General features: G+C 36.1%; 10 protein-coding genes and 1 non-coding gene across 15 annotated transcripts; 6 read left to right on the top strand and 5 right to left on the bottom strand.

The window, feature by feature from the left end:
* Positions 1 to 9,767: 9,767 nt before the first annotated feature.
* Positions 9,768 to 16,097, bottom strand: LOC135119370 (uncharacterized). 3 transcript variants are annotated; one of them, XM_064043780.1, is made up of 36 exons: positions 16,024 to 16,097; positions 15,822 to 15,871; positions 15,715 to 15,763; positions 15,555 to 15,662; positions 15,382 to 15,500; positions 15,268 to 15,319; positions 15,182 to 15,215; positions 15,022 to 15,119; positions 14,549 to 14,660; positions 14,289 to 14,347; positions 14,143 to 14,235; positions 14,040 to 14,090; positions 13,877 to 13,986; positions 13,755 to 13,817; positions 13,592 to 13,692; positions 13,491 to 13,537; positions 13,350 to 13,438; positions 13,227 to 13,292; positions 13,066 to 13,173; positions 12,907 to 12,992; positions 12,798 to 12,851; positions 12,657 to 12,742; positions 12,525 to 12,602; positions 12,363 to 12,461; positions 12,181 to 12,310; positions 12,021 to 12,125; positions 11,867 to 11,971; positions 11,714 to 11,806; positions 11,590 to 11,656; positions 11,472 to 11,536; positions 11,314 to 11,414; positions 11,157 to 11,264; positions 10,847 to 10,920; positions 10,193 to 10,278; positions 9,992 to 10,066; positions 9,768 to 9,940 (listed from the first exon to the last, which is right to left on the bottom strand). In XM_064043780.1, the coding sequence occupies exons 2-36, from the start codon at positions 15,863 to 15,865 to the stop codon at positions 9,909 to 9,911; spliced, it is 2,847 nt and encodes a 948-aa protein (XP_063899850.1). In that variant the 5' UTR covers positions 15,866 to 15,871; positions 16,024 to 16,097; the 3' UTR covers positions 9,768 to 9,908. The 3 variants fall into 3 exon arrangements, with proteins under 3 accessions (XP_063899850.1, XP_063899851.1, XP_063899852.1); XM_064043781.1 differs by having other exon boundaries at positions 11,867 to 11,946; positions 11,999 to 12,125; XM_064043782.1 differs by lacking the exon at positions 16,024 to 16,097 and having other exon boundaries at positions 15,555 to 15,582; positions 15,639 to 15,662; positions 15,822 to 15,835.
* Positions 16,098 to 18,462: 2,365 nt separating this feature from the next.
* Positions 18,463 to 21,995, bottom strand: LOC135119405 (uncharacterized). Its single transcript, XM_064043822.1, has 15 exons — positions 21,704 to 21,995; positions 21,592 to 21,642; positions 21,372 to 21,507; positions 20,971 to 21,085; positions 20,674 to 20,741; positions 20,534 to 20,622; positions 20,366 to 20,478; positions 20,204 to 20,305; positions 20,112 to 20,148; positions 19,915 to 19,994; positions 19,802 to 19,857; positions 19,673 to 19,743; positions 19,506 to 19,622; positions 19,389 to 19,446; positions 18,463 to 19,325 (listed from the first exon to the last, which is right to left on the bottom strand). The coding sequence occupies exons 1-15, from the start codon at positions 21,768 to 21,770 to the stop codon at positions 18,644 to 18,646; spliced, it is 1,842 nt and encodes a 613-aa protein (XP_063899892.1). The 5' UTR covers positions 21,771 to 21,995; the 3' UTR covers positions 18,463 to 18,643.
* A 9,127-nt stretch (positions 21,996 to 31,122) lies between these two features.
* On the top strand, positions 31,123 to 32,452 carry LOC135119408 (splicing factor 3A subunit 2-like). Of its 2 annotated transcripts, none has more exons than XM_064043826.1 (7): positions 31,123 to 31,282; positions 31,333 to 31,471; positions 31,533 to 31,613; positions 31,671 to 31,729; positions 31,949 to 32,035; positions 32,085 to 32,169; positions 32,236 to 32,452. In XM_064043826.1, the coding sequence occupies exons 1-7, from the start codon at positions 31,160 to 31,162 to the stop codon at positions 32,403 to 32,405; spliced, it is 744 nt and encodes a 247-aa protein (XP_063899896.1). In that variant the 5' UTR covers positions 31,123 to 31,159; the 3' UTR covers positions 32,406 to 32,452. The 2 variants fall into 2 exon arrangements, with proteins under 2 accessions (XP_063899896.1, XP_063899897.1); XM_064043827.1 differs by having other exon boundaries at positions 32,297 to 32,452.
* Positions 32,453 to 34,985: 2,533 nt separating this feature from the next.
* On the top strand, positions 34,986 to 35,958 carry LOC135119419 (RNA-binding protein rnp-4-like). Its single transcript, XM_064043841.1, has 7 exons — positions 34,986 to 35,070; positions 35,136 to 35,210; positions 35,261 to 35,317; positions 35,368 to 35,442; positions 35,502 to 35,606; positions 35,657 to 35,789; positions 35,843 to 35,958. Exons 1-7 carry the CDS (start codon positions 35,049 to 35,051, stop codon positions 35,874 to 35,876), a joined length of 501 nt encoding a protein of 166 aa, XP_063899911.1. The 5' UTR covers positions 34,986 to 35,048; the 3' UTR covers positions 35,877 to 35,958.
* A 7,433-nt stretch (positions 35,959 to 43,391) lies between these two features.
* Positions 43,392 to 44,400, top strand: LOC135119427 (large ribosomal subunit protein uL6-like). Its single transcript, XM_064043850.1, has 5 exons — positions 43,392 to 43,562; positions 43,738 to 43,972; positions 44,029 to 44,106; positions 44,162 to 44,247; positions 44,309 to 44,400. Exons 2-5 carry the CDS (start codon positions 43,894 to 43,896, stop codon positions 44,378 to 44,380), a joined length of 315 nt encoding a protein of 104 aa, XP_063899920.1. The 5' UTR covers positions 43,392 to 43,562; positions 43,738 to 43,893; the 3' UTR covers positions 44,381 to 44,400.
* Positions 44,401 to 50,766: 6,366 nt separating this feature from the next.
* Positions 50,767 to 53,612, bottom strand: LOC135119367 (zinc finger CCHC domain-containing protein 7-like). The gene is made up of 13 exons (XM_064043778.1): positions 53,551 to 53,612; positions 53,388 to 53,478; positions 52,845 to 53,060; positions 52,743 to 52,797; positions 52,642 to 52,692; positions 52,507 to 52,592; positions 52,321 to 52,450; positions 51,809 to 52,267; positions 51,590 to 51,754; positions 51,401 to 51,519; positions 51,123 to 51,341; positions 50,964 to 51,065; positions 50,767 to 50,899 (listed from the first exon to the last, which is right to left on the bottom strand). The coding sequence occupies exons 2-12, from the start codon at positions 53,455 to 53,457 to the stop codon at positions 50,971 to 50,973; spliced, it is 1,665 nt and encodes a 554-aa protein (XP_063899848.1). The 5' UTR covers positions 53,458 to 53,478; positions 53,551 to 53,612; the 3' UTR covers positions 50,767 to 50,899; positions 50,964 to 50,970.
* A 1,780-nt stretch (positions 53,613 to 55,392) lies between these two features.
* Positions 55,393 to 55,502, top strand: LOC135119434 (U6 spliceosomal RNA). Its single transcript, XR_010278218.1, has one exon. It is a non-coding gene; the product is annotated as a U6 spliceosomal RNA (small nuclear RNA).
* A 2,807-nt stretch (positions 55,503 to 58,309) lies between these two features.
* Positions 58,310 to 61,806, top strand: LOC135119368 (26S proteasome regulatory subunit 6A-B-like). Its single transcript, XM_064043779.1, has 14 exons — positions 58,310 to 58,391; positions 58,509 to 58,583; positions 58,642 to 58,767; positions 58,836 to 58,943; positions 59,148 to 59,257; positions 59,314 to 59,401; positions 59,518 to 59,593; positions 59,708 to 59,817; positions 59,902 to 60,020; positions 60,498 to 60,595; positions 60,898 to 61,022; positions 61,419 to 61,508; positions 61,641 to 61,701; positions 61,754 to 61,806. Exons 1-14 carry the CDS (start codon positions 58,350 to 58,352, stop codon positions 61,804 to 61,806), a joined length of 1,281 nt encoding a protein of 426 aa, XP_063899849.1. The 5' UTR covers positions 58,310 to 58,349.
* Positions 61,807 to 65,024: 3,218 nt separating this feature from the next.
* LOC135119414 (homer protein homolog 1-like) lies at positions 65,025 to 66,555 on the top strand. 2 transcript variants are annotated; one of them, XM_064043832.1, is made up of 7 exons: positions 65,025 to 65,073; positions 65,145 to 65,291; positions 65,345 to 65,501; positions 65,552 to 65,708; positions 65,882 to 66,000; positions 66,099 to 66,173; positions 66,289 to 66,555. In XM_064043832.1, the coding sequence occupies exons 1-7, from the start codon at positions 65,069 to 65,071 to the stop codon at positions 66,529 to 66,531; spliced, it is 903 nt and encodes a 300-aa protein (XP_063899902.1). In that variant the 5' UTR covers positions 65,025 to 65,068; the 3' UTR covers positions 66,532 to 66,555. The 2 variants fall into 2 exon arrangements, with proteins under 2 accessions (XP_063899902.1, XP_063899903.1); XM_064043833.1 differs by having other exon boundaries at positions 65,345 to 65,447.
* Positions 66,556 to 66,616: 61 nt separating this feature from the next.
* On the bottom strand, positions 66,617 to 84,024 carry LOC135119385 (uncharacterized). The gene is made up of 86 exons (XM_064043794.1): positions 84,006 to 84,024; positions 83,816 to 83,943; positions 83,254 to 83,412; positions 83,011 to 83,198; positions 82,792 to 82,955; positions 82,557 to 82,729; positions 82,273 to 82,500; positions 82,083 to 82,213; positions 81,887 to 82,023; positions 81,693 to 81,824; positions 81,503 to 81,634; positions 81,254 to 81,421; positions 81,131 to 81,201; positions 80,944 to 81,073; positions 80,811 to 80,888; positions 80,677 to 80,756; positions 80,504 to 80,615; positions 80,319 to 80,439; positions 80,125 to 80,257; positions 79,935 to 80,066; positions 79,716 to 79,878; positions 79,540 to 79,659; positions 79,336 to 79,482; positions 79,045 to 79,274; positions 78,827 to 78,989; positions 78,680 to 78,766; positions 78,522 to 78,629; positions 78,316 to 78,468; positions 78,203 to 78,261; positions 78,085 to 78,138; positions 77,917 to 78,018; positions 77,803 to 77,857; positions 77,606 to 77,749; positions 77,401 to 77,541; positions 77,167 to 77,341; positions 76,990 to 77,108; positions 76,745 to 76,930; positions 76,583 to 76,681; positions 76,341 to 76,528; positions 76,174 to 76,279; positions 75,948 to 76,118; positions 75,783 to 75,884; positions 75,673 to 75,726; positions 75,472 to 75,618; positions 75,277 to 75,413; positions 74,996 to 75,214; positions 74,757 to 74,931; positions 74,654 to 74,707; positions 74,411 to 74,589; positions 74,166 to 74,345; positions 74,025 to 74,112; positions 73,815 to 73,972; positions 73,695 to 73,764; positions 73,488 to 73,580; positions 73,350 to 73,429; positions 73,134 to 73,291; positions 72,968 to 73,080; positions 72,728 to 72,916; positions 72,497 to 72,676; positions 72,308 to 72,442; positions 72,177 to 72,258; positions 71,973 to 72,123; positions 71,814 to 71,915; positions 71,689 to 71,751; positions 71,509 to 71,632; positions 71,325 to 71,447; positions 71,101 to 71,271; positions 70,914 to 71,039; positions 70,568 to 70,858; positions 70,404 to 70,511; positions 70,204 to 70,350; positions 70,036 to 70,147; positions 69,836 to 69,981; positions 69,642 to 69,785; positions 69,383 to 69,570; positions 69,148 to 69,325; positions 69,015 to 69,097; positions 68,823 to 68,940; positions 68,645 to 68,770; positions 68,463 to 68,591; positions 68,277 to 68,410; positions 68,074 to 68,224; positions 67,765 to 68,013; positions 67,573 to 67,696; positions 67,426 to 67,515; positions 66,617 to 67,366 (listed from the first exon to the last, which is right to left on the bottom strand). Exons 1-86 carry the CDS (start codon positions 84,022 to 84,024, stop codon positions 66,664 to 66,666), a joined length of 12,060 nt encoding a protein of 4,019 aa, XP_063899864.1. The 3' UTR covers positions 66,617 to 66,663.
* A 5,215-nt stretch (positions 84,025 to 89,239) lies between these two features.
* LOC135119386 (uncharacterized) lies at positions 89,240 to 91,946 on the bottom strand. The gene is made up of 8 exons (XM_064043796.1): positions 91,834 to 91,946; positions 91,602 to 91,757; positions 91,374 to 91,550; positions 91,092 to 91,307; positions 90,909 to 90,987; positions 90,674 to 90,851; positions 90,318 to 90,414; positions 89,240 to 89,331 (listed from the first exon to the last, which is right to left on the bottom strand). The coding sequence occupies exons 1-8, from the start codon at positions 91,895 to 91,897 to the stop codon at positions 89,240 to 89,242; spliced, it is 1,059 nt and encodes a 352-aa protein (XP_063899866.1). The 5' UTR covers positions 91,898 to 91,946.
* Between the last annotated feature and the right edge of the window lie 13,755 nt (positions 91,947 to 105,701).

Raw genomic sequence — 105,701 nt, forward strand, 5'->3', positions numbered from 1 at the left:
AAGTCATAATGCTATTAACCCTCTACTAAACCTTGGCTTTGAGCTGGAAGTACATGATTATGGTTGCCGTACTTTGATACTAGAACTAAGGGTTTGATGAAACTGCGAAGTGGCACCAATAAAGACCGAAAAGCAATCGACCTTACGACTTTAAGAGTGTCAATACTCATTAGGTGAACTACAAATTTCATTTCTCATGACGGCATTATGTAAGTAAAGTGTTAATTAGTCACCGCGGTTGTTAGAGTGACTGTTAATGATGTGTTATCGCTAGTGTTTCGCCTATTATTCATAATACTGTTATGATGGCTTTACGTTATTTAACATGTTAAAATTTATGAGGGCAAGGTTACATTACGCAAACATCAAAGACCGAAAAAGAGAGTCGCGTTGGTGTGAATCGAAGGGTTCCACGGCCTTTAGAATGCGCGTCAATGCTCCTTATCACTGAGCTAATACATCTTTTGTTGACCTAATTTCGAATATTATTACTGTTATTCCTTATTATTATTACTATTAATGTTTATATGAGCATTCCTTTGCACCCTTAACACTGGCAGCATCGACAGTGTTTTTTTTTATTACTCCATATTAGAAGTCCAAGCTTTATTTTAAAACCAAGAGCAGATAGGTCTCTAGTACTTTTTACGTAAGACTAGTTTCCAGTGGCCTTTTTTTTTTGTACCTGTTCCTAAAAACATCTTAACTTCACAGTGATTTAGCGAAGACTTTACTAGTATTAAATTTATAGTATTAAATGAAATATTACTATTTATAAAAATTAAAAGAGAAGATATTAAGTTTGTATAGAAATATAAGTGTGTAAATTAATAAAACTATAAAATCTAACATATACTAGAACAAAATATAATAAAACTTGGGAAAATTAGCATTTCTGGGGTATAAAGTCGCTTTGTCAGGTCTACAACAATAATAAGATAAATCTAAAGGTAATCATAAAGTAACTAACTTTTTCTTTTATATTTCTTTCATGTTTATATTTTAAAGATATATTTAACTTCGGCGTTACGACTTTTATTGAAAAAATGCCTAGAACGCTGAGTCCCTCATTAAACAGCGAAAAGGCAAGCCTTTATTATTACTTAGTGTTGTATTATACCGTATTCAAAAGCAACTTCGTTACTTTTCATATCGTTAACATAAGAGCTTGAAGGATCAAGAGTAATTAATACATTACAAACAGTGAAGATTCTCTAATAATTTTATTCGTGTTAAAAGTGATGCATTAACTTTTTGTTTACTCGCGCTTAAAAATGAGTCACTCGAAATTATTTATTTTTTAGAATCTATCAGATGTACCACTTACTGACTCTTCAAAAGGTTTCACAAACTAAAATTTAATCGAAGTCTTTCTCTGCGGTAGAATAATGAAAGCGATGTGAACAAACTTGTAACAAAGGTGCCTTATGTACTTTCTAGCGCCGTATATACTTTCACTGAAAAATATTTTTTAATAATTTTATTCTGGTATCCTGTTTTTATTTAAAGTGGTATTCATGCATTCTTAAACATAGGCTTTGTATTAAAAAATGTAAAAAGTATATATATTTTTTTAGTAATAGTTCCTAGTTCTCGATAGGGTCGTAAAAGCAAACACCGAATTTACGAGCTCTCAACAGGGTGATATTGTACACATTAATTTTGAGCTTGTTTTAATAAAATCTCATATATATATATATATATATATATACTTAATTCTACCCCTAACCCATATATTTAGAATTCATAGCGCGGTCGGCGATAGTTTGCGCCGTAGTTGACCTGATTTGCCGGTAATCGATTGGTGTGCTGACCAGACAGATCGTAGGTGACGATAGCATTGCGTTGAAAAACGTTACCCAGAGGTTCAAGCTGGTGGTTTCGCTGTAAGAAGTCCTTGCGAACTATTACGGCGCGCCTATCATAAGGCATAGCAGCTTGTTCTGTCTCACTTGAAGCGAAGAGACTATTGCTGATGAGTCGTAGGCCCAGGCAATAGACGCGTATGTCATGATCGGTCAGATGCACAACAAAAACAAGCGTCATTTGGCATGCGGCGAAAGTTTCCTTCGAGCATAAAGGAAAAGGTAAAGAGTTTGAACCGCCGCCTTGATCTTCGCAGAGATATAGTTTAAGTGCGGTGGCCACGAGCGCTTAGTATTATTAATGGTCCCCAGGTACTTCGCCCCTGAGGACACCAAGGAATTACCTTATTTTCAAAGGCCAGGGGCGGTAGTGGTGTAGTGCGCTTTTTTGTGATAAGGAGGGCTTTGTTCTTATCTGCAATAATAGTAATTCTAAAGAAAAAAGCGACGACACCAAGTTGGAAAGCAACCCTAGGTAGTACGGCAGTTGCTGGCGCTAGGGCGGGTGACTTTCCTTTTTAAGCGAAACTGATAACAAACTTAACAACTATACTCACCTTAAATATAAAGAAGAACTGCTTATTTCAAAGAAATAAATTATATGTATTCTGACGAGAATTTCTTAACCCTTAGTAATAAGATATCAAATTATGTAAAAATTGATCAATTGCAAGTATGCGCAACGTAAAAACTTCTTCCAACGCTGACCACTTTAATTACACAGTATACGGTAATATTAAGCGTTTGACTACAATAAGATTTGCGTTATTATATGACAATACAAGTACTTGAAAATAAAGTTTTTAGTACTGCTAAACGGAAAAATAACTAAATTTTTTAATAGTATTAAAAATTTTCCAGCATTTTTAAACGAACAAAGCTTAAAGTAATACGGTACCGTAATATTATAACATATTTTTATAAAAATTTTAATGATAACTCAATGCCTATAGTAATCAAACTGCAAACGTATGTTTAATTTATAATTTATATTGATGAGCTATATCCAGTCACATTAGCTCGTTTACTATATTCATTGTTTAAGCAACAACTGTCGTCTATATAGGTAGCAAAAAGATTGGTGTTGAGAACTTTTTTTAATGTCGAAAATTACCTGAAATATACCAAATCGTAATCGTAAATGAGATCTTAGCTAATAGGAAAAGCTTACACAATTTTATGAATCAATGATTTTCCAGTTGCCAAATGAATAGATATTGTTGCCAAAAACTTAAAACTTTTACTGAGCCAACAAAAAACACTAACCTTCGTTTCGGCAAAATATGCTTCCAATCCTATAAATCCTTTTGTTAAGGTTTAAGAACCTTTTAACCTTAAAATAAAATTTTGAACTGCGGCCTAATGAAGGTTAGGCAGATAGTAATTTATTCCTAGTTCTATTAATAATTACTACTGATGAGCTGCATAAAATATTTATAGAAGTAGGACCTTCGTTAAGTCATAGTATAGACTAAAATTCTAGAGAAACACACCACCCCATTGACTTGCAATATCCCATCTCTCACTGGATTCCAGTATCATTCGAGTTTCTAAAGCTCAATGAACTATTTTACTAAGTAGTTTGAAAGCACCAATGTTATCTCTTTGCTTGAGTGAAGGGTTCTTAAATAAATATGTATTATTGGGTGGAATAAAAATTAACTTAAAAGAAGGTATTTTATTACCGAAACTATTTCTTTTAAAGCCTATTCATTACGCACACACTAACTCCAATCTGATAAGTAGGAAAATCTTAGGAGGGATTACTCGATTTTAAAAATTTTATGCAGTAACCCTCTTAGGCGGTTATGAAATGTATTTTCAAGCCCATTAGAATGAAGTAAGCATGCTTCTAGTCCCCAGTATGAAAGTTTAAGTTCAAATGTGGCGGTCAACCGCGTTAGGATGCTTTACTCCAAAAGGATGGCCAACCCTTTCGACTCCTGAGAACAGCCTGTGATAGTCAAAGGAAGCTGTCTTAACGGCAAGGTCGTAATAAGATTTATAATGAAAGCACTCGAGAGAGATCGAAGAGGTGTAGAAGTTATTTCTTTTTTATACTTTACCTCGAATCTAAACACTAGTAACAAAACAAGTGTTGTCGTAAACAATGACTTGAAAGACTTACGGTTAACGAAATATTAAAATTTTTTAAAAAGAGTTTAACGTTACATATTCTGAGTATATTTTGGTCACATATTTCATTGTCTTTTATGTCATAAAAAATTTTACTTCTTTATTTCCTCTAATTTAATACAATAAAACACTTACAAATGCTGTAAAATTCGACCAAGAGAAAAACCCATTAGCTATTTATCTATTGGGATTATCAAACTATAAATATAAATATGACCCACATGTTCTCCTAAGATCTTAATACAACTGCCCATCATTATCCTAGAGACTGCCTTAATTTAAATTTACCGAACATATAACCTTAATCTTATTTATACAAAATACATATATATTTTCCAAACTTTACAAGTAATAGGGATATTTTCCTGATATCACAATAAATTTCAAGTTTTTTAATGTAAATTATAAAAAATATTTTTGTATTTGTTGTGCTTGCCTTTTGTTTACCATTTATTTACTATTTAATAAAACCTAAATGTCCACATTTGATGTTATATAAAATTTTAAAAGTTTATAGCAAAACCACCACAAACCCTATTATTTATCATTACGTTTGTAGCGGTAAAAAAAATAGTGCCCGGAACCTCGAGCTGGGGGACGGGGGAGGCAAACTTTTAACATTAGCATTACCAATGTACGCTTAGAAAATTTGTATATATATTTTTTATTTGTTAGCTAGATGCCTAAAAGTGGGGAATTAAGTAAAGAAGAAATTTTAGACAGCCTCCGTTATTCTGTCTTAAAAATTTGTGAAGCGGAGGCCAAGAAAATTGGAGTAGAAATATCCAAAGAAGCAATGGGTTTTAAAAATATTGTGTTTATAAGTTGTTAAATATTATAAAAATACTGTGTAGGGGCTATAGCCACTATTACTGTAGAACAACTAAGCCAGCTTTGCTTTGACCTGAACTGTTTTTCTGCTCATGCCAAACGGGCCACAATTTCAGTAGATGACGTTTTGTTATGCGCCAGAAAAAGTGAAGATTTAGTAACTCATCTTAAAAAATATATAATTGACGTGGAAGAAGACCAAGGAAAGAAAAATAACAAGAAACGTATAAAAAAAGTACTTAATGAAAACCAAGAGATTTATAGCAGTGGTCCTCAGGAAAAGTGAAAATTAGACTGATATTTGTCCCGAATTTTTCTTTTAAATTTAAAAAGTTACTATAAAATTAGTGTTAATTAGTTTTCTTACTAATATTTTGAGTTTTATTTCTTAAAAAATGGCCAGTTTTCTTTATTTTTAAATAAGACAAAACCCATCAAATGTAGAAATGTAATAAAAACTCTTATGAGGGGTTTTTATTATTAGAATGACTCTATTTTTTTTTTTTTAAAGTAAATAAAAATTATTTTAACTTTGTTGTATGTAATAATATTTTGCTTTTTAAACGTTAGACTTTGGAGCCGCTTTGAGTTACTTCCCCTTTAAAAAACTTACAGGTTTCCACTTTAAGGACACATTTAATTAAAACAAAGACTTCATTTGAAATTGAAACAAATTAGAAAAAAACTAATTAAACAGCCTTTACGATGCCTTTACGGCTAAAAGTTGATTTTTAAAGAGACATAAAAAACTGAAAAAAGTTTTCATAAAACAAACTTTTTAATCTATACAGAAGCGTAAAATTAGTAACTTTATATGTAACAGTAGATTAAAAACACACCCTCAACTCGGTTATTCTCCAAAATATTTAAAGAATTTTAGTCTATTACAATTTATTCCATTTAAAAGATATTTGGTTATAATATTGGGAGAAAGATCTGGCTTACGTTCTATCAACTTGTCATTAAAAATAGCTGACTTGTCTTAAAGTACCTTCATTAAAAGGTGTCAAATCTGTCTACTCTTCTACTTGCTTCCTTTTTTTTTATGTTTTCTCTGATAAGTTATAAAACTTCAATCTATTAGCGGAGTTGGCAGCTAAAAAGTTTAAAAACAAAAAATTGTTTCACAGCCTCACTGTTGCGAACAGAGACGCGAAGCCTACCCTCCCTAGTGGTAGAGGGTTACATTCAACTTTGCTTTTTAACCTTAACCGCAAGAAAAAGTTTGTTCACAAGAACAAGTTTTTGGCGTAATACCTAGATGTTGAGTTAGCCTAAGCTGACCTATACTTCACCTACTCAAGGATAATGCTATAAGGAATTATCTTAAAAGCTGAAAAGTACCAGCCTAGGTTACTGCAGGTGTTGGAATATGCTCAAGCTATGTAACTAGCTCCCAACTTCGTAGAAATCTGGAATTGCCGTTATGTATCTACATATGAAGGTTCGAGCTTAAAGTTTGGAAGAACTACAATTTTTCAGTTTTACTGTTAAGTACGTATATTCTACTTGATAAGGCAACTAGATTAGACCCCTATCAACTCCTAATAATTTAGATTAAAGCAGTAGAAAATTTATATTCATTATTCAGAATGAATCTATGAATAAATTTAGCCTTCGTTTAAAATATTCTACAGTTAGCGGTTTTTTTGAAGTAAATGAGTAGTAAATGAGATTCAGGAAGAGTGTATTATACTTTTAATCGCACTCTCTATGTTTTCTTATTACTACTTTTATAGTCTAACCCTTCATGATGGGAGAAAGTTTCTGAGCCCGTCGGGTTCTTTTTAATAACTTTATTATCCTTTCTTTTAAACACTAAACTTAGATTAATTAGATTTAAGGTGAGACTCCTGATAGAGATTTCTCTTTTTTATCCATAATTACAATTATATCAATAAAATAAGAAACATGCAAGAATTATTCGCCTGAATAAATCGGAAAATTTATTATTTAATGGCAGCTTTTGGTAGACACGAGAGAATTAATGATCACCTTATTTTTGCAGATTTAATAGTTCATGAACAGCAATATTATATTCTTTGCACATTGTAAGTACAACGGACCCGAGTGCCCCTTCCAACGTTATTAGGAAGGGTACAGATTTAGGATTTTTTATCTAATATAAGCATGAAAAGGTGGCCGGAAAAGATCTGTCTTATACGAATGCGTGTCTGCTTGTTTTATTATTGTCTTGGCAAAGGACATATTCTAAGACCTCAGGTAACAGCTTGTAGCTGTTCTCTCTGGTAACGCAAGAATCTTCAGCCTCGGTAGTTAATCCTCTATATTTCTAGGCGCCATTAGTTGGATCTCCTTTGGTTATGGATAATATGTTCGATTAAAGCTTGGAACCACCTTTGACACTATACCGACAAACTATGATTATGGTTCCTTCTTTTGTTTTAGCTCTATTTTGAGGACCGCCTTGTACTACGATAGTTATATGTAATAATGCAGGTTTGAAAGTACTGCTTTTCAAAATGTTAAAAAGTGGTAGTTTAAGTGCTTTGGTAGGTGTTATCTTCCCCACGTTGGTTAGCGCTTTGATATTGTCATTCATATGACTGAACTCGTTGTAACTAATAATAGGCTTCTGTAAGGGCGCCTCTTGTCCTCACACATGGAGCGTAAGAGACCCCCGAGGTAACGGTAATGTGTGGAGTAGGCACTGGCAGAGTTGATTGACTTTGATTGTTGGTGGGCTGACTTCTGCAGACAGTATATGCAGCCGTGATAATTAACTATATGCGCCTCGTTACAACTCGCACATGTTGCAGAGATTTCAAGTGCTTTTGTAGATAGGGTTGTCAAGTGGCCCTCGCCGCATCAGAAGTACAGTGGGGCTGCGCAAAAAAATCTCCAAAGGTCTGGTAAGGTGTACTAGCTAACATCTGTCTTAATTTAATTTGAAAAGGGGATACTCTTCAGTTCCAACAGCTTTTGTCATTAATGGAAAGAGGTGCTTCCCATGTGAACCATTAACAGTGCCCTTCCTTAGGCATTCGTGCTACTTGAGGGGTATGATGCCTAAAGCGTGCGGGGTCTGTCCCGATGGTGGAAATGTTAACCCACTACGGCATCGCCAGATCTCGGATGAACCCAGAGTATATTTTCTGTTCTAAATATGTTTTGACATATCCACCTATATATTTTTTATATGGTTTTAGAAGGTTTACTTGACATTTACTGCCACTTAAATTATTGAAATCTTTAAAATTCACCATAATTTTTATAGGTCTCCAATAGGACCCGATATTATGGTTAAGACCTACATTCTACCATTATAGGGTTAAGTTCTCAATAATACAGCGATAACAAATTTAGATGGCTTGTCTTCAGGTAGCTGTAGGTATAATGTTGTAACTCCTCGCACTGATCGCAATGAATAGAGCGATATTCTTCAGCTGTCGTGAAATATTTTAAATATAAATGGATAGGGAATCTTCGCGCCGATGGTTTACATAAGTTGTACAAAAAGGGGCCAGTTTTGTTTACACAAAGGATAATGGGTGGGATTTTCTCTAAACGAGTTCGCAGGGAGGCTACCACGATAAGTGGTCGTTCGTTAATAGTAGGGTCTGGCACTGCCCACCTCTGTGTACGACGTCGTGTAAAGTTCTTGGTTAGGGCTATCATTTTTATTACAAGTATAACTACCAATGTTAAATTTACGACTACATATATTGTTATTTTTTTATAACTGTTGTTGTTACCAAGATTACTACTTCTTTTATTAAGAATATTAACTACCGTGAACAGCTCGTCTCTAGTAATTTCATAGTTTAACTCTCTTCTAGATCACTTTGTAAACATATGGTTGATCTAAAATCTGTAAGGCTGAATATACGTTATTACTGTTAGTTATGTAATCAAAAGACCCCTTTCACCTTTTAGACTTATTTTTATAATAAGTGGCTTAAGTACCTTAAATTTTGCAGGAAGAACAAGTTAAATCTTAATAGAAAGCCTCTTTACATAAATACATATAAGGGTTTAAACTGACAGTTGCATCTTCTGCTTGAATCCCCTACGAGAGACTTAAATAGGGTATAAACTCTACAAAATAATCATCTTCGGTTGTATCCTCACTCCGTGATTCTTGGTTTTCAAGAACCCCTTACGCCTGCACTGAGAATTAAAAGATGGTTTCACACGGAATAAATCACAAACGGAAAAGGCTACGGACGACCCAGCAAAGCGACCCCTATAGATTTTCTACGTTATCAACCTACAACTCTGTTTTACACCAAATAAATAAGAGTTGAAATCTGCTGAACTTACCCATTGGCGTTAATAAACGAAATACTAGTATTAATCCCTTCTTTTCTGCTACTACTCCCACTAGTAACTAAAATAGTTACAATACTAAATATTTTGAAGGTCATAAAGACCGAGTAGTAAGGAGTTATAACTTTACTGTAGCACGTTAACATATTTAAAAAAATTATAATTTCCTAACTCTGTACTATACTTTTTTAAATTAAAAAAATCCCCTTGGCTTAAATACATATATTTTGTTGATGGGACATTACGCTAAAACGTAGATCTTGCAAATGCTAGCCAAGCTCGATAACTTTCTACTGCCCAAATTATCAATGTCTATGTTCACGTTCTCTTTAAGGATAACCAATCACAAAGTTAGTTGGTCTAGATCAGCTACTGTGTTTCACATCTTAATCCTTATCTATCTTTAATTTAAAGTTTGCTGCGTCCAGAGATTCCAGAGCTGACGCAGAAAATTTAGCAGCAAAAACATTAGGCGAACAACAAGAACATTTGCTTCTCTCATTGCACCGTGGTGTTCTATCACAAAAAGTTTTACAAATAGCCGGCCTATTAAGTATTAAAGGCTTCGAAATGATTCTCACTCTGCAATCTTTTAAAAAACTGAGCACTATGCATTATTTATTTTAGAATATGCTGGTGTGCGGCAGTGAAAGCAACAAGTCAATAAAGTATAACGCCACATAAGCACGCAAGAAACAAATTCCTTATTTCAGCGTAGATGGGCTATTACTACTAACTAAGGCAAAGCTTTTTCGCCTTTCAAGGGATTTACACAAGATCGGATTTTTAAGTGGCTGTAACTGCAAAGGGAGTTTTTTCTAATATAATAATATAAGATGATGAAGATAATAACGTAAATTTAACTTAACCAGAGGCCGAACTTTCACATTGAAACTTAAAATCGTCGATATCCGATTCGATTTCAGGAACTTTCATATTTAGAACTTTTAAAATTAGATATTACTATCTTTTATATATAAATTCTTGTTATTTACAAAATTAAAAAATAATAATAAATAGAGAGATGAATTGAAGAGAACAATAAACTAAAGAGCTAGAGTTACGCTTACCTTTGTTCAAAAAAAGTTCGATTTTCTTTAAAGAAACGTTAGCTAAAATAGTCCTTCCGTACACACCCGGCTTAACACTAAAAGTTCTATTATAAATTAGTAAAAGGTATTTAATTAAAGTAAAAAAAAGTCAAATTGGTATAAGCAAAAGTAAACAAATAACACTTCCAACTCTCATAACAACTTCTTAACTAATATACTCTCGTTACTATTTTAACTTTAAAAGTATTACTCTTACAAAACTTTTTCTGGTTGCTCAAAAAAAGAAACAAGCTCCGACGACGAGATAACAAATACATAATAAAAAGAGACCAAGCAAATCACTATTAATGAGAAATACATAAAATTATAACCAATAATAACTTCAAAACAGAGACAAACAAACCAAGAGAGTGTTACAGTACAAGGAAATCACTAACTTTTTTGATAAAAATACGCTAAGCAGTCAGAAAACGGTTTATTCAATTTTATATCATATAAAATAACCAAATTCCCTTTATATTATTTAAAAAGCTCTTCTTACATAACTTTTCTATATATTTTTAAATAAAAATATAATAAGTATTGTTAACTTTGCTGCTTTGTGTTGAAGTATTAAAAATAATAAATTTCTCAATCCCTATAGCTAATTTATTTTGTAAAAAAAGATCTTACTCAATGCCTTCAAAGTTGACGCCTGGACTAAACGATAGTTCGACGGAGTAACGATCAGGATCCCCTTCTGGAACCTGAAACGGAAAGTGAAACGATAAATAATATAAAAACTCATTAGCATGCATGAGTAAAAAACCAAGCAACCTCTCTATAACAAAAAGTCAGTGGCTCTGCGCAAAACACGATAAATATATATATATATCTAAAAACTAAAATTAAAACTAATTCAGAACAGTGGCGCCGAATTTAGTTAAAAAGTAAACTAGTTTGCTAAAAACAAAAATCGATTAGGAAACAAAAAAGTATGAACCGAGTAATGTTCATATAGCAAAAAGATGAACTGCGAGAGAAAGTTGATTTCCTTAACACTTTCTAAGTACTTTTGGCTTTTCTCATCAAATATATGGTCATGATTTTTCTATGACATAAAGTATATAACGGCCGGGAGATGAAAAAAGAGTAATGACATCGAATTCGGTATATCGGAAGACGTTGACAAGTGAGTGGATGTGCGATTCGCTGGTAAAGTAGAAGCGAGTGCGAACCATGCGCTGCGAACTCCGGATGCCTAGCAGAAACTAGAGTTAGTATATCCTGTTACTGCAGTTAATAGGGAGAAGAGCACCGAAGGCGCGAGCGTGTCGGCTGTCCAGTCGGTGCACAGTCTCCAACGTCTTAATCAGCTCGGAACTACGCCAATACGTTGTACGACTGTATAATATATGCTCATTGAAATACCGCACCTCTGTTGGTAAGACTCGCTGGAAAAAGCTAAGTCCAAAAGAATCTTTTTAATAAGATTCCTCGCCACTACAAAGTGCCCTTAACCATCGTGGAACTTTAAAGGATAAAGGGTCTCATTGGGACCTTTTGTGCCAATAGCTAACTTCTCTTCTCTAGTGATGCCGTACTCCTGAGGCACAATGTAGTCGGCCACGAAGCCGCACAGGCGATAGAGCTCTGCTCACGCAAAATTCGCATTACTCGTAAGTACGGTTAACTACAAGTTGACGGACGTGCCTGGCAACTTATCTAGATGTAGTTTGGCATGGTTGTGCAGTAAGTCGTACTTTGCGCAGTCGTGTATGTCTGGAATCTTGCTGCATGTACAGCTTGTAGTCGCTCCTTACTAGGTTAGGCTATACGCTTTACCTGATATCAAACTTCTTCTTACGTTTGTTGTAAAAATCCCTCTCGAGTTTTTCCCAACGCCTTAAGAGTTGAGTGATGGTCTCCCCATGGAAGATAGTGTCCTGGTGGCAGGAAGCGCAAGCGAACTCTACGTCGCTAATGGAGTTAGCGCAGCACACTCGGATCAGCATGTGCTTCTGTACTTTTCAGCTGGGAAGTGACAAGCTGCAGTAAACCATAAAGCTGTTCAAAAGTGTGAATGGGGTTTCCAAGCTCATTGATCGCATTAACAAGAGATTCGGCGCACGTGGGGACAGCCGTTTCGAGATGGCCCTGCGCCACCAGTAGTAACACCCGCCAATGCGGTGAGACAGCGGATGGAAACCCTCAAATCTTCGTCTCTTGAGAGTATTTTCCGCAAGCGCACCTTCACGGAGTCCAGATCGCGCGAAGCATCCGAGACATCATCCAGCAGCCCCGCATCCTAACCAGTCGCGTAGTGATTGGCGGGTGGCAGGAACAAGAAAGGGCGGGGAGGGGGACTCACTTTACGGCACAAATTCACAAGAATAGGCGTTAAGTTACCCTCCAATTGAAGGAAGCCTTTCGTGAAGGCAGCAGCCGTCTAGATAAAAAAAAGTTTTCTAGTGCCCAACAGAGGGAGATATTATTTAGTAACCAGTTGCACGCGCCCCTCTTCGGAACAGAATATCTTCAAGTTATGGCGGAATGTGCTGTGAAGGCGCAGAAGCCCATCGCTTTCCCCTGGAAAAGATGAAACAACCAATCAAATAAAGGGCGGTTCCCATGCAGACAATACCCGGATACAATTCGCTCCTTAACCGTTCGCTCAAATCTTGCGCTTGCTGACAGCCTATAGACAAAGACAAAAGCGTTAGTGGGCGAGGTTGCACCGGCCAATTGCACACCAAGGTCCGTTAGTTCGCCGCCCCACTTCAGGATAAGAAGAGCCTCTCTGACTTTCCCCTGCCTCGCTTCCATCTCCTTTCCGTAGCTAAGCAGCCAATCAAATAAGCCGTGAAACAATCTCTAACCACACATTAGGCCCCTGCTCGAGGCTGCTTTACAATGAGTTTCTGGTCCATTTTAATGGCTTGAGCTGTATTTTTCTGTAGATGCCACCGAAATGGCTGCCTCTTTCCAGTATGAACTTCACTTGCATTAACTTGTCCATGCTGGACACAGCAATTAGCACAGGAACTCAAGCAAGCAGAGAACATGAAGCCACCGATCCTCAAAGTCGCTTTCGCCCTCGCCGCTACCAGAAAGGAGTTCTCGCGCAATATTAAGAAGCCTGCCGAACAACAGGAAACTTTTGTATTCTATTGGCGCTCCTTTTATGGCGGACGACCTCTGCAGTTCGGAGGCGGACTTCATCTTGAGTTCCTTTCGGGGATCCTTTCCGTCAAACAGTGAAAGAAACAGCTCGCTGCGGACAACCTGGAGAAGTTCAGCATTAATGTGGCGGGGAGCGCACCAGACAAAGACTAACCATCTTTAGTTTCTGCTTCGGCGTCCTATCGCCATGCCGGAATACACCTGTCCGCCAATCATGGGTAACCAAACTCTGCGATGGGAGGGGCAGGGAGCTACCAATGACACACCGAAGCTCTTTGTGGTCTTCTGGTAAGTCGTCCTCGAGCTTCTGCATGTCTTCCTCCGAGACGCAGGAAGGCTCGCCGGACTTGAGGAGTCTTCCCCATGGTCGACCAATAGTATGAGGGGGGAGACACACCGGCATAAACGGCAGGTAAACCGGATCGGTGCGAAGCGTCGTAGGATAGTTTCCCGCAAGATGTGCGAGGCGTCGTCGTAGTATCTGGGCGGGCACAGAACCAATAGAGCCCAGTGTGATGGGCCAGCTATGTACATGACTACTTCTGGTTGCCTTTCACAAAAGACCAGCCGTTCACATCGCAAACAAAACTTTCTCCGTTCGCTCTCAGAAGATCAAAGCCGCACACGCCCTGCTTGAAGGCTCTGTTGACCTTGTTGAATACTATCAACCAGAATAAGTAAAACAGTGAAGATAGAATAAAACTTGTTGCGAAATCCATTTCTCTTGCTTAGTTAACATCACCGGATAGCGGATCTGAGTGAGCAAATGAGTAACAATTTTGAGAAGAAAAGGAAAATAGTGAAACCTCTTTTCCTTCACCGTCCCTCTGAACCCGCCCGTCAACGGCGGGGGACTTTCTTGCTTCGGCGTGGGCGTAGTTTTCTCCGCAGGAATACACCTGGAAAATTGAGCATTCACGGGATTCAAGGAGAAGGCAAGAAGGCAAAGGACTTTCACGTCTGTCCCTTCCGTCGCAAGAAATTCTTCATACAAATAAGAGCGGTCCTTTCCTTGTGATTAGTGTTGGAAAAATTAGATAATTGATTGGCGCACACAGCACGATCTTTTATGCGAATTATTTATAATAGGAACAGGTTTAGTTTATATAAGGCATAGTTTCAGTTATTTTATAATTTGGACACTTTGGAACACGCGGTGTGTCAGGAATAGCTACAAATCCTATCAAGATCTTAGCTATTAATAAAAAGAACTTATTGTAGTTCGAGTAGGAAAAAATTCGCTGCTTTTGTTGCCGACTTTTCTAAACAATTGCGTGCAGCCACCACCAGCACTTCGCGGATAATAGATGCAGATATAATGATCCTGTAAAGTTAATAAAAAAGTTAGCACAAGGAAAAAAAACATATATAGGGTAGTCTTCGATGTGAATAAAGTAAAGTTCAAAAATAAATTCGAGTCGAAGAATATTAATAAACGTTAAAAGAATCAGCAAACAAGGAGGCTTCAAATTAATACGGAATAACTTAAATTTCACTTATTAGTTAAATTGTTTTATGTAAAGATTTATTAAACTTAAGAAAAGTTTAGTTCTTTAACTAATAATAATAACATTTAATATTTAATATCTTTGTCCAATAAACGAGTTAACAGTACTTAACTTTATATTAACTTATAATTTAAATAAGTTAGCGATCAATTATAGAAGCGTTATTATGTCATATACTTCAGCGTCAACAGGCTTTTCAACAAACGGTTTATTAAAGCGTTCCCCGTTAATAATAACAGCGTCATCCTCTTCGAGTGTTGCGCTTAGTGGTTTGCCTGTTCATACAAAAGTTCCAAATATCGAACGAAAAGAGGATTTCTTGGAATGTTTATAGGACCTCTTTCTCTCCAAACCACAGCAAATCGGGGAATCTATCAAAACATAAACTTTAAATAAGTAAGAAAAATTTATACAAATCAATACGGGAACGCCAGCTTTTTTTAAAACTTCATAGACTTTGGTCCGGTCGAATAAACTATTAAAACGTAAATAAATTGGTGCACTTACAATTGAAGTATTACAAAAATATATTCTTACATTTTCTGTGCTTCAAGATCGTTTATGAGAAATGGTTTACGCAAGTTGACATATTGTATTGCTTTATCCAAAGGAAACCCGCCAGAGGTAAAGGAAATGAGGGCCTCACATATTGGCCACTCCACAAAAATTAAGAAAAACAAGCTTATCTTACAAAGAAAGAGAAAAAACACCTCTTCGGGTGGTCGATCTATAATACAACTATCGCCAAAAACAATTATGTCAAAATCTTCTGAAGCAATTAACCGTTTTATCACCTCATTCATGGCCTTCGAGTTCACCTTAAAATGATATTAAAGTATTTAATTAATGCTCAAATTATACCTTAAATACCTTTTTATCCATGGCGCAAATTCCTAGTTTTACCCGAGCTTCCGGTGTTCTATCAATATACATACTTAAACGCAAAAATAATATTTCTCTGGGTTTTAATTTCTTACCGCCTTAAGTAAAGATGAAGTCGGTGAAGTGTAGAAGAAAACATCGCTTCCTCAAGAAACAAGAAGTTAACTAAATATTTTTACTTAACTGAAAGATAACACAATGACTATGTATGTCTTGCAAAGGAATTACGGATATATTTTTGGTATAAGCATTTGAACCGGGTGTAGCGCAATGCGAATTAGTGGCTAATAAATTTACCTTTTTTACAAGGCACTTATCACACAACCAATACTCAAATTTCTAAAAAGACAAGGTTTTTCTTTAGATACCCCTTTGTTTGTTTAAAGTTTAACCAATAGCTGTAACATCAGTCGTAATCAAAGTTAACACGGCAGCTATTGATATTTTATATGCACACATACAGTCAAGTTTCCATATGAACACCCCATTTAAACCACTTCACACCGGGCAGCCTACGTTAAGTGTTCGGCATAACTGTTCTATCCGTCTTTAAAAGAGCTATGGGATTAATCCATAAATAACTAAACTCTAATTCCAGACAAGTTCTCCTTGTCCCTTTAAATGCTGCTGGCCGTTAGCTTCTTCTTCCCTCTGTAACTTCTGGTTTTGTAATTGAGTAGCATCCTATTATTCCTCATTTCTGCTTAATTTTTATTATGAAATAATAGTAGGGGAGGAAGTTTACATACATCTTATAAAAGCTTAATAAATAATGAGATAATCAGGTTTTCCAACATACCTTTACTCTGTTGACACAATTTTTTTCAAGTTTACAGAGTTGTTTTTAACTTTTAACCGTTTCGATGTGTTTTTGTTTGGACTTGGCAGACGTCCAGTTTTTGGCTTGGTGGAAAAAGTAAAATCTTTTGAAAATGTTCTTTGTACAGAGATCTCGGTACTATATATTTGCAGGTCGAAGTTACTGTAAAATTTACAGAACGTAAAAAACCCAAAAATCAGTGTTCTCTTTTAAACTTCTGGTTAGTTAAATCGTCTACTTAGTATGTGGGAAAATGTTTAAAATTGCACTTCTTAATCGTTGAATTTAGTTGTCACTATATAGTAACTATTGTAAAATAGAAATTTAAACACTGTGTTCCGAGATGTAAGTTTCAGTAAAGGTAGTTATTTTAGTTTAATTCCCCCGTTTTAAATTAATAATTATAGATGTCTTAGCAAGTGAAATATCCCGACCCTAGGATTATTTTAAAAGTACATAGACAGAAGAAGTTTAAACTATAATTAAACTTTTACTTTATGCTCACAAAATTGTCAGTACGAGCAAAGTTAGCTTTCCACCGAAAAATATTATCTAATAATGTTCTAAACCGCAACAACAGTACTGATTAGATGGTTCCAGACCTACTAATAGTTATTTAAAACCCGAAGAAAAGGTAGAAAGTTCAAATCCACTACCGTTAGTGCCACTTAAAACCACAGGTTGAGGTATTGAAACGCCTACCACTTTACTATCCTTTTACTGTTTTAAAAGCTGTTAAGGTTAACGAATGTTCCCTTCAAATAATCGTTTATAAACAAGCTATATAAATCTATTATAATTAAACCTATCTACACATATCACTGCCAAACCCCTCCGAAAACCATAAGCAAACCCATGAAAGTTACTAACTATAGAGAACCATGATATACACAAGGTCAGTTTTGTTGCAGTCGTAAGAGAAGACGGCATCAAGGATTTAACAAAATTGAGATGACAACAAAGAAGAATGAAGGAAACTGTGTGAATGAGGGATGACTTGGTCAAAACTATGAAAAATTTCCAGACTTGTAGTAAAATAATATTTCATCTGCCCAATCTTTCTAGTAAAATTCATCACTCTTTTCGAAAATAAATTCTTTTTTAATTGTCTCGCTTCCTTCTTCCTTTCTCTCAAATTATTCTCCATAAACTTATTAGGCTAATACAACTTGCAACTTTTTACCAATGTTCCTTCCCAGTAAAATATCAAACTAGTTGGGAAGTTCGTACCGTACTACAATAAAAACAAGTTAATTATTTAGTAAAAATGAAAAATTGATGGAAATTTAAAAACAAATTCCTCTGCTGCAATATATACTTTTTATATATATTTCCTCTGGTTTAAACTTAATTTTTTCATAGTTTAAGTAGCGACGCACATTTAAGAAACTACACTTTTTATATACTTAACCACGGCCTACCTAAATCTCCCGTTTCCTATTTCTAGTTCATTTTAATTTTAAAAAATGGATCTTTTTTTTTTGCAATGCGTCTCGGGTTTGTAATGTTACCGAAATTTTGATTCACAAATTTAAAGTTTTAAGAACTTATATATCATAGAAAAATATGTTTAAAAAATTTCAGTAAACTTTACAAAATTTATTTGATAGCTTTACAACCACTTGAGATGCAAAAGACCAAACTCTTTTGAACAAAAAAAAACAAAGCAGGGTATACAGGATGCGAAAAAGAGCATTAAAGAGTAGCTTTCTTCCCTCCGCGCTTGTCCATTAGATGAATATTTTAAAGGAGAGGTAAGAGAAAAAGGATGCGCAGAGAAAATTAAATAATAAAACTGACCAAAATTTTTTTTTATGATTATTGCAAGACTGAATTCATTTATAGTATTACTAACTAAACAAGGTTTACAAAAAGTATATTCCAAAACTAAACCAGCTGCATGTGTAGTCACATCAAATATTATCTATTTGTTTGTAATACCATTATACAATCAGAACTGTTGGCCCGTTATTAAAGCTACGCAAACTTTTTATTGCTTTACGTTTGATTAATAACGGAATTGGAAAACTTTTACTTTTTCTTTACTCAGTAACAACTTTAAATGTTATTTTAATAACTATTAATATTCTAGTTGCATCACTTGTTCGAGAAAGGAGGGGCTTGTGGCCAGCTACTAACTCCAGAAAAATATGACTGTTGACCCTTTTGTGCAAGAGTGCCCTCCAAGCCGCGTGACAGCGGATAGGAAGAAGGAGCCGCAGAAAACAGCAGCGGTGGGCGATTGAAGGAAGCGTGGGCAGGTCGTTGCGATGGAGAGCAAGAGAGAGGAGACTGGGAAAAGGCAGTTGGCTGAACAAGAGGGGGTAACTGGATCGGTGCTGCACGAACGGGGCTGTTATAGGTTGGCAGAGGCAAGGGCGGATGGGAAGCTCCAAGCATGAAAGACAAAGGTGAGAGTTGGCTTTGGTCGGGGCTTTGTCCATACGAGAGGCTAGGGTCAGGAGGCCAAGTAGCATACAGCGGGGCTTGGCCTGTGGGTCGCTGGGGCGGAAAGGCGGGCGGATATAGTTGTGGAGACTGCTGAGGTGAAAAACTGGTCACAGGACTGGGGAGGATATGCCCTGCAGCGAGCTGCTCGGGAACATGCTCACTGCTGAAGCCACCAGCATAAATTCTTTGTTCGGGCGCTTTAAAAACGTTTTCCTTCGACGTCGCTGCAGACGTTGTCACGGTGGTCGCCTCACCGCTGGATGCCTCCACGCTTGCCTTGGCGGCTGCCTCCACTGAGTGCTTTCGTTTAGCAAGGTCGCGAGAGAGGCTGGTGTAAAAGTAAACCAGGATTAGTCCCGTCCCCCTAATTCGAGAACAGACAGCGAGGTACCGGGATGCTCCCCGCTTCTCCTTCGCCTGCTCTCGCAACTTTTCCGGCGCTATGCATCCTGAAAAGCGAAAAGTTATCATCGATCCAACGGAGGGGCAGGCCAATAGCGCTCAGTACCGATTTTATGACAGATGATGGTGACCAGAAATTTGCCACGTGTGCTGTCGCGGGAGAGCGTTTGAAGGCAGTGTGGCATGTACTTCCGACTAAGGTCGAGGCCCATCACATAAAAATCTAAAGCAGAGGTTATGGGAAGCACAAGGGAGCTGGCGGCGGACGGATACCTCTGAAAATTGGGTCGCAGTTTCCAACAACAAGAGCCTTCCTTTCTTTAAGTAGTTTCTCGCACAAATTACTAGAGAAAGTACGGAACGCCCGCACAAAACTGAAACCGAGCAGAGTTAAAAGTATACCTGTACTCTCTCTCATTGCTTTTATTTAGCGGTTCAAGCCAGCTGGCATATATTTTCTAAAAGGGCAAAAAGATATGAACAGTCGAGCTAATTCAGGCATTAGATAAAAGTACTCTGGAGCCTCTCTTCACACAGATATCCTCGATCTCCTCTTTTAAATACGAAAGACACTTCCGCTCTGCAAGACTTCCCGCTTAATATGAATATATTCATGAATATCGGTTCCCTTAAACAAGCGTATCATAAAAATATATTCGAAAAACAATTTTTCTTGCATAAAAACTTCAATGATAAAACACACGGAGCATACCAATAGTAAGTGTCTCGGGCAGCAGAGCAAAGACAGACTTTTATATAATAATAAACCAAAAAAAAACAGATGTAAATAGTAATAATAAGTACGTCCAGCTCTTCACTGTCAGCAGTCGGAAGCATTCGAATCGTGAAAAGAGTAGAATCACCGACCTTAAGGGTGCCATCCCAAGTTTTATCGCTCGCCTCAAGCTAATAATAATAATAATAATAATAATAATAGGTATAGTAATAATAACAATCAATAGTAACATCGAGCCGAATCCCTTCTTCAACTTTGGGAGATAAAAGGATGCTCGGATCGATATCGTCTTCCTCCAGTTTTATAGGGGAGGCGCAAGCCCCCGACTGGTCCCTCAGCAGGCCTTAAATTCATGTAGGAGCGCAACAGTAACTTGGAATAAGCTAGCGGCGTACTACCGGACGATTGGCTCTGAGAGGGACGTGAATTGGACACAGGAGCAATGTCTGGTGGTTTTGCAGACGGCGCTGCTTCCCCTACTGTATGACTGGTGCAACGATAAGAGCCGAGCATGTGGGTATGGTTATAGAGAGAGCACCTGACCACCACGATCCGCTCGCCCTTGTGATCCTTCTTGATGTAGGATTGCGGTTCCCGTACAAACGTCTGGGAGTAAAAAAAAAAGTAGACTAGATAATGCAAAAATTTCACCACAAGACTTTCTTTTAGAAGCCTTGTTTTGAATTAAAATAAAGTAATAGCGTAACTTTAAACAACGTTTAGATAACTATACTCACAAATGATAATAAACAGAGCAACTTGTAGTATAAAGTAGTTATCATATAATATAAAACAAATTTCGCGATGTTAATAAGGATAACAGTAGGTAACGGACACTCTCAAAGTGCTTTTTCTTGATCTTTGCTTCCATTTCTGCCATCTCCGTCTGAAATCCGTCAGCTTTCATAGTGGCCAGCTTACTTAGAGGGACTTGCCCCTCTAATAAGCGTCTTATTTTTTAAACAATAGGTTAAACAGTTAGATTTAAAATTCTATCTGTATAAAAAGATTCTATTTATTCTACTTGTAAGTTTTCTTAGTGAACCTAAAGTTGATAATGTAAAAAGTAAAAAAAAACTCTAAACAATATTAGCAATTACAACATTCTGCATTTTTTTTTAAAAAAAAGGTTACCGTAAAATATTTGAAACATTTGATACACACCTAATCAGGTAAACGACACAAAAGATAACCAAATTTTAAGGTCATGGAAAGTTTAAAAGAAAAAAAAATTACACTGCAAAGGATAACTCCTTATCTCGAATTGAATTTAAAATGAGAGAAAGTTGTGTTTTATAGGCTTTTTCCGTGTTACGAAAATGCTGAAACAGAACTTTTTCAATTTCACGAGCAAAGTAGCCAAATTTCGCATCTAAAAATATATTTTAGTAAATGACTAGAAAAATGGGTCAAAGCTATTAAAAAAATTCATTTATGTTGTATAAAAAAGATTAACCTCTGTCTTTATTATCATCAGGATTTTGGTCTCCTTTGGAAATCCTTTGATCTAATAAGTATAAAGAATTAGCTAAGAACTTTTAAAAATTGTAGAAATTGCATTAAAATACCGAGGCAGTGATAGATTTTGTTTATAAAGTTAAAACGTTGTTGTTGTTCGTCAGTGGAGGATTTCATCTCAATCTTAACTTTTTCATTTAAACTTTTATTACTACTATATAACTTACTACAACTATTACCATAATTATTATTGTTGTCAAAGTTATCATCATTATGAAAATAATTAATATTAGAATCTTGATCAGCAGTGGAAATAGGATTAGTAACGTTAGAGTTATTAGTCGATGTGTTAGTATTAGAAGAGTCGCACAATTCGGCTTGGCCTTTAGAATTATTGTTATTCAAGCTTTCAATATAATAGTCGATATTATCTAAATAAAATTCATTGTCATGAACTTCAGAATTATTTAAATCGAAACGATAATAGAAATTCCCAGAGTTTGTTTTCAGCGAACCACTATGAGTATTCGAGGAACTAGTATGCCAACGAGAAGTAGAAACTTCTATAAACCAATAAGGATACATTGTATATGAAACATAGCTTTACAATAATAGTAAATTTAACATAAAAAACAATCACTTTAAAAAATATAGTTATTTATAAATACAATGAATACTTACCGCTGGAGGAAGGATCTCCTGAGGAAGATAGCTCACATAAACTATCTTTTTCAGGAACATCGGACTTATTACTGCTCATAAGACTTTAACTGAACGTTAACAAAGTTTGATATATAGGAACTACAATTCAGATTAATTACTATTAAGTACAACTCTTTCATTAACTCTGAACTATTTAACATTCTCAATCATTACTTATCCATTTGTCATCCCCGCCTCGCAAAAGTGTACAGCTAATTTTTCGTTACTTCAAAGTAATGCACGTTTCTAACCCTTGCTTCAATGACTAAATTACCCTCGACAGGCAGACTCTCCATTTAATAGCAAATTAAAAAACCAAATACAGCGTAAACTAAATAAAATTATTCTCATTATAAAAAGTACGTGAAGAAAGACAAATGAACTTTTAAAGTTAATTAGGTAAACAATCGTTGCTTCCGTCCGGTATCTTTTTAACTTGGAGAACACTTTGGATTGAAAAATAGTATTGAGTAAAACTATAATCCTACTAAAGTATATCATCATAGTCAAAAGGAAAACTTCTCCATCGTACTTCTTCAAGACTGTTCCTCGATAAAAGAACTCGTTTTTTTTTAAATTTTTTCGAGAAAAGATCTATTTTAGATTCGATTTAGACTGAAAAGCAATAAATGCTGGTATTTATCGCAATGAGTATCTTTATATACTACTAATTCCATCGTACATGCAACACGATATACTACTAGTATTTTGACCAGATTTGGCCAAAGTGCGTTATGTTGCAGGCACTCAAACTTTGCTAGCGACAACTGATGTGTTTAGTGTTGCAAGTACAATGTAATTACTCGTACATAAAGACATTTATTGCCATAAATACCAACATTTATTTCTTTGCAATCTAATTTGAATCTAAAATAAACCTCTCCTGGAAAAATTTAAAACAAAACGAGCGCTTTCTTCAACGAACAACCTTTAAGCAGTACGATGGAGTATCAATATTAATGTCATAAAGATTCCTCATTTAATACAGTGAGATACTTTAGTTGGGTTACAAACTTAGTCAATGCTATTTTTTTCCAACCCAAAATGTTGCAGTAAGTAAAAATTAACTTCTTCTATATTGCGTGTCTTCTTTTCTATTATAATTGTATGGACGTTCTTTGTCTTTCTTAAACCGTTACTGCGTTCTTTAAGGTTCGACAGCTCTGTCGTCTTGTCCTGGCCACGATAACATTTGTATTTGTATTACCGTAGTCTATCAATAACATCTCTTAATTAGTTAAGTTTTCCTTAGAATAGTCAGCTGCCTACTACTGATCCTTAACTGTTAGCTATTAATTCCTATATGAATTTAGTATTTCTTAATTGATCTGTTATTACACGTTTTGCAGTCCTGTAGCCTAAAACAATAACAGTTGATAATTATACTGCTTTCTCTAAAACTATAGAAGAGGTAACTTTGTAGCATAATGAAATAAGAAGGTAGCAGAACAAGAAAAAATAACGCTTCTATTTATTATTTTTCTTAATAAATTTGCGTGTGCTCGATATCTTCAAGTGCAGACTTCTTTAATTTTTATTTACAACGCAAGTCAAGTCTTCAAAATTAGGTTGTAACTAGACTAAATTTGAGTTTACATAGGGCTTAGGTATGTCTATCCAGGGTATGTAAAGAAATTCCTGTGCTCAAAAAAGGTCTGGATGCACCCCTTCACGATGGTAGAAGCGATAGCTACGCGATTGTTGTTGTGAGCAAAGTGAATCGCGATAATCAGCAGCCGTAGCAGTTTATTTTGCTTGCAGTACAGTCACATTGAAGGCCTGTTGAATGCCCAGTCAAGTGAAGCGTATGACATTAAAGGGTCATACGTTTATTACATATAAGCACATTCTTGGTGAGTCAAGACATTGCTCTTCGCGCACAGATTGAAATATAGATGATTTCACTGGCAAAACTTAGGGGTATTAAAAAAGCAAAAAAATCAAAATGCCAAATCTATGACAGCTTTATATACTTTTTATTAGTTTGTTATTCGCTATATACCCATAATTCACTCTTTTCTTCTTTGTGTACTTTTTAGCGGTTAAAATCATTTATCGACCAAGAGACCTTGAAGAAGTCAGTTAACACCAGTTGTTCCTTTTGACCAATAATTCTCGAGAAATTTTGACTAAAAAACACTATTTTATTAACTCCCCCCGGATAGCTTATACAGTTTTTAAAGCAGTTACGCACAAAGCGCCTGCATTGCTGCCTTGATATTCGTCCCAAAGTATGCCCCGTTTTGCCGTCACGACAGCTTTTTTTCATTATGACCTGCTTGAGGCTGTAAGAGGATTGCGCAATGCTCTTTCTTGTTCGTTACTGCGTTGGTTTTTACGCCCCACCCTTGGCTCCAGATAGCAAGCGTTTATAAGGAAAATCGCCAGTGCTGACATATTAGATTTAATTTTTCGACAAAGGGTGATGCTGGGTGGTGATGTAAAATGGATGTGCGTGTATTGGTTTGCAGGGTCCGGCTGACCTATATAAATAACGCAAACAGCGGTGGAGACAATAGAAAACCCCTGCAGATTATTTTATACATAAAGATGGAACATTCGAGTTTAAACAGTAGTTTTTAAAATAAAATTAACACGAATTAGCTGACTCAAAATTTTTAACGGCTAATCTTAACTGTAGAGTTTAAAAAAAGCTCATTTTTTACTTGGCGCTACGTGTGGAGCATACCCATGTCTACTCCTAGCAGCTCAGTCACATTTACAATCTTGGGGCTTATAAGCCACTCAGAGAGAGTCCGGAGATCGGCTTAGTCATATTAAGTGTTCCTGTATTATATCGGATGAGGTAAAGGTTTTCATTTTTAAAGTAATGACTCGTTGTCTTAAGCTACAATGTGCAGTTACAATTTGCTTAATATCTTTACATTATTCTTTTTTAATGCTTCATTGGCTAATATTCATTATCTAATTTTTATTAAGCAACCTTAGGCAATCAAAAACACCTTTAACTATTACAAATTAAGTTAAAATAAAATTATAGTGATGGTTTATAAAGTTGTTAATTTGAGTTCTACATGCATATCTCCTCAGTTTGTGTCCTTTGATCCACTATAATTATCTAATTCTATTGGATGGTGAAGACTGGTACCAAATTAAGTAAAATCTTTGTAATCTTATGGTGGAATATTTAGCTCTGCACAGACAATTAAAAAAAATGAAAATTTAACTAAATGAAAACTTTTAATTACTATGTTAGACTTTACTTAATACCTCTTGTTTTTAGCTCAGTAGCTCCTCCTCTTGGTGAGATAAAGTGTAAATTGTTATTATTTTAAGTACTGCTTTTTTTCTAAGATTAACGTTAAATTTATATTATAGCGTCTTTTAAAAAGGGAGATCATATTAAACGTAAAGAGGTAATTTTTATTTCCTTCTGTTAGCTACATATTAATAAAGTTTAAGCCTTATTTCTTAATTTTATTTTTTGTTAATCAAAAATTATAGAAAGCAAACCACGTTAATGAAAGCTTAATAAATGAGAAAAATCCAAAAAATATTCAGTTGGAGAGCCTAGTTATCCTTGAGCAGAGAGAGACAAAGGAAGAAAGCAAAAAGTTTGATATTTGGATTAATGAATTTAAAAGTTTAAAAATGGTAACAATTCTTTTATTTTTACTGCTTATATAAATATTAATTGTAAGAACTAAAAATAATAAACGCATTAAATAAACTTAAACTTACAGTTTGCTATAATCTAACCCTTCCCTTTGACTTAGTGTGTATATTGAAAAATTCTACCAGACTTTCTTTAATTTAGCTTTTTAAACTCCTCTATAGAACTTGTATAATAAGGTTGAAGCTAAGCTTAAAAACTTAACTGAATTAAGGAACAAGGTGGTTTCACCCAGGAGAGGACTTAATATTACGTTGCATAATAACAGCCCCATTAGTTTCACTATAAAAGATTTTTTAATACTGGAAGAAAACACACTATTAAAAGAAGTACTCAAACATCAAGTAGGAACTAGAAATTTAAATAATTTCTTGTGGTCAACAGAAAAATTAATGCGTTTCAAACTTCACGAATTAAATTTAACAGAAATTCTGCTGGTAAGTAGGCTTGGGCTTATTACCCAAAAATTTTGTAATTAGCAACATTATTCGTGAAGGATCAACTGTTAAAGAATTTTCTGCAACCATGCTTAACTAAAGGCTTAGAACAACTTAAAAGATCCGCAAGGAATATATATATATATATTTGGCAATTATTATTATATTTGCTTTGAAAACAGGGCAATCCAAAAGCATCATTTAAAATTAAATAAGTTAGTAAGGGAAATTGAAGGCGCACAAAAGTCCGGTATATTTGATATAACAATAATAGCATACATCTTTCTTAGAATAGCATTGCCTTAATTATACTCAGTTATTTTATTCACCAAAATATTTAAACTGTATTATTTTAGAAAAATATAAGTTGAAAGGTGCTATGAAAGATATTGAGGAGACAGTAGATGCTGTTGAAAAAAATCTTAACAAAAAAGACAAATTTATTGAAGTTCAAAATGAGGAGAATACAGAATTTGACACGGTAAATAGTTATATAATAAAATTTATTATTAAATGTCAATTTCGGCTTTTTGTTAAGGTGGCTAAATTTACCGATATTGAAAGTGAGAGCAGCGGTAATATGGAGGATGAAAAGGTTTATTCGTTAATTACTATAATTATTGCAAAGGGGTTAAAAAACTATGGTAAATCTTTGCAGAAGGCTAACTCATTCCTTGCATTATATTCTCATTTTAGCTCACCCATCTCTTGGATTCTGAAAATAATGAATACGTTTTAACGAAAGCTCGAAGTTCAATTGGTTATTACGAGGACCCTCTGCTTCTACAGGATATAGCAACAATGGTATACACTTTCTTTCTCTTCCAGCTTACTTAAGGAATAAGCTTGCTAAGTAACAAAACCGAGATATTTTAATGGTCTAGCAGGCTTAGGAATCGTATATGGTCTATCCAAACTAAAAAGCAGCTTAACAGGTATTTAAGTTAAGAGGGAAGGTAAAATTGTGTTGAGCGATTCCTATATTGATAAAGTTATCTTTGTAGATTAGCGATTAACAAGTTAATTTTAGGTTTTTTGTTATACCTTACTATTTTTACGTAAGACTTAACCATTCTTTTAATAAATATATAGTGTTAAAAAAACCAAAAAATAGGACATTATCCCGCTCTTTTTAACAAGAGAAATTGTGGTTTTTCGGTGTAGCATTGATTTTAATTATTAATCAATCTAACCTTAAAAAAATTCCATAAAGTTATATAGCTTAACTAAAATTTTACACTAATCAACTAGTTAACTCGCAAACTTCTTAAATTTATTTTGTTACCAACTAAGAAATGTCTTCTAGACGCTCAGCATCCGTAAGGCGCTTCATTAAATAAGGCGACCTCGCCATTAATAGTAGCCGGTAGTTCGATAACCTATTAATAATAATGTAAAAAGGGTCCTCAAGCAAGTAAATTTGGAATAATTAATATTTTTTATAGGTAAGCTACTCATTTTTTTTCGGGTTAATATTTGAATTGCTTGGAATGCCATCTTTCTTTGGTTACGTCCTCGGAGGGGTCGTAGTCGGTCCTTCCGGTTTTGATAAATTACAGGCATTTATTTAAATCTAGCAGTCAGTTTCCATGGATTTATTTTATATTAATGGTCAGAATATGGTGCAGGTGGAAACCCTCGCCCAGTTCGGCCTATTTTTCATTTTATTCATTTTAGGGTTAGAATTTAACTTTGAAAAAGTAAAAAATAATTTTACAATTTCATTAGCAGGTTATATTATATTTCACTTTAAAAGATCTTTTAATAAAGTTTTGTCGCCATGCATATAGGAACGCTTTTAGTAGGGCTTTTTACAACACTTGGAACTGTATTTATAGTGAAAGCTATAGGAGAAAGTTTTTCCGCGGGCTCCTTAACTGGTTTCATAACTTCATTTGCTCTTCTAGTTTCTATTTATTGCAATTTAAAACCAAATGGTTAAACATAAAGGCTGTTGTTGCTTCCTCTCAAGCACCGTAGTTGCCTTGAAAATGCTTACTAATGAAGAGGTTTTCGTTTACTAAATGTAACACACTACAATGTTTTGTATAACCACAAATTTTTTTATTTAATTATGTTAGAAAGAGAAAAGTTACGGGCAAGTTATGCTAAACATGTTGGTTATACAAGATATTTTGTTTGGTTTAGTTATTACTGTGCTTCCATTGCTTCGTACGGGCATAACTCCTATTGATATAATGAAACAGGTTCAGCTCGTACAAAATTTTACAATTAATTTAAAAATGAGCTTATTCCATGTCATGTGACGTAGCTCTTTACAAAGCTGTGCTGCTTCTTGTTTTTCTGCTTTCTATACTATGCGCTTTTGCGATACGTAGCAATTTTTTTGCTTAGATGGTCTTCAGGTAACCTTGATATATTTCATCCTTCTTTTAGAGTTGAACTCTAACAAGGCCTGCCTGATATTCAAGGCAGTAACGAGCTTTTTACACTTTGTGCAATCTCATTTTGCATGATAACCTACGTGATTGCAAATCAATTGGGTCTATCTGTAGAAATGGGCTGTTTCATTTCTGGTGTCAGTGTCAGTCACAATGATCACTACGCTCAAGTGTGTAATCATATTTCTAATTTTTTTTTTAAGAATAAGTTTGCTGGTAAAACATTAATTAACAAATAAGTTCCCTTCGTGTAGAAAGCAATTAAACTTCTGGAGCCGCTACGCGAATTGTTTGGATGTTTGTTCTTTGGGACAATTGGTTTACACATCTACCCCTTATTTCTTTTAAGACAATGGAGGAAAGTTACTTTATAAAAAGGATTCTGCTTTTAAAATCATTATAATAATAAAATCAACAGACTACTGCTGTTCTTATCAGCAATCGTTATTTTGTTGAAAACATTTGTCGGATTTGTGGTGTTACACAAAATTTTCAACTTTAGTAGAAGCATTTCTGCTCTCACCGCCTTTGGGTTGTCTCAGATTTCGGAGTTTTCCTTTGTTATTGCCAGGTAAAAAATAATTTAATGTAACCCCTATAATTATTTTTTAACACAAAGTTTATAATTATAACGAAAGCCGAGGATGGCGGATAGGTATAATTTCCAAGGAGGACTACTTCATCTTGCTAGGTAATGTAAATCGGAACAGTAACCTGTAACTACCAGTTGGATAAAATGTCTCTAGGTGTAACAACTCTCACCCTTATCTTTGTGCCCGTGCTATTTAAAACCAGCAAACGGTTTTTTTTTCTTTAAAACTCTCCTGTGTTATCAAAGTTGAATTAAATTACTTTTCGCGCAATTACTTTACTGATAATTGTTATTTCAATACCCCAAAGAGTGGATGCCCACCTTAAGGAAACATAAAATCATTAAATAAGATATCAACGACTAAAAATAATAAGATTTTTGTAAAAAAAAACCACTTTTAAAGAAAATTGTAAAACAATATATAGCAAAAAAAAATAGCCAGCTTCGTCAATACAAGTATAACATTCTTTACAGTGCTTTACAACAGTACTCCATTTTATTTTTTTTTAATTTTTTAAAAATTTAAAGGAAAAAAGATGATCCACAAAAATAAAATAATAGTTCAAACTTTCTAAAGTAAATGGTTTTAAGAGGCTTGCTGAAGGGCATAAAGTAAACATAGCTTTCGAATACTAAGTGACGAGGAAGGCAATCTTGAGTTACTAAAAATTTAACATTATTAACACCTTTTGCGAGAATTAAAGGATTTCTTGTGTTCATTCTGAACGGAACAAATTTATAAAGTAGGTAACTAAGTATATAAGATTAAACTAACTTATAAGAATTAAGCCAGAGTAAAAGACTGCGATTTATTCAAACGTCAAATGCGAAAGATTTATAAAGAGAACACCTACAATTCCTAAAAACAGGTTAACACCTATACTTAAGCTTTATTAATTCTATGCAAACCCCTTTTAGTAGAGGCATAAAGTATAAGATCCTCAAAGAGTATAGCAGTAAGACATAATTCTTTACATATATACAGAGAGAAAGATGATATTAGTTAGCAGGAAAAAATTAAGCAATTTTTTTAAGTAGAAATTTACTATAGTGAAAGGTGCTAATAAATAAAAACGATAGTGGGAGTCAATAGGCTATTATATACTTTAATTCCTACTTAGCCCTGTTTATAATGATTTATTAGTATATTGTTATAAATTGGAAATAGTTAAGCGCAATTAGTAAAACAACGACATCGCAAGACGTACTTCTCGCATAACCTTCGCAAAATAAAAATAAATTTATATATCACTGGTTAAAAGTAGAATAAGAAATATGCCTGCTAAATTTTAAACTTAATCTAAGACTAACTTCGCCGGAGATATTACGAAATTTTAAGGTGGGAGATACATTTTGACTTAGAAGATGGTAAAGCGCCGAACAAAAGAGAACAAACTAAACCAAATAACGAAAACTTTATGTGAAATTGATAGTATTTTATGTAAAACCCCTAGAAAACCTTAAAAATAAGTCAAGGTACAGTTATCTAGGCATATTAAATAATTATAACAAATATAACACCATCAAAAGATATATTAAATTATAAATTAAAATAATAATCCAAAAGAATACAAAGTTATAATGTAATAAGTAGAAAATGTTAACTTAAGACAACAAAAATACCCACTAATAACCCTTAACCCTAAAAGTGCATGAAGCCTGCAATATTAACAAATGAGTGTAAAGAAGACCTAATGAGTGAATTGCACTGTTAAAAGGCTATAAAAATTTTCACTTCACATCTTTATAACGTCGGAGGACTGCTTTTATCTGTACTTGTCCTGTTGAAGAATTAAAAGATGGACTTTCAAAATCGTGTTGGCAATAAGTTCGGTAGCGGTATGATCGGCTATGAAGAGGCCAATGTAGACCGCCGTGAACGTCTACGTAAACTTGCCATGGAAACTATAGATCTAACGAAGGCCTCTTTATAAATTCTCGTGTACAACCATGAAATTATTATATTTTTTAGGATCCCTATTTTTTTAGAAATCATATTGGCTCTTATGAATGTAAATTGTGTCTCACATTGCACAATAATGAAGGCAGTTATTTTGTTCACACCCAAGGAAAAAAACATCAAGAGTACTTGCGCAGAAGAGCCGCGAAAGGTTGTAATTGATAATCTGAGGGCGTATAATATTGTTAATACAAATTTTTACTTATTAAAAGAGGCTAAAGACGCAATTCCTCTACCACAGTTGAGCCAACCTCGAGTTCAATTTAAAAAGTTTGCCAAGATTGGACGCCCAGGTATTTTTTTTATTAATATTTATGATAATACTAGTACAATATATTTTTTACTAAAAGGTTACAAAGTAATCAAAGAAAAAAATCCAGTTACTCAACAGCACGCTCTACTTTTTCAAGTATTATTGCTTTATAATCACTTTTAAGCCAAGTATCTAAGAAATCTTATATTATATATGTATATATATATGCGTACATAAAAAACTAACTGTTTTAAATATAGCTACTTATATATAAGTGTACTTTTTAGAGTTTTTTTACTTGTTATATTTTAAATAAATAAATATATTATAAAGTCATTTGTAGCAAAAATTTACTTTATTAACTTTGATTTTAAGATTGACTACCCGGAAATAGCTGAAGGGATTCGCCCGAGGCACCGATTCATGTCTGCCTACGAACAAAGGAATGAAGCTCCTGATAAGGTTTGTCCTTTGCACGGAGCAAATTATTATTATTACCATTAACATTTAGAACTGGCAATACCTCCTCTTTGCTGCTGAGCCGTATGAAACGATTGCCTTTAAAATACCCAGTCGGGAAGTTGATGAATCGGAGGGTTTCTTTACTTTGTTTACAAGCCTTCATATTTATTTATAATATGCTTTCGTTAATTAACTGGAAGGGAAGTTTTTTTATGAGTGGAATGCAGAGACAAAACAGTTCTTTATACAAGTCCCTTTTAGAACATCTACAGGAAGCAACGCTCTTCCGCTCTACGCCCCAAATGCCGTGCCTATGCGGACGATTCCCCCCGAGAATCCCCTTAATCCGTACGCACCCATCAACGTTTAGTTTCGGCATTTCGTTACTTTTTTTTTTTGCGCGGTGATTGCAAAATAAAGCACGTCGTAGTTTTGTTCGACACTATTTGTGGATGTTCTTATAATAAAAGTGCTTTCTTAATCTTTTTCTGCTTGCTATCATAGTTTGACTGGGTTTGTTAAGATTTTTAGGGTATCTAAAACTACATTTTGCTAATTTTTTTTTATTAACCTCGTTATAATGTGGTCAATATTTTGGCGTTTTCTAGTGAAAAAGTGGTGTGCCTTTAACCTCACTTCATATAGTGAAATCTTCTTATATACCCCGGCAACTATGAACTAACAAAACGTAGATTTAAGTACTGACTCCCTAAAGTATAGGGTTAAGAGGATTTTTTGCCGAAGAATTAATTTCATCTTAGTAAATCTATGTAAAGAACGGAAACAATTTTTAAAAAAGTCTAAACAAAATACTCTTATGTGATGTTTATATTCGGCTTCATGAGCTACGCTCCGCCTGCTTGGGCCTTCGATGCGACGTAAACTGTGGCAGCACTACAATCCAGGAAATTCTGAGACCGTGCGCCGTGATTTATAAGAAACTACACTCCTTAATATTTCGCAACTAGTATAATTTTTCGAAGCTCAGTCATCGCTACTTTTAAAAACTGGCGGGGGTGCGCCCAACCACCGATGGGCGCGGACGATGAACTTATTGCGTGTTCTTTTCTTTTTGTTTTCAATAAATGTGAGCTTACTTATTGTAGGCTAGACTTTAAATATGATAACCGTCAAGCTTAGGTTAAGCTGTCTTCGTTTAAGGATATTAGGCGAAAATCAATATAATCAATTCTATTTCTCACATTATTTGGTTGCCTTCGTACCGTTCTTTAAAACTTGCCTTCAGTAGGTTTTTAAGCCTTCAACTTTGGTCTATTTAAAGTTTGAATCTGTCCTTAGCCTCAACCTATTGTTTAGCTCTCTTCTCATCTATACTGAATTCTTATTAACCTGTTTATTCTAAGCCCTATTTACTTTACTCCACTTATTCTGTTAGCACATTCCTTGGTGCTAATACGTTGACCTACTCCAGGTCTACAAAAAGTTGGGCATACGTTTTAAATGTGTCGAAAATTAAGGTTACTTTTAAAGCTTTTTACCGTAGGAATTAAGATTCTAGGTAAATAGAATTTCAGGTTTTAGTATTTAAAGGATTATCACATATCTGATTATTGTCTAATATTAAAGAGGGGTCCTGTAATTTTTTTAACAAAAATTAAGCCGCTCTTGCTTTTCGCTAGGGCGGCTTGCGGCAATCTACATACCCAAAGGTTATTTTAAAGAAGTTAAATGAAAACTTTACTTGTAAAGTAAAATAAATAGAAGAATGTAAGGTTTCGGTAGTATTTAAAACCTTCGTTTGTCTTTTAAATAAACAAGAAAGATAAGTTCAGGAGTAACAATTAATAATGGAGATTGCATAGGTGTTATACTTTGCTTTCATTAACCTCATCCAGTTGGCAAACGTATTGAATAAACGCCTCGTCTCTCTTATTTACTATAAAAATTTTAATTTTTAACAACAGTGTTTTATGCGGATAACGGAGCGTAACAAATAGTTTAGTTGAAAAAATAGCACACTACTCGAACTTTTCGGTGGTAAATAAGTAGGTGCGCTACACAACCAAAAGGGACTAGTTTCTTCAGAGAAGCATAGCTTTTAAAAAATCAGCCGTCAGTACTATAACTAAAATGTATGGCATCGATGACATCAGCACTTATTACGAATTTCGAAGTCTTAATAATGGTTTAATGGGCAGCACTGAGTTTCAATTGAAAAGTCTATGAAATTTTTAAGGCTTCCAAATTACTACCAAGCCACTAAAATAAAGTTGTATCACTCAATATAAAAATATACATTTAAAAAAAATGGTTTACCTACAAATTAATTTTTGTGCTATTTAACAAACCGATTTCAATACATCAAGAATTTTGCTTAGTTGACTTTAATGCTTTGGAAGCCCAGTTTTATTTTTTTGAGAACGAATTGTTATTTTGGTTATTGACCAACCGTTGAGAATTATCTAAGAAAATACTTTTATAATTAAAAACTTCCCTTTTTTAATCCCTGACTTTTTTTTTACTTCATGTAAACATAATAATGATTAAAACAAAGGTGATATTTTAGCTTTTGAAAAATATACTTCTTAGTCACTTGCCTCTACGAGAAGCAAGGAGTTATTTAAAATAGGCCCTAAAAAAATAATGTAATAAAAAATGTATTTTTAAATATCTTCGTTTACTAAAGACAAAAAATTGATTCCATAGTATTCATAATTTTTTAAACTGTGCATGTATATAATGTTACACATAAGGTGCTGTAAGGACTTTTTTTTATGGTACTGCTGCTAAGTAGTAGTTAAACAAAAAAAAGAAGTAAATTAACATGAAGAGTAAAAATGAAAGGTTTATCTAATAAATGTTTAATGCATAAGACTACGTGTTACGCTTATAACACATTTCATCTAATCTAATTGCTCAATTTTTTTTTTATACTATTAAATTTAGCTTTCCATCGGTGAACACGTGGAACTCCTGGGCATGCCCCGAAATTTAATAGTTTCTGTCCTTATATAGGGCTTTTGCTTACATTAAGTTTCGACCTTCTTTCATAATGTCCGACTATGAGGATGACGGTAGGGCTTATAATAATTAACATATATTTTCTTATAACACTAGTTTAATTTTTTTTGTTTCTTAGTTACTGAAAGAGTTAAATCACAAGTCACACTCCGAAAGGGTAGAGGATTTCAAAATAAACGGGATCAGGATTTAGGTTTTTAAAGCCTTCTTGTGTGAATAAAGAAGTTACATAAATTTTGTTAGGGTCCTTTGAGTCTATAGAAAGTAAAAACGAAAAAAATGTGGGCATTGAGCAGAGATGTAGGGCCTTACCATTTTTATACTGTAATGCAGTTTTATTCGTTTTAAAGCTGTAGAGGGGTGGATCTTGATAATTACTGGTTTACACGAGGAAGTTGCTGAAGATCATATTTACAACAAATTTGGTTTTATTAATATGTTACTTTTGGGGTATTTTTGTTGATAAACGTTGTGAAACGTTTAGGCGATTATGGGGAAATTAAGAATTTGCACCTAAACGTAGATAGGCGAACCGGGTTCGTAAAGGGCTACGCTTTGATTGAATATGAGACCCATTCGGAAGCGAGGGGTCAGTCAATATTACTTTGCAAAGCTTATATTTATTGAATTTTTTTTTAGCGGCCCTTGAACGCTTGAATAATCAAGATCTTTTGGGTTGTAAAATGAGTGTGGATTGGGCTTTTGTCAAACCACCTTATCTTACTGAGGAGAGAGGACGGCGACATTCTAGCCGCCGCAGCGATAGAAGCGGGTTTATACTTAAGCTTTAAATTTTTTTAGTATTTTTTTAAGTTTGTATTATAGTCGAAGGCGTGGAAGAAGTCCCTCCGACTACTAAATAGTATGAATCCATCGCCTTTTCCATTATACTCACATTGTTGATGACATGAGTCTACAGTCCGATGAATTTCTTAAAATCAAAATAATATTTTTATATAAAATTGGTCAACAACTAAGCATCCTTTTTATAAGTTATTTTGCATCCTTACATAGTTGTTGTCCTACTATCAGTAGTTAGTTTAATTCTTCCGATTCAATTTGATCTATCACCAACTTGTTACACTACATTATATGTCGTTCTTTTTTCTAAGTAAGGACTTTTTAAATGTATTGCGTTAAGCTCTGATACACTACTTTTTCAGGCAAGTGACTGGATGTTCCTTTTTAAGTTAGTTACTTTATAAAAGTTTTTGCTAGGAAATCTGTCTCGATTTTTAAAGGAGTTCATTACAGTTGGTAAGATGGCTTTGGCCTCGCAGCTAAGTATGCTTCGCTCGACTAGTTATGACAACTTTTTAAACCTAAGTTTATATGAGCACGTAAACGTTTTGCCTCTTATATTTTTGTTCGCGTCTATTGTTATTTTAGCACCGCTAATCGGTTACATAGCTGGAGTATGGTTTACAGTCTTGCTGAAATGTTTATATAATTCTGAAAACTGGGTTAATTTTTGTGTTTTCGTGGTTTCAATTCTTAAGCATGGAATTTTTTTTTTTTTAGGTTTTGTGACAGAATTTATTTCACTCTGGAACCTTTGGAGTGGCAGGGGTTTTAAAGTTTTTTTTTCAAAACTTTCGGAAGTAGCTGAAAAACTAAAAAACGTTGGGTTAAGGCGTGCAATTTGATCTGTCGTTCCAGAGAATTTTTAGTTGAGTTTAGCAATAAGAAAGAAAGCAGTTAAACACCCTAATAAATTATGGAATTGTACATTAGTATTTTTATAAGTGTTGACTTCGTTGAATATTTTATAAATGCAATAACTAAATGGTCCCAGAGTAAAAAAGTAAGGGAATGCGGGTAAGAGGAAGAAGCAAGACGAGATAGACAAATTTATAAAGCTTTACGAGAGAAGTATATACTACTAATAGTACTACCCTGTCTAGGGACGAGGATTAATAATCATAAAAAATTATACGGTAGCAATTTGAACTCTATGGTAGTCATACCTAAAGCCATAATATCTTACCTCAATGAGTGCGCTCGCTCAAGTATTTAACGTCCTTTCAACTTTAAGAGTTTAGAACGTGAGGCTCCTCCCTTCTGGTGAGCAGCTCCTACTCGGGAGGACCAGGCTAGCGGCAGCGGTGTGCTGGTTAGTGCTCCAGGCGGCCTCGAGCCTTGTACCTAAGACCATCTCTCCCGGTGGTGACTTTAGCGGTTTTTTATCACACTTGGCGGAATGACGGGAGTCCGGGCCCAATATTTTCCGCTCTCTCAATTCTTCGGGACAGTTATGATAGCCCTATAAAGAGTATGCACCGGCCCCAACCATCCACGCTGCTGGTGGGATCGGATTAAGCAGGTTTGAGATCCCCCATGGGCCTCCACTGTGACTTGACAAAAAAAAAGTTAAAACGTATAAATATTACTGCTATAGGAAGGGACGCTTAACTCTTGGGCAAAAAAAGTCATTTTACGCGTTTTTAACTAGTACAAAGCGAGGGCGTGTAACGACCCTAAAGGAAGTTACTTCTAGGAAGATGTAAGGGCGTTGTGCAACCAGAAATAAGTATAATAATTAGTAAAATTATGTTTAATTAAATATTTTAAAAATACAGAATAAACAAAAGAATCAGAACCAGAACAAGACCAAGAACAAAACAATACTCGATGAAGAATAAGAACAAGAACTAGGAAAAGAGAAGAACAAGGGAAGACACTTGACCAAAAAGAGAGTAAACGAAACTCAAGCATTCCTGTAGTTGATCAAGTCCATGTATACAAACGGGTAATGTAAAAAATAATAGAACGGGCTAATCAAGAGGACAAAGGGCTTAGAATTAGAAGGGTTGAGTACTGAGTATTACATTATTATGCCCTCCTCAAAAATCTTTATTCCAAAGATTACTTGTTAAGGCTCAACTTCTTTGACAAATCAAAATCAATAGACGAGATGACGGTACAGTCCCCATCATCGAAAAGGATTTTATATATAAAACGCTTAGGGTTAAAGACTTTTCTGTCTTTGGTAATTTTTTCAGCGTATCATGTACCGGAAAATGAAGTTTTGTAATAGGATGGGTCATCTTTGAAAAAATTTTTTAAATCTTTGTGGTTGTCTAGTTCATGTCGTTAGCCCAAGTTATTTCTATATTACCATCTAAATAGGACCAGTCGACCAAAAACTGCAAAATATTTCTATGTAGCCTAGAATTCAATATCGTTCGTTATTGGGCTGTTCGTGGTATCTGATCCGAAGTCATCACTAGTGGTGAAGGCCGTTCCTTGCCGCAAAAGTTTCTATATTGCTTCAATAAGTTTACGTGAAATACATAATGAATTTTCATAATTTTGGGAAGAGCAAGGCGGTAAGCCACCCTACCAATTTTTTCTAATACATTGAAAAGGCCGTAACATTTAAAGCACAACTTCTTTATAGGGTGAAGGGTTTTAATGTTTTTTTCGTCAAGCAAAATCCAGTAACCTACCTCAAAATTAACGTCCTCCCTCCTCTTGTTCGCTTGGTATTCTTGTTCCCTTTGAAAGGGTTTAAGGTGGTATCTCAACTCGGAACTAATCTCAGATAAGAATTGTACTCTGTATCAGCTTCCGGGGCCAAGGAATGAGATAGAAGGTTAGCATCAAACTGAGGATGGAAGCCATATAGCACAAAGAATGGCGAAACTCCAGTGTTATGGTTTATACTATCGTTATTTAAAAAATTCAGCAAAAGGAAGGTATTCCACCCAGTCGTCTTGTAAGTAAAAAAAAACTAAGATTTTTGCTCAATAACCTGATTACCACTTTCGTAAAGCCGTCAGACTCTGGGTAAAAAGTGGGCGATAAATTAACCTTGCACCCTAGGAATTGAAAAAAGTCACCCTTAAACTTAGAAAGGTACTGGGGACCTCGATCAAAACTATGCTTTAAGGGAACCCTTGTATTATATATACATATATTTTACAAAACTAGTCGCAACTTCTTCAGAGGTGATAGACTTGGAGACGGGGATGAAATGGCACAACTTAGAGGGAAGACATTTAACGACCATTACGTCGTCGTAGTTATGGTGCAGGAGAAGACCAGTAAAAAAATCCATGGTAATGCCCTCCCAGTTATTTGTAAATGGGAGCGGTTGCAATAGTTCGTAAGGCTTATGTCGTGACGCTTTAATTCTTTGGTAAGTGTCACAACTTCCTATGTAACCGGAAATTTCTCTCTTCATACCAGACCAGAAAAATCTCGAGTGATTAACTCATAAATTTTATATGTACCGAAACGCCCATTTAAACGAGAACTATGAGGATGCGCAATAATGAAAAGCAGTAATTCCTGATAAGGAACAACTGTTTTGTCTTTGTTATACATTACGGAGTTTTTTTAATGAAAATTGCCTAGTGGTAGTCTTAGCCTTCCTTATAATCACGAAATAACTTAGAGCTTTGCGTTTCCTTTTGTATTCGCGCTAAAAAATTATTATCGATAAAAATAGATAACGTACCTGAGTGAATGGTTTCATTCTTAGAAGACAATACAAAAGGGGTCTGAGGTGTGGGATTTGTGTTCCGCTCGAATTGAGGAAGAAGTGAGAGAGCGTCAGATTTTATATTAGTCTTTCCGGGCTAAATTTTATTTCATAATTATACTCAGAAAGATCGGTATCCAGGAAGCCTGTTTCCTATTTACAATTTGTTTTCGCTTAAAATATTCGAGATTTTATGGTCAGTTATAAAGGTAAAATTTTCTTGCGAGGGTAAAAGATAGCGCCTCCAAGTCCTAAGAACCTCAACAGTTGCAGATAATTCTTTATCGGGTGTACGATTGTTTAATTGTGAGCAGTGAACTGCTTAGAATAAGTTTCGACAGGGAGTGAACCATCTGCATAGACTTGATTAAGGTCAACCCCCAGGCAAGATCATTAGCATCAGTCTCAACCACAATTTTAAGATTAGGGTCAAAATGTCTTATTAAAATGGGAGTAGAACCCATTTAAGCTTTTTAAAAATAGCTTCTTGTTCTGCCTCCCAACGAAATTTATTTTCTTTCTTAAGAGCTTAATCAGTGTGTAGTAGCCACTTATAAATCTCCTGTAAAAGTTTGCAAAGCCCAAAAATTGTGGAAGTTTTTTTATCCTTATGGTGCCCCATTGGCAAGTACAACCAACTTTAAAGGGAACCATTTTTATACCCTACCCATGGTGGTTCAAATTTATAGTGACACTCGACTTCGGGTTCTGTTATACTTAGGTAGTTGTAAAAAGTTTAGTTGTGCTCTAAAGACGGTGCTCAGTCATAAACAACAGAAGTTTTCATGTTTGCGAAATAAAAGGGAGAAGCGTAGATCATGCTCGATCCTATAAATATTGTGTGTGATAGCAAATTATTGCTCAAGGACATTTGTTTTTTGCACACAGTGGCAGACAAAAAGTTGGGTCGCCGACATGACCTTCACCATGGCATATGCGCCGTGTTATCGCCACGACAATTCATTGTTAACAATGAAACCCGAGTATATCGCGGAAGCTTTGCTTTTTTAAAAAAAAAGGGCAGGAAAAGGCGTAATGGGTTTCTATCAAACGAAGAGCGCCTTGCTCTTCTTCGCATACTTTGTTACGCCTACAAGGGCGCTACTAGCTGGCATATGTTTCCAAGTATTGCTGTAGGTGCTGAAGTAACAATAGGCTCTCCAACGATGCGTCGCCGTGTCTTGTTATCAAAGTAAAAAGCAATGTACGTGTACCTTTTCACAGGGACTGAGATGTTGTGTATATTAAGCGCAAATGGCAACGACGAAAGGAGTAAGCACTGAGTAATTCCCGCAGTTAGCAGAAATAGCGGTGACAGCAAATTGCCTATACAACCATGTAAAACACGACCTAAGAGAGGGGTTGAGAAGTTGCAGAGTGCGCAGTGGACGCACAACCCACGCAACTTAACTTAAGGCCTTCTCAACATCTTCGAATACGGCTTCTGTGGTTCTCTTAACGTTAAAACCACGTGGTGAACTCTACAAACATCTTCAATCGACGCAACACAACCCTGTCAACTTTTTCTATGGGGAAAGCAAACTGTGCAATATTTAATAGGATTTGAATGAGGATGTGCCCTCTTGAAAAGAATACAATAGTAGCCGTTTTTCCAACGTTTGAAAGCTAAGCGGCATAACAGAGTTTGCTAGACAATCAGTCGGCTTATTGGCACCAGAGCATTGTTTCGGCATCACAATAAAAGGGACTGTATTGCTCGGCATTCCCATTATCGTCCTCAGCAGTAGCTCAAGCTGCAAGCACGAAATGAGCAGCGAAATGGTCGACAAAGGATGATTAGTGCGCCAATGAAAAGAGCATGTATAATAAATTGGTTTTAAAGTAAGAGCACATGTATTAATTTAGTAATTAGTGTCACTTGGTACCATTGTTCTCTTTTTAAAGAAATTGATGTACTTTGATCCCGTAAAACGCTTTTTTTTGAGTAAAGAAGTGGTCTTTAGATATAGTAAGCCTAGTAAAATAAGCTGTTAGATTGACTTTCTTGGCCTTGCATTCCTTTGAGAGGTAGAATGACATCAACCGCTTGCATTACCATAATGTAAAAATTTACAATAAGAAACACAATCCTGCTAAAATTTTACTTTTCGCTGTGTTAAAAAGTCAAAACTTAAATTATGATGGCCTTTTTACTTATACTTCTAATCTTTAATATCAATTTTATATAATATACAGCTTATTATTCACTGTGTTATTCACTGTGCGAACAGACGTCGAAAGTAGGTTGACGGTACAATCTACTTACAGCACGAGTTCGGGTTAGTTAATGCCCAAATTCATTGCCAATATAGTGTAAATACTTTAGCCTTCAGTTATTAGATTTATATATGATGGGAGTATTGATCTACTTTAGTAAAATTATTGTATAAATATATCAGATTTTATTTAATCTACATTTACTCGGTCAATAATATGCTTATTTTGGTACATGCTAAAAATTCACAAAATTTTAGAAGAAACTAACTCTTCCTTACTCACTTTTAATATAAGTTGGAGATACGACCTTAAATATATAAATAATAAACAGAAAATCTTAATGCAAAAGCATGGATGTGGAGTTTGTTAAGATTAATGGTTTGAGAAGTTCTGTTTAGTGCCCTAGAGAGCAAGCTCAATGACGTTATTTTGTTTATAGAGTAAAAGTTGTATTGTTAGTAACTACCTAGAATTAAGGTAAGTAAAGGAAGTCTGGGGGTTTAGAATGTTTTGTACTTTAAACAGTTCTAGTTTATATCTTTTTCTTAATAGATTCATAAAATTTCTTTAAGAAACCTTGAGAATAGTAACGAATTCGTTTAGGGTGGGGCCCACCTATTTAATGATCAATATTAAGCCGGCCGGAAAAAAAAATATTTTTTTTGTGTGCTATTTAACATTAGGGGTGTGCCACTTTTATTTTAACTAGGCAGTTTGTCTAAAGTAAAGAGTTTGGTTTAAGTAACACGATTATTGCGTTTGTGCAATCGCTTAAAGCTTATAAGGTCTTTATAGCGTAAAGTTACAAATTATTAATTTTTCTTGGCTAAGTATACTTACGTCGGTTCAAAAGCCTATATTGTAAATTAAATAATAAAATTGTTGTATTCCGTTGATTGAGTTTTTGTCCACAAATAGTTAGGCTGAATCGTGCATCAAGGTGCTTTTTATAAGATTTTACCTGATCTCTAAAAGGTGGCTAATGGGCGAAGATGCCTTTGTTACTAAAAAATTTAAGTGACAGACTTTACCTAAACAGTAAAAAGAAACATTGATATATACTGCGAATTAGTGTTAGAACTATTTTTTTTATGTTCAGTGATCTGTTAATTTCCTTTTTAATTTTTAATATGACTTTATACAACTACTAACCTTAAGTACATATAAAAAAAATTTATCATATATTAAACAAAACTCGTTAAATTTGGAAGTACACTTTACCGTAGAATTTTTTAACTTTTTAAGTATGCAATTGACAAATATATGACATAATGTGTTAGAATGCCTTAACACAAATTATTACACATTTTTCTTTGTTCCCTTTTAAAATGAAGGTAACTGTATTTCTGGATATGGAATAAATTTAGGCAAGGTGTTGTCTTAAGAAAACTTTTTTATTTATAATCAAATTGGAAACTTCTAAATTAACCTATCTGCACTGTATTTTCTTCTTTTCTTTAGGAAGAACAGCTTAGAATGCAGAGAATACATTAACTATTTAGTGAGTGCTTTTGAACTAAAAATAGCTTTTACAAGTCAAAAAGAGCTTCGGCCAATCCACTAATATTAATTTCCTGAAGCTGCATGGGGGAGTAAAGGGTAAGGGGTTCCCTTGACTAAAAGCATAGCGGAAGCTGAAAGCATTTTTTCTCTTTGCTTAACCTTATCAAATCGGTCATGGCAGCTCGTACTCTCCGCTTAATAAAACCTTCAAGGATCGGGATGGTCCCAGTTAACTTACCAGAAACAGTCAGTATGGAGCAAAAAGGGAATTGGATTAGATTGACAGGCCCCCGAGGCTCTTTATTTAAACACTTCGATTCTTCTGTTAAAATAGAAAAGGTGTGTACCCACACGACTTATCTTTAATAAATTAATAATGTACAAAGATGTAAGTCTTTGATAGCAGTAAAGCCATCGTGTAAGGATTTAATTGTAGTTTTAACCTTTTATAGATAATAAGAAATTAATTTTATTTTAAGACTTTATTTTTTTATATATATTTACAACTTATTAGATAAAGAACACAATAATTGTTTCCATGGCCCAGCAGACCCAAAGAGCAAAGGCTTATCAAGGAACTTAATTCTTATATAATTAGAAATCCATTAGCGGAACATCTGAGATGTGTTATTAAAAATGTTCAGGAACCTCCCGTACTATTATCGAGAACATGATTGAAGGTTTAATAGACGGACACGCAAAAATTTTACAACTTGTTGGAATCGGTTACCGTGCTAGCATAGAAGACAGTTCTTTTTTTTAAAATAAATGCGTCTTTCTTTTTATGTAATTAAAATATTTACAGAAAATTTATGCCTAAACGTTGGTTATAGCGATACTAAAAAGTTACCTATACCTGATGACTTGGAAGTTATCCTTTCTGGTCTATGCATTCTTTAGTGGAAGCATATGTTCTTACGAATGACTTTTTATATAAGGACAAACAACCATAATTGTATACGGTAACGATAAGCAGGAAGTAGGAGAGTTTGCTAGCCTTGTGCGAAAAGTTAGAAAACCTGAGGTGATTAATTTTTAATTTTATGATTTATGTTAGTCTTATCTTTCCTCTTTGGTTCAACTAGGTTTACAAAGGAAAAGGGATTCGCTACAAAGATGAAATCGTCCGAATTAAAGCTCCGTCTTCTAAGAAATAATTAAAGTCTTTATAAATGTCTTTTAGAGGTAGAATGGCAACTGCCATTTGTTTTTTTATAAGCCGTATGCGGCTTATAACAAATAATTTATGCTGAGTACCCTGTTATTGTTATACGCACCATCTTTCAAAGGCTTCAGCTGCAGTAATCTTTTTTACTCTTATTCTCTCTAATAGCTAAACAATTAGTCCAGATTTCATAATTAAAATCCGCAGAACATTGAAATGTCTGCACTATTTTACTCTATGCGATTAAGAAGTTCCTTTTATTAGATTTAAGCCGGCTCTTTTTCTTTCAGTAGCAAGAGCTTAGGTGATATAGGAGTTGTTGATAGTCTTTTAAGTTGAATATACTTCCATACAAAACTCGGAGGTATCTAATAAAATCTCAGAGACCCTTAGAAAGCAAGTGAGACCTTTTTCAGTTAGATGCATGAATATAGGCAAAACACGAATATTACTTTTACTCAAAACTTTTAAGGTCATTTATAGTTAAAGCGTCTAGAAAACAAAAATATCACCTGGGGCTTATAAGTTTTGACGCGCCACGTGGGGTTTAAGTAAAGAAGTTTTCACGGCAGTTAAACTAGCAACTTTCTCCCATTTTGCTAATATATATTTTGGTTTTTGTAGGATTTGCAGTGCTAATAATTCTTCAGTCTTTTATTATATAGAGCACTTGAAAATTTCCTTAAAATATCACGAATAGCAATTTTTTCCTATACAACGGAGACATCAGTGTGCGCTCTTCCAAAACTGCAGAGGGAAATAGAGGTATATACGCAGGCATTTAAAATCTACTTTTGACGAAGGCCCTACTATTATATATATGTATATACATAATGTTGCGGTGGTGGTGCAGCTATTTCAGTCTTCATTAAAGTAAATAACTCTTTTAAAGCCGCGGGCGCAAGAGAAATTTTGAAAACATTCAAAATTTTTACAGATGTTAACTTACATAATGGTTTCACTAACCTTGGTTAAGGATTTCTTTTGATGTGCGTTATTCAGTTAATGGATCGAGAGGTGATCGTAGATTTAAAGTGTCAGGTAAAATAAAAATTTTAGCGATTCTGGAATAACGTAGTGGTTTGATAATCGTTGCCCTGACTTAACTTCAAGTTAGTTGTAAAAGAGTAACTTTGATTTTGGTGGTATCACGCCTTTATATGTTGTTCAGCGTTTGAACAAAGCCCGAAGTAATGTCTCTCAGCAACGTTAAACAAGCGATTTAGTTTCGTCGGGCTGAAAGGATTGGAACTTTGTAAAGATCCCACGACCGAGTGGTTGAAAGGGTTAACCTATGCAAGGAAGCATAAGTCTTCTGTGGATTGTAGGAGTAATTGGGCAGCTAAACGCATAGTATTTTTTTTCGAATTTTTATTGCAAACACACTTATTTCTTCACATAAAAAACTTGGTTTTCTTCTTGCACTCGTGAATTGGGCACCTCACAGAGTTCTTGACCTTGGATTTCAGGAGTAACAAATGTTGTCTTTGACTCGTCCTTGCACTGTTGTTGGTCGGTAAAGTTGGAGAGGACCGAGGAGTTGTTGCTCGCGAAAGTAAAAATACCTGTGGGTTTTTACTTTTATAAACGGTTCTAGGTGTACCCGGTAAAAACTCGACTTCAGCGTCTGCGTTTCTAAAGGTCTATAAATGACTTTGAGTTAAAAAATCAAAAAGCTGTAAGATTTTTTTGCGTTCATCACCAAAGTTAGATGGCCATTCCGAAAAAAATTTCTTTATTTTGCTACCTCCAACTCAAAAAAATTTGAAGTCTTGTTTTAACCGTCATTTATTTATTAGTTCTTGCCTTCAATTATAACCTGAGGGTCCTTTTAATGGACAGTGAGACTCAGAAGGGTATGACGCTGACTGTACCCTAAATAAAAAGCACTAGATCATCATCACTCTTGAAAAAACTTAAGTTACGAGTTTAAAGTTTCTTTAAAAGGCTTGGATGGATAAGTCTTTTAGGTAAGGTTAGGTATGGGTTATAAATAAATTACCAATCCTACTACAATATATGCCTAACGACCTTACAATAATTTTTGTGTATTAAATAGTAAAACTTTTCTATAACGTAAAGGATTTCCAATAAGACTAAAACACCTCTAATAAGATCAAGTTGTTTAGACTGTTCGCTGTTCGAGTTGATTAGGGAGGTATCTGCTTCTTTAGATAAGTTAAAGTTGTTAATGTTTTTTCTGAGCTTGCGATTTCCCCGCCTCTGTTTCTCATTTTCAGCCCCGAAAGTTTCGTAAGACTTGAATCAAATTATGCTCAAATTATGCTTATAGGATTTATTTTTAAAAAATAATCTATTTGGGGCAGTGCAATTATAGTCCATTTTGCGTAAAACTTGTCTTCTACCTCTAAAGCACCAGAGTTTACAAAAGCGTTAACCTTAACGTAAAATATAAAATTTTCAACGTAGTTGCGTTTATATAATAAATAAAGCTACCTTCAAGAACAGTAGACAATGATTTGATATGGTGAAGTTAAGGGTTAGAATTAGGGGTACTTAACTAAGATAGTGAAAATTCTCTTAAATATGCCTTTTAAAGGATATTGGAAAAAATATCAGTAAACTCCACTGGAGGTAATAAAAATAGACTGTGCTAGTGGACATTAAAATATAACGGTCAATGTTTAACCAGTTAGTAGTTCCGTTGTTACTTTCTAATAAAAAAAAACTTTTAAAAAAATACGTATAACTATAAAAGGTAAACAAATGTAAATACGTGGTACGACCAATAAATTCCCGGCCTCCTCTTTTTAAATAAAAGTGCGCGGATTCTTTTAAATATTAATACTATTAATAACATTCATATCCCCGTAGCTTGTGAGAAAAATTATTTATTTATGTTTATATGTCAAATTAATATTCTAAATGAGGCGTGTAACGAAATTTGAAAGTTTTATGCTTGAAGTAAGATCTGTGGTAAAGTTTCTTACTAAAGAGGGCTTCAAGTTTACAGAAATTAAACGTTTGGATAATATTTATCGCGACTTTTCGCCGTCATTTACCGCAGTAAAAGAGCGATCAAAGCTTTCACGTTTAAAAAGAAATTCTATTATTGATTATGCACGTCAAGGTAGCCCAGTGGAAGTGACCACTCGAAAAAAAAAAAAAATGAAATTCACTGATGAAATGGTACTAGGCGATCGCCATTTGAAGGCCAAGGAAAAAGCATAATCCACCAATCTTCTAAAACCACGGTTACTCAAATTCTTCACAACCAATTACTTATGACAAAGATAAGCGCAAGATATGTGTACAAACTTCTCAACTCACTTAAATAATGTGTGAATTCCTGTCTTTTTTTGGAGCTTTGCCACGATAATGAGAAAGTATTTAAGTCCTTTGTCGCTGGAGACGAAGCCATAGTTCCTTAATATGATTTTGTCAAAAAGAGAATTAATGAAGTGGAATGGTCGAGGTGAACCACCACCAAGAAAAGCGGGAAGGCCCCATCAACAAAAAAAATATGGCCACAACCTTCCGGGATCCCAAGGACATTTACATAATGGATCTTAAAAAAGGGAATAACACCGTAAATAGAATAAACTGCGAGAGGTTTTCAAATAAAAACGGCGTGGAATGCTTAGTCGAGGTGTGAGGCTTCTGCTAAAATACCGCCGCAGTTGCTAAAGCCCCCAGCGGTTATTTCTCTTTGCAAAACTGAAATCGTTCTGGGGGAGATTAAACTTAGTAAAATAAATCAGCGAGGGGAGGGGGGAAGGGTTAAAATTTTAAATTTCTTATGACAATTGTGTTGAAATTCAAGATATTAAAAAATTTTAATAACTTTTTTTACTAAAGTCGCTTTTAACTCCCTTAGACAGGGAACTTAAGGGCCGTACCACGTAACATCAATTTATATCGCGCATTTGTCATAAAAGATATAAAAAGAAATGTCCCAAAGCGCAAATTCATGATGTAGTTTGCTGTCTGACATCGTCTTTATAAGTCAAATATAAATTACTTTTCTGCTCTTCTAAGTAATAACAACGCGATTCCGTTATAAAATTTTCTAAAAAATAAATGGCTACCTTTAAGAAACTTCAACAAGGGCTAAACTCCTAAGAATACTTATATTTTATCCATAATTAACTTTTAGAATAGTTCTCTAATTATAAAGCTGACTGAATATGACGCCTATCTAATAAGTGGTGTTAGGAATAGTTTCGTGTGTTTGAGTTATATTAATTTTTCTTCATATAATATTCTAAGTTAAACTTTCAATCTAAAAAACCAATTTAGTTGAATATAAGGTAGTTACATCTTACAAGGGAGTGATCGGAAGAAACGGGGTATTCACAAGTACCTAAAGACGTTTACGACGCAAGGAACTCAAGATGAAAACTTATTCAGTAGGTAAACAAATGTCAAATGTTTAAGAGCAAATAATAAAGATTCAGGAAACTTAGTGCCCAAGCACCCAAAAAATTGGTTCCTCTAAAAATATAATGCACTATATTATTAAAGAATAACAAGAAATCCGCTTTCACTTGGCACCTCTAAACTACGACAAGCATCCTTAAACCTGACGTCACAAAGGTAATGGAGTGTAAAGGTTTTAATAACTTTTGGGGCCATGGAACCAATGAAAGTAGAGAGGGTGAAGTGAATCGGTTATTTAAAATAACTCCAACAGGGATATAGCTGGAACCTCGATAAGTACAAAAAGATAATAGAAAAGTGAGTCAAGCCTACCTTTATACAGAATACATATCAAAATTTGTTTGCCCAAAAACTTTTAAATAAGCTTCAATATACCGACTACAAATAAGAAAAAAAGCGGTCTTCACGTTAAAAGCGGCTCAGCAATACTAAATAAAACATGGTTCCTCTAAATTGATTAAGCTTGTTAAAGCATAATTTAAGGTAAAAGCAGTACAATTCATAAAGATTATAAAAAATGAGCTGAGCAGACGATTATTTTTTGTCTTAAAACGAATAAAACTGAACATTACGGCCATGATAACCCAAACCAACACATGTACTCCATTCAGCCGGCTATATTGCCTTAACATATTTGAAGTCACCTCAAGTTATTGAATCCTAGCCGGAAGCGGCTCGTATATACCCCTGCGAACAGCCCTCCTTTGGTGATAAAAAAACTTAAGTACCAATATGTTAACTTCGGCAAAGTCCAATAAGGTATAGCGAGAGTTATCTAGGCTGTTCCGTTGACAAAGTATTAGCGTGTACATTTGTAATTCCACAAAGTGGGAACCAAATTTTAAGTTTATAATTCTTTATTTCGGGCACTCCGGAATATGTCGATGTAATAAATAGAACGTTTGTCTGGCTTAAATTTGTCACAGGCAAAGGTATGTAACGCTATTTAGGCTCTTCATACTGGTTTCAATGTTTAAGTATAAAAACACAAGACAAACGTTTTAAGGGAGAATTTTTTGATCTAAATAAAAACGGCAAAACCCAATAAGACATTCCAGCGGCAGGTAAGCAAGAATAGACGCCCAAAGGCCGGCAGAAGCAGAGTTTAAGTTGATGCAGTGAGAAGATCTCAGAGTCCCTTGTGGACATTTCCAAAGGCGTTGAAAAAAAATGAAGCAAAGTATACTTCATCAACACGTCATAACATGCTATATATTGAACGAGACTACGCTTTAAGTATTAACCGTGAAAGTTATGCTAAAAAAAATATTAAAACACATACTAAATCCATTATATTCGCAAAACACGAGACTATTATTTTGCTTCAATAACATTGTATGATTCAATATTATAAACAGAGTACAAAAGAAAAACGAAATAAAGTAATACAGATCAAATAAAGGCACCTCCAGTTATGTTAGCAAACGAAAAGTTTTAAAAGCTGAAACTTTAACTAATAAGCATTTTTAAAGTGTGAAGCTCGTTAAATCAAGGAATTCACGCGTATGGGAGCACGAGAAAGGGCTGCCAATCTCTCAAATGAATTACCCAAACTCTGTAGTATTAATAAAACCAGTACTTTATAGACTATTACTGATAAATTTCAAAACAAAAACTGAAAATTTGAAGCTGCTCGTACAGCCCAACTGGGGCTCGTTAAAACAACAACAGTTGCGTGAAATAATAAAAGTGAGGTGAAAGAGAGAGAGATGGAGTAAGTCAGTGGTGTGTAGAATCGTTTTGAGGTCGAGTCGTTAGCATGAGACTACCGTACTACAATAGAAGTATTTATGTCAAAAGGCCAAATCTACGCGGTCAAGAAGTATCGGTCTTCGAAAGCTGCTCTGCACACCATAAATCAGGCGAACCAGCGCATCCATTATATATTCATCGGATGCCTGAGCAAAAACGTACAACTGGCAACTAAAATCCACTTAAATTGTGGTATTCTTTATAACAAAATCCAGAGAGAAAAGCACTTGCCACAAAAATGTTTCTTTGAAAAAGCTTCGAAAGTGCATTTTATTAGCAAACGTGAAATCTTTCTCTCCATAATATTTACACAAAGAATTGGCTAACGGCCCAAACCAAATACCGTAAAAGTGGTGTTCTTCGTGTATAAGAATGAAACTATAAGTCACATGAATCATACGCACGATAGCAAGCACAAGTACCCGCTTCTTAGTATCTCGGATGGCCACTCACCCTCGCAGGATAATCATAATCTTCGTTCCTTCGAGGTTTATATATCTCTCGCTTATCCTCGTATACCCGCGCTGTGATAGTACACATAAAAAAATAGCCAAGCAAAAGGCGAAAGAAAAAGTGAGTACGCGGCTCGTAGCGATCCCGGTCACGAGCCCTGTATGAAGGTAGCGTGCGCCCAGTATCATATAAAGCCGGACGTGGAGGATAAGTCTGCCTGTCTAACGGCCTTCTCGAGCGGAAAGCGTCAGGCTCGTACGCATAACTATAGTGGTTTCTCGGGCCCCCGTGCGTCATAGAACTGCTTAGCTTGTGAACGGGCCGCAGTCTATTCTCAGGGTTGTACTCTATAGGCCAGAAAAAGTCAACTGACAACAATTGGGACATGAAAGAAGAAAAAAAAGACCTCGATCCCCTCGCATAAACTCGCGTGGGGAGTCCGGTCGATGGGATTGAGAGGATAGTGAGTAGCCTGCACCCCGGAAGCCGAGTGGATGCCGGACGCCACGGGGAACATTATAGCCACTGAAGTGGTGCACATCAAAGAGTCATGTGAATAGACACCCATCCGCAAAAAATGAAAACACAAGAAAACCTGCGGGGCGGAGGCGTCATGCGCCGGCTAATGGTAGGACGATCAGAGAGCGCAGAAAAAGGCGGACGGTGAGAAGAGGGCCGAGTGGTTTGAAAGGAATTTTTTAGGTCGCTATAAGAGCCTGTGGCCACGCGGTCATCCCTGATATGCCGCCTTACATTTTCTCTAAAACAACCCAAGTAAAAGCCACGCATTAATATAAAAGCGAAAATAAGACACCTTTCATCTGGCGAGCGGTGCAGAGCTCTGTCCCGCCCTCTTCTGGACACTGGACTTCCATCGCTGTAATGCTCCCAGGACGACCCCCGCTCTTCTCGAGGGTACCGCGCAACAGGCACAGATTCAAACGCTCTTGGATCGCGACTGCTGCTGCGGCGTTTTCCTTTGAATATGCGGCGGTCACTCTCCTCCCTCATGTGGCGATAACTGCCCTCACCACCACCTGCTCTTGGAGAAAACGATTGACGGAAATGATGCTCTTGCAGTTGAGCAGTGCGCTCTTCATTGGGTCTGCTAACACGTGGGTAGTAACGGCGTTCGGGAGGGTCGTCTAAGGGGGAGGGTCGGTAATCTCTGCGGGTCCGATTAGCAGGCTGGGAAGGCGGGGGTCGGCGCTCGGGAGACTTGCCATATTCTGAATAGCGTTTAGGCGGTGGTGTAATGGGCTCTCTGCAACCCCTGAAGGTCAATAATACGAAAAACAAAACGGTCAGGCAGGGACTAAAAAAAACTTTGGTGACAATGCGGGCTGGCGTTCACGATCATGGTGAGTCGAGGAATAGGTCTGAGGGATGTCCCTACTGAGTCGTTCTCTAAGCATCGGCCTCTCACTATTACCGTTTCGATAATTGCCGTCATACCCTAAAAAGTTTGCGGCTTCATTCCAGCAGCGATGAATATGCAAGTAAAGGAGGTACGTTGCGCTTGATAGCAAAACTTAGCAACGTGACCAGGACGGTTGCAGATAAAGCAGGTAAGCACTTTGTTTTCTGTCAAATTGCCCCTAAGAAATGTTGGCAGCGCGCTATATATCTGGTGAAAACTAAATTTACTTTGGGCAGTCCCGAGCAAAATGTCCAGGTCTCTGGCAGTTGTGACAGATCCTAGTAAAAGAAATATATAAAAATAAGAGATGCTGAAAACAAAAAAGTACAGTTTAGGGCAGTCCTTAGACAAGTGGCCTTCTTTCTTGCACACGTAACATCTAACTAAAATAGGCTAAGACGGCGGCCAAACAGAGCAAATAAACGCGTACCACTTTTGAATTTAGAATCATTTTCCTCATCAGGACCTTTAAGTGAATGGGATTTAGGTAGAAAGTTAGTATTCTCAATACTACTAGCATCAGATTTTTTCAACGCTGAACTGTCAGCAGTCTCAATTAAGCTTCCAACTGTGTTAGCGCTAACTTCCAAGTTAACAATGACGTTTTCACTATCCTTATCAACGTGTACCGAATCTACGTATTCATCTAAAGACAACGACAATGGTAATAAGCTATCAAAGAGATGCGACGCTAGGGCGACCCTCAAGCTGACTGACTTGTGACCCCTCAATCAGTTTACGCTATGTTTGTAAATGTGACTGGAGTATACTGTTAACCAAAAGATAGTATAATCAAGCTTTAAGGGTAACATACTGCCAAAAATTGAAGTTTACAGTAAGAGCAAACTTACAAAACCAAGTAAATAAACTTTAAATATACCTCAGTAAAATATAACGATATATTTATATTAATATACTTCAATTCATTTTAATTATTTATATGTTACAAAAGCAATACAAGATTTCAACAAACCTGAGTCAATAACATCCAGTTCTTTACTAAATAACTCGTCCGAATCATTATAATCTCTAAACTCAGACATGAAAAGTACAGTTGCTGTTTCCTATATAATACGAATTGTAAAAAAATAAAAGTTCTCTTCTTCTTCTTGAATAGCACGTAATATAGACAAAACCAGAAAGTTAAGCGAAAAGTCAGCACAAAAAACAAAGCCGGGCGTCTCACCCCAGCGTAAAAATATTTAGTTGTGATATCCATATTCCCTGCACCATTTAAAGGGGTTCGCTCAGAAGCCAATTAGTAAAAAATCTATGGGTGGTGCCACGCGGAAAGTTTTTCGCTCGGGCAGGACCGAAAAAAGAAGTTAGTCGGGCACCCGGCTTTGCGAAACAGTTATGCGAATTTTTGCGCTCACCCTTTGCCTAGATGGCCCTTGTATTTTCAATTATAGTTACAGTAGGACTAAAGCTTTTTGTATTTTGTTACAATGTTGCCGTTAATTTAAACTGCAAGTAATTTTACCTTCTACGCTATATTATGCTTTTCCCTTTTTTAAAAGGGTATTTATATAAGTGAAACCCAGTAAGGTTGGTCACCGATCTGTATTTTTTTTTTGCTAGCGCGAGTTTGTGTATAACATATAAAATTTGCGAACCAACAAATTTACTTTCGCCTTGCTTTTTAAAAAAATTTACTTTTACTACTATAGCAAGAGCTCTACGAATATTTTTTGTATGTCCAGCGTTTTTGACGTTTCTTTTTTTCGCGGTTTCCCCTATATTTATAGCTTCCTTTTAAAGGGAATTGTTTAAAAAACTTTGAAAGTTCTCGTTTAAAGCATCTTGAAATAAAAATAATTTGGGTAGGTCCTTTCGTGTGACACAACTATCGGTTATTGAAGATAAAAGTACACAATTCCAACTTTGCGTGTTATGTGTTTGCAATTTATTTTCACAGCACAAACTCGGTTTAGTTATTATCCAACTGCATTTGAAATATATAGTCGTCTTACTGTTTTACCTCCCGTTTTAAATTTTCCTAATTCACTTTTGTTTATGTCCAACCTTATTAATAAAAATATGTCTGGTCAGTTAAGCAAACTGCCTTTATATACATGTATAAGTACATAAAAAATAATTTGTAAAACTACCAGGTGTGCGTGTATACAACACACTCCGTATTCAGTATGTATATCGACACTGTTAGATATACAAGTCCCTATGCTTAAACAGTTGGTGGGAATGTTTCACTAAATTTTTTTAATCCTGGAGTATAACTTATAATGAACTGTATGGGGAAAAATTTTTCTTGTTTTAATATAAAACAGTGTTCACTTATAGATTGTTATAAATTAGTTAACCGGAAAAATTTAATCAAAATAAACTTGCACCATAATGCTAATAGAACAATATTAAAGCTCTTTAAAACAAATTTCTATAATGGTAAACAGGCCAAAACTACTTTTCTAAAATAACAAGACCGAGTGCGATAGGCGATAGGTGAGTCTGCCTCGACGTAGCGCAGTTCAATAATTCGTACGCCCAAAAGAGGAAAGAAAAAGGATAACTTGGGCACCCTCTGAAGAGATGGAACATTATGTTGGATAGTCAAGCTGCCATACACGTGGTTACGGGCTTGAGTGGTAGTAAGTTGTCTAAGCACTTTAACCTTAAATATCATTAAGTTGAAAGAGAGAGGAATCGATATTTATTTACCAAAGTGTTAAGCGGAAAAAAGTTTGCAAAGTTTCGAGGCAGGTTACTATCGGTCATATAACTCTGGCGCTTGCTGTGAACTGGTCGCTCATCAGCACCCGGTTTATGTACTGACGCCACCTTACACTTAACTTACCAGTGACTATATAACCACTAAATTTTAGCGTCGTTTAGCACCCATAGAAATAACAAAAACAATTTTGTATTGATTATTATGCTAAAGGGTATAAGTATTACTTTCGAGGAGTTTCTAGACTGCTCCATATATATATGTGTGTATAGCTATTTTTAACAAAGAAGAAGTTCAGCGCCACGGCGTTTGGACATCTACTAAAATTGGAACGATACAGAGAAGATTAGCATGACCCTTGCACAAGAGTGACAGGTAAAACGTGAAGCATCAATTTTTTTTTTGGTAGAATTGGTCAATGTTTTCGATGCCAATTATTCGGGCATACCAATAAAATTCTGCACTTCTCAATAAAAGTGTGTGAAATGTGCAGAAAACCACGATTCCAGATCCTGCCCTAAACCTAAAGAAGACAAACTCAAGTGTGTAGGCTATCCTAGATGAGCACGCTGCAAGCTATTGTTTATCTTACTCAGAAAAAGCGCCGCTTAGAATAAACAACTATACTGATAAGTCTATATCTCAAACTCGGGAGAACGTGGTATCTTCCACGAAAAGCTATACTCAAGCGTGAAATAGTAAACACACTCAATCTTCGAGTAGTCCCGATGAACATTGTTAAACAAATAGTCAACTCTTTAGCGGTAGCAATAAGTACTCATATATCAAAATCCATTAATGATAAATTTTTAAAACTTAATAATCGCAATGAAACCACCAAGTAATAAGCATCATCTTAAAATTTCTGAAATGCCGATGGCATACGGGATAAAAAACGGGAGCTCCAGGTGTCAACCAATAGAATATTGACCGCACTTCAATAGCAGAATCCCATTTGAAAAACGATAGTAAGTTTTATATACCAAATTATTATCGTCAAGATTAGGAAAACATGGGAGGCGGAGGAGTAGTTATACTTGTTAAGAGACATAAAGCGCTCATTAAATCTACCATATTTAAAAATCTAGAGGCCACCGGTTTATGCATCACTTAAAAAAAACTTGGTTTGACTAGTGGAAAATTACTGTAAACCCCACTAAATGCCATGCAATTATCTCAAGAACTCTATAGCAACATCTCTTCCTTGGTGCAAGCAAGTAAAATACCTTGGCGTTATTATTGACTCTAGACTTAACTAGAAACCTCTAATTAGTCATCTAGCTAAAAAAATTAAAAACTTTAACTTTTGCTTTATATCCTCTCATAAGCAAAAGAAGTTTTTAATCTTGAAAATAAACTTGTATATAAAGCTATTATCAGACCTATTATTAGTTACTCATCTGTTTCATGGTCTTACTGCTCGACTTTGCATAGAAACAGACTTCAAATTCTTCAAAGCGATCTCCTCAGAATGCTTACTGACGCACCTTTGTTTGTGCAAAATTTTCAATTACATCATAAATGGGACATTGAGCCCCTTTTGTTCACCTTGAACGGACGGCTACAAAATGCTTTACATGATACGGAGAACACCTCCACAACTTAATACCCACGCTTTGAACTATACCCCCGCACAATTATTAAAATTTAAATGACTTATTTTTTTTATCTATCCTAGAAAACCGAGTATTGAAACGTCCTTAGAACATTTATTACATGTCTATAATTTCTAAATTTTGGGGGTAAAAATGTGTTAAACACTTAACTTGTAAATACATCGCTGTCTTTATGTTAGAGAGATAACCCGAGAGGATTTAACTTGTAAAGGAGGCTACTCTCTTTAACCCTGTCCGCAATGAGGGAATTTGGATTAAGTAGTTTAAGTTATAGCAGATATAACGACAGTAGTATGTCAAAACGAAAAATAAATAAAAATAGAGAAGAAGAGATTTTTGATCTCTGCTTTAAGCCATTTCATCTATTATTTTGTTCGGATTTGGGCCCCTCCTATAGGTCTGGATTGGTCCGAGTTATAGCTATTAATAATTGTTATTAATTCTGATTTATAGGATAATCACGTAAATATATATATTTTTTTAGGTTGATGTTCCTAATAATTGATTAAACAATCTAGTTGTTAGTAAGCATCTAGTAAATAGGGAATATTGGTAATAGATAAAGTTTTTATTTTAACATTTTTAAGAAATATGCCATGACAGTGACATCGAGCTGCTTTCATAGGGCTTAATTAGAGATAGTATGTACATTATACTATGAAATATGTTAAATCTCCTTTTAACACTAGAGTTCAAAAACATAGCTGTTCTGGAATTTTGAGTTAATAAAAAAAGGCGTAATCTTTTGGGTTAAAAATATTGAAGACTTCAGACCTCCTGGGAGCCTGATAGCTTGTTAATCTGGTGAAATTTAAAAATTCCACCTCGCCAAAAAGTGGCTCCCCGGTTTAAGAGGACAGGTAAACATTTCTTAAAGTATTCAATCCTAACTGAAGAAAGCATTCTTTAATCCTCTTCTTCGCAAAGATAATTCCTTTATAAACGCTGCCAGGTTTCATTCATTTTCATACAATGCACGGAGTTTAATATAAACTATTTTTATGGGGAAAAAGAGGAGAATCTTTAGTTACAAGTTCTAAAAAGATTATAGTAGGAAAACTAGAGTTAATGGTAATTTTTGTAAACTAGCCACCAACTAAGGGTTCCAACAATAAAGGTAGGGCTAACTTTAATCCAAGCTACTTATTGTAAGGAGCAAAGGAATACTAAAAATTACTATGTTAATATTTATCTCTATTTAACAGGGACCGTGGTTTTTTTTGGTAGGCACCTACCTATCTTTCGATGCAAATTTTAATTTTAGCAAAATTTTAATTATGTATATTCACCTATAGTAAAAATACGACGCTTTTAACTCTATTGAAGACAATTAAATCAACAAATATTTCTTAATAACAACTTCCGTGAGAGAAAAATAACATTTTTTCTTAACCCAAAGCTGTTATATTAGTCTAAATTAAATCTACTCAGTCTATTGATACATATAATCAGGAACTTTTAAAACTTGTAAAAAATATTCTAAACTATTTAACACAAGTAACGGCGGCTAGTGAAATTATAATGGTTCACCATGCAATGCAGCCCTCTATTGCCTAGGAAATCTTGGTTGATACGGAGCTGCTTATCTTCCACTTGAAGCATACTTCGTTTTACCCGTCGCTGTGAGTTTGTTATGTCTAATTCTCAGGAAAACTCTTCGTCATGGGATAAATTGGTTTTTATCATAATTCATATACATGTATCTAAAAAATAATTTTTATCATTATTAATCTACATGTATCTAAAAATAAAATAAACTTTAATAACGTAATTATATTATTAATGTATAAAGGTTGAAGAAGAACTTAAAAGTATGTCAACCGAGGCCATAATTTCAAGAACTCGAGCTATAGATAACGAAATAAAAGTAAAATTTATAATGTGCGGAGACTTTTTTATTTCTTAGTTATACTTTTGATTATTAGATTTACAAAAACGAGTTGAGTAGATTAACCCATGAACAAAATAATACCCAAGAGAAAATAAAGGATAATCAAGAAAAACTTAAACTTAACAAGCAGTTACCATATCTTGTGGCTAACGTTGTCGAAGTGGGTGTAGAAATAAAAAGTTTTTAAAAGGTTTCGAGTTTTATTGGTTTATTACAATTTTTTTATAGCTTCTGGACGTGGATCCTGATAATGCCAGTAGCGAAGAGGGTGCAAATATTGATTTAGATTCTCAGCGTCAAGGAAAATGTGCTGTTATAAAAACTTCTACAAGGCAGGTGTCTACTAATTTCCAAGACTTTTTACAGTTCACTATAAATATCTTAAATAATATATTTTTTCTTTACTTCTTTCAGTACTTCTTTTCTAAAAATTTAAAGTTTAAACTTATAACTTTGCACTATTATGATATATTTAAAAGTAACTAACGAACTGACTAAGATGCTCTCCTTCTTTTTTAATTATTAGCATAACTATTATAGACGATTTTTCTACCAGTTGTGGGTCTAGTGAACCCTGAAACCTTGAAACCTGGCGATCTTGTAGGCGTGAATAAAGATTCGTACCTTATTTTGGACACGTTACCTCCAGAGTAATTTTCCTTTTATATATTTTTTAGTTTATAATTTAAAATATAATGACCAAAAGATATGACTCTCGCGTAAAGGCAATGGAAGTTGAGGAAAGACCCAAGGAAGATTACTTTGACGCTGGTGGACTCTCCGAGCAGTTTGAGGTGTACTATCCATTTTACCAAAAAAAATTTGAGTTTTGACTAAAATGCTAATAATTAAATTTAATAAAAATATTTACTTTCTACTTTGTATGACATCTGCTTCTCATTTGAAAAAGGAACTAGTTGAAGCTGTTATACTTCCGATGAATCAAGGGGATAGATTTAAAACTATTGGAATAAAGCCACCGAAGGGCATGTTTTATATAAGTTTTCTTAAAAAAAAATTACATACGCTTTGGTTAGTCATCTACCCTACATATGTCTTTTTGGTTTGCTACTTTAAATATTAACAATTTGAATTTATAGGTGTTTTACTGTACGGCCCTCCTGGAACCGGAAAAACTCTTCTTGCTCGCATCTGTGCTGCTCAGTGCAAAGCAACCTACTTAAAACTAGCAGGCCCGCAACTCGTTCAAGTAAATTTTATAAATATTCCTTTTATTTTTGAATCTTTTATTGAATTATTAGAATTTGTTTATGAAATTATATATATTCCTTAGATGTTTATTGGCGACGGCGCCAAGTTGGTCAGAGATGCGTTTGCTTTAGCAAAGGAAAAGGCGCCCGCCATTATTTTTATTGACGAGTTAGACGCTGTAGGAACCAAACGTTTTGACAGGCACTTTCTTTATTTTTGTTGAACGTAGTAGCGCCGTACCTCTACTTTTGTCCTCCTATTATACTATATATACGTGATACATTTAATTTTTATATTAGTTTATATATCTTTTTGTCTTCCTCTTGGAATTTCATCCAGAATAATTCTTCTGTATATACATATTTTTAGAATTTATATTTTGTGAAGCTCTGTTTAGCAGACATGTTTTGATATGATTCGAGTATTTTTTTTGCAGCAAACTTTGTGCTGGGACAATTTTAATTTACTATTGTAGTGCCCGTTCTTTCTGAAAAACTAGTAATTTATTTTTTTCTAGAAGGCATTTGAAAGTTATTACTGTTTTCTATTATTGATTTTATATATTACCTAAGCACTTAAATTAGTTAAAGCTAAAGTTATTTTATCTTTTGCTATATTAAAAATGCAGCAATATTTTACTCTATATTAAATTAATACTTTTATTTATGTTTTATATAGTGAAAAAGCAGGCGATCGTGAAGTCCAGCGCACTATGTTAGAGCTCCTCAACCAGCTTGATGGCTTTGGTTCGGACGAACGCATTAAAGTCATAGCTGGTCTTAAATTTCTTCATACTTTTTAATATGATCCTTAAGTAATTTGCTTTAACCCTGTAAAAGTTTTATTTTCTTCGGTCTGTTATTATTGCTAAATAATAGCTTTTCTATGGCTATTTTTTAAATAAATTGCTATTTTTGTAATTTTTATAAACTATAAGCTGAACTCATAATTATCTTTTTTATTGATTCTAACTCCTAATAATTAAATTTTTTGTAGGAAAGTAATTTTTTATATACTACACAATTTATAACTATGGTGTTGCTATAAATAGTCATAACGGTTTTGTATTAAACATAAGCCACCAATCGGGTTGATATACTTGACCCGGCTCTTCTTCGCTCCGGTCGACTTGACAGAAAAATAGAATTTCCGCTTCCGAACGAGAAAGCACGAAAGGAAATTATGCTTATTCATTCTAGAAAGGTGTCTATTTTTTTGATGCTCTATATTTTGTTTAATTTATTTTTTTTAACTGCCATATAATAAATATTTTAAATAAAATTTACTCTTTCAAATCTTATACACATATATTCTCCTTATAAAACCTCAAGCGGCTAGGGAACGAAGCATCTGTTTATGAGATTATTTTAAATAGACTTATTTTATTAATTTTATAGTACTAAGCTGTTCGTATTTCCCCCAAAAGGGACTAGATAATTTTTACTATGGCCCCAATAGTTATTCTTTGAATTGTCCTCTTCTAAAGAGTAAGATAGTTAACGGTACTAGATAATAAAATTAGGGAGATTTAAGTTACTGAAAGAGATTTTTAAATTAACGATTGTATTATCTTCAGATTCTTATAAGGTTCATTAATAGATGACTGTTGACATGAACGTTAATTTTGATGAGCTGGCTCGTTGTACGGAAGACTTTAATGGCGCACAGTTAAAAGCCGTCTGTGTAGAGGTTAAGTGTTTAGCATTCTTTATTTTAATCCTTTTTTAAAGTTAATTTACAGTTATTCCGAATATAAAACTAAAGAAACATTTATAATTTCTAAATAAATATCGTTATGTGTTGTATTTATATCTTGTTAAGGCTGGCATGATTGCTTTGAGAAGAGAAGCCAAACAAATTACTCACGAAGATTACATGGAAGGTATGCGCTTACTGTAACCATTTCCTAATTTTCCTTAGTATTTTATTATTAGGGATTCAGGAAGTTATGTCTAAAAAGAAGGCCAACCTTACTTATTATGCTTAATTTTTTCCTATAATATATACTTTGGTTTCAGTTTGTAATAAATTATGTAGTATTTTAATATAAAACTTTTTGATTCTCTGTACTCCTTTAACATGACTCCCGCATCTTACATATAAATATTAGTAGGGCTCTAGTAAAACGTAGCTATTTTGATTATATAACTCCCAAAGAGTCTTGTAAAGTATATAACAACCTGCTTTTGCTATAATTTAGTTTCATAAATTTTGTTTAAGTAGTATCAGCGAAAGAAGTAAATCCAAAATATTTACCTCAACCAGACTAAGACGGTTTTTGTGCGTAGGACTTTCACGTTAGTAACCCCCCTTAATAGTTAGATATACACGTTAAACTAAATATACTTATTCTTATAAAAATGTAGTCACGTCTTTTTTACGGAGTTACTAAGCGATTCTATAACCGAAGGACGCTTAAAAATAATAAACACCAATATTGTATATAAACATTTCACTTCGTCGTACACCAAGCTTTGGAGTGTATACTTCTGGGTCAAGAGGCCAGCACTACTATATATACAAATTATTAAACCAGTTTTTTTTAATGTAATAAGAGAAAACTGTTGAACGACTTTTTTACGTAGTTATAAAAAATAGAAATTAATAAATTTGAATAATTTTAAATCCCGAATCATATTGTTAACTTTACCTGACCATTAAATGAAAAGAGACTTAGGAAACATACAAATAAAATTTAATTTTGTGCTAAATTATCGAATATTTGAGTGGAGTATTACTAAAGTTGCTATTTTAGTGAGTTGGCGTTCACTTCGAGAAAGACAACTATTGTTCCTCCAAAAATGCTAATCTGGTATTTTTGAAGCTAAAAAATATATTGTACAAGTAAAATCTGTCAGATGTCTAAATTAATGTTATTATCCGGGATGCTACCATCTAAACATAATAAAAAGTCATCAAAAATATTTAACTTTTTTTTTTTTACAAAAAATAAGTTTAACTGTAAAAGCAGTCGCTCAACTTATAAATCAAAGCCTGCTCTGTACTAAGTAACAGAGGAAAAGTTGCATATTTTAACTGACTGTATTAAAAATAAAAGTTTTCTATACATGCTAACTGTGTAGTGGGTAAACTTTATAAAGATAACTTTCTTAAGGGAATAAAACAAAATTTTTATTAGAGCACCAAAAAAATGCATCAATTTTGATAACGCTGTGCTAGTTTTAAATTGTACAGCATATCTCTAAGCTCATAAGAAGGAATATTACGTTCCGGTAGAAGTAAAGAAGGTACATAAGCCTTAGCAAGAGGCTCAGTTTCAGGACAAAGATTCGCCAATAAAGCTATTTCAAATTCATATAACCCATGACCATTCAAAATTTTTCTGGCATTTTGAACAGCTTCATGAGTTTTAAAGTTATTAAATCTACTCAAAAAAAATTATTATAAAAAAAATTTCAATCTAGTCAGAAAAACCAAACCTTTCACAATAAAGTAAAGCATTTATAAAGTTTTGATCTTCTGCTCTATCCCAGAGGTCATCATCAACAGTTTTTTCGGCAGCCTGCTTAATTTCTTGTAAAATTAAAGCTACTTCACCGTTAAATAGACAAGGAGCATTCTCAAATTCTGGGCCAAGCTTTAACTCACTGGCATCCTCCTGTTCTGTAAAGGACATTAAGACTATCAAACGTGTACATAAATCATTAACCAGGAACGCAAGTTGACACCGAAGCTCAGCGTGTCGGCGAACACTTTCTGGTATTGGTTACGTTTACATCTTACGAACAAAATCGGGTGACGATCAACCCCCCTTAGCTTGAATAAGTGGTTAGGTAAAGCATCTACCATAAATTACTTTCAAAAGATTTTTTGAGTTCGTGAAAGGTTAATAAGGGCATTAAGTTTGGTCGAGGTATAGTTACTACGTCCACTTATATAAGGACCATCAGACTTCGAATATTAACCAAATAACGTAACCTTATAAATCCAATTGACAGCTAAACTCTTCATTCGTGGGCATTAATATTAGAGGATTAAATAAAGATGTGCCTTTTACATAAAGACAGTGAAATTACTTGAAAATTTTGGCATAAAAAAACCAAGTATGCTTCCTAACCAATGAGTAATGGGCCCCTCTGGTGATTTTAATGGTATAGACTCGCTCTAGTATATTAAATTCGACCATATTAAAACTTATGTATGCCAAACAAATTAGGAGGTGTCCGGGTGGCAGTAGTGTTTCAGAATTAACGGCGAGAAGACCGCAGTAGTTAAAGGACGGATATACTCTCATGTAGGATTCCCTTTAATACGATTGAAAGGTGAAAGAACTAAGAATAAACGACTGTTATAAAAGGCCATAGGTGGTCATCTGCCTCCGCTATTTATATATGCAAAATCTGCTCACTAACTAGGAAATGTTCCGCAATAAACAAGTTATAAATATATAAAATTAACGGATACATGTGCTAATGACGGTCAGCTAACCAGAGGGGCACCAGGCTTAAATACTAATTTTAAAAAGTGAATAGCTGAAAGAGTTAAGAAACTAATTTATGAATTTAAAGATATTAAAACAAGGAATTGTGGTTTAGATATTAGAAGTTAATTGCCAGGCAAAAACAATGTAAACCACCTACCTGCCAGGTCAAGGCAGCGACTCGAGTGTTACACACTCTAATTTGCGCCAGCGATGGTTTCCTCGCTTTAATTGTGACAAAATAAGCTGCTTCTGTTCATAGAGGGCGAAACGATGCTTTCCACAGGTCCACCTTCAACTAGAGTCTCTAGCTAATGTTTCTTAACGCCAATTTTTCTCTCTACGAACGGATAATTGACCATATCTATCATCAGTTCACTTAATAAAGATAGTGCAGTGCACGCTATCGCCTCTCCGCATGATGCTCTATATAAGTTTTATTCATATCTTTAGGATAAATGTTAGGCTAGAGTAGAGGAAAGGGGATTAAGGTATTGTACATGCAAAGACGCGAGAAGATATCTACCTTTGCTTTGGAACCACGCCAAAAGATTAAGGCCCACCTTGAAGGGCCAATAAATCATCTATTAAAATAACAAGCACTAACAAATAAGCCCGAGTTTTTGGTTTGTTGCCTATACTGAGTACCAAGAAGAACCATGCAGACCAATTAGGGGAAAAATCCTGCTTAGGGCGCCTTATTATAGGTTCCCATTTATGGTGTCCTTTATCATGCATTTAAAAGTAATTATAATTATTAGCGAGCTAGTTTCCCATATAAACTTAAAGCTTGACTCGCCTAAAGACAATGAGGTATTTAAACCTAATTCTTTTACCAGAAAGGGTACCTTTAGTAAACTTTAAAATGTATATAATTTGTATAGTCAGGAAGTAAATTCGGAAGAAGTCGTCTATAACCCCTTGACCATTTACCTGTTTGAGTTAAATAAAGAAAATTTATCTTGGCTTCCGGTTTTACAAAAACCATTTTCTATTATTTTTTTAAGAAATAAAGTATTAAACACGACTAGGTTAACAAATATACTATGCTTTAGAGAAATATGTATACTATTAAACCTTATAGAATTGTTGCCGCTGAAAATGTGACAAAAGTTTTGGATTATACTGTATCCCCTAATTCTCAATTTAAAAAAACTTCTACCACTTTTGGGCAATGGAAAGACCAAGTTAATAACCAACTGTATGGCATAAAGTTTACTAACGAAGATGATTTAAATAAGGCTACCTTTTTTATACATAATTTAAATAATTCATATACAACTACTTATAGTTTGTAGGATGGTTCCAAGAATCCGAAGAGTTAGCAGCAAAGGGCCCCTCTTTACCTTTTGAAGATATACCAAAGCCAGATTTAGAAAGTTTACAGGCTGATACTTTTGAAAAAGTCAGTGCTGTGACAGAAGCAGAACACCCTTGGAGACCTGCTTGTATACCTTTTAGATGCGACTTCAGCGTTTATAATTGTGGCTATCAATTTCTAGAATTATAACTAATTTCTTGCACAAAACTTGACCTTCGTATAAGTTAAACTAAATTTATATAAGTAAATCCTATGGAAGACTTACATTTTTAACGAGGATTTTTTATATATATATAAAAGCCTTACCAACGGAGTTATTACTCCCTTCAACAGAGAAAAAGTGTACGTTCTTAAAACAATCGTTTCTCCAGGAAGACTTATATTCTACAGGGGATCCTTCAACCGAAATCGATTTAGAGGTTTTAAATTTTCTATTACTCTTTTAAAAGTGTTCTTTGTTTTCCAGTTCAATAACTTTATCTTATATAAGATTCCTAATAATCTAAAAATAATGTAGGAGGCGTACTCCTCCGATCACGAGACACTTGAGCGCCAAGCTTTACGCTATGAGATGAACGAATTGATCAAGGAGGTAAGTATATCCGCTTGCGCGTATAGCAAGATTTTGCTTGGCTTACAATTATAAGCAAAGACTGGGAAAATTATGCTAAGATTTTTCATATACTAAAGCTATATTGCAATAAAAGGGCGATTACTTGAAAAAGGGGCTTCAAATAAGTCTGATAAACGCAGAAAAGTGGGAAAAAGAATTAAAAAAGTCAAGTGCTAACAAAAATCTTCTCCTGAAGTATATGATTTGCCACGTGGAGGCATTAGTAAAATGGAAAAAAACTCTTGCCGAACATAAAGAGACCAAAAAAAAAGTCACAAAGCTGCTTAAAGACTTGTCCAGAGTCTCCACTAAAATAAGCACCTGCCTAATAGACTAATAAAATACAGCCGTTTAAGCTTGATTGTCAGTCAGTCAGACTTGTAGGATTGTAACTTAGAAGATATAGATCAAATAAGACACAGTAGTAGTACATTTTTTATTAATAAAGTGGAACCCTGCTGCGGTTAGTTCACTCTACCACCGCAATGCTGGCGGCGTACTCGCCGGAATGGCTTATGGAAACGCGCAAGTGCTTGATGCCCGCCTGCTCTACAATGCGCTTCGCTTCCTCGTGGCAGACGACGTAGGGACTTCCAGAGGGGCCGGGGAGTATTTCTATTTGCTTCAAGGGAGCCCCCGCGCTCTGCCAGATGTTTTTCGCTTGGACATCGAAGTTGCTGACGGCTTTAACAACGGCTTCTTTGGCGCACCAGCGACCGGTAAAGCTTGAGTGGGGATCGGGCTGAGAGCCGCAGTAGGCAATTTCCTGCGCAGTAAAGTTCCTTTCCAGGAAAAATGCATTTTCGATGTTTAACGAAGTTAAAGGTTCGATATCCAAGCCGACCCCTCTGGGCAACGCCGCATTGAAGCGATTGTCGTTAAACAACTGGGTTCCCTCCGCAAGACTCTCTAGCAGTTGTTGTCGGACTTTTAACGAAGTCATGTGCTGTATTTTTAAATCGGTATCGGGCATTTCCACGACCGTACTCGTGTCATCTGTAAAGATCCACGTGCGCTTCTCTTTAGAGTAGCTCGCCCGGAGAAGAGGGTTCAAATAAACGGCCTTTTCCGTTTTCTTATCGTAAGGCGGCTCTGTCTTTACAGGCACAAAGGGGATCTTGAGCGCGAGAGCATCGTTTATATATTTGTATGCGCGTCCTTCACGTTGGTTTCTGAAGATAAGTAGAATCAGCGCGACAAGTAAAAAAAGAATCGGTAGTGCGGACTCGACCTCTTTGAGCGATAAGCCTCGTAGGCCTCTTTAGACAGACTTCCCAAGACGTAATCAGGATGGATCACGAGAGACTCCCCACCAACTTGCCTAGATATTTATTACAAAATATCAACAGCAACCGCAATTCCTTATCTAGTAAACAACCCGAATCCAAAGCATTGCAGTAGCGCAGCCCTTATCTTATGCGCAGGATAGAGTGTGCGGGAGGGGTACAGTATATAATCAAAATTTTCAAAAGCAGCATCAATATTGTCGGCATTCCGGTTTCCTAGCCAATCAGTATAGAAAGTTAAGCATTCCCTAAAGTCACTCACCAGTCGGAAATGGGAGAATTACCCGGAATAATATTGTATTGCAGGATTTGCAGAATACCATTCAACATGAAGGAACCCGCAGCAGCCTTGGGATGGCCAGTCAAGTACTTCTGAAAAACGCCGGGGCAGACGTGGCCGGGTTCCCTGCCAAGGTGGGCCATTTTGGTTTGCAGAATTTGAGACTCATTGAGGTCGTTCGCTTTAGTGCCTGTCCCATGAAAGGAAACAACGCCAATATCGTCCACAGTCAGATTGTAAACACTCAGTGCGCCTGCGGGGAAGAGAGCGCAGTGTAAATAGTGAGCAGGCAGCCACCACCCGCTGCACAGACCTTTTAAGGGCGATATGCGAGGATCTTTATGGTAAAATTCGTGGCCGTAGTAGCGAATCAAGGCCTTCAGTTTTCTCTGCGAGTCGCTACGTAACTCATTTACGTGCAGATCATACGATAGTGTATCCGATTTACAAACTTCCTTTGCTTTCTGCAGTAAATAGGCAAGCGGGGTAGACATTTTTACAAAATAGGCCCACTACCTGTATCGCCTCGTGAAGTTGTTTGTCGATGATCGCGCTTTGAGCCTGTATCTGCTGCTGGCGGTAGGCAAAGTTCAGAAGCATCGGCTCGAGGGAAGTTGGCGAGGTGATCTCCCGTGCAGTCGTTAAAATTCCTGCAAAATGTAGCTATTAGCATCCTGTCCAACGACATAAGAAAGAAAAGACCCTGGCCGGGGGCAGGTAGGGAGCGGCCCTCCTTATCCGTTGCTGTGCACACGTGAGCTATAATGCCGTAAATGGGTAATCCCATTTTTATGGCAAGAGATGCGGACACTAAAATTTGATTTCCAGCGCCTGTCCGCCACAAACGTTATGCTAATGTCGTAAATAAAAAGTAACAAGGGTGCCTTGTGCTTCCATAAAACCGGCGCGAGAGCTAGTGGCTGGCCTCGACATCTCACGTGGCGTCCTACCCATTTTAAATTCCTCAGTACTGCTACTTGAGGCTCGCATTTGTGCGAATTCGTAGGACCCTGAAAATTTTGTGGAAAGAACAGAAATTTATGCGTTATTCACTGGCCCAACCAGACTCCTGAAAGTCATCGCATCCGCCCACAATGACTACTTTAGCCTTCTTAGTTAAAATGGTCTCCACGCCCACTTCAAGGGATACGACGGAGGTGGCGCATGCACCGACAGGAGCCTATCATTAGTAAGTGTTGAGAGAAGTCAGAAAAAGTGCAGCACTGCAAAAAACTAAACTACAAATAATTGTACCTTGATAGGGCCAGAAGAGCTCAGGAGTAACATGTTGACCCATGCTGCCAATGAATTAACAAATGTTTCTTGTAAAATATCGCCTTTTGCAAAGTAATGAGCGTATAAAAGAGTGCAGTACTTTATTACAAACTTTGGATCGAAAGAGGATCCATGCACCTCTCCTTATAAACCCGCACACTGGACTTAACTCCGCCCACGCTGCTGCCCGTCACATTGCCGACTTCGGAGACGTGCACGTATTCGTAAAGTTCGTACGGGTCAGTAATTCCGCTGCACACGAGAGCTTCAACCGTAGAAACCAAGTTGTACTAGAGTACCACGTGACAGCATGAGTAAGAGTCGTAGAGGAAAGTGGTAGAAGAAACCAGAGTCACAGGATCGAATCGATCGACAAGGTCGGACGGCACACCGTAACGCCGGGCGTCCCAACCCGTCGGGATCTGGCCTGCCACCACTCTGTCGAATCGGAGTGCTTTGGGGATGTAAAGCTGGCAACCCTTCTTGAAAACTACCGACCAGCTACCCTCCTGATTCAGAAAGATATCGACTTTCTCTAGCGCCGTAAAAAGGAAATTCCATATACAATGAGAACAAAATTCCACAAAGTATGTGTAGTAAAAAGACCGCCATGTTCAAGTAAATACTGCTCGGCCTCCTCTTTTGAGCAGTCTACAGGGCCAAGTTCCCGCTCAATGACAATCTGCTGGATAAACTGTTTGCGTTCAGGGTTGTACCCTTCGAAGAGCTCAGGCTCGATCAACCGAATCCCTTCACGAGACATAAGATTCCAATGGCAGGGACCCCCTTAAAAAGACCACCTGCATGGGAGAGAATTCTGTCCTCAAACTTCTCCTTAACCTCGTAATCGCCAACGGGAGTATTTTTTTCAGTGTCTACCCAACCAGAGTAGTCTTTGCCCTCAAGCAGGCCATTGTGGTATTTAATAAAGCCCATCATCCACGCCCTTTATTGAATAGCATTTACAAGTTGTTTCACAACCCCAACAGTATTTCTCTACATTTCAACGCAGCCTTCCAGAGAAAACTCGCCAAAAGCCTCCATGTCCCAACGTGTACGCGAGCTTCCCCAGGGTCCCACTTCGCCATAACCCGTCACAACCACAACACTGTCTGCCAATAGAGGGAGGTTTGGAAAAACGAGCAAAATAGTAAGGAAGCGGAAAAACCCAAGTCCAAAGTAAAATTTGGAGTTGCAAATTCGTTCTGCAGGCTTTCCCAGTCGAGCAAGCGTGGAAATTCAATTTTTATATTAGCCAGTCTATTGGTTGTGGTCTCTAAAAGTTCCTCAGTATTGGTCATAACCCCATTTTTTTCTAAAAGGAGCAATGTTGCTTAGTGAGGGTATTTCGGTCCAACGAGGTAGTACCTTTTTCCTTCTCCCTGTGCAGCGCTGATAATATGGATGACTGTTCTGCGATATGCCGCCGAATTTGCTTCATTTTAAGGTCAAAATCAGGAACTCGAAGTATTCCGCCTATACATAAAGGCTAAGCACTACGTGTTATGCAGAGAACTAATTATATAACCAACCGGAGATGTCCGCCAAAACGGGAGAGCGAGATACTCTGGTCACTAAGTCCTCGTTCATCAGCGACAGCAGGGACAACACAATCTCTTGTGTCGAAAAAGTGCGAGCTCCAAGGGACTCGACTCCCTCAGAGACAATATTGTTGCTTTGCGTCAACGTGGTGCCTCTAGTCCAGCCAATGCAAGCGCCGACAAGTGCAAAGTACTGAGCCCAATCCTCTGTCCTCCATTTTCTCAGCACGCTTTCAAGGCCGAGCTTCGACTCCGAATAAAGACCATCAAAGCCGAAAATGCCTGCAGAGTAGGCAATAAGTGAGGTTTATGAGGGTTTGCACCAGCAATTAGCTACCATGGTTAGGAGACAAAGGAAGAAAGACGGTAGACGGATGGGAATCCATGCCCCTCTGACATTTCTTTATTTTAATTTCACCAAGAAGACGAAGCGTGTTAGTTAACATGACTCGATGAGCCAACTCTGAACCACAAATAGTTGTGGATGCACACGAGGCCAGAGTAGTAAAAGTAACTGCGGTTACCGGATTTATCATCAATATTATCGATGGACCGCCCATACTCGGGAATAGCTGCGAAGGGGAACACAAAGTCCGGGTCGGCATCTAATTCGTCGTAGATGAACGCAACAAGACTCTTCACGTCCTGTAGGGAGGCTTGGTTAAACGGGAGCAGCGTCAAAGAGCTTCCCTGCCCTGAAAAAAAAATATAAGTCGTGCAGAAAACTGCAAGGAAAAGAAGCCTCCACCTCCATGCCGTTCGTACTTGTGGCGGAACCTGTCCGTGGTTGGCTGGCTATAGGAGCTTGTGGTCACAATGACATTCCCGCCTGCTTCAAGCAGAGCATCGAGCAGAGCATCGCCGATGGAACCTGCAAGCCGTGAAATGGCAGGTAAAGCAGGGAAAGGGAGTCCGTCCTGTAAGTGGCTGACCTTTTCCACAACCAGTTACAAGGACGACTTTGTCTCTCAAGCAGAGTCCATAACTATTAAGGCTCGTCATGGAAGTGAAGGCCGCACTAGTCAAGTCTTTGTCGTAGCGCCACCCACATGGGCCCTGCGGCGAATACAACCGTACCGTCAGGGGGTCGTATAAAGCATGCATACTACTACTTGTTCTTGCAAGTTCAGGAGGGGAGCGGCCTCCTCAGATGCACAAAGGAACCCTCCAGAATTCTTATGAAGTGGGGAAAAAGTAAGATTAATCAGAAACGGCAAGATTCGGTGGCCTCTCTTACGAAAGGCAGACGGATTTCATCACAAAAATCCAGCGAGCGAGGGGCCTCCGAGTATACGGGTTTTCCTTTATAGTTAAAGAGAGTCTGCGGCTTCAGCGAGGTCTGAAGGGTGAGCAGATGACTCAACGGCAAGCCAATGAATCGCCAAGGAAGGCGTACCACTGCCACTTTGAGAACCGGCTGCTTGGCGCTTGCAGCTGCTTGCTGGAGAACTAAACTGGGATCCTGCGAAAGCACGTGCTGACAAAACCACTGGCCGGCATTGGTCTTCAAGAATCTGGCAAGGTCTTTCAGAAGAGCTGGAGTCAACCTACGGGCGACATAAAGTCTGGTAATTCCAAAACGAAGCCGAGTAATGCATGCCTGCATCTGCTAATTTTGTTCCACACAAGCAAAATGGATGCATTTTTTTCTTGAATGTTTAAGGAGCTTTCAGGAGGTATAGCTAAGAAAATATATGGAGAGAGCGGACCAGCAGCTGGGGTTCATCAGACCTTTGCTCAAACGCACGCATTCGTTCTGAAGCTCATAGAACTCCTGCCGAGCCCAGTTCCAATAGCTGTCGTATCTTCTTATTTTTTCCTTACTGAAAAGCCCTTGGATCCCTTCAATATAAGCTCTGCCGTGTTCTAATAAAGAAAGTTAAGGAAAAAATAAACATAACAGTCACGTGAAGGAAGTACCCATATCGAGAGCGGCCCGTTCGTCTGCCAATTTGTTGAGCTCTTCTTGAAGCGTATTGATTATTTTATAATGTTCTCTTCCCGTTCGGCCAAAAAACCGTTGAATGGCGGCCATATGGTCTTCCCAAATGGCGCGATGGCTTTTTGCGTCCTCACGGTATCCGTTTGGCGTACGCAAGTCTTGATAGAAGTAATGTAACGAACAGGCGAGAAAAGACAACAAATTCCAACCAGCAGGCGCGATGTGTGGCGCAAACGGAGCAACGGGAATCGTAACATTATAAACAGATGAGTACGTTTTCACAGTCGCGTCTAGCCAATTAGCTACGTCCAAACTAGTAACGAGCCTCTCAGTAGGCTCTAAAGTTAGCGCGAACAGCAGGAGTTGGTTGGTCATTCCGGGCCCGAAGCCGTACTTTTCTGAAGCGACGTGTCACAAGGAACTAGAGAGAGTAGCTTAGAATAGTTTACCGGATAGAAGAGCCCTCGTAGAGCTCATATTATGACCAGCGGGAAACTTGGAAGTAAAAAGACGCTCGAAAAGCAACTTGAGCTTACGCCCGAAGGGTTTGTAGTTCTCTACGCTGTGGTTGGTGGAGTTGAGCCCACACAGTCATTTCATTGAAACAAAAAAAACCTCTTAGCAAGGATCGCAAGCGGCACGCTTTCCAGGTCGCTGGAATCCCGGAAGGAGCGGCCAAATTCTGCCTCAATGTCGCTGAGAAGTTCGTTCTGAAGGGCCGAGCGGCCACCAGACATCATCTGGATTGTGCTGGAAGGCGATACTTCGTTGAGCTGGTAATGTAACGGAAGTGAAGCAAGTGATTGGAGAAATTCTTATATCTATATAGACCTTTTTCCTAAGTTTCAAGGCGACCAGTGTTCGGATGCACTCCAATGGCGAGACTTCAGAGTCCGGTATAGAAGCAGCTTCTGGAGAGAAGAAAGCAATATCATGCTTTAGCCTCCACGGGCTTTCCAACGTGACTACCAAGTGGGGACACAAACGAAGAGGGAGTCCCAAGAACAGTAGTTGGCGCTTGACCTTCTAGGACCACACGCTTGCGTAGCCCAAGTTTTAAAGCTTAACAAAGTTTGAAGTTAGTGACTCTTTTTATATTAAACAAGAAACACTTCAACGGTATAAGCTGCAGCCCGCCAATTTTTTAAAAAAAATGCACGAGACTTAGTGACTCACCGCAGTCATCAATAAGCTGGTAAGCAGCAGTATCATCTTTTAAGCGGGCGCTGGGTTCGGACCACAAAATCTTGGCAAGGAAGTACAAGAAAGCCGTGAGAAACACAAGCGGCCAGCAACCTGAACCACGAGATTATCGGCGCAGCTTTCCCGCAAGCCGTACTCCACGCTAAGATAGTCATACATTTTTTGCACGGAAAGGCCAGCGGGAAATTTTAATGAAAAAAGCCGGGAAACTCTATTTTTCAAAATCTTCCCGAAAGTTCCCGAAAATGAGCCTTTCAAAAATACACTTAAAATAAAGAAAACGAAAACTAATTAAGTTAAAACCGGCCAGTCGTGTGTCGAGCTCGCTAAGTGGTATATCTTCCAGACCTTCAATAGGAGTGGACAAAGAAAGTTCTGCGCTCAGGTCACCCTTCACGAGGGTAAGCATCGGAACAATTTAAAACAGGTGTGATTAAAGGCAACCAAAATCTCGTTCTGGACGGTGCTGTTCCCGCCGGAGAGACTTTTGATGGAACTGCTCATATCGATGTCCTCCGGCCGCCTTTTAATTTTTGCAGCGACCAACGTCTTGAGGAGAGTACTCAGCGCTAATGGAAGTGCGGGCGAAGAAATAGGCGGAGCAGGCTGGAGTGGTAGAGAGGGCTGCGCCACAGACCATTCAGACAATAAAGACGAACAGTTGAGTCTTTTAGTCACAAGAAACCGGCCTTTTTGGTTGGGAGGGGGGGGTCCATCTTCTCAGTGGCGATGCCTTCATCTGTAGGGGCAGGCGCAAAGTTGTAATAGATGAGATGGGCATCTTTCTCCACGGACAAGACGGCTCTCTTCCTCAACGCCACTTTGTCCCCTTCGACGTACTTTAAGTTTATTGTTCTTCTAGCCATTCCTGTAAGATACAAAAGAAGCAGTAAAAACCAGAGTTTTGGTATACAACAAAAACAAAGAAGTACCCGAAAGCACCGGGTCAGGTCCAACCTCAATGAAGCGCTCAATGTTTTTAACGCCTTAAAGGGCCATGTATAAAGACATGAGGAAGGAGGAGAACAAACTTACCAAAAAAAAAGTCCTGAGTTTTTATCCACTGCACCGGAGAAGCGAACTGATAGGCCAGAAGTTCGACCAACATGCAATAACCCACGCGCTGTCTGTCAGCCGTTGACATACGTCCGCTCTGCATAAGTGCTCTAGCAGTGGCCAGCTCTGGGTTGTTGCCGGTGGCCTTCAAGACCTACAGAAAAGCAAAATGGTAAAAAACAAAAAGTAAAAGGGCAGCACACAGGGCTCGTGTTAACTGCTTCAAGGAATGAAGTGGTCAATTCAAAAGGCAGAGCGACTAAGTTGGGCACATATCGGCCGAGCAGAAGGTCAAAGTTGACCTCCTCTCGAAGATGCAACTTCAAACACGACCGAAAGGAACCGACCCCATTCAACAGAAAGCGTGAGTGGAAGGGAACGTCCAACCCAGCTAGCGGGATGGTGGCCACTCCTCGTTCCAGCGGTGTCCGACCAGGCTGCATTGGAGAAATGGAGGGACGTCAATACAAAGCGGAAAGCATTGAGCTATAAAGAAGACCAGGCTACGTATGGCAGTCAGGTGAGTGGCGACAAGTTCATGCAGCAGCGAATCGGTGGGGACCTCCGCCACACACAAGCAGTTTCGCTTGAGATGATTTAAGACGTTAGTAAGAGTGGCCAGCGCTGCCGTGTGGCCTATTTCACAACACAGTGAGGCTGGACAGGGTCTCTAGAAAAGCTATGGCAAATGAACCTGCCACGACGTACTGCCAGTTCTCAACATTGTGATTCACAATATCTAAGAGAAACCCCGAAGCCTCCGAAATGATGCCGCAAACATAACTCAGACGATTTTTATTAAAAAAGGAGCCAACAAGACTGGGATTGACTGCCAACATTCCTACAGCGAGGCTGTCAGGGGGCCACCAGCAATGGAAAAGCACACAAACTATACCGAATTTAGAGAAACCATCCGAATCTCTCTTAACAGAAGAGCGCATGGTCATGCCTACCACCACGAGGTGTATTAGATATAAAGAGTCGTTGCTAAGAATCGAGCAAAACCTCTATAAAACACAACGTCCATCAGCGAGTCGTAGGGGAAAAAATTCCCAAAGGCTGCCAGAGCAGCAAACTCGCCAAGACTATGGCCAGCAAAAAACGCATCTTTAACCACATGAAGAAAAAAACCGAATAAGTCTCGGCGAAGAAAGTTATATAGTAACGAACCCGTGGGAACAAGGCCATGTGCCTTCATGTCCTCGAATGCTGCTAGCTCGTACAAGACCATGGCGGGCTGCGTGAATTGTGTCGCTGACAGAAGTCCCATGGGGTGCGTGAAAGTGTACAACGGCGTGTGCTCAGTAATGCTCGGGAAAAGTGGAAGAGTCTTCAAATGCCCTATAGGACGCCGCGAGGGTTGGAGATGAGCCAGGGTTACGTAAGCAGCCAATACCATCGTCGTCATAAGAGTCGCAGGTCAATGACATGTACAACGCCCGAATCCGATTTCCCTTCGTCCCGCCGAAGTGCACGCGGTAAGTTTTAGGATCCTTCCGCACCTTGAAGATTGGTCTTAAATAAACGGTGGAAAAAAACAAGAATGTGGAAAGGGAGGTATACGATATCTATAATGGAAAAGCCATAGTGGTCGCGAAAGTAGCGATCAGCAGCGTCCCAGACTTTTTTGGCGTGCGGCGACTTCTCGTATAAGTCCATGCCCATGCCCTTTCTTTGAGCTCCCTGGCCGGTGAAAACAAAAGCTGTAGTTGGCTGCTCTACCCCGGCTGCCCCTCGCAGGACAAGAACGCCTATCAACATCAGATTTATACACACCCAAACGAGGATGCTCACAGGATAAATACCATTCTGATTGGCAGCCTCCAAACGAATAACCATGTGGCCATTTGCCATGGCCACATGGGTCAGTTTGACTTTAAGCTGGTCCCCGGGTAGCACCATCCCTTCATAAAAAGCACAGACCGATTATAGGCGCATGCAGTACTAATAGCAACGGTCGTGCCTACCCAAAAACTGAACGTCGTAACTAACGATCCTGGATGCTTGCCCATTGGCGACTATCATCTCTATCACGTGCCGACACGCGGTGGAAGTCCAATGACCATGAACAATCAGACCGGAGAGGTCTGAAAGACTGGCTAAGTACGGATTCACGTGAATGGGGTTAGTGTCGCCAGATGCCAACGCGTATCCTGCATTCCCGAAAAAACCGTAAGTTTCTTGGTGGTGTCCTGCTACAATGCCGCCTGACCTCTACAGTCCACCGGCGCCACGAGGTTTGCAAGAGGGGAGGAGTTGTCCAAAAGAGAGTACTCGCCACCCGCAAGGGCGACTTCCTCTTCACAGTTTCTGCCATGCCGAGATAAATAACTGGATACAAATAAGTTGAAAAACTGATAAGCTACAAAAAAACACATCCTTTACTCACCCAAAAACTGCATTCACCATCACGTTTTCCTCTTTATAAACCACGTGACCAACCAATTTTGTGGGATGCATGAAAGTCTTTAGGGTCACTGTTCCTGTTGTTTCGTAGCTCCGCTTGTTACCTTCTCCGCGCTGCACGGTGGACAGCTCGAAGACCAGCACGTCTCCGGCTTGGACTAAATCCAAAAAGGAATCCATGAGAGCCACTCTTACGCCCACGAGGCGTAGGTCTAACCCTCATAACCGTCTGCCCAATGAGCCCAGGGTTTAGCCGCCAGAACTGCTGCAGCCTCCTTGGAGATCAGCTGTACCTCGTAAACCGGCCCGTTCTTCTTTTCAAATGATGGCAGACGAGAGTGTGCGGACACAGCAGTTCCTGTGGCAAATGGATTGGTCATTAACTAGGAAAAACAACCAATGGGTAAGAAGTAAACCGTCACCTCTGTACATGAACTCGGAACGGAGTTGCAGCACAATCTTATTACGATGTTGGCTCCGAAGAAGAGCGGAAATGTCCAGAGTGATGTCGCCGTGAATGCCTTGTTGAACTTTATAAATTTCGGCGGTAGTTTCGATGGTGTCGCCTTTACCGTATAAAAGATCAGTGCAAAAGTTTAATGAAACCAACAAACATTACCAGCAACAAGCGCTGGAAGCACAGTTTCCCGTTTAAAAAAATCCGACAAATGGAGCTACACAAAAAAAAAGTCTCCTAATACGTGAAACAGCACCATGTGTCCATCAAAGAGACCATGTGAGTAAGATCGGCATCGATATCCAAAGACAAAAGCGCGAGCGTATAGGCTTCCCATGCAACCACAAAGCCGAAGTCGATGGGCGCCGCGGAGGTTGCCTGGGTAAAGTTTACCAATGCGAACCGTTTTGTTCGTGGTCACAATATAACGACGAATGGGCACACCTCTGGTAAAGCTCCGGTAGCCCTAACAAAGGCGTCGATCTTCTCCTGCGTTATCTGCGCAGAACCGTCAAAGTCATGAGTGGATATGACCAATGAAAGGAAACCTTCATTAAAATACCTGATAAGTGCACATGACTTTTGAAGCAAAGTAATCTTCACTCAAGTCGGCTTTATAGACTTTATAAAAAATACATGAGGCAGTCAACCCAAGAAAAAAGAAGCAGGGAAAACTTTCTCGCACTGCAGACAACGGTCGTCCAAGCCATAGCATGGAGTAGAAGTCAGCGATACGCGCGTTTTTGCCCGCAACGATCTCATGAAGGACGGCATTGCCACAAACCGGGGCATATTTAAAGTGTAGTTTCAAAGAAGAACTTCTTTTAGCTAAAAGAGTTTATAGAGCCAAGAGGTGCTACATTAGCACGGCAAGTTTGTACCTGGGGAACCAATAAGAGGGCCATAACACTCGCACAACTCATTGAAAACAACGTGCATAACCTCTTCATTCTCATCGTAGACGACAGTGAAGACAGGAGCGCTTTTTTCTGTGAAGCCATCAGCAGTGTACAGAAATAAGAGAGAAGTCAACGAGTACCCCGCCAGGCCGCCCCAAGTTGGCCGTCAAACAACTCTACGCTCTTAGGCAGGGCATTACCAGCAAACTTAATAATGACTGTCAGCTCTAATAGATGACCAATAGGAAGTGTTTAAAGCCTTCCAAAAAAAAGGAAGACTAGCAAACCTGGGCGGGGAGCAAAGAGCTCTGCTACGTAGTTGGGAATTCTGCGCGTTTGTCTGACAATATCCGGATTCAAGAGCAGCACGCTTAACCATGTGTGCGCTGCACCACTCCAACTATTGATTTCTAAGGCAAGAAAGTTCAGCCATTCAACAAGAGGTAGATCCTGGCGGATAAGATAAATAAAACCAATAGCAAACGTATAAGCGCAATGCAAGTACTTCGGTGGAGCGTGCGGGAAATGTGAAGCTAATAAAATCAGCACCGCGAGAAGTATTGAAAGTGCGGTTTATGGGCTGAAGAGGCGGTTTGGCTATGGGAGTCCCCCCCAGAAGTTGGACAACACTACTCTTATAGGATGACTTGCTTTGAGCAGCCAATGCAATGAGTCCCTGGTATATTTCATCAAGAATCTCTTTGACAGGTTGGTCGGGGACGCGACTATACCTCGCTGGTGCACATAAACAAGGATATTAAAAGTAAATCTCCAAGCAAGCAGAGTACATATGCACCTGCCACGGGCCCCTGTAAGATGCAGACGCGCTCTACATCTTCACCGAAAACGCACTCAAGATTTTCGGACTGCCACAAACTGTCCTTTTTATAATGAAACTTGAAATCTTCATCAATTACCGGAATGAAGGGAACTGGTTTCTGGCCTAAAGCGTGCTAGTGGATTAGCGTATACAACTAAGCAGCCACTCAGGTTGGAGCACCTCGTCTTTTAACCAATGCTAGAAAAAAATCTACATCCTGCGGGTTTATTAATTGCACATCCGCCAATGGAATGTTCGCCAGGAGTCCCAAGACATTTTGCAGTAATATGGATTCGTTATCTGGACAAAGATAATAGTGTGTAAGTAAAGTAAACAATAAATTTAAGGGCGCAGACATTCGTTTCTCTTTAGCAGGGCCAAAACTTGCGCAGTGTCCACATGACCGCCCAAACGATTCGCTGTTCTGCATATCATGTCGACCACTATAGAGACGTAGGACGGATGGATCCAGCGTTGTTTACTCGGGACGTATAAAAGCTCGAGAAGTCTAAGAATGACCTAACAGCAACCGAATAAGAAACGCTATAGGATGAAGAGAGAAGCAGCAAGTTCACCTCCGAGTAGGTCATCTGGTCGACATCCACTACACTCCCGTCCTTTTTCTTGCCGAAGTAAACTTTGTGTCCGTCCTTATTCAATCGGGATATCACATATTCTTTTTTGTCCAAAAGAATCTTTAGCTGGTCCTGAAGTAAAAGCAAAGGTAGAACAAGTCAAGAGAGCTGCAAGACAAAAAAATGTTACCTTCTTAGGTAGAGCAAATACGGTGTCGTCCAATTCCTTCCAGAGAAGGACTGCGCGGGTGGCGACTTTGTGTATGGGTTCGCCAAGTTCCGATAAAACCGTGGTAATGCCGCCCACAACTTCCTTATAGGATCTTCCAAAAAAGGAAATAAACCCAAAAGAACAAAGATAGTGATAAGCAAGGCGAGCCGTACTTCTCCCAATCACTTTCAACGGCAGAGTCAAGACCTTCGCACTTGTATGCAAGATACTCTTTGACTGCCGCGGAGGTTTTAGCCTCCTTTGCCACCATTACACGCGACGCCAAGAGGACGCCTGCGAAGAGGCGCAAGGGTTATTAGAGAGGCAGCATAAGCAGTGCACTATGCCTAAAATCCACCGTCAAAAGGCATGGGAGGGCACTCGTACCGTTTGCTCCAATCACCTGTTAAGTAAGGGTACGAACCAGTAGCGTCACCAAACCCGCTACCAGCCACAAGGACCACATTTTTCTTAATATTAGGATGAATTTAGCTCAATAGCTAATAAAAGAGCAAAAAACAGCATATGCACCGCTTTCCTGATCTCTTTATAGGTAATTAATATCGGCTGGTGGAAATCTTCGAAGCTGTGGTGCCCTCCGCCTCTTCCACCTGAAAAGAGCATGGTAAGTGCCTATCAGAATCAACTCTCTGAATATTATCGACCAGTCCACTGAAGCATAATCGGCATTTCCGGGTGGGCAAGGGCAATATTAACAACTTGACGGATGCTGCTGGCCGTCCCTATATAAGTGAGTCACAGATTATATATGCAGAAACTATAATTAAGCCAACTCACCAGGTTTGAAGGCCACGTGTCTAAGTCCCACTTTCTGGCACTGCTCGAGTATCTCACTGGCGTTTTCGGGACTGGGCACCCCAGCAGCAATACAAATGCCTTCGATGGGATAATTCTCCCTTTTCATTTGCTTTGCAAAATGCAGCAGTCAATATACATAATAAAATTAGCCAATCAAAGGGCTTACCAAAACCAAAGGAAACTGGAAGCTCCATTGCTTGATATTCAAATATAAAATGTTTACCGTAACCATCGTGCCTATTAACAAAAGTTTGTTAAGATACGGCAACAGCAAGAGCAGAACACCAACCGTGAGGAGTCGACTCCAGTACTTCTTCTATTTCGGTTTTTAACGACTCACGGCTGAGGTGACCGCCTCCAGCCAGTTCCACGTGGTAGCCGGCATCAGTGCAAGCTGCCACAAACTGTGCATTCACTGTGGTTGGAGTCATTCCTGCTACCATGATGGGCGGTTTTCCTTAAAAAAAGCATATTAGATAGTTCATTTCCTAAGTCTCGCAAAATTAAAAAAAGTCGCATGAAAAATGGATAAAGGAACCCAAAAGTTGGCTCATTTTGGTGTGAAGATGGTGAACACCACCATTTTCCAGTTTTACGAGTTTAGGCGCGTATTCCTGCTTCCAGTTTACGGGTAGAGGCAGCTGGCGAAGACTAAAAATATCCTTCCGCGCTAAAAAAACCGATCAAAGAGAGAACGGAGAAAAGGAGAAAGGAAAGACGCCTCTTACATAAAAATTCAGAATTGATAGAAGACTCCGCACTCATTATAACAACACAAGCGCCATCCCCATATTTCCTGCGGGAAATAATAGCACCAATGCCAGCAAGCCCGCCAGGGCCAAAGTCAAAGATATGCGTCGCTGTTTTTCAAAGTCGAAAAAAAAATTAGTTTGCAACATTTGACAGGTGTCTATTCACCAACCCGTGACCGAAGTTGCTTTCGGCCAATTTACGGGGCAAACCGAAATTAGACGGACAAGCTCTTTGGACAAGTCCGCTGAGCCACGCAGATCGGTACCATCTTCGGTACTGTATACTGGCAGTAGAAGGGATGAGGGCCTGGGTGAGGGAAAGAATCCAATAATAAAAAGCAGTGCCGCTCTTTAAAGCGGATGTACCAATGAAGGCCCTCCCTCTCAATGTCTTGATCCACTAGCCGAACTGCAGGTAGTACGTACGGGGAGTGGAAAGGAAGCTGGCAGGGTAGGTATTTGGCAGTAACCTTAGCCCTACGCTGAGAGAAGGGCATCTAAAAAGGAAGCAAGGATCTACTAACGCATGCAGGCGGAGCAGCTATATATATGCTACTCTGTGGAAGCCGCTTTCGTCCACCGTAAGAAGCTCTTCAATAGAGGCAAGGAACCCGTGGAGCAATTGGGGATGGCCAGAGAGAACAACAGACATTGGCCCGTTTATTAAGGAGAGGTATATTCGATGAGTTTCCGGCAGATGAGCATTAATCTCCCTCAACCGGCGTTCTACGTCGGCCACAGGAAGGTTCATTATGGCTAGCATGGGAGTGGGCTCTGAAAGATGCTACGAGCGAGGGGGCTAAACGAAACTTATTTGCATATACAAAGGCCAATGCTTACCTGCAATGCGCTGCCTAATGAAGCGGGAGGGGTTTTGGGAGGCGGGTAGACCTGGCGACCCCTAAAGCCAATCCAAAACAAGAGCTTAAGCACTCTAAAGGAGTTGGTGTGAAAATCTTCCAAAGTAGCAGAGGAACCCACGGCCACAGCGGAGGCAAGCCCCTGGCTGTGACCTTCATAAAAAGTCAAAAGAAAAAGTTAAAGGCTTCTTCCTTACGCCAAGCTTATTTTTAACCAGTTAAACCGAGAGTGTGTTTAAGCATTTCACCAGGAGAAATGTTTAAAAGTTTGATGAACAAGTAGTAATTGGCGAGCTGCACGAGAGCGATCAGCGGAGCGCTCACAAAGCAGGTAGTTAAATAGTCCTCAGAGGGAAGGCTAAGAGGATCGGTAAGCCATCTGTAGAGTAGATCGCGTATAAAGTGCTGGTCTCTGGATGTGTGCAGAGAAGTACTTGAAAACATCCATTCCCCGCGAAAAAAAACCAAGCGGCTCAACTTCAGGTTGCCGGGAACACGCCAATAAAACATGGCACATGTCTTCTATAAACGAGCGCGTCACCGGGTAATAAGTGTATACTTGTCGCAGTTCCTCAATAAGGCCCTGCACGCCTTGACCACCAAAAACACTAAAGAGAGTGCTCTAGAAAGTAAATGATTCAGTAAGCAACAACTATGACTGTTATTATTAATCCCACCTCGCCTCGAGAAAGAGACTCGAAAAAAGTACTGCTTGCGTACAAATGAGGAATTCGGTCGGTCTTTGATATATAATTGTTTTCAAGCAAAACTTGATAAACTTTATTACAAGTGTTTAAAACTTTCAAGCGATTGTGTGCATCCAGCTCAGAAAGTGCCTAGAAAACCAAGAAGTAATTACTTAACTATCAATAAATAAGGAAGACTCTTACAGAATAAAAACCACGAGAATTTGGATCAAAAAGCAGCAAAAATTGTTCATAAACTTCTTTTAAAGAATCAAGAAAACACGAATTTGTGTCAGGAAAGTTCACTAAAAACTGCAAAAATAGTTGACAAAGTTCAAGCTCCGAAGAAATTTCCTATTAATTAAAAAATAATACATAAAAATTTTTAAATGAAATAAAATTGAAAATTTATTATTAAGTATCCGTTCTAAAAAAGCCAAAAAATAATATAGTTAAAAGCACTATGCATAAAGGATAACCAAAAGCAAGCAACTAAATTTATATATATAAATGAGTGAGACGTAAACAAACAACTCAAGTAAATTTAATAAACCTCTTCCTCAAGAACAGAAAAGTCTTTTGACAACTGATCTAAAGTAAACCAAACGCTATCGGAAACGGGAAATTTAACTTCTAGTTGCTTACAAGTTAACTTAAAAAAACGGGGAAGATCTAAAACGGCTTTAACAAAAGAAATAATCATTAAAAACGTATATAAAAGCGAAGCTATCAAATATAATTACGGGAGGAAGCCGTGCACATCATAGCACCGATAAAATCTGTGATGACTAACACGCGTAAAACTATATTTATAGAGCTCTTCTCGCACCATGAAATGGTTTTGACGAAATTATCCAATCATAATCATTAAAGCACCGGTTTTTTGAGGTGAGGATAGTTAAACAGCTCTACTTAACTAATGGAAATGTAGGCATAATCATGGTCTTATTAATAAACCTCAGAAGCTTATTTTTATCAAAAACAAGATTTCTGATTAAAGCTGATAATTACTCAGTAATCACGTATTTAGATAACCTTGACATATAAATTAAAAAGGTATTAAATCTTAAAGGTTAAAGGGTTCCGTTTAAGCGTATAGTTCCATCTTCCATAAATTTTTCTTTAATGTATTTTAAATGGACTTTTTATTTTAAATTTTAACTTGCATAGTTAACCATTAAGTATTAATTATTATTGTAGTTGTACAGTTTTTTCTTTACAAATATCTAGTTTTGATACAAGCCTTATCGTTCTATAAAAAGAGGATATTGAAGTCTAATCAAAAATCCCTCTATGCTGCTTATAGAAATTAATATTTTCTGGGCCTCGTTCGATAAACAAAAATAATCATCAGAATTATATTTACATCTGTTGATTAAATGTATTTTGATAATAATTATGGTGAACTTCTCCTTGTAGTCCACGTATGAGTTTAAGGAAAAATTTATAGCCCTAAAGCTTATATATTAGCGCAACATTAATAAAATTATTAATCCTTTCTTTGATACTTTTAGAAGCTATCCGTGAACACATATCTTTCTTCGTTATAATTATCCTATAATTTACACTAATAAAAATTAAGCCCTCGTTTACTATGGAGCTTCCTTGAGGGCTATACAAGTTAATACGCTTGTTGTAATGCAAATCAATTTAATTTGCAGTACACATCTTCAAGTCACCCTTTTTAGTATTTAATTAATATAGTTACGACTAACTTCCGTTAAAGTTATAATAGTGACGCTATCAAAAGACCTCGGCACGAAAGACCTCTAACTCCTTAAAAAACCCGTTCCGTTTAACCCTGGTGTTAATAACGTTGACGTTATCTGCTTCTGTATTACGTTTTACTAAAGAAATTATTAGGATTAAACACCTCATGAAACTCTTAAAACCTTAAGTGTTTCCGATCACTTTTTATGCGATTATATATTTTATTCTTTTCTCAAAAGCGGTAGTTAAAACACCTTTTTATAAACTAAACGCCCGCTTGGATGCCTTTCTGCTCATGATGTTTTCTCAGTCCTGTAAATATTCTAGTCTTCTAGTAAATATTTCTTAATTTTTTTATGATATATCAATAGTTTCCTTTAAATGTAAGTCAAGTTAATTAAACCTACAAGTAATCCACCCCCATTTAGACATTAGAAGTCGCAGTGGGCCTCTCAGACACCTTGGATTTTAAATTTTTTACTTTTATAATAAAATAAAAAATACCCTAAATTTTTGAACACTCGTTGTTTATTGAGATATTAGGATACAGGTCACAATAAACTTTAACTTCTATCTAAATTGAATATTTAGAAAACAAAATAATTTCTAGACCTGTGAGACCCCCTGCGACTACCGTAGGGTTAGGGTCACGGATACACGGGGATAAACACGTCTCCAAAGTAGACATAAGTGAAACGTTGGGAAAGGGATTACATACTTTTAAAACCTAAGTCGTCATAAAAATATTTAAAGAGGCTAAAGGAAGAACTATATAATAACCCCCCCCCCTGCGGACTAGTAAAAAGAAATCGTTTACCCTTTGCGAATAAAAAAAAAGTGGCGCCTTCTTGTCCAACTCTTTCTTTCCAACTGTGCCAAGATTTCCAGGTCAAGAGCTACGCGTCTTGGAATTAAAATATTTCCGAAAACAGCTCAAGAATACCGTGCGATCACAAAGATAATGCACAAGCAAGAATTACAACATTTTACCTATCAATTAACTGAAGTTATTTCTGGAATTTATTGCGAACTCGATAACTCCACCGTCGAGGCGGGCCTGCGCGCGCAAGGCATTACACTCCTCCGAGTGGTACAGATGCACACGAAAGTCACTGTCAATGTCGAGAGGAAGAAGCGTCCGTTACCACTAGTGCTGGTGCATATACCCAGAACGGAGCGATAAAAGCTTTTAGAGATGAAGTTATTCCCCATCTTCATATCAAAATAGAAGAACTTCGAAAAAGTAGTCGCGTTGGCCAAAGCCACCAACTGCCAAACCTTTGGCTACGCTGCAAGCTTTTGCGCGGCGGTACCTCGATGCGTTAAATGCGGGGAGGGTCATTTGGTCGCAAAGTGTACCAAATCACGAGACTCGCCTGCTAGATGGGCGTATTATGGAGAGGCACATCCGCTAATTATCAAGGTTGCAAATATTATCCGCGTAGGGCAGCCAGCCATTCCGCAAAGTTTACTTCATGGCGCCGACTACAAACAATACTGTTATCCCGGGGCTCCCTTTCGCGGCTCGTTTTGAGGATAAAAACTCATCAAAGTTTACACAATACCCTTTATGTTCTAAAAGCCCCTGGCCACGCTTCTACTGTGAAAGCTGAAGAGTCGCAGCCTAAACTACGGCATATGTTAGCGATTTTAACGACGAATTTATCCAGCATGCTTGGATCTGTGAAAGGGCTAAAATCTGTTTGCAGCGGTTTCTAAGTGTAAGATGCATCGCCACATTCGGCTCCTGTTCTGATTGCAAATGGTCTTCAAAATAAGAGACATGAGTGCAGGAGCTTCTACTACGAGAAAGAATTGATGTGTGTGCCATCAACGAGTCGCACCTCCTCCCTAACGTCGTATTTAATTTGTACAACCTTGTCAAGTATCGTCAAGACAGAATTGATGCACGCTGCAGGGGTGTGTCTGCCTTGGTGAAACGGAGTATTCGACATCATTAGATATCTATGCCAGCTCTACAAGGGGTTGAAGCAGTTGGAAGTTCCTTATGTATGACCGACCAGGGGCCCGTGTTGGTAATCGCTCTCTACAAATCCCTTTGATAGCTAGTTTCACCTTCCGATATGGACGCTATCCTTGAGAGGACCTCTTCTGCTGTTTTGTGCGGAGGTCTTAATTGCAAGCACCCTACAAGGTACAGCCGAGTCGCTAACTCGAATGTTCACATCCTTGAAGTCGATGCTGATGAGGCCCGGGCTGTATGTACTAGGTCCACAGCAGCCAACACAAAAAATTACTTGACGACTACAGGCACAATGGGACCTACTGGATATTGCCATACTTAAAGACATACAATCACTCTACGACAATTGAAGCGCTCCACGAGCTGTCCTCCGATCACCTCCTAGTTATTTTCGATTTAGGGATGAAAAGGGCACACCAAAGAACGTTACCCGTATTTTTACCGACTAAGACATATATGCTAATGTCTTAAAAACCATGCTGCCGTCGTGCCCGCCATTACCATCCACGCCCGCTCTGCTGGATGATGCTGGAGCTCTTATTCGAAACCGCACTGAACATGGCTCACACTACCGCCAAGACAATTCGTGAAGTAACGATCGCTCCGATCGCCTGCCTGACGAACTAAAGGTGCTTATCTGCTAAAGTCGACGTCTTATTCGAGTAGTCATTTTTTCGCAGAGGGCCGAAGACAAACTTGCGCTTAATCGACTTTACACGTACATTAGAAAAAGCTAATGACCCATTTTAACAGTAAATGGGATGCCAAGCTGCACTAGATACTAGAATCAGCAGCAGTAGCCGCTCCTCCTTTTGGAAATTTGTTAAAAGGTTTAAAAATCGGGGGCTTGAAACATTACCGCCCTTCGTCAAGGAAATATAGTGACCGAAAGTGATGGAGATAAAGCTATGCTTTTCGCTAATGTTCTTGCTATCCAAAACGTGCCAGCTGCTTGCTATACTGCTAATGATGATGCGTTCCCCGGCCAAGTTTACCCCTCCCCGTTAACTATGAACCACTTAATCTAATTAATGTTGACGAGGTGCAAGCAATTGTCGAAGCGTTAAAGGGATGCTGAAGAAAAAGTCAGTTAATAGGGATGTACTACCTTTACCTCCTTATAAAATCCTCTATGCTCCTTGGCGCCTTTGCGATTCGATGGAAGACGGCGATCGTTATGATGCTCCCAAAAATACTTAAACCTGAATCAGCAACTAGAAAGTACCGACACATTAGCCTAATGTCAGCGACCGAAAAAGTGGGTGGGGCCTTTACCTCGCCGTCTTAAAGAGATGGCTGACGCTCGTAATACTTTATCGGAGTTTCAGTTTGGATTTCGGCAAGGGCGCTCAACGCTCCAGCAGCTCCTCCGCTTAACTTATGAACCACAAGAAGGCAAAAGGCGCTGCCTTCCTTGACGTTGAAGAGGCATTTGATCAAGTTTGGCATGAAGATCTGCTGCACAAACTAGGCTCGTTATCCGTCCCTCATGGTCTTTACCACGTGCTGAAATCATCTCTGAATGGTCGCGTCCTTAGTGCGCGCTTGGAAAATACCCATTCGCCGTTTTGATCTCTGACAGCAGGGGGCCCTCAGGGGACACTTCTCTCACCCCTTTCATTTTCAATTTACATGAGTGACGCGCCCTTACTGTTTGGCGCCGTGATTTGGAAGGTTACTATAAATGCGATGAAGAGCAAAGTTATATTAATTTCAAAGAAATGCTTCTCTTTGTCGATGCCCTTAACCTTAAAAGGCGTGAAGATGCCACGGTGTTCTCAAGCAAAATACTTGGGGATCATTATCAACAATAAAATTTTCTTGGAGGTCTTATGTGGACTATGTAGTGGCGAAGGAAAAGACAGAAAACAAGGAGCTTTATCTTTTACTTAGCGGTAAGAGTAACGTTTCTCTGCGTAACAAACGGCAACTGTATTTGTTTTATACCCAGCCAGCAATGACATAAGCAACTGTCGCTTGGACCTACGACGCCACAGCGAGCTTCGGCACTTCATGTGCGACAGAACATATTGCTGTGTGTTCTGACAAAAGCGCCGTGGTTTGAGTGAAATGAAGCTTCTCACCGAACCTTCAGCTAAACCCTTTACATATTGTATTCCAACGCCACACCGTGGGCCTTATCAAAGGCTCCACAGGCACACTACTCGCCTGCTGGTGAGCGAACTTGTTTACGAGTCTTGGGACGGGGCACATTATTGCCACCCACGTGACGCTCTTGAGAGCTAGTTTTTTTTTTTGTTAATGTAATGTAAAAAGATAAAGCTACCCCTGAATGCTATCCGTAATATATCTGCGGTCACTCCAGGTTGAAAGCTCGAGTGTTCGAAGTTTATAACTCGATCGAGCACCAGGAACTGCCATTAACAAATAAATAAACTACATAGCAACTTAAGTTAAATTAAATTGTTTATTACCTAGTATACATAAAGCGAGATACAAAATAACAATAACATTTTAATGACCTTAGTACAAAAGTTTGGGCCGAAGTTTGAGTAATAGTTAATGTTAGTAAATCTGGTATTTAACATTCTGTAAGCTCTACACCTAACAAAAAATTTGTTATTTTATGATTCGTAGAATAAGTATATTTATTAGCAGTTTAACTATAAATATAGTGTTACTTATTATATATAACGCGCACGAAAAATTTAGTTTTTTTTTGCGTTATATAATTATCTAATTTAAATTCCTTTGCGTATAGTTGTAAACATTTTCATTTTAAAAATCTACTTCAATATTGCAATAAAAAAAACACTCCCTGCAGTCTAGCTCGTGACGCCAGATTATTTACGTTGCAAAGCTGAGAACTTCCCCTCCTTTTTAAAAAATGTTCAATATTCATCTTATACTTTTTACATAATAAATTATTTGGGTGAATCATACAGTTTTTTTTTAAAAAGCAACAGTCATAAATTTTTTATGTCACATGTAGTTGAGGACTGACCATCTGTAGGCACCATCTTAGTCAAACTTTTTTATGGAATGCGGTGAGCGTCGCGTTTTTTTTTTTTGTTGCTCTTGTTGTCAGTGTTTCTGGTGGTGAGCAATTGATACTCAGGCGGCTCGAGAGCAGTCATAAATTACAGCTCTTAATTTTGTTTAACTTTATATTATAATTCTTTGTAATATTATATAATATATTACTCTCCTTTTGTTTATACCTTACTAGTTTTTGAAGTTTTCAAGTCTGTAAGATCAACATAAGTTACTTTATATATGTAAAATCGACCTCTTTATATAATCAACTTAAACTTAAAAGCTACTAATACACTACACAATTTATATAAAAATAATAATCAAAAATTACATTTTATTTAGGACTTAAATATTAATTCAGTACCAAACACATAATCCCAGAAAGGATTAGTAATTCCGAATCCTTTATTATAATTTTTATAGTGGTGATTTAAATGATAAGTCTTCCTCTCTCGCAAAAACTGTAAAAAATGGTTAATAATGTATTAACTTTATTACAAACAACTTAAATATCATTTTATATATAAAATAAGACAAAGCATTATTAAAGTAAACAATGATAAACACAGGAAAGAAGTTAAAAATAACCGTTCCTCGAAAATAACTCGAACTTTTTTAGCTAAATTTCTAAAATTTTCTACCTTAATTAAAAAAATTTAATCAAAAAAGCTTTATAACCCGACTTAATTACTATCCCATTAATAGTAAATATACTTTTACCTTATTAAAAGGTGCTCCGTGGTGCAAGTAAAAATGCATCATATCGTAAATAACGTAAGCAAAAATGGTGCCACTTCCCACGCCACAACAAAGTTCAAAGTTTAAAAATGTTCTATAGAATAGCCATATTGGAAGCGCAAGAGAGATAAACAATACAGGGGGCATCACCAAACGCTTTCTGATTAATTTAAAAATATAATAATAGCAACTCCAACGTGAAAAAAACTAAAGTGACTTGTCCATCGGCAAGAAATGGTGAATTCCATGAATCAGAAAGTGCAAAGATAGAGACACGGAATTATCAGGCAACAAAGCTGTTTTATTAAGCCATTTATGTAAAATCTAAATTTTATTTCAAGTTTAAATGAATAAGGTACAAAAGTTTATTAAATATATAATATATACAATTGCCAGCAACCTTCAATGTGAAATAAGAAACGGTGAATAAAGTACTCTAGAATAGTCCAGTGAAATACGCCAAAGAAAAATAAGATGAACGAATTGACTATACTGTATTTGTAAGTGCAGGCGTACAGCGTGAAACTCACAACTGGTAACCAAATTGTAGGTATTATATACCACGGAGTTTTTGTTAGCGGTTCCAAAATATTGCCAAATATTGTAGCAGGCGAACCTTAAATCATCATATGCATGTATAAAAATATTATTAATATACTAGTAGAATAATAAAAAGGGGAACCATCTTTAGTATGCCTAGCGATATGAACTTGTTTCAAGTAGTACTCTTTGCGAAAAGTGCAGTTCCACATTTGCTGCCAAAGTGGTTTACTCAAATCTAAAAACTCACTAAAACTTCTTTTTGAAACCAAATCTGAATTACACTCGCATTCTTTCTCAGCATTTCTGTTAACATAACCTGTTAAAACTTTTTTAAAAAATATTTTAAAAAAGTGTAAATATATTAAACCTATATAATATTTGTTTAATAAGTTGTAAGCGGCTTCAGAATGCTTATGACCTCCATCTTTCATAACTTCGGTAATATCTTTACCTGCATGCATAAGAAGCAGATCGGGTCCGCCAGGGTGATCCTGGGAAAATTCAGTAACATCGTAGGCCTTTCCTAATACAATTCTTGTTACATACAACTAGCATCTCTTTTTATATAGTTGTAAGAATATATTCTATTAATTTAATACCGTTGATAATGACCCATAAATCGTCAGCTGTGCAATGGTTAACAACTTCTTTATCACTAATCATAATTGTTAGCGCTTTTTATAACTATAATTGTCTTTACTAATTAGAAATACCGTAAAGGTAAAAATGTTATATAACTTAATTCGGATTAATTTTTAAAAATAAAAATACTACCAATATTAAAAAAAAAGAAGCAGACCCAAATCTAGAGTAATGACATTCTCTAAATCTCATGAAAATAAGAATTTTTTAAGAACGAATCAACATTTATAAAATTCTAGATTAATGGTAAATTATAAAAACAGCATTTTTATAATCCAATCAAACAACAAAGCTTTACAGATAGTTAATACTGTGGTCGATAGCGAGTTATAACAGTGAAAATTATGGTTATTTTAAAATTTTATTTGATGGACCGTCTAACCATATTTAGCTCATCTATTTTTTACCTACTAAGCAAATTAGATGCAACTGTGTGCTTACATGTTTTTTCAACTAGGCCGTCACTTAACACTTTTAGCAATAAAAAAAGTGCTTACATCTGTTTTAAAATTCACAAGTTAACGCTACAAAGGGCAAAGTTCTTCTTTTAACGGCTAAAGTATAAGTAACAACTTTACACTTCTTCATACAACACAAAATGACGCCATCTTCGTACGCAACGTGAACATACTGGTTTATATCCGAGTGGATGGGTTTAGATATCTTTTATGATAAATAAATAGCCTTAATTACATCTAGAATTCATAACGTGGCGAGGGGCTGTCTCCTGTGTATCCATGAACCATTTTTGCTTTCTTTTAATTTTTGATATTACCTACTTTTTATCACTCTTCGCGTCATTATTACGACAAGAAGCGCTAAATTAATAAAAAGAGGTGGTCCCCTGGAGAGTAAAAATTATGTTAAATTCGGAATATTAATTAAACTAAATTGGCAATCCCACACTATCTACTTTATGTTGAAGGCGAAGGGTATTACCAGAGCTCTTTATTTCTTTTATGCATAAGAAGTATCTATTAAACAAACTGATATTATATAAAATCTTGGCTTATGTATCATTGGCGAAGGCCAACTTGGACGCCAGTACTAAAATAGACTACGAACTCCACAAAACAACTCATTTGATCTAAATAATTAGAAAATATATATTATAAAAAAACATAAAAAAAACCTTTTTAAAAAAAGCAGCAAAATGAAAAAAAAACACTTATTTTAAATCACTTGTACGTGTGATATACGGTTAAATGGTTATGTCTTTTAGTCTTTAATCTGTTATATCACGTAATGAATCAAATATAAAGTTCTCGGCTCTTCCCCTCCAGTCTTTGGTTTTCCACTCGATTTTCCTACATTATAATTACTGATAGACTGAGGTATCTGAAACTGACGACTGAGGGGTCAAGACCTGAAGGTTAAAAATATAAAATTTTGGGCAGCTTGCTTTAGCAAGTTCTTTATATATTTATTGGAAAATACGAGACAGAAACAATGAGTTATCACCAGCAACGGCAGTTGCCTTAACATCATCCCGGTGGCCCCTCTCTGGGGCGGAGCTTTGTTTAGAGAGAGCTTTGACCAAAACTCCTGTATGTCTGTTTTGATGGAAGACTTAAACAGTACATATTATGGCAACAACATCATTTAGCGCTCTCTAATACCTTTTTAAATTAATCCTTTTACTTAAAAAATTTTAGTTCGAGGGTACTAGTATAGTTGACACCGTCAAATTCCTACAATAAAATATTAACCTTATTTAGTTGTAATGAGCATTCAAATAATCATCTCTTTTTTATTAGAATTTTTTTTAAGTTGTACACGTTAACCACCAGACAAAGATGCAAGTTGGCACCGACAGGAATAAAACCGCCACCTAGAGATTGCGCAACAAATCTCTAACCACTGAGCTACGGTGACAACTCGCAATTTCAGTCAATAATTTACGTATACAGCTTTTGTTACTCTTCCTGAAGGGTATAAATTAAACTTCCTCCAGGATTAAAAGTATTTTTTGTTGTTCTGGATTATTGTTCTGCGATCTTCTTAATTCTTTTTCTACGACCTTAGTACCCTTAGTTCCCTGGTTTAGTTCCTTTGTTTCTATGATCTAGTTCTACGTTCTTTGCTACCTTGCTTAACGGTGGGTCCTTTTATCTAACATCAGTTACTCTCTATAATTTATTACTGCGATCACACATTTTTGCGCTTTTTACTTCATAGGACCTTATAAATGGCTTGACTATAACGATACCTTCGCACACACCGAGCAGCGCCGTTTTATATGTAGTTTTTAAGCGTGAGATATCCATAGGGAGGTAGGGCGGGGCATAGTGGTAAATACTCGCGCATCTTGTATAAAAAAATACACTGTTAAAAATAGTCGCTAACAACGTCGCCTCCGATATATGGTTCATAGGCGGTTATGTTAATAGCTCTTTCCTTATGTACGAATGCAGCCAAATAAGACCTAATTTGTCTTCAGTTAATAAGGCAGGTCGTTAAGGCGATATTAGACTTCATGAATTCTCTTAGAGATACGGTAATCCTAAGACATCCCCTCAGGGCGGATGTTGTTAGTAGTGACGATCGTGATGAGAGAGCCATAGTCCGTAAAGATTTAAGTGGAACATCCACTTTTTTTTTGCCATCCTCATCTCAAGTTGAACTGGCAAGTGGTCCAATAACAGTTTATTAAGAGTCTCAAGTGTCAATAAAAGATAATCCAATTTTAAAGTTACGGTATTATACATGCTGGATGGATTATGTCCCTGTGCGATAAATATAGTGGCCCAAAAGGCGTAGGCCGCGTTCGCCAGTGTAAGTTTAAAAGCTACTGCCGTTTGTTTCTGGCGCGCCTACTCTGCTTGGCGCTTGCAGTTAAGTTTTCCGCAGAGAACAACTAAAAAGCTGTTTAGTAGGGGCGTCAAGTCTGCTCTTTAACGACTTGACTGGCAAAGTGGAGGGAACCCCAATAGCTGCAACGCTTTGCAGGGGTAATAAAGTTATTAAGTTGCTTTGCATGCTTCTGTAAAAATTAAATAAAACTATGGAGGCACAATAAGTGTTGCTAGTAACAAAATATATTTGTTCAAGCTTCATTATGATACGACTTAAAAATCGTAAGGGTTCTATGAAGATAATAAAGCGCGATAAAATAACAGACGGGAATTAAAAGTATAATAAAATGTAAAATAGACTATTAGGCGCAAGTTATTATATCGGAATAATTTATGAAACAAGAAAACTGCGAAAGAAACTTAGTAAAAAAGAAGGTTAAAACCAGAATCAAGATCATCTTAAGGGAGGTAAGACGCACTTCACTACAAAGAATATAACAAGAACCAGGTTCTCCACCAGGTGCGAACCTTTAATCTAAGAGTTGACCCCAGGGTAAGTGAAAATTAGGTGCACGAGATATGAATGTAAGCTCCATCCTAACACATTAACTCCTGCCGTTCATGCCAAAGTTGGAAACCTTTGCAGATAAATTTAAGGCCTTTTAAAATTGCCCAAGTACTATGGCGTACAAGTTTTGCAGGGCCCCTATACAAATTACTAGAACCAAATTGCTCAGCGGTCCAAGGGTCTGAACTTTGCACCTTTTCTGGGGCCTTAATCTAAAACACTTCCTGGAGTTGCTCCTAGGAAAGTTTAGTTTTCGAAAGCCAATATTTCACCTATTACCCTCTAGATTTTTATAAACCAAGAACTTTTTTGATTCTGGGAAGTTTATTCTTGCACTAACAAAGCATCAACCTCAAGTCTAACGAAAACTTTGTAAGGGTCGTTTACCTTTAATTGTGGTCTATATCTGTCAACGAATTATTATTTTTCAGTGATAGGTACGTCTATTCTACGAGGCGAGCCTAATAGTGAAATGAATTGAGAAAATGAACCCAGATTTTTTCATTTATTGCTGAAGTTTTTAGTTAAATTTATAAACTGAGAAACTAATTTATTTTCTTTTGCTTTTTTATAGAGGCTTTAATGGCAATGAGCTTTTACTTATATATTTTATTGGTCTATCTAGGTTACAAGACGTTATGATAAATGATTATTATAACACAATCCCCATAATATCAATACATATTTCATGTGTTTGCTTGAAGGGTTCAACAACGAGCTAAGTCATGAAGCTTACCTTTTACAATGGAATGAATGGTACAGATATTTCTCTCGCTTTGAGTAGGCAGGGTTTGCCTTAAAGTAGTATTGTTATATTTGGCGTGGCTTTCTTACTTTTAAATTGTTGCGAGAATAACACATTGATACTACTGAGCTCTTTTATCGCGCCAATAAAAGGGCGTAGTCTCTCCGGCAAACAGGGTGAGTGATCGTGCTCTACCGCCTCATGAGAAATGTAATGCAACCTGACCTTAAAAGTTCTTTGGGCTGGATCTAAACTGTAATGACCAACCTTAACGCTCGTGTGTTCGTCAACTTACGTAATTGAATCAAATTATTAGTATTCGGATCCTTATTAAACTAAATATTACTATTGTGAGATACATGTGCCGCTCTTTTGTTCCCTTTGCTCTTGCAATATTTTTTATTTTAAATTTATTTACAATAACCTCTCTATTTTTAGTTCATTGTTTGCGTACTATTGATATCTATATTTTTATTTTCTTGTTCTCTTTTAGCATATCTCTTCTTTATCGTTAATATATAGAAGGATACACTTAATCTTATCTGATTTCTCTTATGAGAGATTTGAAGATTCCGAGAGCTTGATTTTGTTAACAATGAGAGTGAAAACGATAGTTTATAATAAATTTTTTGCTTTTATAGCTCTTAATTGAAAAATGATGTAAAGCAGGTACTTCATAATAGAATTTATTTTAATATGTTGACAGTACCGTTTTACTGATTTCCACTACTTTTTTTATAATATTGTTTTTAAGTTTTTTCGCCTCATATTTTTTACATTGTTTGGTTAATTTTCACTTGAGTAGTTTAGGTTTTCTTGATTGAAACTTTAATTTTTTTTACTTACTAAATAATAAAATTTTATTTAAATATGAAATTAAACAAGGAAATTATAATTCAGGAAGTTTTTTTTTTTGGTTGCAGACGCTTGAACTTCATATTACAAATATATGAAATTAATTTCATTGCAACATTCTCGCATTTAGCCGTGTTTTTAATGTTATATTTAGCTTTAATCAGAAGAAAGGTTCAATAAATAATATTAGAGTGGCTACAATAATTGCAGCTAAAAGAGAAACTTTTAGGTATTCAGTTTTACTGTAAGGAAAAACATTCGATTGTACTACTGTTTATATATTTTTAAACAAAGTATAAAAATTTTATATTTAGCATCTGAAAACTTTTTAACAAGTAAAGACAGCACACGTATTTTTGTTTAAATTTTTTATTTGACTGGTTTTATTTTGCCTTATAAACTTGGTTTTTTGCTTTGCAATCATTTTAAAGCCTCATTTGGTAGTATAACTGTTTGAAGTTTTAACAGCTATTGAATACGATTTGTTAAAAAAATTTTAACTTTTAGTATAGTATGATTTTTTTGTTAAAGTTGTCTTAGTTTTCTTGTATTTATGGTTGCTCTATGTTTGTAGAGGTTACAGTTTCAGAAAATTTTGAATTTTTCTACTTTATGACTCCATTTGGTGAATAGAGAAGTATCAGTATGGTTTTTCTTAGATTAAAAGGACTGCAGATACTAGGGGTTTATTAAAAAACTTTCTTGTGTTACCTTTTTGAATTTTTAAAATTCTTTTTCTTACTCTACAAGTTTTTGTTTTCTTTAGTAGTTATTTCTAAGTTATGTGGGGAGGAAGGAGGGGGTCGAAAATAACTTTATTTTTGTTTCAGCTTGTAATAAATAATTAAGGCACACTTGTATATAGGGCCCTCAGGATGCTAGTGTAACACTGTTTACGTATGCCTATAATAAAATTCCTTATGTAAGTGTATTAATTTTTCAGTCTTGTGCAGATGAGTTATTTCTTTTTACGTAGGAATAATAGGTCAGTTTTTTATACTATTTTTGAATTCGGCTAAATAGTTTAATCTCTTGTAACATTGCTTATATATATCTCAAACTCTTAAAGTTTGTACATAATATGATGCTAAGAATTGCCATTAAGGGTATATTTATTTTAACTGTATTGACGGTATCGTAACAGGAAATATTAAATTTTTTTAGTCGACTTCTTTTCAATACGAAAGTTATCTATCCCATCTTCAAAAGCTAATCCTTACTTAGTAAAAAATTAATTGCCCCAACCTATTTAATTGAGTAAGATTAGTTATTTATCAGTCAGCCGTAGAACTAAAAAGTAAATTAAAACGTGTCCACAATTGAAGAATTCTTAAAAGTTAACTTAAGTGACTGATTTAAACGTTTTTGGGCATTTAAGTATAAAAATGTGTATAAAATATTAAATAAAAGGAAAAAAATTTTTAAGTAATTTAAATAAATCAAATAATTTTGAAGGAGAATCAAAATAATAATTGTAAACAAATTATTAGGATGGTATATTTATTGTTATGATAATTAAAATAAACAATAAGTCAAAATAAATTAATATTTTATAAAAGTACAATATTCAGTGAAGGCTTAGTGTCTTTATTAAAAGTTATTTTTAAAAATAATTTGAAAATTATATCACAATTTTATTAATTAGATCTTCTCACTTAATAATAATAAAAACGTCTAAAATATGTAATCCACTTTCGATGCCTTAGTAAGATATATATATGAGTTAAATGCTCCAGTGCGTGAGTCATCCGTTTGTAGCTATTAATAACAGGTTGATAATGTGTTTTACAATAAACTTTACTAGCAAGAAAACGGAATTCGCCTAGAGGTCCAGCTGCCTTAGTTATGGCTTAAACCGGTACATCTAATGTTTAAAGTTTTTGGGTTTTAAAAAAATCCCATTGCGAACAGCTAGAGCTCGGCGTTAATAGCGGACAAAAGAGCCACACAGCTAAAAGAGAGTAAGAGAAAGCAATGAGGGCTGTTTAGTTATTTTTCTAAACACCGCGTGGTCAAATGTGAATTATGTTTACTTTCTTGCAATTTGATTTTTTATATCGTTTAGGAGAGAAGGGTAATGGTATCGAGTTAGCAGATCTGATACAAATGATAATATCTGCATTATTTAATTTAACCATAATTGTTATATAACTGTGTACCTGTTCTTTTTTAAGGGTTATGGATATAATTGTTAAAAATATTTATAATGCTTTAATAGGATAATTATTTATAAGTCCTTTAACCTGCTAATTTATTAAACTAATTTTAAATTATCCGCTTTCTTATAGTTAATATTGTAATTATATTTTTTATTTCTAATATATCTGGAATATAATTATTACCTAAATGATCAACTGTCATCGATGTCTGTTTGAAATTGAAGGTGCACTTCCCTAGGGAACACTAAGCAAGAAAAAAACGCAAAGCGCTAAGGAAAAAAGAGAAAAAAGGAAAATTTTACACGCTTTATATTTAAATAAATATTTATACTTCACATTTAGGCGGTATTATATCTACCTAGCTCTCCCTGTCGAGCTCTAATATTGTCTGGCCGATGTGTACTAGTTGAGACAGTCGCAATCCCATAATTGTATATTATTATATACATAGACGCTTCAAGCACTAAAAACAGCTACCTGGAAAGAGTTCGATTATGTTATTTGCTTTAATACAAAGCATCTGCTCTTTTCTGCTGCTATCTTTGTTAGTTTTTGAGTCCTAGTTCAATAAAAACCTCGCTTAAACTACATTTCTCGCTTTTCATAGCTTTGGACTTAAAAGTGTCTTAACTTTCTCGTTGTTTTAGTTTACATGTTTTTACATGTTATACGAAATTAGAGTCGTAACACCTACATAGTAAGCATTAATTAACAGTAACGCTCTATCGAGTTAAGATACATAAGGGAAGAATTATATCATAATAGCTAAAATCCTGAGTTTTTGTAAAAACTATCCTTTAATCGTGTCCACAGGTTCGTATCTCAAAGATTATAGAAGTAGCATAATGATAAAAATACAGTGGTCTATTACAGACTATAAAGTTTTCTAATATAGGTTAATAAACAAATCATAAAGTACTGTAATAGGTAATCCTTTTAGTATTAACTTCTTGGGCCTACTCTAAACCAACTGACCTCCCCCCACAAAAAAAAACTACTGCCTGGGGCTTCCACGAACCCTAATCCTAAACAATCTGAAAAATTAATTTAGTTATAAATCCGCGAAATATGTAATACTCCGTTTAGAAGTAAGATCCTTTTACAGCTTTGAAAATGGTCAATTGTAGTAGATTATAGGACCACACACTGTAGTTCCGATTTTTTTTTTTTTAAAATAAACAAGGTCGATTACTTGGGTTACTTAAAATTTTTTCTTGTGTGCTGGTACCTCTGTCAACAGAGCCGATAAGTTTATTATCTTATTAGGGGTGAAGTTGTTTTAGCCTAGAGGGCTAACAAGGTAAGTATTTAAGTACAGAGGACTATAGCTAAAAACAGGTCAGTCATCTAGAGGTTGACCAAGTACAGGTGTTGTTTTAATCTATGGCACTAAAAGCGTCTATTATCGGAAGATTAAAGTGTATAATATTTTATAAATAGTAAGTTTTTACATTAAAAGTATGGGGAATAAAAGTTAGGTTATTTTTAGATTTCCAGACAGAGTTTCCTTTTCTGTCAAATTGTGTGTAACATAACGGAAGCATTGGCAGCTAAAAAGCGAGTCACCATTTAAGTAATAACACTTGTTTCCATTTGCAGATTTTAATTGCTATTTATGGCATTATAGATTTTAATTTGTGGCCATACGAAGAATAGAATTTTATCAATAATTTTTTAGAAGGGTGTAACCTTGACAAGAAGTCCCAAACCACTAGCTTATAAAGAAGGTGTTAGATCTCTCAAACCCATCTTTAGCTTTTTTTGTTATAGGCGCTATAGTGTAACCACGAGGACTATGCATGATTAACTTAAAGCAAATTGTTAAAAGAAGGAGCTCCTCTGTTAGGACAGTACCCTAAAAGAAAATTCCCTGCTCACTTGAGGTGGACTCCCGCTTTTTTAATGTGGTTATAATCTAACCACTGTTGGACAAAAAAAAACTAAAAAATTATCTACGCGAGTAAATCCTTTTGCTCATTTTTCCTTGCGGTGACCACGTGATTAATCTTGAACATGATTGCGTCATTAATCACTGTCTACGAAGGTATAAAAAGGATATTGCTAGACACCATCACCAAGAGGCACCTTCCTAAGATGAACGTCTACCACTACTACCGTGACGGATTGGTGCCCTCAGAACTACTCCAAGAAGCTCTCGGTGAAGGCTAGCTCTAGCAGCGCTATGAATTTTTAAAAATCCTATCCTTTTCGAACAAGTGCAATGCTTCAACGCCCCTGGAGAGATGCTCGCCGGAAACTTGCTTAGGGATCATTACTGAAAGCACGCGAAAATGATGATAACGCCAGAAAAAAATGTACTATGCCTATGATCTTATAAAGTCCAAGTCGCCATGTTCATTAGCAATTAGCGTTACTCTCAAGCATAGAGGAATGTTTAAAACGTTAACTAATGCTTTTAAAGGGTAGCGTGTTTTATAAGGAGACCAAGGAGCGTACTTGAAAGAACGATAGTGTAAGTCTAATAGTCACTGTTACTAAAGCTGGCTACCTAAAAAATAGCTGCTCAAATGTTTTTAGCCCCTCAGGTTGCCATCGCGCAAAAAAAAAGTAAGCAAGAGAGGCCATTGAACAGTTATGTTGCTCTTAAACAAGATTTTGAAAAGCTTGCGTACTGGCTTCTTTTAATTAGGAAAGCGTTACCACGTGCCCCAAAATTTTGTTTTTTTTAAAGTATGAACTTCGGCGAAGCTAATCCTAAAATAGTTTTTTTGGACTATTCACACAAAATAAAAATTTGATCACTATTGAGTAGTTCACAGTATTCATAAATCAACATTTTTACATCTGTTTTTAAAAGGTAGATAAAATTTAAAAGCAGTGAACTACCTTTAAATAAATAGAAGATTTTCAAACATAACATTAGCCAAGCACAGCAGAAGGAAACCATCTATCAGTTCCACTAATAGCCTTAAGAAGTTGACTTGATTATTTTTGTGAAGTTTGCCTTAGTAAATCTATTTTAATTAATCATTACAGTTTTTAAGGTAGGCGCCGCAGTTTGGCGGAACGGCCTATCTTGTCGGGGGCCAGTACTTGGCAAATGGGACAAACTACTTGGTACAGAGAGAGTGGGGGGAACCCCACACGTTTACTAATGGAGAATTAATAGTAGTATTGTTACAAATTATAATTAGGAAGCAAACTTTCTTTTTTGTTAAGTAAATTATAGGATATTATAAAAAACTTATTACTTAATCTATATAATGATCTACACTAATACTATCTATTAAGCTAAATTTTAATTCTCATAAAAAAAGTTTTGGTAGCTTTGAATTAGGCGGTGAGATTGCATTCTACTTTATTATTATACGTATTAGGATTTACAAGTAGTTAAATTCTTTTTTATTTTTTACGGTAAGTTTAAATTAAGTTAATCACTTTGATCTAAAGATTTTGCATGGTTCAGCAAATACTATGCCCTACGTGTCGGGGCACCTGGCAAATTATTATAAATCATCAAAAGGAATTTGTTCCGAAAACTAAGGTAATTTTATTAGTCAATGCTGCTTTTTGGCCTACAGCTTGACAAAAATGGTGTTTACTTTTTAATTTTTTTTACTTTTGTATAATATTATTATAAAGCCAATATTTTAAATTATGTTCATTATAGCCTTGCAGCTAGTATATAGCTAATTCCCGATTTTTACTTAATATTAGCATGTTCATCAGGAATATAGCGAGTTCCTTAAGAAATTAGAAAATCTCTATCCTTTTTGTTCCCCTTGCCGTACCGCAGCTTCTTTAGAAATTAAACGTTTAAAAAAATTAAAAAAGGCAGAATTTCTGGACTTACGATTAAGGGAGACTAAATTATGGCCGGTTTTAACATAATCCGTAGATCGAATTATAATTTAATATATAATAAAAATATTTGATCATATTGCTTTTTATAATATTTATATAAAGTTAATTACTTCACTTTACTTTAATTTAAATCCTAAAAATTAACTTTTAGAAAACAATTATTTTGAATCACCCAATTATTCGGTTTCTTTTTCACATTTACTTAAACCTTTTTTTTTAATTATTCTAGTTAAATTAATTTATAATTATAGGGACTTGATTTTAAGCAGTCTTCAATGACTTTAAATTTGATTTTACTTTTTCGGAGACTTTTACTCTTTAGTTATATTATGAAAACGGGTATTTACGCCACCCTCTTTGTGATAAATTATACAAATCAAGAAGATTATCAAAATGAGGGATCTTTATTGTTTTGGATTCTCTATGAATTTTATCTTACTCGTATTTTTTATTTTAATATATAATATAATTGAAATTGAATAATTAATTTTAAATTTTTTATTTCCCTATTTTAAAATAAATTTTGCTTACTATATATTTAATATATTTTCTTACGGTTTTGAAAAAATATTAACAATTTATTCATAGATATATAAAATTTATATTAAATTCTACTTCTTTTTATGGTTCTATTTATTTATTACTGTAACCTTATTCAATAGAAAGTTAATTTTTGTTAAAATCATTCCTCATACAATTTTAATTAATTTATAAAAACTATAGCGACATATAATATGTTTATAAAAAAAACTTTTACTACGTAACAATTATTGAAATCTAAATTTTAAGTTTTTGTTATTAACAAAACTATAATAATTTTTTAGATTTGGTTATATTATAACTTTAAAATTTATAAAATTTATTTTATATTTATTTACAAAAACTTTGTAGACAGCAAAATTATAATTATTTTACTTTTTTACACCACTTTTTTCTGCGGGCTCATCCTTATGTTAAATTTTTTATTAACTCTGAAATTAAGAATATTAATTTTGGCGGAAGTTTCTATTTGGGTAATTTTTTTTATTTAAGCTTATTTATTTTTTAATAAATTATAATTTCTACAATTAATTTATTAATTTTAAATAAATTAAAAAGTTTTTTAAAAAATTTAAATTTGATTAGTGATTTTTTTATTGTAATAAAATTAAATACTTCATTATTTTACACGTTTGCTTGTGTCTTTTTTAAATACAATTATAAAATAAGATTTCATACTTAATACCACATTCATTTCGTTTTTATGTAAAATCCCAAACTTTTTCAAATTAATTAATTCAACTTTTGTAATTGAAATTTTATTTTTTATAGTTTATATTCTTTATAATAATCGATTATAATTAATTACTTCTAAAAATATTTTTCTGTATTAAAAAATTAATGTTTTTAATAATGAAACTTTCTGTTAATAATTATTTTTAAAGAAAATGCATAATTTTATATATTTCTACTAATAAAATATTATATAATCATTTTAATTACTTATAAACTTTATTACTTTTTTATGTTCTACATTATTTTTTTTTAATTTTTACGCGTTTTTAATTGTTTTATTAAACTTTTAAGTTATTATTAGCTTTTATATAATTTTTCATGTAATTAAATTTATACTTTTTTTTCCAATAATTTCTTGTATATTTTAAAAGTTTTTTAATTTAGTATACAATATATTAAGTCGGTTCTTAGTATAAACAAACTTATTATTATTATCTTTTAATATAGTTTTTTAGTATTTTTATTTTATTTTTTACTTAAGTTTTATTATTTAATTTTATATTGATCCAAATATCAATAATGAATTAAATTTATAAAGATTCCAAAGAAAATAAAGATTTCCATTTAATTTGTTCTACTAGTAAAGTTAGTTTAATTTACAATTATTCCTTTAACTGTTTATTTATATAAATCTACTTATTGATATTATTTAAAAAAAAGTTAAAAATACTTTTTTTAAATTTTTTTTGTTTCTAATTTTTAGATTCTTTTACTTAAAGTTTACTTAATTTTTTTAATATGAAAAGGAAAACTTTATAATTTTATTAGCATTTTAATACTTTTCTGTGTTATTTTTATAGCTTTATATATTTTTTATCCACTATTTTATATTACTGTGCGGGTTTATAATTTTTTTAACATTTAAATTTTTAAGTATAAATTTTTTAATATCATAGTAATTATTTCAAACAATTTTTTTCAAGATTTGCATTGATGCCAATTTATTTTATATGTAATAAAAATATATCTAACAATTGGATGGTCGCTTTTTAATTTTAAAATTTTCCAAAATTCAGTATTGAATTTTTACTAAAAGTCTTATGTAAACCTACTTAGCAGATATATATATATATATATATGTTGTTTACATTAAGATTTAATTTCTCAGCTATTATAAAATTTTATAAAAGATTTTAAGAAATAATAAGAAAACATTTTTTAAAGTTTTAATTTACTAGCTTTTTTACTTTTTTTTGCAAATTAAGATTAATTTTTTTACTAATCTTAAATTTTATTAAAAAGCTTGTTATTAGTAAACTGGAAGACTCATTCACACCTTTTTTAGAATTTAAGTATCAAGTTTACCCGCCATTATAAATTTAAATAAAAATTGGAATAACACTACATCTTACTTAAGAAGAGCAGCTGAATTTAATTTGTTTTTATAGAAACTTTATTACTTTTGTTTTTTTTTACTTTTTACTTGTTTTCCTTTTACTATTAAAAAAAAACTACAAAAAGTTTATATTTTTTATAATTATTTTATTTAATTTTTTAACAAATCGCTATATGGTTTATATTTATTACTATTTTTTTTAGCGTCGGTTAATCAATTGTTATATTTTATATTTTTTGTTACTTCTCTTTATTAATTCCTAAAATT

This window comes from Zophobas morio, unplaced genomic scaffold, assembly GCF_036711695.1.
Source record: "Zophobas morio isolate AGI-343-1 ecotype UQ-CSIRO unplaced genomic scaffold, CSIRO_AGI_Zmor_V1 ptg000259l, whole genome shotgun sequence".
NCBI classification, from domain to species: Eukaryota; Metazoa; Arthropoda; class Insecta; order Coleoptera; family Tenebrionidae; genus Zophobas; species Zophobas morio.

What these genes read in the sequence shown, in the direction of transcription:
- LOC135119368 (XM_064043779.1), top strand. Translation starts at nt 58,350, where the DNA reads ATGTCTAATTCTCAGGAAAACTCTTCGTCATGGGATAAATTG. An exon ending in TGGAATAAAGCCACCGAAGG is followed by an intron (nt 59,594 to 59,707) that starts GCATGTTTTATA and finishes TTGAATTTATAG; the next exon opens with GTGTTTTACTGTACGGCCCT. An exon ending in CAGGCCCGCAACTCGTTCAA is followed by an intron (nt 59,818 to 59,901) that starts GTAAATTTTATA and finishes TATATTCCTTAG; the next exon opens with ATGTTTATTGGCGACGGCGC.
- LOC135119367 (XM_064043778.1), bottom strand. Translation starts at nt 53,457, where the DNA reads ATGTCTGAGTTTAGAGATTATAATGATTCGGACGAGTTATTTAGTAAA. An exon ending in CACCGCTCGCCAGATGAAAG is followed by an intron (nt 51,755 to 51,808) that starts GTGTCTTATTTT and finishes GGGTTGTTTTAG; the next exon opens with AGAAAATGTAAGGCGGCATA. An exon ending in ATGACGCCTCCGCCCCGCAG is followed by an intron (nt 51,520 to 51,589) that starts GTTTTCTTGTGT and finishes GCACCACTTCAG; the next exon opens with TGGCTATAATGTTCCCCGTG.
- LOC135119408 (XM_064043826.1), top strand. Translation starts at nt 31,160, where the DNA reads ATGGACTTTCAAAATCGTGTTGGCAATAAGTTCGGTAGCGGTATGATC. An exon ending in TGCCAAGATTGGACGCCCAG is followed by an intron (nt 31,614 to 31,670) that starts GTATTTTTTTTA and finishes TTTTACTAAAAG; the next exon opens with GTTACAAAGTAATCAAAGAA. An exon ending in GGAAGTTGATGAATCGGAGG is followed by an intron (nt 32,170 to 32,235) that starts GTTTCTTTACTT and finishes ATTAACTGGAAG; the next exon opens with GGAAGTTTTTTTATGAGTGG.
- LOC135119427 (XM_064043850.1), top strand. Translation starts at nt 43,894, where the DNA reads ATGATTGAAGGTTTAATAGACGGACACGCAAAAATTTTACAACTTGTT. An exon ending in CCGTGCTAGCATAGAAGACA is followed by an intron (nt 43,973 to 44,028) that starts GTTCTTTTTTTT and finishes AAATATTTACAG; the next exon opens with AAAATTTATGCCTAAACGTT. An exon ending in CTTGGAAGTTATCCTTTCTG is followed by an intron (nt 44,107 to 44,161) that starts GTCTATGCATTC and finishes TTTTTATATAAG; the next exon opens with GACAAACAACCATAATTGTA.
- LOC135119405 (XM_064043822.1), bottom strand. Translation starts at nt 21,770, where the DNA reads ATGAAATCCTCCACTGACGAACAACAACAACGTTTTAACTTTATAAAC. An exon ending in AAGGAGTTATCCTTTGCAGT is followed by an intron (nt 21,086 to 21,371) that starts GTAATTTTTTTT and finishes TTAAAAAATAAG; the next exon opens with ACGCTTATTAGAGGGGCAAG. An exon ending in CATCATCTGTCATAAAATCG is followed by an intron (nt 19,447 to 19,505) that starts GTACTGAGCGCT and finishes TTCGCTTTTCAG; the next exon opens with GATGCATAGCGCCGGAAAAG.
- LOC135119386 (XM_064043796.1), bottom strand. Translation starts at nt 91,897, where the DNA reads ATGATTAGTGATAAAGAAGTTGTTAACCATTGCACAGCTGACGATTTA. An exon ending in CGCTAGGCATACTAAAGATG is followed by an intron (nt 91,308 to 91,373) that starts GTTCCCCTTTTT and finishes TGATGATTTAAG; the next exon opens with GTTCGCCTGCTACAATATTT. An exon ending in TTTCTTATTTCACATTGAAG is followed by an intron (nt 90,988 to 91,091) that starts GTTGCTGGCAAT and finishes TTAATAAAACAG; the next exon opens with CTTTGTTGCCTGATAATTCC.
- LOC135119414 (XM_064043832.1), top strand. An exon ending in CAACCGAAATCGATTTAGAG is followed by an intron (nt 66,001 to 66,098) that starts GTTTTAAATTTT and finishes AAAATAATGTAG; the next exon opens with GAGGCGTACTCCTCCGATCA. An exon ending in TGAACGAATTGATCAAGGAG is followed by an intron (nt 66,174 to 66,288) that starts GTAAGTATATCC and finishes TTGCAATAAAAG; the next exon opens with GGCGATTACTTGAAAAAGGG.
- LOC135119385 (XM_064043794.1), bottom strand. An exon ending in GGATGGTTTCTCTAAATTCG is followed by an intron (nt 75,619 to 75,672) that starts GTATAGTTTGTG and finishes GCCTCGCTGTAG; the next exon opens with GAATGTTGGCAGTCAATCCC. An exon ending in CTGGCAGTACGTCGTGGCAG is followed by an intron (nt 75,414 to 75,471) that starts GTTCATTTGCCA and finishes GTTGTGAAATAG; the next exon opens with GCCACACGGCAGCGCTGGCC.
- LOC135119370 (XM_064043780.1), bottom strand. Translation starts at nt 15,865, where the DNA reads ATGTTTTCTTCTACACTTCACCGACTTCATCTTTACTTAAGGCG. An exon ending in GAAAGCGACTTTGAGGATCG is followed by an intron (nt 13,174 to 13,226) that starts GTGGCTTCATGT and finishes TGCTGTGTCCAG; the next exon opens with CATGGACAAGTTAATGCAAG. An exon ending in ACATCTAGATAAGTTGCCAG is followed by an intron (nt 11,807 to 11,866) that starts GCACGTCCGTCA and finishes TTGCGTGAGCAG; the next exon opens with AGCTCTATCGCCTGTGCGGC.
- LOC135119419 (XM_064043841.1), top strand. Translation starts at nt 35,049, where the DNA reads ATGTCCGACTATGAGGATGACG. An exon ending in TCATATTTACAACAAATTTG is followed by an intron (nt 35,443 to 35,501) that starts GTTTTATTAATA and finishes TGAAACGTTTAG; the next exon opens with GCGATTATGGGGAAATTAAG. An exon ending in CGCCGCAGCGATAGAAGCGG is followed by an intron (nt 35,790 to 35,842) that starts GTTTATACTTAA and finishes TTTGTATTATAG; the next exon opens with TCGAAGGCGTGGAAGAAGTC.